This window comes from Topomyia yanbarensis, chromosome 3 (genome assembly GCF_030247195.1).
Source record: "Topomyia yanbarensis strain Yona2022 chromosome 3, ASM3024719v1, whole genome shotgun sequence".
Taxonomy (NCBI): domain Eukaryota; kingdom Metazoa; phylum Arthropoda; class Insecta; order Diptera; family Culicidae; genus Topomyia; species Topomyia yanbarensis.
This window is the reverse complement of record NC_080672.1, coordinates 374,587,394-374,709,305: the sequence shown is the minus strand read 5'-3', so window position 1 is coordinate 374,709,305 and position 121,912 is coordinate 374,587,394. Positions and strand designations below refer to the sequence as shown.

The following is a 121,912-nucleotide window of genomic DNA, read 5'->3' as shown; positions in this document are numbered from 1 at the left end:
ATTTTTGAAATTAAACTAAGGCTAATTTATAGCTATACATATACACAAGGGGGTAGTATAATTTTCGTAAGATTAGAGGGGTCATTTAGTTTTTATGGCAATGTGGTTTGACATTTTTTAGCAATGAGATTATTGGAGCAAATAATGTTTAACTAAGGGGGAAAATTTTTACGACTATCTTAAAAGTAGAAATAATTAGAGGGCGTGATTAAATTTTGTAAAGATTCGGAGACATTAATTAGAGTTATTTTATGTGGTAGTAGAGTTGGGCATTTTCAACGAGATCATATAATATAATAGTTAAAACTAGAAAAGGCAAGAAGAGCTAAATGCTCCATGAAGATATTTGGGGGGGGGGGGGGGGGGGGGGAAGGGGTGTTACTTCTGTGTATAAGAGTCAGGGGAAGTAGGGTGGACAAACATGGCAGGGGGCGAACATTATTTCAGTTTCAGACTTCGGGAGATCAACGGATGGATTACAGAATCAGGGTGGTCTTCATCAGGAAGAATCATGTACTGGGACGCCGGGTGGTCGTTCTCGAGATGGCAGGGGTTTCTCCAGACGATTTCGTAGCGCGGCTCAGATGTTGATCGGCTACATTTCGAGTTGTGCGTGTGATGTTCGTGCTTTAGGTCCCGTGTTTGTTGGCTCATTCGACAGGGATGTTTTGTGTTGCCTTGGAGTCGCATCAAACCATCGTGGGTGTATGGTACAGGTGGAAGAGAGCGCTTCTGAGAATGATAAGGGGCAGTTAAAGTTGGATATTGATGGTTTTTATGAAGGTGTATATAAGGGACATATAGAGGACATCGCGGCTTGCCAACACATCTCGAACCGGGACGTTGGGTGGTCTTCCTCGGGCCCGGAGGGTGTCCATAAGCCGAGACCTGGCGGAACTGTACTCGGTGCACGCCCAGACTATGTGCTCTATATCGGGATAACCGTCGCCACAAGCGCAGATACCACTCTCCACGAGCCCAATACGTCGGAGATGTGCATCCAGCGTGTAATGGTTCGCCATGAGTCGGGACATCACACGAATGAAGTCACGACCCACATCCATCCCCTTGAACCAAGGTTTCGTCGATACCTTAGGGACTATCGAATGTAGCCACCTTCCTAGCTCCCCATTGCTCCACGAGGTTTGCCAACTTTCGAGGGTTCTCTGATGAGTAATACTGAAAAATTCGTGGAAGCAAGACACTAAAATCCAAAAAGTCACACACCTGCGACATTCTTCGACGCTAGGCACTCAATATTTTAGATGTACCTAGTAGAAATACTAATGCGAAAAATCTGTTTTAATCCACCTGATGATATTGTCTTACCTTTCAGGTTAATGTAAAATAAGAACAATAGCACTATTCAAAAGTTGCGTAATCGAACTTCTGATATTTCAAAAAAATCCTTGAAGAAATTCAAAAAAGTTCGTTGAATATAATGAAAACTAAATTAATGAATTTTTAGCAAACTAGTATTTCAACGATTTTTATCTGAAGGATGCTGTTTTTAATTGAGTGTAGGGATCTAGAAAGATTTTCACCAATATTTATTCACTAACTGTTTTTGAATTGATTGAGTTTTATCTTGTTTCGGTGTTGTAATGTCACATATTATAAAAACCTATCAGAAAATTATAATAAATCATAAATTATATAACAACTTATACCAGTTTATTAAATTGTTTCATCACTAACCTATTACTAAGTCGATGAATCGGCGACTTTCCGTTACATTAGTTATTACATAAGAATTATTAAAGTGAAACAATTCCAATCCAATCTGAAGTATCGGTTATAATACTCCTAGTCGGAAATGTCTATTATCGTGTTAATGGTTCATTTAACATAAGTAAGAATACAATTTTCTCACAAGCAATCAGAGTTGTCGGATTACTAACGAGAAAACATGACATGACTACGAACAGCAGTGTGCTTCGAATCACAACGCTATAGAGCAAAATAGAATTGTTAATTGTGTTAGCGTGTGGTCTAAAGTGTTGAGCGGATGAGGTCACCTTCATACGCCGATAAACGAAAATGAACAAATTGCAACCCCATAAAGCAGATTATGACAGCAAGGGCATTTGATGTATATTCGATTTAATTCAAATTTATAGTAATTCACTACTAGAACGTCACAAGTAGACACTCCAAGACAATTAACACATAATTTTTCGTTTATTTGATAAGGCACGTTTCCATTAGCTTAAGGGACCACCCCAATGGAAAAAATGCATATCCACAGAAAATATTCTAGGAACACTGTAGGTTATTTTGATGATTCTGACAAGACATACTAGTCAAAAAGGGCAAGTTGCTGCCTAACGGGGGGCTATTTACAAACTCGGATGCACTAATTGCCCTTCAATTTGCCAGAAAATTGCTGGCCGTTTGGGGGCCATTTCAAATGCAACATTTGGGCGATTTTCCGCTGTCATTTTTTGCCGCCGTCATTTTTTGCCGCCTTACCCACCCTTTAATCGCCCCAAATCGCCCACGGAACGCGCCATTTAATCGCCCTTAATTTCTTAATGTGAAAATTACAAATAATACTTATTTTCGGATTCATTATCTACTCACATAAACTTATCCGCACACTAGGTAATCGCATTTGACCGGGATGCGCCGCAACCCGATCAAAAAAATGCGGACGAACATGGTCAGGCGATTTAAACAGTTTGACATTTGACTCAACTCGCCTGTGCTAATTGCCCCTAGGAACAAATGCAATTTGCGAATGCGATTTAAAGGCAATTTCAACACTTAGACAAATTTTCTGGCGGCTGAAATGGACTTGGTTGTTTTTCTCGTTTTCCATCATGGCGGTTCATGTTTGGCTTAAGCTTAAAATTGCTTTTTTAACAATTGGCATGTTCTCGCTTGAATTTTATTTGTTTCGTGCACTTCACTAAGCCTACGAATGTGGGAAATTGTGGAATCGTGTAAGTATAATAGAACAAGATCTCTGACCTAAAATTTTAATGAACGTCCGATTGTGGTAAGTTTTGGTGTGCAATATCATTTTCACCATTGATTCTTCGTATAGTTTGGTGGTGTTTCTGTGAGTAGATAATGAATCCGAAAATAAGTATTATTTGTAATGTTCATATTAGGCAACAAAGGGCGATAAAATGGCGCGTTCCGTGGGCGATTTAAAGGCGGGTAGGGCGGCAAAAAATGAGGGCGGCAAATCGCCCAAATGTTGCATTTGAAACAGCCCCCCTAATTGCCAGCAATTTGCTGGCAAATTGAAGGGTAATTAGCGCATCCGAGTTGGCAAATAGCCCTCCGTTACTAAGCAACTTGCTCTTTTTGACTGGGAAGGGTTGGGTTGACGGAAGTAAAGGAAGACGTCAACCGACTTTTTTTCATAAAACGTTTATTTGACACGGCATTTGCAAAAGCTTTTTTACGCCGGGGTTTTTCACATAACATGTTACAAAAGTTCTGAAGACTATCACGTTATAATAAAAATTCACTTTCTCATGCCAACACTGAGGATAATCATCATTTTGAATATTTTTATTTATACTCTATTTTCTTCAATTTCATTGTAAACCTATTGATAGTTTTTCTGTAATCTTTGTTTATTTTTTTCCTTTATTTATATCGTTTTATCTAACTTAACTATCTGCGAAGAAATCTAAATTGTTTGTGGGTAGCAAGGAAAAAAAACTAACGTCAACCGACTTAAATGAGAGAGAGAATGATGGAATAATTTAGTTGTCAGTGGACGGAAAAAGTAAATAAAGAAGTAAAGGAGGTTAGACTGAAGCGATGCACCATGAACTGTCTTAGCCGTATGTCAATCCAGACACATCAAACAAAAAAAGTGCCTATCATTCACTTCAGATTAATTAAAATTAATTAACTGGAACGTGGTTGTACTAGTAGAAACCAAAGGCGTTGTTTACCCGGATAGAATTTTACAATAGCATTTACCCTACAAATAATCATAAAACGATAAATATTATAGTCATTACTGTTTCAACATTGTTCGATGCCAAGTTCTCACAGTAGATTTACAATAAAATTTCCTGTAACAATAAATTTCACTGTTCAGCTATACTGCAACTCCACAAGATCCACCTGAAAAAAGAAGACATTTTAGACCCAGACTATATTTGGTATTATCCACCTGGTTTACTTTTTCTTCAATCTGTTCATTATACTCTTTTTGATCTGATTTGATTTGTTTGATTTACGGATGCCTTCGGTTAAGTTCATTAACCATTTTATATCGTCCGACTTATAAGATGATGAAGGAATTTCAGACATGAACTGTGATAAAGTAAGCAACTTCAAGTTATCTTTAAATTGAAGAGCAGTTGGACGTTATTCAAGCAGTGTTCTTGCAATAAATTTACACTAAAATTTCAAGTAACAATTAATTGCAGTTTCCAACAAACAATGATACAGTAAATTAGCATTAAATATTAAATGCGTGGAACAAAATGATTTGTTAAATAACATTAAAATCAAGACATAACTAACCCTAGTTACTGTAAAAGTCTTGTTGTGGTATTATAGTATAACATTGTACTTTACTGCAAATGGTTATGATTGTGCTGTCACAGTGACATGGCTTTGTTACTGTTCTATTCGAGTGCAGCGATGCCACATGTTTTTGTGAAATGTCTGTAGACGAATAATTAAAATGTCTGTAAAAGTCTGTAGAGGGTTGTGTAAATCCTATTTACACTAGGTTATTACTTTAAAAGTGGCTTGGAATTAGTAAACTATTGTGAAGGAATCACTCGTATTCGAATCAAATTATTCTAATATAATTTTGTTAAACACTTACTTTTTTAAAAGTCTGTAGATGTCTGATTACGTCTGTAGGAGACCATCAAAAGTCTGTAAAATACAGATATGTCTGTAAATCTGGCATCCCTGTTCGAGTGTCAAGTTCATTGAGAAATATCCGCTTAAAATAACCTGAGTCCTACGTTGACTCCAATTCTTTGAATACATTTAAACACGTTATTCGTTGATTAAATAGCATTGAATAAATCATATGAAATAATGTTTGAAATGGTTTTCGCTGGGATGCTCCGTTTGTCACGATAAAATTGCTTAATTTTCCATTCAGCATGAATTTATTTTGTAAATTGATCAAAGTCACTCAAAGTTACAGCAAATATTCCGGTTGCCAGAAAAAATAAATAGTCTGTATTCTACACAGTGTTGCGCATTTCTCTGTACGGACCTCTATATTGTATACAGACTCTAGTAGAAACAAAGGCGATTAATTAGTACTTAAGTAAATAAAATGGTAATTTCGGATTAGTATATACACCACTTGCAACGAGGATTTGTTCGGAACCGAGAATATAACTTAATCTACGATTAAAATTTGAATAGTAAGGAGAAGTAGTGAGGAGGTCCAATCAGAATAAAGAAACACTAAATGTGAGTAAAACCATTGATTTAAATTTGCCTATTTCTAAAATTAAACCTAACATTGTTAAAACAAGTAAAACATAAATTAAGTGTTGATTTTTTGTGTTTCGAATTCATCTCGTCAGTAACTAGCACCATCTGGGTGATTAGTTAGACGATGTGTCTAAAATAGTACCTACTTATTTGCTAAACCGTGAACATTTAAAATACATTTTAGCTTTGATCGGTTTATAGTAAACGTCAATTGCCAAAGAGGTGTTATTGTTGATTCGAACAACTGTATTACCTGCGCTAGATCGTCAATAACGAGATAAAATGAAACACGCGAGAATCGCTGTCAACCAAAACATGTTGCAACACGCACGCAAGGTACGTGGCCTGTACGAACGCTGTGAGTCGCGTGCCGCTCGTTGCGCGTCAATAAAAAAACCATAATAACTTTTGCCCTGTAGCAAGTTTTCATGTTATTATTTTTACTTATGATTTGTTATGAAATATACAATATTAGGTGGAAGCAACATTTGTAAACCGATTGGAAGAGAAGTCAGAAATATTTAATTTTATTTATTAAAATTGTTAATAATTTTTGCAGTTAACTTTTTTTTCGTCATGCAATATTTTTATTGGAAGAATGCTATCAATCGTGAGAAATTAAATAAACTCCAACCACATGTTGGAAAAAGTAACACTGAAAATAATTCGAATTTTGAAAAACTGTCCAAATTGTATTTTTTATTTATTTTTGCAGAAAAAGCTCAACCGACGAAAAACGTTTGCACACTTGAGAGATTTTGAATCTATCTATAGTTTCATGAAATAGTTTCTCGGCTTCAACTTGATGTGAATTGAGCTTCTCACCATCGCTTCGTTTTGTTTTTCTAAACAATGATTACAATGCGTTGAATGTTGTCGACACCCGAGAGTTGCCTCTTGGGAATTGATCAATCCGTAACATAATGTACTTAGCTAAAAAACAACTAAGCCTTGCAGGAAAATCGCTCGAAATGTGTGAAAGTTCATACCAGATTACGAATTACAGATTACGAATTACGAATAAACAATAGCTCTTTTAACGAAAAGTTTACAGCCTCCAGGGCAAACTTGAAATAGAAGACCCTCAACGCACATTTAGGATAGAGACTGCTGATTGCTTCTATATGTAGTTCGCTTATGTTCAACTGTTTCGCTGTCTAGTGGCTACAGGGACACCGGCTCGCGGAGCAACGGCATCTATATTTAATGCGCGGTCTAGACGGGCGCAATGAGAGTTTTATTTGCTAAAAGTGCGAAAAGTGGTTGTAAATAGTGCGATACCGGAGCCTGCATCCGAGTGGGAGTAACATCACAAGGATGATATCCCGCTGGGCACAGTTTCTCCTGTTGGTTTCGAGTACCAGATACTCATTAAGTTCCACAATTGTTCCGCCACTGTACCGGTATGACGATCATGAACAATGTTTGCAGAGTAATTCTAAGGCAGTTTACTGCGTTTTGGTGATAAACCTGAAAACGGATACCGTTGATCCTCTGGTAAGCTTTTCTTTCGTTTGGTTTCCGTGCCTGTTGAAATATATTGTTCGAGTGATGCTTGCTCACCATCGTTAGGATTCGATCCGGATTGAGTTGGGCTTCCGACGAAATGAACTGGAATGGGGCGTTTGTGTCGCTGACTGTGAGCAGGAGCTAGCGGGATTCAGTGAAAGCGAACGTCAACGATTGTACTATCCGAAGTTTACGATTAATCACAGAGTAAGTGTTCTAGCTCATTACGGTTTATAGCAGGGTAAATTAATACAGTTTTTTATTCAGTTCGTTTATTTATGGTACAGTTGTACAATAGTGATAGGTGCTAGAGGGGGTATTTGTTCAAGTTTTAGTAAATCCGATAAATTTCAAGTGCGTGCGAAATGTTTGAATTTTATGGCGCCTGTTGAAATTTGAGGGGTTTGGAGATTGGAACGACGGACCCGATGGAACAAAACTATATTGTTTCAGCCACCAAAGATAATCTGAATAGTGGTCGCAGTGGCAAAGTTTCCCCTAAAAAAATATGTACCCAACGCACAATTTCGAAGCGACTGTAAGACTTTGCTGAACAAATGCCTAATAAAAGCAACCGCTGCTGAATAAACAGTATTACTGAACTATGCTATGAACACAGGTTTTGTCAGTAAATTTAAAAAAACTGTTATTCAGAATCATATGATGTGCTGAATAATTAGCTGAATACACGCATCCGTGGCTAGTTGGAGCACGACTATTCAAATTGCATGTGTTGACTGAAGGAGGCTGAAGAAATGTTTTTTGGCTGATTCTTAATTTGATGAAAACATACTGAAAAAATGTAGCTCGAATCAATAAAAAATAGACTGCTCGGTGTGAATTTTTTTTCTGAACTACACATTGAACTAAGCTGAATTCAGCAGAACTGATTGCTTCTGCTTTAATTTATTGATGCGTGCTGAATGCCGAAAGCGTAGTTGGTTAATCAGTTGCCTTATACGCAGCTCACCTGGGTTCAACTCCCAACCCGCTAAGCCTGCGTGATTTTTATAAAGTAATTTTTCTAACCTGAAAAAAAAGCGAATGACCTAAAAGTTAAACCTCTATAAGCGAAAAAAGTGATTATTCGAACGGTATCCTAACTGCAGCACAGAATATTTCCCGGTTCTGCACAAATTCCGGGTACATTGGAAGAACGATACCATTCATGACCTGAGGTTAGCAGGTCAACCTAACAGAATACCGCAGCTTCGAGATCTTGGGGCGCGACATTGGATCTCTCTCGCGATACTGCACGATCGCTTCGTCCATATTGAACACCAAATCGCGTAGTAGCTGCTTATCAAGCAATGGGTCTTCTGACAATGATTCTCTGTGTTTCCTTTTTTTTATTAACGACTAAGAGTGAGACATTTTTTTTGAGACGGTGAGGGCAGAAAGTTTAGAATGGCATGGAATAAAGTCATATGAACAAGCTTAGAGTTTCCCGATGATTTAACCCTTTGCCTTCTGTTGTAGGAGTCAGGACCGCTCTTCCTTGGGTACAATGGCTCTTAATATTAAAAATACTTTGTCTTCCAGTCGCTTGCTAATTGAATGTCGTTGCAACATAAAAAGTTTAAATATACTTTAAATCGAAAAATGGTATGCATATTGAACACAATTATTAAATACATAATTTTTTTCGTGATCCTGCTTTCGAAACGTATCGGGCCGTATTTTGTCTTCAGAACATGTTTCCTACCAATTACTGGCCGGAAAAGGTAGAACCCTACAATCTGACGTACGGAAAATTGCTGAATTCTTGTGTGAACAACCGACTGCAGCGGGATTACAACCTCACCCAGCTTGGCCACTCGAAAATCTGGTATTGCATTCGTATCGATCCGCCCGAGCAACAAAATACTGGTTTAGGCATGCTTCCGTATTTAACACACGAATTGAAGTGTTTAATTTTGATAACTTTCCTTTTACAGATTGGCTAACAGTCCTATTCCTGGCGATTGTTATTACACTCACTATAGCCACGGTAGGCGCTAGTGCAATAGATCTGTTCGATGGTCGCCATGTAAAAGGTAATATGATGATATATGGTAAATAACATGATCGTCCTTCGTTCCCATTTCAGGTAATGTGGTCGTATCATGCTTTGCCGTGAAACGGAACTGGATGCGACTTTTGCAGGATCCTAAGACTGAACTCTACCGGGATTTCGGATATATCGATGGACTACGTGTATTAATCAATATTTTTACGGTGTCCCTCCATTGTACAATGACGAGCGTAATCATGTCACTATATAATCCAGAATACGCTGAAAAGGCATACAATCCAGAAGGTAAGCAAAGTCCTGGGTAATCTGAATTTCCACATTTTCAGATAATGAAAAATCGGTTGATGCTAATGCTTACCTCTACGACACCGATAAGCGTGCAAAACTTTTTCGTCATATCCGGGATGCTGCTGACGGTGCATTTTCTGAGGGATATTCAAAGGAATCCCACATTCGACCTAGGATATTTTCGAACCAAAATAATCAACCGATTGATTCGCTTAGTGCCGGTGTATTATTTTTTTCTGCATTTCAGTCTAGTTGGAGATGGGCTGGTGAGTGAACCACTTAGCCCAAACGGACAGAGATCCGTGACTTTGGAGCAGCGTATTTGCTGGAGACATGGATGGAAGAACTTCCTGTTTGTGAATAATCTACCAGCGGACGAGGAGAAATGTTTTGCCCAGGGTTGATATCTGGGTGCGGATCAACAATTATTCATTGCTGCCTCGTTTCTACTGGCGCTCATTTGGAAGTTTCCGAGGAAAACCAAGACTTTACTGTGGATGGTTGTCATAGTTTCGGTAATCATACCGGCAGCATTGGTTCACTTGTTGAACCTGGAGACGGTGGCACCCGTTGGACTGTGGTATGTGTTTGTACATTAGGATTTGGATACTGAACGGTAGCAGTACGACGGTAACGAATCAGATTTTCAATTCAGGTATTCCTCGATAGTACTGTGGTGTCAGTAATTGGGTTATTTTTGAAATTAATGATCTATCCAGGTAACCAATAAGCATACAAAATGCATTTTAACGGCTACCTGATAGGCATTTAAGTCGTTTTAAATGTCATTTAAAAGTCGCTTTTTGCGAATTTTACGGCTACTCTACTGCTATGCCATGAAAATGCTTTTTTACTGCTGTTGTGCATTCAGAATGCTGATTACTGACAAGATGCTTTTAAACAGTTTTTTGAATGCTGATTAACAACAGATATGAATACAGAATGCAAATATACTGCAAGAAGCATCCGAAATGCAAATTATATGCTATTTTACTGCATACACTAATGCTTGTTGGTTACCTGTGTACACTTCACAGCGTCTTAGCAACAAACCGAAGATTTGGGCATATGGAAAATCGTTGAAATCAAGACACAGTTGTCTCGCTTGTAATGACAAAATAGTTACCTTTGTCAGTTGCGGAGTCGAAACAGACGATCTTTTATATGACACTGGAATTGAATGATCTAATCAGAAGAAAAAAACAGCAACCCAAAGAATATGCTTTATTATCTTAAATAGAACATTTGCATCATGACGCCGTCGATGGACCAAATGATCTTGTTTACAAGTGAAGATGCTGAATCTCTGGTGTAAAGACTCAACATCCCAATTGTTTACCATTTTTATTTGTCGTAATTCCAATCTAACGCAGGAACTGTCAAACGTTTCAATCGTTTCTAATTCCACGAGAACTTGTACGTGGAACAGATCGAGATATCCGGATCATACATCAGGAATTATCCTCAAGATTTTTATCGCCCTTTCTACAGCGGTCGTATTATTACTACAAAGGGTAATGCTGTTTGCAATTAACGCAGTCCCCAATCCTCCGTACATAGGCAGACATGCAGATAAATCTTATGCAAGAGGATGTAGCTCGGTAGGGCGAACCCAGCGAAGGTCGCCCGGAAAGAGTTGTATTACGGGTATGATTAAAATCCATCCCTTGCCGGTTAATACTGAATGCTTGCAATCCAGTATTTTTTTCGCCGTCTGAAATAAGGGGTCCTTAAAACAACCCCGTACTTCAGCAGATCCTCGCCAAACTCTCATCAGTAAACACGCCGTTAATCTCGACTTTCCGAGCGGGGATGAAAACAGAATTGTCGTTTTCAGGCGATTTGCTATTTCGGTCATAGCCTAGTAGCGTTCTGTCAGGTCTTTAGCAATCCTAAATGGATTCATATATTTAAATTTGAGTATGCAAAAGACCACTAATTGACGCATAATTATCAATTAGAATTTTTCCGCGCCATACGTTAAATATTTCAGCAGGATGAAGAAAAACACATCCAGGTAAGCCGAACCGAATGATGTGATTTCACTAGTTCGCATCAGCTTAAAATAAACTCATGAAGGGAATTATGCAAGACTAGAGGTTTACTCAGAAACACAGTGTATCCGTTTTGGGAGCTAGTGTCAATCCGGTCCAGCCACTAAGATAGTGTCGGATTCTGGTGAGAGGAAATCAAAACGAAAATTCCAAAACTAATTCAATTAGGACACCTACTGTTTTCAGCGAAGATTATTGGTATGATAAAGATTATTAGCAAAAAGTATATTCAGGAGTCAAACAACGTTCAAAAACCTTGTCGAAGATGCCACACTGCAAAAATGGTCAGACAATTAATTTTGACCAGATTTTCACTGTTCCGGGCCACTCTGATGCGTATTTACTATCGAGGCATACCTGCGTTAATCAGAATGTATCAATATACTGTTTTACTGCTGTCGGAGAAAACGCCAAAAAAATAAACTAGTGGAATCTCAAAATAACTTGCTTGATTTTTGTTATTTTGGGTAAATTGTTATTGAAATTAAATTTAAAGATGGAGTGATCTTTCTAGAGTGAATTTGTTAGGATTTTCCACACTTTCATTAAGTCATGATTATAAATAGTCTGCTAAGTCTTGCTTTCCGTTACCAGTATACTGGTAATCACTCGAAAATATCAACTCTTCTTTAATTTCAATAGCTTTCGTTTCTGTTGGTTATTAATTTCCCAAGCATTACAAACAGTATCGAAATAATGTTATGCAGAAAAAACACGATAATATGTAAAAGCGTTTTGGAAATCTCAAATCTAACCATATTTATTACTTTTTGTAGTGACTCTAAATTTCTTCTATACTATCAACGCTTCTTCAATCACATCTATCAAACAAGCTATAGTAACATTCACGCCTACATTGCTGGAATAATCGTAGGATTCTTATACCACCAAACGAGAAATGGCCGGTTGAATCTTGAAAGCTCAAGGGTACGACGCTAACAAGTAAATAGTATTAAAATTTCAACTAATTAATAAACCTATTCTATCAGCTGTACAATTTAGTGAAGAAAGCATTTCCGTTGATGATCCTACTTGGACCGATCCCTACTTTTCTATATTACGAATACGAAATTCCTCGCCCATCATGGCCGACTACGCTACACTTTGTGTTGTTCCATAATTATGGCATTATTTTTGGATCGCTGTATACATTGCTTCCGGAATCCTCCAGGTAAGAAATCCCAAAACTTTGACTTTTAAATTTTCGATAAGTTTCTACTGAAACTTCACTTCTTTCGAATTTCAGGTCAATTTCGCCGGTTCCTGAGCTCGCGATCGATGACCACTTTGGGAAAACTTTCTTATAGCGTGTATGTGCTGCATGTTTCTCTGCTACGATGGATGATAAACTACATTCCGATGATGGTGCACGTGTCCATTCCTAACATACTGATGCTATCGGCGGCAACAGTCGTCGCATCGTATCTACTAGGACTCGTAGTGTATCTCGTTATTGAGCAACCGACGAGCTTGCTGCTGAGACATTTGTTCTTCGAAGCTCGCAGGACGTCAAAAGTGGACTGGTAACTGTTTCTATTTTATGATTTCATGGAGTACTGGACAATCTGTAACTGGATTGGTGTGTTCAACGATTTGTTTTTCTCTACTTATCACAACGTTCTGATAGCTGGAAGAAAACAAATAAAATATATACTATAGTAGAGTGGCTCGCGGTTGTATAGGAAAACTTCAAAATGATTTAAACTAGCGGGCACAGCACTTTTTGAGTTCCTTTTGTGGTCCCAAATGCCTGTGCAAAATTTGGTAGCGGTTGGTTGCTTCCCGGGTTTGCGCATTGCGTTCAAAGTTTGCATGGGATTTTGTATGGGGAAATCAATTATTTTGCATTCTAATTAATGAAGATCCCTATTTCACTGATAATGAAAAACCAGCTACATAAAACTATAGTTCAAACCTTGGTTAACAACTTTGCCGAAGACCGTAACTAGCTACGAGTTTTCAAAAAATAGTTATAACGATTTTAAAACTTATGGTAAAATCCAAATGCAGAAATGGATTAGTTTTTCCAACACTGCCGGTGCACCACCTACATCGACATTAAAAACTTAGATAAATGAGAATATATTCATCGCAGAGACTTGGTATCTTTGAATGAAATGTTCAGAATGAATTGCTGAATAAAATAGACGTAGTCAGAAAATGAAAAGAAGCAGGGTAGGGGGGGGAGCTTGTGTACTCCCCAGTCCCTTTTTAGATTGTTTTGTATAAGACAAAGAATCATTACGTCCTTGTAAAAGTCAACGACTGAACTTTCTTAATATTTTTGCTTGATGCAAAAACTAACTCAGGTCTGGAAATCGCGTTGGGTTCTAACCTGAAGTATATTGCTGGTCCACCAAGATCACCTCTGTTTTGCGTGAACCTAACTCAATTTCATCAAAAAACGCTTGTTTGAAGTAACTATCCTGGTTTCGTTCCTAGATTCTCAAACGATAACTTCAATAAAAACAATTCCGAGACTTCAAGGAATCTAAGGATATGCATTTTTTTTTAAATTCTGGCTCTGCACGGCTAAGAAATAGGGTTTTAAAATATGTAAAACTTATAAACCGTTGTATCATTTTAAATGAGATAACAGTAGAGCCCTTAAATAGTAGCACTCAAACATGTAAGATTAATTTTTAATTCGACGGTACAAACCTGCGTTGAAGATGTGCTCCTTATGTTATACTAAACTATCTAAAAAGGTAACTGGGGAGTACACAAGCCACCCCCCTCCCTCTTCTTTTCATTTTCTGACTACGTCTGTGTTATTCAGCAATTCATTCTGAACATTTCATTCAAAGGTACCAAGTCTCTGCGATGAATATATTCTCATTTGTTCAAGTTTAAAGTATCAGTGTCGTGGTGTACTGACAGTGTTGGAAGAAATAATTAATTTCTGCATTTGGATTGAACCATAAGTTTTAAAATCGTTATAACTATTTTTTGAAAACTCGTAGCTAGTTATCAGTTTCGACAAAGTTGTTAACCAAGGTTTGAATTATCGTTTTATAAACCTGGTTTTTCATATTAAGTGAAATAGCGATCTTTATTAACGTAAATGCAAAATAATTGATTTCCCCATATAAAATCCCATACAAACTTTAAACGCAATGCGCAAACCCGGGAAAGAACCGACCGCTCCCAAACTTTTCACAGGCATTTGGGACCACAAAAGGAACTCAAAAAGTGCTCTGCTGAAAAATGTCATTTTCGAGCCACTCTACTGGATAGCTTTTCGGTCGAATAATTTGCCTGATGGATCCCGACCAACCGGTAACGTACGTGTCCGGAATAAGTTTCACAGTGATACATAGCATTTAAATACCATCATAAATACTTTAGGCAAGCTATTTCAAACGTTTAAATTGAGTGAATTTTATCGAAGTGAACAGGGTCTAGTTCCGCTTAGTGTTCGTTCGTTCCGCATAGCGCCTACAGCGCCGCCTGGACCTGAGTAGCTGATGCAACAATTTCACGGATAGAGGAGAATTCTTCATAGAAATCGCATGAATTAATTTATTCAGAGCTGGTGAAATCATTTCACGTCATTTTTCAATGCTTTTTGTAAATACCTGCCGGAATCAAAAGTATTTTTCATTCTGGAAGTGCGAATATATTGCAAATATCCAATTGATACGTGGATGTATTCGTGCGGGGCTTATTGTATATGAAGACGGCCTCAGAATGTACGTGTACGAACTGGAATTCTTGAAATGGGTCGTTGGATGTACAATGAAACTATCGCCTTTCATTTCCAGGGCTAAACATGTGTACATCTATTGATGAAAACAAATATATCATTAGATATATGCAGACAAGTTTTTTCCATAAAAGCACTGCCGGACAGTGGAAAATGGATTATATACACACACACGTTTAGAACTGTGTTTTAAGGGTCAAAGAACTTTCGGTGAGCGTCTAAACGAATTGAACGCTTGATAGTATGCGTTGGAAAAAAAATGCGTTCAACTTTGTCACCGGTTTATCCATATAAAGCATTTAATAAACTCTAAAAGAAGAAAATCAGTCGATTTATTAGATTATCAGGATTCAAATCATGCAAAATAGTTGGTGAAAAAACAATTGACCGGGTGAAATGGTGCTTTTGAAAAAGTAGCGGTGATTTTTCGTCACACCACCACAATACGCAACACAACTGCGTAGTGAAAAAACCACAGCCACTTTTTCAAAAGCACCATCCCGCCCGGTTAATTGTTTTTACACCAACTATTTTGCATGATTTGACTCCTGATTATCTAATAAATCGACTGATTTTCTTCTTTTAGAGTTTAATGAATGCTTTATAGGATAAATCGGCGGCAAAGCTGTACACAATTTTTCCTACGCATACCACCAAGCGCTCAATTCTAACACATGCTCTAAGAAAGTAACTTGAGCCTTAAATACATGGACAGTACTCAGCACAGACTTAGACCCGATAGGCTGGGGAAAAATAAATTTGAATGCAGTAACGCTTAAGGCATAGCGAGACATAAAATTTAAACTGAATAGAACACCCGCGAAAACTATTGCTGGGGACAGCAAGTTCTAGTTTTAAAATAATCTGTTTTATATTATAAAACTTTCAAAATTATGAATCTAGAACTGAAACACTCCTGAACATAACCTTAGGGTATATTCAGGGGCATTTTATTTTATATAGGAGTTTCAAAGTAGAACTGGAACTGAAACATTCACATCCCCAGCAGAGCGTTTTGTTTTATACATTCGAATAGTTTTGTTTTAAAATTTAAAACTGTTATTCGACGCCATTTTATTTGTTGCTAATTTTATAACACGTTTAGAATTGTGTTATAAATACATGCAAAGTTTTCAGCACAGACACTTAGACCCGATTCGCGATCTAACGCTGGATGCTGACCTCCAGACGACACGAGAGTGCTGATGATGTTTTTATTTTCATCTATCAAAACACATTGAAAAGTAAATTTTGAATTTTATAAACACAATAAATATTAAAATTAAATTTCATTTCTTCAAATGAAAAGTAATATTGATGAAGAAAATATGTGTCCTATCTCTGAAAAATAGAAAACATGACACTGGGCGAAAATCACTGGATTGAAGAGTGCAGATGTTGATAGTCGAGGTTATCCATTGATAAATTAAAATTCTAGGTGAGCATTTTCCGTATCAAAAACACCAACCTAAGCTCAACAATATAAAAATAATTCCTGGTCTCGATAACTCGCAATAAAATATCGATTTCTACTGTATGTTTGGCATCAAACGATAAAACGAGTGTTTTATTAGCACTCGTAATTATTTTTTTTGTGAAACTATGTAACAATTAAAATAAAAAAACTATCCTATATCATCAATGCAAGAAAATACTTTTGTCATTATTTGACTAGTACTAATAATTGAATCTAGTTGGCGCGTCGATCAGATAAGTTTCACGTTTGAGAGCCAATAGACTGGGGAAAATAAAGTTGAATGCAGTAACGCTAAAAGCATGGCGAGACAAGAATTTTAAACTGAATAGAACATCCGCTAAAACTGCTGCTGGGAACAGCAAGTGCTAGTTTTAAAATGTCCAGTTTTATATCATAGAACTGTCAATATTATGAATTTAAAACTGAAACACTCCTGAACATGCCCTTAGGCTATAGAGTCGTATGCAAATAATTTCACACACAAACACACACAGATAAACACACACCAATTGGGGGTTTATTTCCTCCAGCTGTCATATAAAAAACTGTCAACCTATTTAAACAATTGCAATTGCTCGCCTAAAGGATTTCTAATGTTATATTTTGCGGACGGCCGGTTTTTCGTGTAATCCCTCAGCAGGAACATTCTGACGTAAAATTGGAACAAAAACGACCCCCCCCTGCTATTGCCATGTCTTGTCTTAGTGGATAGCTAGGACAGGATCCGCCAACGGGCTTCGTTTTTCACCTTATTTCTTATTTCTTGCTAATCCCTGTTGAAAATAACACACCTCCCGACCAATGTTGCCAAAATATTAGTTTGGCTGCGTTTGTGTCCAAAACTTAGTTTGTTAAAATTAAAATATTCTATATGAACCAATTTCACGTTTCTGGAAAAATCAAAGTTGTCTAGTCCTCCCGCTCCTATCTACACCGATTTGATATTATCGAAGCAGTTGAAAACTGGAACATTCCACTGTTTCGATAATACCAAAGGAAGTACAAGAAGCGATTACCGGAAAAACTTTCTCCGGGCTTGCTACAAAGTTCTCCCAATTTACTCGGCACCAAAACAAAGAATATTTTTACATGAAGTTCAAAATATTTTCATATTTACGCAACACAGTCTGTTTCGCACACCGAACCGAATCCACGATAGCCGCGCTACCGGATCTCTCGGGAACCTGTAGAACTTGAGATCCGGATAATATGTTATTTTTCGAACGCAAAATAATGCCTTACACTTTATCATTACAGATGGACGTTATGGAAAGACAGTGAAACCTCGAGAAAACAAAAAAATACGGCATAGTTAACAACCGTTGTTTTAAGTTTTACATCAAATATCTAACAACACTTCCAAGCAGCCCTTTAGTACATTTAGTTTCCAAGCCGAACGTCTGCTGATGTCACTTTCGTCCAATCACGAGCTGGCTCAGGATTGGTTCAAAAATAGGGGGCAGGGTAGGCGGATCCTGTCCTAGGTGGATAGGAAAATAAACACGAAGAAGAAAAAGGTTAATTAACAAAGGTTCGCAGCAGATTTGTGCAGTTTAAGAATAATTTAATTAAACGCTTAAAGTTAAAAAAACGGTGTTGTAAATCATAACAATTAGAAGTACTGTTGCAAAATCGTTAAAGCTAGTAGAATGGCTGAGTGAAATTAAAGCTAAAGGTAAAATGTGCGATAAAATAACAGAAATAAATTTAACCTAGAATTTATCATGTTATCGGTTATCTGGTTTATGTTATCGTAGAAGCGCCGCTAATCGAGTTGATAACGACAAGGTAAAGAAAACAATTATAAAACTCAAACCTAAATAAAAGCTTAACCCTAGAACGTTGCACTTGCGTTTTCCATCCTAGAACGTTGCACTGGGGTACAAATGTACCCCACGCGTTTGATCGCAATTTTCGCAGGTAAAAATGTAAACAAAAGGAATGTATAATATATTATTTTCTTCGTTTTTTAATTGCAAAAACAGCTGTGCAAGTGAAAGTACGGAATTTATTAAATCTATGATGCATAAATTGGTTTACCTAAGCAAAAACGTGAAAAAATCGCAATTTTGACATTTTTAACAAAAATATTATAACGTTGCGAATTTTCAACATATTTGAAAAAAAATTCAAATGATTCTAAAAGGCGAAAGAATGGTCTAGAAACGGCATAAAATGGAATTTCGAAAGTTTCGGAAGTGTTATTATTTGGAAGAGTGATAGTTTAAAAATCGGGTTTTGGAAAATACCACGAAATGGGGTGGAAATTGAAATGAAAAAAATATTTTTGACCAGTACTGCATTGGTAACACGCAACGTTACTGTTACAGCAGTTATACTTGCGAGCCATTGTTTTGAAAAACTATAAAAAATAAACAATAAAAATCAGCAAAAATGAGAACGGTTTTTCTTCTACTTCGAAATTAAATTAAATTAATTGAATGAATGTTTTAAAAGCGATTACTTAATACTATTTGATACTTACGTAGTAAAATAACTACGCTACGTCCACCCCTGGTCTTGTCATGAGTCACATTTTCACTGACATCACGAAACGCTAACGGCAACCGTACACTGGGTACAAATGTACCCCACGCCAACTTTGACACCCGCTTCCACGAAGGCTATAAGCAAAATGACTACAACACCTTTTCCTACTCTTACTAAGAACTCTAAACTGAATCATGGTTAGGGTCACAGGGTCGGAAAATGCCGAAATCTCGTCTTCACACGACTCCAATGAAGGCGCGGGGTACATTTGTACCCCAGTGCAACGTTCTAGGGTTAAAATATGTAGGATTAAAGTACCGTACGAGACCGCTTCCCGGAAGTCACGGAAGTTAGTATCAACACTAAACGTAAGTAAACAAAGTAAAAATCGATTAATTTAGTTTTATCTATTATATATTTGTCTTATCGCAGGGATAATTTAACCGACCTATCATAAACGAATTGAATTAAAGTTTGCGTAAAGTTAGTTCAAGTCTACGGAAATTTATTTAGGTATTGTTGCCGTATCGAGAACATTATCTATCATTACAGTGAAATTGATCTACTTTGCTACAATATCAATCTCTGCTGTTTCTAAGTGTAAATATTTTCGAAAAACTACAAATCGTTGGTTCGGTTTGAACAGTTCTGTGTTTTAACAGGTTTTAACTAAAGAGTCCAGAATAACAAAGAAAAGCCATATTTCTAGACTTCGATTGTTTTAAGCGTTTACAAATGAATTGGAATTGGAATTCTAAATGCATTCTTGGAATTTCCGTCTTTTTGATATTCTGCACGCTACCGTAAAAGTATCGGATATTAAATTCTTTTCACCCTACTGCAGTGCCGGAAGTCAATATTAAGTAAAATAGCATTGGCTATTTTTTGCTTCGTGTGCCTAGGCGTTAGGTACAAATCACTCAACAGCTGAAATGATTTTTTATAGGATTATCAGAGGAAGAAAAGTGTGAATTTTTACTTTTTTCACGTAATGTAGATTCCTGAGATTTCGTCATTTAGAATTTACTTAGTAACAAGAAGTTACGTGAGTTGATTATTGCGTAAAAATAAGGCTTCGTGATTGGATGTTACGTTATATCTAAAATCATTGTTTTACTTAGTACTTTCATCTTTAACGAAAATAATACAGCTAAAAGTTTAACCAAAGGTATAATTGTTGACTACACTGATTATCGACTGATAAATGGCAACAGAGTAGCTGCAATTTACAGTCGGATCTCGTGCAGCACGATCATTTAAGGTACATATGGATGTTTGAGGAAATCTGTATACCTGTAAATAGTATAGGTAATTTTTCACCTATTGCAGTTCATCTCCGCCGATCATGCAGGTCGAACAGTATCTGTGTGTAGTGCCAACTGATGAATCAGCTATTCTACTTAGATATCAGCGATCGAATCGATCGATTCATTCAACCAAAGGTTGCTATAAAAACACATTCAAACCGTAGGTTTTTCTCTCGCAACTGATTCTATCTCTATAGCATAGCCATTCATTTTTCATCTCAATAGAAATGCACATTTCACTAATCCATCGACACATAACCTTTGACGTTTGTTACCTTGCCTTGCAATCAGAGGGAAACATTCAAGCACAACTGCTTAGCTCTACTGTAACAACCGGCAGTCGTCTCTCTTCGATTAAACAGCACGTGCTAGGTGCTGCTCAACACCTAGAATCAGTTGCAAGCATGGCCTGCCGGTTGAAACACTCGTTGCTGCTGCTGCTGTCAGCACTTAACTCGCTACAAGCTTTGCCAAGTGGTGGAAAATCTGAGTACATTCCGCTATTATTCGAATATGACAATTACGAAAAGTGTCGCCAACGATCGCCACCAGGAGTGTATTGTTTCATCAAATCGGTCATCGAACAGGACGTAGATCCGATCGTGAGTCAACCTTTGCTGGGAGGTGTGTTGCGTCTGTGCTAACCGTATGTTGCATCCATAGAACTCAACGCGCATCGTGGTCGGTTATCGGGAAAATGTTCTGGAGCGAGGTGTTTGCATCGTCGAGTGTGAACTGGAACTTGCGAGTCTGAATGGCACGGAACGTCGCCGGTTGTTCTATCCTAAATTTGATATTCCGTACATGGTGAGTGCATTAGTGTGAGATGTGAATGAAATTCTTTGCAGCGCTCCGTGAAAGCACCATATTCTTCGCATCCAAGAAACAATTTCCTTGTATCCTTTCATCTAGAATAGAGAAATTTAAGGTTCAAGTTACCTTTTTTAAGCATGTGTTAGAATTGAACGCTTGGTAGTGTGCGTAGGAAAATTTGTGTTCAGCTTTGCCACCGGATTATCCATTTACACCTTTTTAAAACTCTAAAAGAAGAATATCAGTCGATTTATTAGATCATCACGATTCAATTCATGCAAAATACCTGCTGAAAAAACCATCGGCTTAGCTAAATGGTGCTTTTGAAAAAGTGGCTGTGGTTTTTTCATTGCGCAGTTGTGTTGCGTACCCCAGCTCGGTGTGGTAGTGCGATAAAAAATCACAGCCACTTTTTCAAAAGCACCATCCAGCTATGCCGATGGTTTTTCCAGCAGGTATTTTGCATGAATTGAATCGTGATGATCTAATAAATCGACTGATATTCTTCTTTTAGAGTTTTGAAAAGGTTTAAATGGATAATCTGGTGGCAAAGCTGAACACAATTTTTCTTACGCATACTACCAAGCCTTGAGGTAACTTGAGCCTTAAAGTATAATTTAAGTATACATGGCTTGATTATTTATTCGAAGAGGAAAATAATGAAGTGTAGTTTGATTTTCAGAATGGAAAATGTGCGGAATGTGATGCTGCGTGGCATTATGTGTGGCCATAGTATGAATTTCACAGAGAATTTCTATAAGACATGATCGTTCTTTGTTGAAATGCTCATTTAAATGGATAAATATTGATGCGAATTTAATAAATCTGTACTCAACTACTTACCTTAAACATGCAAAATGGCTATAAAACTTAAACAATGCAATGAAACGTTTCTCATGACCACGCAATCTTAAAAGTAATCTCGATGAATTGAGAAATAGGGTGATGAGCCTATTTTGGCACCATTAGGGAGAGGGTCGCACTATTTTTTGAACAATTTTAAAAGAAGCCATATTATCTATAACCTTTCTCAGCATAAAGTATCAGTGTACTGTTTCTTAAACATCTATATAATGCTTATTTAGCAGAATTGCCTCAATTTTCAGCATAAATGAAAATAAATGTTCCATTCTGTGCATCTATTCCCACCTCAACGATCCAATTATCGCCTCATGGGTGTGCCAGTTTCCACCTCATCGAAAAACAATCTACTTGAAACGCAATGCCTCATATTCCATTTGCGTCGATTCTAACTAGGTATCCAGATCATGGACGCCAACGTGTGATTTGTAAAACGAATCATTCTGCTTTTTTCAGCCGATCAAAACAAACGTAAACATCACGCACATCAATGAAACTCATCAGCTGTTAGTAGAAGAGCGCCCAGAATTGCGCACGCAGAAAAAAACCATTCGAAGGTTAGCAACTGCAATGACAAGTTTCACATCACATTGCTTTCTCCCGATCCGAATTGTATGTGCAGATGAAAATAAAATATCTGCAATCAACAATTAGTTGAATAACTTGAAGTAATTGATTACTTATACCTGAAATTGCATTACATTATATTTACAAGTTCATGTTTTGGTTTGGCCGCACTGGTGATTCTTTTCTGTATGATGGATACAAAAAGTTGGTTTTGATTGTGGTAGTGTATCAGCAAAACATGCCAATAATAGGAACCCCCGTATTTAGTTTTATCCTATTATAACACTAGGCCTATTCTAGTGTTTGACGAGTGATTTTAAAGTGAAATTATCGTAAAAAGCTTCTCCAGCTAAAATAAAGGTATGTATCAGTGCAATGTTTAGTATATTTGTGCTGGAATAACGAGATATGAGGCGGTAAATGCTGGCTCGTAAGTGTTTATTTTGCTAAGCGCCGTTGCATCCAGTTTCGGTCCACTACGTGAGTGAGGCGGAATAGTAGATATTTCAATAAGGTGATTTTGTTTTAATTAAAAGTTGGATTTAGAGGATAGTTCTAAATACATATGTGCACAACAAATAAAGAATATAACTTGAGCTTATTTTTTCTCACCTGCTTTAGCCAAATTGATAGTGTCATTATCTCATATGCTTGGTTCGAAACCAAGGGGTACGAAATAGGGTCACAATAGGCTCTACTGACATAATAGGCACATCACCCTATACGTTTCAATTCGTATCAAATTGAAAAAAAAAATATTTTTCGATTGTCCGATTGATTTTTTTTTTTAATAATGAAGGTGGGACCATGGACCAATTCGGAATACCCGTTTCTTACCGTTTGATTTTATTTACTTAATTTTCAGTTGTGAAATGGAATATTCTCATCGATATGTACCACTTTATTGTAGATAAATTATATAGAGGAGAGCTTCTCCAAACCAACCCTAAACAGTAAGTTATGACCTATAACTGTGAGATGTGCCAGCTGATTTGTAAACATTTCTTTTTCTTGAAACCTTACCGAGCTGCGCCCACGTTTCTATCGGGTGGTTTTTCCTAAGGGGCCATGCATAAATGACGTAGCATTTTGGGGGGTAGGGAGGGTATACCAAATTTGTGACGAAGTGTGACGAGGGTGAGGGTAGGGTCAGAAGTTGTTCGACGTAGCATTAAGTTTAAAACCCATTGTTTAGAGAAAACAATTTAATGATCCTCGATTCCCAAGAGAAATGAATTTAAATTCAAACAAGTTACTTTTGATTTCATGAGGTAAATTTTACGATTCACGGAATTACAAGTTCACAAAAATACGAAAAGATTTTGTATGCGGATTTAACTTGCTACATTAGTTAATGTTGCTAACTAGTAGACTTAGTTTGGAAGCTGTATTAAATTTTCACTTTGGATTCAACCAAACAAAATTTAGTAATATAGATGAACGTATGCTTCTTAGAATCATTGGCAGCTGCAGGATTGTGAACTGAGAGAACTTCTCTTTATGCTCCCCTTGACATATAAAATTCAAAACAAAACTGTCAACACTATATATGTGATGAAATGGGCTTATTTTACACGCAATTTTCTGCTATAATGAAAAAGTTCATAAAAGTCGTCAAACATTTTGAAAGGACATGTATTTAAAATAATTGAAAAATATGTAATTTATTTTTCATCACCCGGGCGCTTTGCATGAGACGAGGGGGAGGGGGTAGGTAAATGCTACGTTATTTACGAGGGGGAGGTTAGAATTTTGTGACCAAATGCTACGAGGGGGAGGGAGGGGTCAAAAATCGCCGAAAAAAAGCTACGTAATTTGTGTACGGCCCCTAATCTCGTATCAGTTTATGTCCACAGCGAAGGGCCTGAATTATACCGATGCATATTTCACAATTCCATATCAACATTTGAATAGGGCTAATAAGATTTGTAAACAAACTTTTGTTTTGCTGATTTCTCCTAATTTGTTATCATTTCAACACAGAAAACATTTGAAAATGATTCTACCAAGGGTAAAGATGTTGATTCATGTGTATTTTTCATGAAATTCAACTCAGTGGCGGAATAATGAGCGAAATATGTATGTTTACAAAAGTCTCATTCGCCCTTTTGAAGAATTACTATTGAATTCATCAATTAGGCGAAAACCGTGAAAGGTCTCACGGTAAATAAGAATATTATCCAAAAGCTTCATAAATTTCGTGATAATGTAAGTGATTGGGGTTTTATACAAAACTGAGAGAGAAACGTCTTTCAAATTTCATTTGAAAAAGCAAGAGACTATTTGTTACTAGTACAATCGAAAAAATAGGCTGTATTACAAAAATATACAGTAATGCACCTTGGTGAATTTTAGACTGATAAAACGGGGATATTGACAAAACCGGGACATATGTTTTTTTTCTTTTTAATAAACCGAAGCTCTTAAATTATTCTTCCTTAGCCTCTATATATATATATATATATATATATATATATATATATATATATATATATATATATATATATATATATATATATATATATATATATATATATATATATATATATATATATATATATATATATATATATATATATATATATATATATATATATATATATATATATATATATATATATATATATATATATATATATATATAGCCTTATAACCCTTTCTGATCATCTAGTTTAATTTTTCCCTTTAAGGGGGTCTGACAGTGCAAAATTTAAAAAAATCTTTCGGATGTCTAATATGCTCCAGAAAGGATTTACACGAATTCAACTTGATTCGTCTGCTAGAGCCCAAATTACAAACTATCAATTTTCTTATGAGGCTGACAAAATCGGGGGCTGATAAAATCGGGTCTTCACTGTATTAAGAATTGTCGGAGATATGACTTCGTCCCCACAACACGTTTTTGCAGAGGCTTGCGGTGAACACTCTCCAAGGCGAACTGCTCAACCGAAATCGAAAAAGTAAAAAAAAAAGTTGAAGAAAACAAGCATTGCGGTGTACTTGAACGGTTCGGTTTCCTAAAAAAATTGTTTTCCGCTAAAAAAAACTATGTTGACAAAAAATCGAATTTTAAAGGTCTTCCAAATTTTAAACAAAATTTTTTTGTGTCAAAAAAATTAGATGAAAAAGCAACCATTCAAGTACACGAGATTTTAAATACAAAACAATTAAAAATAAAATGAAATACGGCTTAAAAGTTTTAGAGATATCACGTTCACTTCAACACACATTAAAATTAGAAATACGTGGAATAAATTAATAACTCGTCCTTTTTATTTCGATTATAGAGGTTTTAACCTTAGGGTCATAAGAATCATCAGAAAAATCTCTTTGGGAATCGAAACCAGGCGAGCTGCGTACAAAGTACCAACTACGCTATACCCGTCCCCAATAACTCGTTCTGATTGCTTATAGAGTTATAACGGTGGGTAGAGAAAGTTGTGAAAATTTAGAGCCATAGTACTCAAGTGAGAGCAAGGATGTGAAGTGAACCCTCCCCCCCAAGAAAACAAAAGTCAAGCCAGTAAGGTATTAAACCTGTTCTAATGACCCTGCCAGTTTTAGTTTTCCGATCTGTATACTTCACATCCTTGCTCTCACTAGAGTACTATCGCTCCACATTTTCATAACTTTCTCTACCCAGTAATCTCTAGCTAACGCAAACACTAAGGACAAAATGCACCAACTCAAATCAAAGAACGTGTGTAATTCACTTAACAATCGTGTATTATTCCCATCTTCACTTTTCCTCTTCTTATCCCTTTCCATTGGGGCAGTAAGAAAATTTTTAGGGAGGGATATGATTTTTTTTGTATATATACAAGATATGTATGAATATGTTTTTAAAGAGCAAAAAAATCCTCAAAACAACCTGAGCGGGAAAAACATGTACAAAAACCAACAACTCAGGGAACGGGTTTCAGTAGTCACCCGACCCGCTAATACAACTTCTCTTGCACGGAACCTGATTCCTCCCCGGCATAACTTCGGAAAGAGGTTTTTTTATGCGCACACACTCCTATCCAACTACTTAGTTGGAGTTCTTTCAGTAGGGTTACAGCACCCATCCTCGACACACTACCCGTTATCTCCCATCCACACAACGTGGCAATTTCTGTATAATATTAGGAAAGCTAGCTGTGGGTCTAGAATTAGTACGCTTCCCCTACGAAGACAATCTGGGCGGCAAACTTCAGACTGTCTAATTTACTGAGCCCTTCGGTTCCCTTGTGCCATTTGGTACCACTTCCTCATTGAGCTTCCGACTTGTTCGCGAACTTCTCGGTCTAGTCCCCGACGATGGATCTGACCTACTCCGACGGAGAGTTCCCCGGCGAGAGAAGTTCGAAAGCGATGTACCGAGGTCAGTTCGGCAATTCCGGTGGAGTAAGACGTCCGGTTTGCTGAAGCCTCGGTGCGACTAGTGGTGTCTCATCGCGGTGTACTCAGTTTAGTTCCCCGCGGTGAATCTGACTGTACGTTGACGGAGAGTTCCCCGGTGAATGAAGTTCTCCCGATACCGATTCATCTTTGGTTTCAGTACCACAACTTCTTGAGCCCTTTCGCTCCGTGTCCAGTGCCACTTAGCACTGCAACTCCTTTAAGACCTTTAGTTCTACTTCCTTGATGAGCCATTCAGCTCCCCGGCTCGTTCGCAAACTACTCGGTCTAGTCCCCGACGATTGACCTGTCCTACTCAGACACAGAGTTCCCTGGCGAGAGAAGTTCTCCCGAAGCCAACCAGCTAGGTGCCGAGGTCCGTTCAATGATTCCGGTGAAGCACGGCGTACGGTTCACTGGTGCCTCAATGACCTGCGACTGGTGGATTTTCGTCGCGGTCTACTCAGTCCAATTCCCAGGGGTGAATCTAGCTTACGCTGACGGAGACTTTCCTGGCGAAAGAAGTTCCCCCAGTACTGATTCTTCTTTGGGTTTCGCTATATTTCTATCGGAAAAACTGGTGAGGTGCCGTGGTCAGTCTGGCGATTATTGATGGAGGGTGGCGTCTAGTTCGCTGGCGTTTCGACGACCTATATTCGGTGATCTGTTGCAATCTACTCGACTAATCCTCGGTGGTGGATGTAGCTTATTCCTATGGAGAGTTCCCTGGCGGTAATTGCTCTCCCGAAACCGGTGCCGCTGTAAGACGGTCATGCTCACCATCATAACTCTGTTGATTGCGTTCCTCGTCTAAACGTCGCTAGTCATTCTGTAGGCTACATTATCCAGGTTGATGTGATTAAGAAGCCCCCTGCACGTCGCTTCAAACCTCGGACATTCGAAGACCACATTCTCCGGTATCTCCTCGACGTTCTCACACTCCAGGCATAATGGTGACGTCGCGTACTTGAAACGATGACGATACTTCCTGAAGCAACCGTGGCCCGACAGGAGCTGTATCAGGTGGAATGTCAGCTCTCCGTGCTTTCTATTGACTCACGTCGACAGGCTTGGGATGAGCCGTTAGGTTCACCTTTCTCCATATTGTCCCATTCCTACTGCCACGTCACCATCGAATCGATTCTCATCATCTTCCTCACGTTTCTGGCGTTTCATTGATTGTAGCACTTGATATCCTCCGCCAGGGTAATGCAGATGGGAATCATCTCGGCGATAACGCAAGATATTATTCTGTACGCAATCGTTCGAGCACCAGCCAGAACGTCCAGCTCAGCTTTCCGCGGTTCCGCTTGGTTTTCAGCGCCGCACCACAGGCAGGAACCCCATATCGCAGTATGGACCACTAGATAACAGATCGACTTTTCGCAGGTGCGGTTGTTAAAGCTCATCCGATCGTCGATCATCACTCCCAATTGCTTAAGTGCACGCTTCAAAGCAATCACGTGTCCTTCGACGGTGATCTGTATCTACTGAACCGCTTTTACAGTTCCTGACCAACGACCAACATCCAGCTCTCGATCGCGTCTATTGTCTCCGTCACCGACACCTCCACATCTCCAAGTGTCACACTCATCACTATTAGTGGCACGTCATCTGCGAAACGCACTATTTTCACTTTCCCGTAGTAGAGTTGGGCCGAGAATGGAGCTCTGAGGAACGCCCGCTACGACTCGCATTGACTTCTGCCCTTCGTTTGTCTCGTACAGCAGTACTCTACTCTGGAAGTAGCTCTTCATGATCAGGCCCAGTCTCCTGTGCAGCGCTTCGGCATTGGACTATTCGAGGCTGGATGGCCCGGCGACTTCCCTGACTTTGGTAGCAACATCAGCTTCTGCACCTTCTACAATTTGGGGAAATTGCCAGACTTCAGCAGTATGTCCGGATATGCCAGGATCGCAGCTTTCAGCGCCACGGTTGGTATTCCATCCGGACCGGGGGTTTCCATTGGTTTTAGTGACAACGACGCTTCTTTGAGCTCGTCGCTTGCCACTCGGCTGTATTAGCTCCTTCTTCTTCGCCGTACGGTTTCGGTGACCAGGTACTTGAATCGTGCTTCGGGAAGAGACCCTCAACGATTATCTTTAGCTTACCCGGGCATATTTCAGCTGGTGTCGACGGGCCCTCATCTTTGCCATGACGACTCAGTACGCGTCCCCCAGGGATTGGCGTCTACTTCTCAGCACAGCTACTTATGACAAACTGGCTTGCTAAGCTTGATCTCTCGTTTTAAAGCGTCCTTACCTTCTCAAAACGTCGCTTGCACTCTTGCTCTCCAAGCCCACCTGCTGGCTCTAAGACAAGCAGCGTGTAGCGTACAGAGCTAATCAATTAACCAGTAAGCTGCGCGTCTGCTGCATGGCTCCAGTTTTCGTGGCATTGTAACGACACAAGCCGTCACAATCCTTCTTGTTAGATCAGCCGCATTAACGTGCTTGATTCCGCTGTTCGCCGAAGTGACTCAACAAAGAGGTTTTTGCTAGAGACTTTCGTCTTCCACTTTAGCTTTCCGGTCGTCCTTCTCCGTTCTGCAGCAGGGTTGCATTTACCGATGCGGCAGCAAATCGCCTGGTGGTCGCTATAGGGATGTTTCACGCACACTCTCCAGTCCATGTTTGCCGTCAGTCAAGGACTACAGAATGTGGCGGAATTTCTCTCGATACCGATGGGACCAATTAGCTCCCAGTTTTGTAGCGATACCTGGAGCCATTAGGCTTCCCGTTTCGCCGCGAACTACTCGTTGTAGTCCTCGGCGGTAGAGCTAGCCTCGCGGTCTGCTGCCAATTTTCACAACAAAGAAATATTCTCACAAGCACAAACTTTTTCAAAAGAAATTTTGAGAATTCCATTTAAAATATTAGGCATATTTTAGTTGAACATATTCATTTTTTTTAATTTCTTAAAAATATTTCGGAGGGGGTCCCGAAACCCCGCCCCCCGCTACCACGCCACTATTTCTTTCTCCCTGGTTCCACCTTTCTACTATGCTTCCACCATAGTTTCTCTCTTCTTACTTCCTCTGCTGTACAGTCGTGATTCGCTGGTTGGACATTTTTTAACTGGACCGCTTTTTAGTTGGACCTCCGCTAGTTGGACCATTATCCAACTAAAAAGCATCTGAATGTCAAAATCTTATGTCAAATTTACTTTGACAATCAATCTGACAATTATTAGAGTTGTGAATAGATGCAATTACACTACTAACGTCTCTTTTGGAGAGTTTTTGACATCTGTCAGTCGGTCCAACTAACAAATCAAATTCATTAGTTGGACAGAGGTGTGGCCCAACCAGCAAATCACGACTGTACTATGCTTGCACCCTAACCTCTTCGGCCCTAGTCTGCGCGGCGTGTGACGTGAGACGACTAATCTCACCTCACTCTACGTGACTTTTCTCACCCAATTCTGAAGAGTCACTTCGGGTGACGTGATACGCCCATTTAACCGCAATGGGGAATCTCACCTCACCCGAGTCGACTCTCAGAATAGGGTGAGAAAAGTCACGTAAAGTGAGGTGAGATTAGTCGTCTCACGTCACACGCCGCGCAGAATAGGGCCGCTTATCATGCCTTTTCTCTTCTTCCTACTGCACTTTCCTCTTGCATTGTACTACTCACTATTCCGTAATTTTTCTCTTGGCCACACCAGTACCGTCTTTACGCATGGGCACACTGGGCCAGGGCCAGGGGCCCCGGACTTTTGGGGGCCCCCAACTTAGGATGAATATAGAATCATAGTTCCAAAAAATAGTAGCACTTAATTGTGTATAACTCTTTAGCTTGCGGGGAAACAATGGATCAGTTGCTCGAATTCACACATTGCACCTTATCCAATGTGATTTTAGAGAGCATCAGACAAACAACCGGAGTGATGGTAGCGATAGGGAACGAGGCACCACATTATCAGGATGGTATTGGACCAATTCAAACGTCAATCCAACATTTTCATTCAAGTTTCAAATCATGTTGAGCAAAAACATTTTTGAATTATCTTCTACAATGCTGGTTTAGTCTATTATGCACATACACAGCCATTACATGTGGGAATCTTGGAAAATTGCAGACTTTCACGTACAATTTTTCTTGTCAGTATTAATGTTTGTGGCACATATGGTTTGTGACACAATCATTAAAACGGCCAGGCCAACTGTGCAGCGTACAGAATGAAGATGATTCAAAATTATACGGCAATCAAATTATTCATTTAATGAAGGATTCAATCAACGAATCATTTTGAACCTTGAATAAGGAAGAAATGTGGACAACCGTACCGATCGTTTCAATTTGATGGGGATTTGGTAAATCGTTGGGAGTGATTTGGCTAAAAAAGGTTAATGTCACTCCTTTGGTTCTAAGCTCCTGGGATAGATTATAGCGCCTTTACTCGCTCCAATGAAATGTTTTCTACAATACGTACCGTAAACCGGGGTCATATTGATCATTTTTCGAAGTGATCATTACATATTTTTTAACACCACACATTTTTTCAAGTTTAACATTTCAAGTTTAACATTTTTAAACCATGTACTGATGTATGGTGAAGAAGATTTGATGGTTTTACCTCAAATTGTTCGCTGATAATTATTTGTCCAAAAATGATTTCAATTTCAAGTCCGCTTTCGTATTCCGGGGTGACTTTGATAACCTTCATGTTCACCCACATTAAATTCTTGATGTCAATATTTCATTCAAATGTTTGTTTAGACTAATTCTGAAAAGATATTCAATTATTAAATATTAAAAATAGATGTTAATTGGCATTGTACAAAGTATTCCACTCTACTGTAAAAATCGAATGACCAAAATTCGCAAAATTTGAGCCCAACTAGAATAAAAGAATCTTGAAACATTTTCAACTCCTCCACTTGTTTTATTTCAGTAGTTTATCAATATACAAAAAGTCCCTTCTATTTTAACGCTATGGAGTATTTAATATACAAAAATATTACGAATTTTAGTTGGAGATAATCTGAAATTATTTCCAATTAGTTTTACAAAAAAATGTTTTCAAAATAATCGAATTATTAGAAATAAATTTGGCGCACCCCACTCTAAAGAAAAATGAAAACTCACCTAGAATTTATTACTCTTGTTAAAATCTAAGCTTTATTTGTTTTATAAAAAATAGACACTATACGAAGCTTCGTAAAATAAGGTAAAGTGAAATTTCGGTTTTTTGTGGTTTTTGTACCCAAAAACCGAACAATATACTCAAAAAATATAATAAATCAGTATTTTATAAGTTTTAGAGCAAAACTCATTTCAAATTTCAAGGATTCGGTATACTATTCTGGCCAAATAAGCAATCTACGAGAAAAGTTTCGAGTGATCAAAGTCACCACGATGATCAAAGTCACCCCGGTTTACGGTATATAAAGTTCGAAAGGCACCAGGAGTGGCAACAAGGTGGCAAAATTTGCACAAGGAAGCCGCACAGAAAGTGGAAGAAGAAGATGTCGAAATTCGTTGCACAGTCCTTGTTTGGCAAGCGATCCGCGCATGTGGAAAATTTTAATTTCTTCATCACAGGGATTGTGAATGGACAAATCTTCATGAGAACTTCTAAAAATGACTCCTGGACTTTTTATTTTTATTCAGTTGGTTTATTTGATAGGCACAAATGCGTTAACTTGGCGGTGCCAAACTCGTTTGTTTTTACATCTTGAATATCTTAAAACTAGGAGGTTACAATGTTGAAATATTTTTTTATAAAAGAGGAAATTTTTTACAGCTATCTTAAAACTAGACATTCAATGCTATATACAACAGTGGGTTACAGTAATCTGTTTAAAATTTTTTTTTGCGACTATCTTAAAACTAGGAATTCAGTTTAATTCTACTCCTGGACTTCTTGAGATTTCACGATACTTTCGCGGCCAGATTAGGCATTTTCCACTATGCTGTCCTAGTCTGGTACAGAATCAATTATGTTATTTTTGTACGACACCCCGCCTTATCAAAAATATTTTAGGTCGTCAGAATCAGGAATCAGTAGTCGAAAATTTGTGCCTCACGGTCACGTGCATTCGTTGTGACCTATTTCGAGTGTTTTACATTACTGGTATTGAAATAAATTTTTTGTAACTTAAATTTTTGTTCAATTATGTTTGGGTTTACATTTTGTATAATTTTGCAGTCAAAGTGATATAGCATTTGCTTTTCGTATTTGATGAGCTTCGTTGGTAGATGGTTGCATTTCTGTTTGTGGGCGATTATTAATGAACTGCTAATAGTTGTGTCAGTGAATTGTTGAAATGAATTGTGTTGTTCATATTCGAGTAATTTCGAAAGTTGAAAAGGCTAATTATTGTTATTTTTTTTCTTTCTGTCTCTTTCTGCAATGAGTGCTTATCACCGACATCAGAGAGGCGACTCTACCATCAAAACCCTAGACTTGCCACTTAACTACCGGCGCCGTGTTTGAGATACTAATTTGTTGAATATGAAAATACGTAGTTGTTTGCTATCTTCGTTTCTCCGAACCGTTCGCTATAAAAGAAAGTACAAAACTTCTGTTAAAATATATAACAAAAATCTACCTCACCGGCAATTTGTGTAGGAAGAGACACTATTTCAAAAAATCCTGAAGCGAAAAATATGAATATCTAAAAAGAATGAACTTCGAATCGCGCGCTTCGACATAATATCGATTGATTTCAATGACTGCAATATTCAATATTATCATCTGTAAATGTAGTTGAATTAAATTTTTTCTCGATATATTTTGATACCTACAGTATTTTTAATACTTTCACATGGTTGAATGATTTGGCTTAAATTTGAAAAATATAAAATACATTTCAAGGTGGCATAGATGGCAGTATATGCCTGTTCAATTATAGGGGCCCCTCAACGCAGTTGTGCCCAGGGGCCCCGAGTGGTCTTAAGACGGCTCTGGGCCACACGCCTGCACATCGTTCGCGTTCCTGCACGACGTTCCCGCCGACTAGCGGCTGTTACTTCCAGTCTGGCGTAGTTCGCGTGCACTTCCTTCCGCTTTGTGCCAATTAAGGAAAGCCAGTTCTGATGGCGTCGCTTAAATGCTGGAAGCTACTGTATACTGCTTTAGATAGGTTTTCATTGCGCCCGTTTTTGTCTTACCCTTTTCTGTGGCCAGGGGGACTAAATCCGGCCTACGTGAAACCAGTCCGTACTAACTCCTCGAACGGCTGCTGCTGGTGCTGAAAAGTAACCTCAAAATTAATTGCCGCGATTCTGCGGATAAGGAAACGACCGGAGTAAAATTTGTGCGTCCTTCTCCAGCGGTGTACGTTTTCGTTTGGCGGTAGTGCACAAATGCCGAGGCAGTTTCTAGCAGACAGTTTCTGGCAAGCGGTTTCTGGCACCATCGTTATACACAGTTGTGCGAGTGAGTTTTGTTCGCACTGTTTCGTGCTATGCTTTTGCTGCGGTGTTTTTGATGGCGCTTTTTGAAAGGCCTTTTGCCTTCGATATAGCATTTTGAATTGACCTGGGTGTTTTGAATGGAAGGTTTTCGGCAAATATAACAGCTGCTGTTTTCGCTTAGGGTGTATATTACTGGCAAATCGTATTTTATCGTCAAATAAATACCTACTCTAACCAATGTCATTTTAAGCTCCTAATGTATCGTTGTATTTTCAGTACACACTGTCAACATTTTGGAAAGATGCCATTCAGCCTTCGATTCGTCGTTACGAACAGCTTACGAACATATGTCTAAACAACAGACTGGAGCAGAAATACGACATGTTGGCCTACTCAGAGATAGAATACTGTACCGATAACGAATTACCGGAGAGTCCCGTTTTGGGTGGCTATTGAAAAATTTGATTCACGATATATACCTATTGTATTTTTATTTCTTTCAGACTGGTGGAAAGCACTGTTCGCCATGTGTTTTCTCTCTTTATTCGGTGCAGTTTTGATCGGAAACGCCATTGATGTCTTCGGGAATGATCGGTTGAAAAGTATTTTGTGTTCTTTACATAATGTTAATACCAACTGTTGATGGACACTAATTTACAGAACATCTCTTCGTATCCTCCTTTTCCATACGACGGAACCTATTACAACTGCTGCAGAATCCGAAAACCGATCTGTCCTGCGATTTTGCGTACATCGAAGGACTGCGTGTTTTAGCCAGTTTCCTGGTTTTGCTTTTGCATTGCATCGTATCATTTGCGATGTCACCGATATCGAATCCGTTTTATTTGGAACGAGTTTTGTTTGGACCGGTTACCCGAACTTTCAAAGCTCCCTTAATACCGATTGTGAGACTTTTTCTCACCGTTTCTGGATTACTGCTGACGGTTCATGTCCTGGAAGATGTTCGTACAAATAGTCCGCAGCTCACCGAAATCAGTTACTTCTGGACTAAACTCATACATCGCATGATCCGGCTACTTCCGACGTATTATTTCTTTTTGCTGTACGCAATGGTGGCTGATTGGATCCCTGGCCGGGATATTGGGATTGTTGGTTTCAGAGCACTAACCTCGGAACGATTGTTGTGCAGAAGGTACGGTTGGTCCAACTGGGTGTTGGTGAACAATCTTCCATTCGTGGATGGCCAATGCATGGGGCATGGGTGGTACGTGGCTACTGATTTACAGCTGTTTATAGGAGGATTGATCACTTTGGTAATTCTCTGGAAATGGCCTCGTGGAACGAAACCTGTTTTGTGGTCGCTGGCAGGTATATCAGCACTCCTCGTTTTCTGTTTAGTGTATGTCGGTGGCGTTGAACCACTACTTGCTGATCGAATCAGGTAAGTTATGTCGTTACAAAGAAACTGCAATTATATTAAGCTAACTAAATACTAAACTAAATTGATACTACAAGAAAACTGAGACTTGCCAACTATATTAAATTCTAGTGACCTCCAGTACCTATTGATATCTCAGCGTTACTTCAGGGAAGTGTATCAACCAAGTTACACAAATATGGGGTGTTTCGTTGCTGGTTTAATCGTAGGTTTTCTGTACCACAACGTCAAACACAATGGATTGAATCTTGAACAATCCAAGGTATAAACATATTTATCGCTATTTATGTATTTATTAAAGTAACCATCGTCATTGTTTTTAGATATACAAAACACTCAGATTAATCAGCCCTCCATTGCTTATAGCAACCCTATCCGGGACGCACATATTCTATTATTACGAAATAAGCCCTCAAACTGTGTGGGCGGCTAATTTCGCCGTAAGCTTTGCATACTGCCCAGTACTCGCTTTCTGTGTTTTTGTTGTTAAAGGATTTCAACGTCCCGCAGGTAGCTACGGTCAATTAGTTTGAACGCACTTCTGAGGTAGTGTGTTATTAAGATAAGCAATTTCATTTCTAGTTCTCAGAGTTCCATGGAAATTCTAGAAAATGCTATTGAAGATACGTTTTTTATCGCTTTTTTAGCCCAACTCAACATAGAATAGACCTATAAATAGTAAAATCTTACAAATCACCTAAATTGAATTTATTTTCCTCTTTTCATCACTACCAGGATATTTCCGACAACTACTCAGCTCCAAACCGATGACCGTACTTGGAAAACTGTCGTACAGTACCTACATGCTACATCCGACGCTACTAAGACTACTGGGCGTCAGTGATTTAGCTTCTCTCGTGCCGATAGAATGGACAGTTGGATTATTTTTCGCAATGTGGATAGCAGTCATTGTTGGGTCGTATCTCTGTGGAGCAGTTGTGTACTTCAGCCTGGAGCAACCGATGACTTTGATGCTGAAAAGCGTGTACGATCGGTGGTGTCAGCGAACAAAACGGAAGTGTAAAGTGTGTTAGTACAGAAATGTACTAACAAAGCTAGGAACGTTTGGAATTAATTTGAAAAATTGCTTGTGTTTTATTTAGATATTTATTTATTAACATTATTATTTATCAAGAAACCACGATGGTTATTCACCTATTTTTGAAAATCATGTACAATTCATGAAAGTTAAAAAAACCGAATATTATTGCTGCCGTCTATTCTAGACGCACTGCTTTCCGCTTCTCGTATTAATTTTCTTTCTTGGTGAAGAGCAATGGTCAGGTTTACCCTCTGTCACTTGCTGATTATCCCGTCTACCTTCTTCCTCGCTCGTGTTTGCGTCCATACCGTCGTCACTGGAGTAGCTTTGATTTTCGTTGTTAGAATATTGGTGCTTTTTGTGTTTTCAAGCGACTTTGGTATAGCCGTCCTCTTTCTTGTCTTGTTTGTGACGACACTTGGATAAACTTTTTTCACTATTGGGCCCTTCTCCAATATTCATTGACGTTTTTTTGAAGAATAAACATTATGTTTTTAATAAAAAATACTGAATACGCTGAATTTTTTTTTATGCTGCATGACTGAAAAAAATTCTCATTTTTTATTGAACACCCGTTATGCATAAAAGATGTGAGCTTTAGCGTTCGTGTCCAGGGGTGCACATCTGTCTAGGTTAGCGTTCACTAATTAAGTAATAGTGTGATTGCGAAGGGCTCGAGCGTTTGTATCTTAACGTGTTTGTCGCTTGCGCAGGCGTGCATAAATTTGATTATATAATTGTGTGCTAGAAGAGTCCGTTTCCCCATATCAATAGAGTTCTCGCTCATGACGCCATGGAACGTGTTGGCTAGTGGACACGATCGTCATTTTTTTTATTGGTCCAACTGAAGGTCTAGGCTGCTATAACCGACGGTAGAGACTTCCGCACGTGACCGATTCATTATCGCGCGAGCGGTAGGTTAATGCTTGAGACCGCGTTTGTAAATTTATAGGTGCTACAACGTTCACTTAATTGCCGGGATGTTTTAATGTTGGCGAGATCGCGGGCGTAAGTATGTGTAGTTGACTGCAATTGCATGTTCGCGTTTGTAACCAAGTTTGTGTTATCGCGAAGACCACGAGCGTTTGTGTGTTTGAAATGGGTTGTGTTAGTATGAATCTAATTTAGGATATAGTAATAAAAGGAATCCTAACATGCTGAAAAAAGAAAAAAAAGATGCAAAAAGATTAATTAGAAGTGCGTAAATTGACTGATATTATCTTTGGAATACATCAGTAGTGGAAATGCAATCTAATAGAAGTTGTAACTCGCAGGGTAACAATTTATCCCTTTTTTGTGTATACACTCCGTTACGTAAACAATACGTAACATAATGCTCACCGCTGTTTTGTACCGTTTACGTTTAATGTGTAAATTTTTGTATAGTTTCGTGTTTATGAACGGTTACTTTTGTGTGCAGATAGGTGTAGTAAATTTTGTTGTATAATTGTAAAAAAGTAGCATAGGGTCTAGGTAGGTCACCGCTCCACAGTGGTCGGAAACGCCAAAAAATTGAACTTAATTCACTAGAGGCCAAACCATCGAATATATTCACAGGGTGTCTTTGGAGGAATTGTTCGTATGAATATTCCCCACAATCTGAAAACAATTGAAATTAGGCATGGCTTACTACTATCGAACTAAAAAAAATAACTTTTTATACTGACGAGATAGAAAGTTGGTGTCTTCGACAAAGTTTTAGAAATGCTCATAGTGAAGAATTTTGTTGAAGAACTTGAGCTTGTAGGAGTAAAGGTTATCGATTTAAAAAGCGTTTTCTATGACAATCACCTTAAATCTAGTTTTTTTAATATAACTTTTTTCATTGTGACTTTTCGTGCAAACTATGTATAACACAAATGTGTAGGTATCAAAACTACATAATATTGTCGAAGACTGTATGTAAAAATACTCATTTGTTTCAAAGTTATTGAAGATTTTTACGTTTTTTCACACCAACTTCAATTACGTATAAGAAAGAAAGGTGCAAACCAAAATTCACGAACAGGCACTTTTTTAACTCTGTAAACTATGCACAATAAAGCTAAGAAGGTTTGGTGCGTGGCACTCTAGAACCCTATGAATAGCGTTATATTACTTTATCATGGTTTTTGACTTTTTCCATACAAAAATCAGCAAAAAATTTTTTTAAGTTTTTTTGCCCCACTTTTTAAAATTCTTGGTTCAATGTTCAATTACAAGTATTATTTTCTCTTATACCTGAATATTTCAGATTTTATAAACGCGGGAGCAAAAATGTAAAGTTTTTAATATCATTGCAGATTCCAAACTAATATATACTCAAATTGACATGTCACAATGAATTTAATTATTACAAAAGAATGTCATACCATTATTTATTAAATTTTACGGAAAAAATCGAATTTTTTTTTGCTGATTTTTGTATGGAAAAAGTCAAAAACATGATAAAGTAAGCTTACCCTATTCATAGGGTTCTAGAGTGCCACGCACCAAACCTTCTTAGCTTTATTGTGCATAGTTTACAGAGTTAAAAAAGTGCCTGTTCGTGCATTTTGGTTTGCACCTTTCATTCTTATACGTAGTTGAAGTTGGTGTAAAAAAATGTAAAAATCTTCAATAACTTTGAAACAAATAAGTATTTTTATATACAGCCTTCGATAAGATTATGTAGTTTTGATACCTACACATTTGTGTTATACATAGTTTGCACGAAAAGTCACAATGAAAAAAGTTATATTAAAAAAACTAGATTTAAAGTGGTTGTCATAGAAAACGCTTTTTAAATCGATAACCTTTACTCCTACAAGCTCAAGTTCTTCAACAAAATTCTTCACTATGAGCATTCCTAAAACTTTGTCGAAGACACCAACTTTCTATCTCGCCAGTATAAAAAGTTATTTTTTTTTAGTTCGATCATAGTAAGCCATGCCTAATTTCAATTGTTATCAGATTGTGGGGAATATTTATACGAACAATTCCTCCAAAGACACCCTGTGAATATATTCGATGGTTTGGCCTCTAGTGAATTAAGTTCACGTTTTTGGCGTTTCCGACCACTGTGCGCTCTCCTCTTGCTAAATTACGTGTGCGCTGGTTATGCTGCTCATACACCGGGCAAAATTTGCATTGAATTTCCATAAAAACGACTTATGACTTTCGGACATAAGGATTTAAAATGGATTTCATAAGTTTGTCTTATAATTTGAAGGGGAAACTTTCCAAATCCATCTCTTACTATTTTCATAAGACAGTCTTAAGAAATTTATGATAATGTCCGAATGAACGCCGTAGGTGCCCATTTATGAAAATTGCTGACATTTATAAGTACAAAACATGGTAGAAAAAGTGATTTTCATAAAACAGTCTTATGAAATTCATCACAATGTTCGAATGAATGCCATAAGTGTTTTATTTATGTCTACTATTGTGCATTTATATAAAAACAATGTTCTAACATGACTGACATTTCTCGAGCATTTTCGATAGAGTGAAAAAATCAACTGTCAAAATAAACCTTGAGAAGAAATTCGGGACAAATGAACCCCCAAGTATAGATCCCATTAGAAGATTGAGGAGAAAACTCTCTTACTAAATATTAAAATTTATACATAATGAGCATCGTTTCATCGCTATTTTCCGGAAAACTGGATTTAGACAATAAGGTTCATAACTGAATGATTATGTTTACTACTTCTAAACTGATTTCGATAATTATACGCGTCGCGATAAATACGCGCCAGGCACTAATTATATGCACAGTTTATTTCAAAGTTCAAATCAATGATAATCGGATTTCTTCAACAAAAGTCATAACTTAAACTGCAAACTGATTTAATCCACTCAGTAATTTATTGAATAAATTGAACAATTATTCGAAATTTTGTTTCAATTTCTGTAAAAACCTCGGTTATTTTGCTACAAAACGGAACTAAAATGCACTGGCCAAAACTATTAGTTCCTGGTTAGACTTCTATGCCACTACTGAATTCATAAGATGCAATTATGAACTTTTCACAAAAGTGACGTTCATGAAAAATTAAATATAATTTTATAGAATCAATAACAGATCTCATACGGGTTTCATAAAAAACGTATGAAATTCTTTAACGCATATATTGGAGCAAAGTGATAAGACTGTGTTATGAAATACATAATTTGAACTTCCATGGAGTGCATGAATAAAGATAAATGTCTTCATAAGCCTGCCAATGACATTCAAAAGCGTTTGATGGCATCGTCAGAAGGCTGGTTCATATGCCGAGACTTATGAAATTCTCAGGTGCTTTTTCCTCGGTGTAGATAACAGCTATGCGACGAGGCGGTTTGTGTTTGTTTTCGGTTGATGTGGAAGGGGGCTGTCGTGAAAAGAATAGAAAGACGTCGCTGTTGTGCTATCTTATGACAAGCGCCATTTAGCACATTTCGAGAAAAATGATTTTTAAAGTGTGTTATTGAATATCTTGAAACTTATAAATCAATATCAATTCTTCAAAAGGGCTAATGAGATTTTTATAAACAAACTTATTTCGCTCATTACTCCGCTGTCGAGTCGAATTTCATGAAAGATACACATGAATCAACATCTTTACCCTTGGTAGAATCAATTTCAAATGTCTTCTGGGTTGAAAATATAACAAATTAAGAGAAATCAGCAAAACAAAAGTTTGTTTACAAATCTTATTGGCCCTATTCTAATGTTGATATGGAAATGATATAAACAATTCAAAGAAGACAATTGATGCTTCCATCTTTTCTGTATTCATTTTTCCATTATTACGAGATCGGTTGACTATATTGCGAGTATATAGTAAAAATATAAACAAAAGTCACACTCACACGTGTCATTTTGTTAACAAAATTTGTTTGGCGTGTCATAATCGTGCATGGAAAATTTTCCATAGAAAAAAGCAACAATTTTTAACTTTTATCTCTGGCCTCAATTGGCCTATAAAGAATCGGTGAGATGCATTTTGAAGGAAATTAGTCAGGGAATCTTGAAAAAATAGTTATTTTTGGTTACAGTGTTGCCAAATATGCTATATTTCCAGTTTTAAACTAAAACTGCATTTTTCTCGCAATTAGTGTATTTTTGTTTGGAAAATTATTATGCCTTGTGTTGTGATAGTTTTACATAAAAAATCATATTATGCCTCACGATAATTTGGGCTAATCTTCAGACACAGTCATTTGAAGCAAAAAATTGAAAATTTCTCAGCATGTTCCTCGCTATATCTCAGTAGCCAAGCAGAATGTCAAAATTATGAAAACGCCACCTTGTAGATATTTTTAGGCAAGTAATGTGGCATATCTAACTCAGTTTACCCTAAAATTGCGTTTGTCATAAGATAGCACAACAGCGACGAAGTGACGAACCACGGTGAATGACAGACGTCCGTAATAAGTTTTTGTGGGACAGATTCCGCCACTAGAGAAAAGTTTCAGTGCACGCGTCCCACTGAGACGTCCAAAAAATTGTTGCAAAATCGTTCAACACGGGTCCAACGAAGGCCTTTCGTTGAACGGTTATTTGGACGTTGTCCAAATTGGTCCAACGAACGTCCTTCATTGGACGATTTTGAAACCAACCGTTCTTAGAGGGATGCGACGACAAGCTACCCAGTAAAGCTCAGCCGGAATTGAACTAGAATTCTGGCTAGTTCCAGTTCGTACACGGGCTCCAGTGACACAACCGATTCTAACTAGGTTGTGTCACTGGAGCCGGAATACGAACTGGAACCAGCTAGAATTCCGGTTCATTTCCGGCTGAGCTTAACTGGGTAAGACCGCCGGAAAGCTCCGGCCTGTGGTTCGGGCACAGTGTATAGTGTGGTGTTGGGTTACCGGAAAAAGAAGCTAAGCGACAAGGAGTCACTCGCTTCCCTGGCTAAGTATAAAGGACCCAGAAGACGCCTTTCCGCGCTCGCTGTGAAGGATCAGCCGAACGAGCCCAGCTCTCCTCCACAGCCAAACGTCAAAGAGACCAAAGCAGGTCGGCCAAAGGTGTCACCTGGGAAGTACACTGCGGTGACTTCTGGGATCTCTCGCGGGGAACGAGTAGATCCGACGATAATTCCCCATCGTCGCTAGGGAGTTTCCAACAAAGGAGCAAAGCTCACCCCCCCCCCCCTAGCTAACAGTCAAGGACGGAGCAGCCAACAAAACCCGAAAGAGAAAGCGGTCATTGCTGTCCCGGCCGGTCGAAAGGAGCCTGCTTTGACGGTATCCAGCGAGCACCAGCAGCTGTTAACAGTAGATAGAGTAGGTGAATAAACGGTAAAAGTAATTTATTTGTATTTATTTATTTGTAGCCCCTCCCGAAACAAAATCCTGGCTACGGGCCTGACACAGACATTGTCCCAAATCGTCGAACTGTGTATAAGACTCTCCGGTTCTCGGAAAATATCTTAAAATTTTGAGCGAATTATATACATTTCTTTAATAAGAAATGTAAAAACCTATTATTCCCGCTCTTGTATATCGTATTGTAATTCTAGTCTTAAGATAGCCGTAAAATTCTACCTCAATAAAAAAAATAACTCAACATTGTATCTTCCTCGTTTTAAATATACGCATCCCAACTGTTCAACGTAGCTGATTCCTGGAAAATACTTTGTTATTTAGAATTTACTTCGTAACAAGAAGTTACGAGAGTTGATTATTACGTAAAATGAAGGCTTCGTGAATGGATGTTACATTGTACCTAAACCATTGTTTTACTTAACACTTTCATCTTTAACGAAAATAATACAGTTTAACCAAAAGTATAATTATTGACCACACTGATTATAATCAGATCTTCGATTAAACAGCACGTGCTAGGTACTGTTCAACATCTAGTATCAGTTGCAAGCATGGCTTGCCGGTTGAAACACTCGTTGCTGCTGCTGTCAGCACTTAGCTCGCTACAAGCTTTGCCAAGTGGTGGAAAATCTGAGTACATTCCGCCATTATTCGAATATGACAATTACGAGCAGTGTCGCCAACGATCGCCGTCAGGAGTGTATTGCTTCATCAAATCGGTCATCGAGCAGGACGTAGATCCGATCGTGAGTCAACCTTTTGCTGGGAGTGTGTTACGTCTGTGCTAACCGTATGTTGCATCCTTAGAACTCAACGCGCATCGTGACCGGTTATCGGGAAAATGTTCTGGAGCGAGGTGTTTGCATCGCCGAGTGTGAACTGGAACTTGCGAGTCTGAATGGCACGGAACGTCGCCGGTTGTTCCATCCTAAATTTGACATTCCCTACATGGTGAGTGCATAAGTGTGAAATGTGAAACAAATGCTTTGCAGCGTACCGTGCACCTTATTCCGCTCACCCAAGAAAAAATTTCTTTGAATCATTTCACATAGAATAGAGAAATTTAAAACATAAATTAATTATATACATGGGTTGATTATTCGAAGAGGGTTTTATATAAATAATGAAGACAAGTTTGATCTTCAGAATAGAATGTTTGAAACTGCGCGGCATTGTGCGTGGTCACAATCTGAATTTCACAGAGAATTTCTATAAAACATGATCGTTTCTTTATTGAAATTGAAAAATAGCGATGCGAAAGTGTTGAACATGTACTCAACTACTTACCGTAAACATGCGAAATGGATACAAAACTAAAACAATGTAATGAAACGTTTCTCACGACCACGCAATCTCAACAGAATCTGAATGCAGAAATATACGTTTCAACTCGTATCAAATTGAAAAACATTATTTTCAATCGAACCATTGATTGGATTTTTTATTAGTGAAGAGTGAACAGGGGCTTGGCTCAATCCGGACCTACTAAAGGTTTATGAGCTTTAGAAATGAACTGTGTCAACCAATTTGCAAGAATTATTTTTTCCTAAAAGTCGCTATCAATTGCGCACATTTTTATTATACTATATGTATTATATATTATATTATATATTATTATTTGATTTTGATCTTTTACTATTTTGTGTTTAAACGTTTCGGCACAAAATACATCTAAAGTCCCAATTACCCCAACCATGGTCCAAATCTGAATACCCATTTCTTATTATTTTATTTTATTTCAATTAATTTTCAGTTGTGAAATGAATGGAAAGTTTGCATCGATATGTAAATGTTTATAGTATTGATTTTTTTTTTACTTTTTTAAAAGTAGGGAAAAGCCCCTTTGAGTGAAACTTTATTTGAATCTCTTCTCAAAAGGACATAGAAAACTTACTTATCTTTTCAAAATTGCATAAATATAATAAATTTTGAATCTATTTTAGCTTACTCGGTTAAAGAAAAACCATAACGAGGCTGTACTTCTTTCCAACTGTCTTGATTGTATAATTTTCATGATAAGTAATTCATCGTCAGTTATCCATTGTGTACCTGTAAAAATATTAGAATATATGGAGTATCAAAGTTTGATATTAGATTTTAAAAGGAAATCAAATATGATTTTGAAGATAACAAAGTCTCTATTATTTAATACATCTCTTACAGAATGAAAAATTTGTCTCCCTGTAGCAGAAAGAGAAGAGAGGAAATGCTGTCTTGTTTCAAAGAATGTTCTCTAATAAAATCCTGGGGCAGGGCATGTGGAAACATGTTTTCTTTTTCCTTTTCATTAGCGTTTCGAGTAAAGCCAAGTAAATTTTCCAATTCGTTGGATATTTCGTGTAAACTTTGACCTTTCGGCAACTATTTCGAGACAGCCTTGAATGGTCTATCTGTCTTGAAATCATATGAACAAAATGTATATAACTTCTCCATGATATACGTTTGTGACTAACTACCCCATCTACTGTAACTCGACATTCTCCTCTTCGACTAATCGGTAGTGGCTTTCACGTCCGGAAGGATCGTCGAAAGACTTTGAAGTCGAAGGTCATCACTGTTATCGGCGGAACTTCACATTCGGATAAAACATCGAATGAGTTGCTACAATCAATCGGATTTTCGGGTGGAGATGGGTAACATTTTCGTTTCTCTCTAATGTTTTGCACACGGCCTTCCTGGAAGTACCCAGTCTGTAACCCGTCAGGGTAACAATTTAGCACTGTGTGGAAATATACCCTTTTTCCTTTCTCATATAGAAAGGTTATGCAATCACTCTAAAAATCGTCAACCTAATCCCGACCCGGAGAACCGAATGTCATATGCCATTCGACTCAGTTCGTTGCGATCGTAAAATGTCTGTGTATTTTTTTTTACAAAGGAGAAGACGTTTACGTCCTAACGCAGTACACGTGCTATTGGTAGCTGTCCAAGCTACCACACGGTGTGTATTGGGGGAGTGTCGGGCTTGAATGGTGATGCTGCCATTAATACCGACTAAACTACCTCTCGGTATTACTTCTGGGGGGATGGCTGTACTTAATGTACTCATTCACTCTCACTCACGCGTTCATACGTCCTGTGTGAGGCTTACTTGGGTGCTCTCTCTATCGCACCTTGATTCACTCTCAAACACTCCCCATGAGGCTGACTTTTGTGCTCACCTTTTTCGTTCCTTGCGAGGCTGACTTGTGTGCTCACCTTACTCATTCCTTGTTAGGCTTACTTTTGTGCTCGCCCCACCCATACCATGTGAGGCTGACTTGGGTGCTCACCCTATCACCTGGTTCACTCTCGATCGTGCCACTCTATTATACCTCTGTCACTCCCCCTGGCATCCCATGTGGAACATTTTTCTTAGGCCCCGCTTCTGTGCTCACCTTTTTCATTCCTTGCTAGGCTTACTTTTGTGCTAGCCTCTGCCATACCATGTGAGGTTGACTTTTGTGCTCACCCTTAACATACCGTGTGAGACTGACTTGGATGCTCACCCTTTCACTCCTCTGCCACGCCACGAGGCATCGATAGCTAAATCCCAACATACTACGCTACGACCCTCCCATCTTGGCATGAGGCAGTCCACTTATATGCCTATACACTCACTCTTCTGTCTTGCTTCGGGGTGGCTGGGTTTACCCCTTATGCGGTTGCCATTCGCTGCGCCAAACCTGCCTCGGCATGAACAGACCATTCACTCCCTTTTTTGCGCTTGGCCTTTTTTTGCTCCAGCTAACCAATCACTAGTTAGCCGTGCCCGTCGTCTGTTGCTCGGTTCGCCAGATTACCTGTAGCCTACTGGCAATCTGGGTGGTAGCAGCCGAGACTGCGTTCCACTTCTCCACCGATTGACACATCCGCTGAATAAGGGTATCAGGGGTTGTGTCCCAATCACAGACGTCAAGCATTGCTCTTCTTTCGACGTCGAACCGAGGACATACGAACAGTATGTGTTCGGCAGTTTCGTCTACACCTGGGCAGTCCGGGCAGGCTGGGACCTCCGCGTGCCCGAACCTGTGGAGGTACTGTCGGAAACAGCCATGGCCTGACAGGAATTGTGTCAGGTGGAAGTGAACTTCCCCATGGGGTCTTCCCACCCAGCTCGATATGCTAGGTATCAACCGGTGGGTCCACCTACCTTTCGAGGAGTTGTCCCACTCACGCTGCCATCTGGCGACCGAGATCACCCTGGTGCGCTCGCGGGCTCCCCTATTTCCACGTAGCTCGAAACACTCCTCATCTTCCCGAATGACCAGCCCGACTGTCATCATGCTCGCTATCACGCAGGATGCATCGTGTGATACCGTGCGGTAGGCAGATATCACTCTGAGGCACATCACGCGGTATGTGCTCACCAGTTTCTTTAGGTAACTGGTTACCCTCAGTGCTTTTGACCATGACGGGCCGCCGTACCTGAGGATAGATACGGCAACGCCTGCCAGTAACCTACGTCTACTGGTGCACACCTTTGAGCTGTTGGACATCATCCTCGATAGAGCCGCAACAGCAGTCGACGCTCGCTTTCATGTATATTCGACGTGGCTGCCGAAGGTCAGCTTGTCGTCTATAATGACTCCGAGAGACTTCAGACTCCGCTGTGAAGTGATCGCGACTTCTCCCACATGGATAACTGCATGTTGTGCCGATTTGCGGTTGTTGACGATAACTACCTCCGTCTTATGATGAGCGAGCTCCAAGCCTCTCGCGCTCATCCATTCCTCCACCGTGTTGATCGCGTGTTCTGCAGTTAGTTCTACTTCAGAGATTGACTCCCCGTAGACCTCCATGGTTACGTCGTCGGCAAAGCCTACGATCTTGATCCCAGGAGGCAACTTCAGTCTCAGAACCCCGTCATAGATGAGGTTCCATAGCACCGGGACTAAGATCGAGCCCTGCAGGACTCCGGCGGTAATCGGAACCCTTTTCTGACCGGCATCGGTCTCGTATAGCAGTACGCGGTTCTGGAAGTAACTTTCCAGGATCCGGTACAGACCCACCGGTAGGCTAAGCCGGTGTAACGAGAGCGCGATGGCATCCCAGCTTGCGCTGTTGAATGCGTTCTTCACGTCAAGTGTCACTAACGCACAGTATCGCGTTGGATCGCTATCTCGGCAGTCTTTATCACTGAGTTGAGAGCGTCCACTGTGGACTTACCCTTCCGAAAGCCAAACTGGTTGCTTGACAGGCCGTCCGTACCTTCTGCGTACGGGGTAAGCCTGTTGAGGATAATCCTCTCAAGCAACTTGCCAGTCGTGTCGATCAGACAGATTGGTCAGTACGCCGATGGGTCGCCTGGCGACTTCCCGGGCTTCGGCAACAGCACCAATTTCTGCCTTTTCCATCTATCGGGGAAACGGCACTCGTCAAGGCATCTCTGCATAGCTAGCCTGAACATGTTCGGGTTCGCTATGATCGCTGACTTGAGAGCGCTGTTTGGAACTCCATCCGGCCCTGGAGCTTTGTTCATTGCTAGGGATTTAGCCACTGCGAGTAGTTCTTCATTCGTCACCGGAGCCACCATTTCGGCCGTGCCCGCACTGTCTCGTAGTGCAGGTGGCCAGGGGCTTGTGGCTCGAGACGGGAAGAGTACTTCGATAATCGTCGCCAACCGGTCCGAAGACCGTTCTGGGGGTGAAGAGCCCCCTTTGGCCATCACGATCCTGTAGGCGTCACCCCACGGATTCGCCTTGTTAAGGGCCAATTTCGCAGCTCGAAATACTTCACGGCGGTTCTCTCTTGCATCCTCGGTGCGGGCTCTTTGCATCCTACGTCTAGCTCTGAGGTAGGCTGATCGTAGAGCTGCAATCTCGGCACTCCACCAGTATACCGGGCATCTGCCGTTTCTTGGCAGGGTATTTCTCGGCATAGTGGCGTCGCACGCGCGTGGTTGATCAGCTACCAGCGCATCCCCGCTTAGACTGTCGGTATTCGCCTCCAGTCCCAGGGCCGCGGTGAAAGCTTCGCTATCGAAGTGACTGTACTTCCACCCGCGTACCTGACAGGGATCTCCCGCCCTCGGATGCTGCATACCATAGTTGATCCTAAAGCGAATTGATAAATGATCGCTATGGGTGTAGCCTTCGTCCACCCTCCATTCCATGCCTGGAACCAGACTCGGGCTGGCAAATTTTACGTCAATCCACGCCTCCACCCCGTTTCTACGGAATGTACTAGCGGAGCCATTATTAGCTAGCACAGTATCGAGTTTCGCAAGCGCCTCCATTAGCGCTTGGCCTCTGCTATTTGTACAGCGGCTGCCGTACTCCACTGCCCAAGCGTTAAAGTCTCCCGCTTGACTACCGGTTTCCGGCCCACTAGGTCTGACGAGAGCCTGTCGATCATCTGGTTGAACTGTTCTATGGGCCACCTTGGTGAAGCGTAGCAGCTGCAATACAACACACCATTGATCTTGGCAATCGCAACACCCTCGGCGGAGGAGTTTATTGCCTCTTGAACCGGGAACCGTCCTGTTGTACAGATTGCCACCATTCCAGACCCGTCCGACACCCAATTGCCGTTGCCGGCAGGGATGTTGCACGGGTCTGATAGGAGGGCGACATCTGTCCTCGACTCCGAGACCGACTGCCAGAGCAGCTGTTGGGCTGCTGCACAATGGTTATGATTTAGCTGTGTAACGTTCACGGCTTCTTCTTATTTGCCACACCGAAGGGACACGAAGGTCCGCCCATAGCATGATTGCGGGCTTGCTTCTTAGCGGTGCAGATAAGGCACTTGTGCGCCTTAGTGCAACCCCGCTCCTTATGCCCCTCCTCGCCGCAGCGACGACATACTTTGCTCCTGTCTATGCCCTTACACTCGTAGGATTTATGGCCGGACCCAAGGCACCGATAGCACCTATCCACTGAAGGCGGCTGGGGTATGCTAATTGGGCATACCGACCAGCAGATCTTCAGATTACCTTTCACGGTAACCTTTTTGGCATCTGCCTTCAGTAGCCTGAGGTAGGCTACTTGGGTGCCGGAGGGTCCCCCTCTAAAACGCACAGAGGCCCGCTCGATTGCTACGTGGCATTGCTCCTTGACGGCTGCGACGACATCGTCTGCAGTCGTGAACTCGTGCAGATGCTTGCACTGGAGAGTCATTTCCGCCCCTAACGACCTGACCTGGGCGCCTACCGGTTGGACCTCTTGGGCCAAGGCCTTATACACCATACTAGATTGTGCGCCTCGCTTCAGCACCAGAAGCATTTCTCCTGTGTTGGTGCGTCTCACGCTGCGCACGTCTTGCCTGAGGGCCGAGAAGCTTTCGGCCGCCCTCATCGGCTTTAGGACGTCGGCGTATTTGTCCTTGTCGGTTTTTAACCACAAGGTCTCGCCTCTGTCCTTGGCCTTCTTCGCGGGCCGCGGTACCTCCGGTGTCGGTGCCGGCTTCTTCTTGGTAACCAGCGTCCAGGGGTTTATCCCCTTTTGCCCCGGTTGCACCGAGTTGCTGGTACCTTCTCTCTGCCCAGCGGAGGCATTCTCGCCCGGTTCACCTCGACCAAACGGCGTTTGGCCGTGACAGTTACACGCCGTGTGGTGTTGGTTTTTTCACCCTCGCCTGGTGACCTCCTAGGGCGCTTAGCGTTCGACTCCGTCTTGAGCTTGCCCTTGCCTTTGCCCTTCGAGGGGAACTCAGCCGCCGCTTCGAGCGACATGGCTGCTCCATAGAAGGGGCAGGGGATCCCTGTCTGAGTACCTATGTCGGCCTTCTCTCTTCCCTCCCTCTTGGAGGCCACATCCTCTGTCGGACTTCTCCCGACATTCCACCCTCTTGGCGTAAGCCTGCTGTTCCTGTCTTGCGACATGAACAGCCTTCCGGAGCATTAGCAGGCTCTGTTTCAGCTCCTTGCTAATATTTTGTTTCGCGCTAGTGAACTCGATTATTGCATCGAGCTGCTCCACCACTTTGCGCATCGCGGATAGTAGCCCGTCCAGCGCGTTGGTAGGGCTATTTTCTACCACTACTGGGGGGTCACTGGTGCTATCGAATGCAGCACTCGTCGCTCCACTACTCTCCCCACGGGGGGAGACCTCGCCAAACCACCTCTAGCAAAGGGGTTCAGCACCTCCGTTTGTTTATTGTTTTTATTTTTATTCACTTCACTCATGTTTATACCCACGAGTTGCGCGAGAAAGAAAGGTCCGTCACGCCAGAGCTCCGCAGTAACGTGGTAAGGGACGCGTACTGTGGGGGTTGCCCAGGTACCCCACAGGCTCCGTTAACGATCGAGCATCTTTTTCACCCCCTCGATCACTCATCCCTCGGCACGGGTCGCTTCACGCCTTGGAATTGGGGTTATGACCTATTTTGCTTTACGTGGTGACCGCGGCCCAGATCATCACAACCATCCTCCTTTACCAGGGCTTTGGACCTGTAGCTCTGGTTCTCAATAGTTCCAGGTATACCCAAAACTCGGCCGTAATACCTTTACGGTAATAAGAAAAAATTGCTCTAATAGCAAGACATTTCATGCTAAAACGGTGCCAACAAAAAATTCCCCAAACAGCCATACCAACACATTCAAATCTTCTCTGCGTCGTACTCATGTTTCATCAATTCTTATTCAATAAATATTAAAGCGTCGGATTGTCTGGAAGTGTGTAGCACTTCGCTTGTCATTGTATTGCGCTTCAAGCGGAGTAAACACAATGGGGATAAAGACGAGGTTTGATTTTTCTACACGACACATTCCGTATTTGAAGATCGGCTCACACTCGGCTAGCTTCAAAGCACAGTAAGAAAAAAACGACTCAGAATAGTGGTGGGGTACTTCGGCCGGTGTTAAATTGAAATTTGTTTTCTATCACGGACGTTAACAGCAAGATGGCAACTGCACAAAACATGAACAGTCCTTCCTGTCATTTACGGGAAGCAAGACCTATGGTTTGGATCCACGTGTCCGAACCGAGGGTCCGGATCCAGACAATTGTCTGGATCTAAGCACCAAGTCTGGGCCTGGTTCAGGTCCGGACTTGGAAAGGGGATGAGTTAGATCCAGGTACTGGTCCGGATCCGGTTACTGGTCCAGATCCGGGAACTGGTCCGGATCTAGGTACTGGTCCGGATCCGGGAGGTTCGGATTTGGAAACTGGTCTGGATCCGAGAACTGGTCCGGATCGGGAACTGTGTCGGATCTGGCAACAAGGCCGGATCCGAAAACTGCCTAACATTTTTTTTTCGCTATCCAACCTACCCAGTAAAAAAATCTGTAATTCGGGCTGGTTTCTGCCAATATTGGGGTAGATTCCAGCCTGAATTTGGTTGGATATCCGCCAGGATTCCGGTTGGTTTGACTTGGTACTAATACTATCTTAGAAATCGACCGAATTATTCTACATGCGAACAGAGCCGAGGTTGACACAAACTGAAAAAGTGTTTGATTGTGTGATGCACATACATGAACAGCAACCGAAATTCTTCATTCCACCGTTTACTACCTTTGCGGGAATATGAGTTTAATACCACAATGCGCAATTGCATGGTCTGTTACCGAAAAGACAATAGAATCTTACCCAAAAGTAATAGAAACATACTCGTCGGATTTTGGGTGTACGTATGTTATTACAGACATGCTACTATTGAGATCCGTCATTCGCTAGCGGAGTTAATGTATGTATGTGTGTGTGCGTATGTGTGTATGTGTGTATGTGGAAAAAATGTCACCTATGTTTCTCAGACATGCCTGAACCGATTTCCACAAACTTAGTCTCAAATGCAAGGTACAACCTTCCCATCGGCTGCTATTGAATTTTTTATTGATTGGACTACCGGTTCCAGAGTTACGAGTTGAAGAGTGCGTCCACACAGCAAATGCCCGTATAAACCAATATGAAAAATTCTCAAAGGGAGGAGTAAGGGAAAATTTCAAAATCGAATTTGTATTTTTGATGCCAAATGACTTTAAAATGCATGGCGTTTGAGTCGTTTTACTTCATTCTTAACAACTTATAATAAATACTCTAATGAATTTCATTTCAACTTCCTAATGTATCATTGTACTTTCAGTACACGCTGTCAACATTATGGAAAGATGCCATTCAGCCTTCGATTCGTCGTTACGAACAGCTTACGAACATATGTCTAAACAACAGACTGGAGCAGAAATACGACATGTTGGCCTACTCAGAGATAGAATACTGTACCGATAACGAATTACCGGAGAGTCCCGTTTTGGGTGGCTATTGAAAAATTTGATTCACGATATATACCTATTGTATTTTTATTTCTTTCAGACTGGTGGAAAGCACTATTCGCCATATGCTTTCTCTCCTTATTCGGTGCAGTTTTGGTCGGAAACGCCATTGACGTCTTCGGGAATGATCGGTTAAGAAGTATTTTGTGTACTTTTCATAATGTTAATAACCAACTGTTGATGGATACTAATTTACAGAACATCTCTTCGTATCCTCTTTTTCCATACAACGGAACCTGTCAAAACTGCTGCAGAATCCGAAAACCAATCTGTCCTGCGATTTTGCGTACATCGAAGGACTGCGTGTATTGGCCAGTTTCCTGGTTTTATTTATGCATTGCATCGTATCATTTGCGATGTTACCGATATCGAATCCGTTTTATTTGGAACGGGTTTTGTTTGGTCCAGTTACACAAACTTTCAAAAGTCCCTTAATACCGATTGTGAGACTTTTTCTGACCGTTTCTGGATTACTGCTAACGGTTCATGTTCTGGAAGATGTCCGTACAAATAGTCCGCAACTCACCGGCATCGGTTACTTCTGGACTAAACTCATACATCGCATGATCCGGTTACTTCCGACGTATTATTTCTTTTTGCTGTACGCAATGGTGGCTGATTGGATCCCTGGCCGGGATATTGGGATTGTTGGTTTCAGAGTACTAACCACGGAACGATTGCTGTGCAGAAGGTACGGTTGGTCCAACTGGCTGTTGGTGAACAATCTTCCATTCGTGCATGGCCAATGCATGGGGCATGGGTGGTACGTGGCTACTGATTTACAGCTGTTTATAGGAGGATTGATCACTTTGGCAATTCTCTGGAAATGGCCTCGTGGAACGAAACCTGTTTTGTGGTCGCTGGCAGGTATATCAGCACTCCTCGTTTTCTGTTTAGTGTATGTCGGTGGCGTTGAACCACTACTTGCTGATCGAATCAGGTAAGTTATGTCGGTACAAAAAACTGCACTAATATTAAACTGTGTGACTACAAGAAAACTGAGACCTGCCAACTATATTAAATTCTAGTGAAATTCAGTACCTATTGATATCTCAGCGTTACTTCAGGGAAGTGTATCAACCAAGTTACACAAATATGGGGTGTTTCGTTGCTGGTTTAATCGTAGGTTTTCTGTACCACAACGTCAAACACAATGGATTGAATCTCGAACAATCCAAGGTAGAAATATATTTAATGCTATTTATGTATTGATTAATGCAACCATCGTCATTGTTTCAGATTTACAAAACACTCAGAGTAATCAGCCCTCCACTGCTTGTAGCAACCCTGTCCGGGACGCTTATATTCTATTATTACGAAATAAGCCCTCGAACTGCGTGGGCGGCTAATTTCGCCGTAAGCTTCGCATACTGTCCAGTACTCGCTTTCTGTGTCTGTGTTGTTAAAGGATTTCATCGGCCCGCAGGTAGCTACGGTCAATTAGTTTGAACGCACTTCTGAGGTAGTGTGTTATTAAGATAAGCAATTTCATTTCAAGTTCTCAGAGTTCCATGAAAATTCTAGAAAATGCTATTGAAGACACGTTTTTTTTCGCTTTTTTGCCCAACTCAACGTAGAATAGAACCACAGACTAACAGACATAACACTCAAAAACAAAGCTTCGCCCGCTTTAACGGTCATTTTAAGTATATTTGTAGTTGGGACTGTGGCCACATTTGAAATTATGGCGCCACTGATATATGAACAAGCATATGGGGGATAGACCACTAGTGAAAAATTGTTCCCAAACCTGAGGGGTAACCCACCAGTAAATAAGTGTTTGGGACTGTGAATAAAAGGTGGAGCTAGTGTTCTGGGAAAATTGTCGGATCGATGTTTTTTAAGGGAATTCCCTCATAGTGTTATGTCTGTTAGTCTGTGATAGAACTATATATAGAAAATTCTCACAGATCATCTAAATTGAATTTCATTTCCTCTTATCATAACTACCAGGATATTTCCGACAACTACTCAGCTCCAAACCAATGACCGTACTTGGAAAACTGTCGTACAGTACCTACATGCTACATCCGACGCTACTAAGAATGTTGGGCATCAGTGATTTTGCGCCACCCTTTCCGATGGAGTGGACAGTAGGATTATTTTTCGCAATGTGGATAGCAGTCATCGTTGGATCGTATCTCTGTGCAGCAGTTGTGTACTTCAGCCTGGAACAACCGATGACTTTGATGCTGAGAAGTGTCTACGATCGATGGAGTGAGCGAACGAAACGGAAGTGTAAAGTGGGTTAGTACATGAATGTACTAACAAAGCTCGGAAAGTTTGAAATTAATTTGAAAAATTGCTTGTGTTTTGTTTAGACGTTTATTTATTAACATTATTATTTATTAAGAAACCAAGATGGTTATTCACCTATTTTTGAAAATAATATACAATTCATGAAAGATAAAAAATTAAAGGGTTCTGTACAGGACACAACCACTGTGACATTGAAAATGCAACTTTTTCAAGAGCGTGCGTGTCTTCAGTAAAAGGTTACGGCACATGCTAGTTTACTCCCCAGTTTCATATGTTAGAATTTGTTATACATCCTTCCCGTAAACATAATTTATTATTTGCCCTCCGACAGTTGTGAAATTATAAATTCTAATACAACACCATGCTCTCTGCTATGCTTTTAATTTAATCGATTATTTCAATTAATCAATTATCTCTTAGCATTAATCGATTTCATTTAGTAACTTTGTGAAATATAATCGATACACTCTAGCGCTCTACTGAAGGTAAGCCCACGCTCTATAAATTGAATAATTGGTTTTGCAACGAAATATGAAGTATTATTTTCCAATTAAACTTTCCATGATTCATTTTTTTTCATTAAACGTTTATTTGACACGGCATTTGCAAAAGCTTTTTTGCGCCGTGGTCTCTTTTTTACATATCTTATGAAACTGTCACCTTATAGTAAAAATTCACTTCCTAATACCAAAGTTCTAGTTTGGAAATTTTCAGTTTTATATCATTCAAACTGTCACAAATGAAATGAAGCAACAAAGAAAATGGCAGCGTGTATCAGTTTTAATGTTTGAAATAATAAAACAAAACGCAAGGTGGTTGTTTCCGTTCCAGTTTTGTTTTGAACCCCATATATAAAATACTACGCTGCTTAATATGCCCTACGGAATTTAAACAACATAAAATACTAGTACTTGCAAATCTTGGAAAAAACTAATCGATGGTTCCTTTGAGTCAGATGGCTTAGTTTCAGGTTGAATACCAAAGATCGCTTTAGTTTAACCTTTTTAAACCAAAAATCAATTCTGAAACTGCTCTAATATAAACCCCACCAACATCTTCAACACACCCCCGCATTTCAGTAGACGCAAACCCAATTAAGTTTGCCGGTGCTTTAAACATACAGCAGCATGCCAGATGCCTTAGTGCCAAAAATGCATCACGTGTGTGTCAATAGGCTCAGTACCCTACATACATACCAACTACCAACAACATTTGGCGTTTCGTTAACCGAACGCGCACACAATCATAAAAATAAACTTATCTGTCCCATTTGTCCCGGTCCCAAAGCAAACACTCAAGCGGCATACTAACGCGTCGCACCCTGCAGTGTTTGGACCAAAGGCCATCCTACCCACCCACTTTGCTAATCATCGTGTATACGCGACTCGAACTTATCGCACCCGTTTCTTTACTGTGTGCAATTGCGCAGTGTATCATGTGCTCTTCATCGTGCTGCGCGAGTTGAAACTTTGCATACACGAATGAGTTCGTCTATGCAAAATTTGCTATGTCCCACTTATCGCATCGTCCGGACATTATTGTCCAGGTCCTGCTCGTGCATAAATCGAGCAAAGACTGATGCAAACGTACACGCGATACCTCTATAAATAGCCTTCCGTATCTGATTGAGTTGCTTAGGCGCTCCCTATTAACGGCTCTGCCCGGGATAGATTGACTGATGTATGGGGGTTTTCGCGTTTTTCGAGATCTATTCATTTTTGCTTGTTTTTCAATAATGTGCTATTTAAATACAAAAACAATATATCAATAAAAAATAATTTCAGTTAATTCTGAATTGTTTGGTAGTAAACAGACGGAAATCTGTTCAAAAATGACAAAGTTATTAGCGTTCAAAGTAGTGACGCTAAAATGTGACATCGTTTGATTTTAGATTTTAGAATGACACCCTGCCCCAGATAGTGCAGTAAGACATTTTCAATGTCAAAACAAAAAAGAAATAACCGAATATTATGACTGCCGTCTATTCTGGGCACACTGCTTTCCACTTATCGAATTAATTTTCTTTCTTGGTGATGAGCAATGGTCAGGTTTACCCTCTGTCGCCTGCTGATTATTCCGTCTGCCTTCTTCCTCGCTCGTGTTTGCGTTCATATCGTCGTCGCTGGAGTAGCTTTGGTTTTCGCTGCTAGAAGCTTGGTGCCTTTTCTGTTTACGAGTGACTTTGTTATAGCCGTCTTCTTTCTGGCTTATTTCTTCCCTAGGTATGTTGACTATTAGCTTGGGGATACCCTGGAATAATGTTTGTTCTGCATTTATTTATTGGCCGGCTGTCTGTATGGTGTATCAGTAGATGTTGAAGGCTGTTTGGTGGTATTGGTTGTTGTAGATGAGTTTTTTAGGTTTCTTTGGCGTATGACTTACCGTAGTGCTGTGTGCCGTCTGGTTACAGAACTAACACGTGGGCACCTGACCAGGGTGTGTGTGTATAGGGTTCTTTGTAGTTTGCACCTTGAGATGATCAGCTCTCGAAAGTTTCGCATTCGCACCCTCCGAACAGCGAACCCGAATGCCAGGGAAAAAGTTTATCAAAGTTTCGTTTGTGACGGTTTCCACTTCTCCAAACTTCGACATAAATCTCTAAATACAATCCGTGCTGGTACGAAGTGCCAAATCATGTAGACGAATTTCCGTCATATCAATATCCGTATACACGAGGATCTTAGTTTTAAAGTTTTCATATTCGACGTCGTGTTGCAAGTTGTTCTTCGTAACGAAGCTTTCTGCCTCGACAAAGGAATTAAACGTTATTAGTACTACTTGTTATGTATGATGTAGCTGTATGTGTGAAACATCCTTAAGAACAAGTTCCATTTTCACTTTGATCAACTGTTTCGCCGAAAACAGTTCACCGTAAGCTGCAAGATGACAATCGTCCGGAAAGAAATGCTAGTAAGATCCCACTATTTCGAAACAGTAACCTTCGAACAAGAAGGCAATTTACTCTGCAACATAGTTGATAGGCCAGTTCGGAAGCAACCAAAAAAGAGTTTTTATTTTTTATGTTTGATTATAGAGGTTTTAACATTAGGGCCATTCGCCTCTTTTCGGGTTAGAGAGAAAAAAAAGAGATGGAAAAATTCCAACCCAATGTGCGTGGTTGACAATCGAACCCAGGTGAGCTGCGTACAAGGCAATCGTTTACCAACTACACTATGCCCGCCTCTCAAGAAAAAAAGAAAATTTATACCCTTTGAAATTACAAATGCTTTCTTCCGATGCTCAATACCGCGTTAGGCGTCCAAAGGGAAAGGAATTTTAAGCCAGTGCGCACGTAAAAAACGGTAAAATACGTAGACGGGAAACGTTATGGTTTAAGGCTGCTTTTCGTGGAATGGCGTAGGTATTTTATGCATATTCACTAAATTTTATTTCGAGCCGTGTGAAAACGAATTCGGCATTTACCGACCTGAGACCCAATTCATAATTAAATTTAGAGTTCATAGTACGAGTAGGAAAAGGTGGTAAAGCCAATTTGCTTTCGGCCTTCGTGGAAGCAGAAGTCAAAGTTGGCGTGGGGTACATTTGCACCCCAGTGTGCGGTTGCCGTTAGTGTTTCGTTCTGTCAGTGGAAATGTGACTTGTGACAATACCAGTTTAAATACTAGTTGTTTTATGACGTAAGTAACTTAAGTTAATTTAATTTTGATATGGAAAAAATGTTCTCATTAACGCTGATTTGTACTTTTTTATTTTTTAGAGTTTCTCAAACTAATGGATTGCACACAGTAAATACTGTAATAGTAACGATGTATTACTGGTCAGAAATACAGTAATGTTTCGATTATATCACGGTCGGTCTGTATTTTAGCGTGATATATTTGAAGCGTGATATATTCAAAACAAAACAAAAAATTACATTCAAGCAATAATCCAAGTAAGCTCAGATGCCAAATTTCACATCATTTGGACAATTTTAGACCCCCGCCCACTTCGCTTGAAATTTTTTGAAATTGGTACTATGGGAAAATATGGAGGAAAAATACATTAAATGCAATAACTTTTGAAGTAGCAATTAGAAAATTAAAATTTATACCTTTTTTGGAAGGAAATAATCTTAGTATTTGAATAAAGATATATTTGTTTCTAGAAAAATACGGGAAAGTGGGGAACTGGGCCATTTTGGCCCCAAAATCCCCTATTTTTAATGATTTTTCTGCTCCGTGATGCAAATCATACATATTTTGTAGTTTTTCTAATGTGAAAAAATCTCAGAAATCGAACGGAACCCTTTTGAATAGTCCGAATACGAATACGAGAAGTTGGGGTTAAATGGCCTTTTGTCATTCATATTAAACTTCATCATTTTATCGTGAATATATCTCTATTATTCTTTATTCAATTTTCATAAACTATACCTTGTTGAACGTGGAAAATCCTTAGGATTATAACAAAAATAGATTCGTTACCGGTAAAATTCAGGAACATCAAATTATCCGACATATAGTGTCGATATCACATTTTTATCATAAAATCGAACATATTAACTCCATTTAACAACAAAATTTTTTATTTAATTTACTACTTTTAGTGTAAAATATGCTTAGGGATCACATGAGAAAAGTTTCATTCCTGGAAAAATAGGGGAAGTTGAGGTATTAGGACAAATAATGAAAAAAAAAGATTTGTAGAGTAAATATCAAAAAGTTTGATGTTTCTGAATTTTACCTTTAACGTTTTTATTTTTGTTTTATTCCTCAGAATTTTACACGTTCAATAAGTTACATTTTATGAAAATTGATTGAAGAATAATAGAGATATATGCATGAGAAAATGATAAAATTTAATATGACTGACAAAAAGCCCTATAACCCCAACTTCTCGTATTCTAACTAAAGTCAAAAGGGTTCCGTTCGATTTCTGAGATTTTTTCACATTAGAAAAACTACAAAATATGTATGATTTGCACCACGGAGCAGAAAAATCATTAAAAATAGGGGATTTTTGGGCCAAAATGACCCAGTACCCCACTTTCCCGTATTTTTCTAGAAACAAATATATCTTTATTCAAATAATAAAATTATTTCCTTTCAAAAGAGGTATAAATTGTAATTTTCTGATTGCTACTTCAAAAGTTATTGCATTTAATGTATTTTTCCTCCATATTTTCCCATAGTACCAATTTCAAAAAATTTCAAGCGAAGTGGGCGGGGGTCTAAAATTGTCCGAATGATGTGAAATTTGGCATCTGAGCTTACTTTGACATTTGTCACAATATGAGAGGGGGGGCCTTTGAGAATTCAAAAAAAAAATTTTTTTGCAATGCCCTACTGCATACCTACCATATCTTGCGTATCTTGTTTTTCTCATTATTTTGTTAGATTTTTCTGCGGATAACTAACAATTGGGCGAATAAAAAAGAAGTCTATTTTTTACCCGCTGCACCAGACGCCCCCTTAAGAACACGGCAAATAAGTTACGAAGAAATTAAAACAAAAATTGGAATCAGCCGAAAGATATTTCGGCAATCCTAGTCATTGCAACAACGTTTTTGGAAAAACAAGACTTTAAGAAGATTAAGAGATTCACGTTTAAAGCTTCGCGCCACGCCCTCCGCCCACAGTGAACAGCGCCATAACTTTGCGTCTACTGCTTAGACCTCTATAAAAATTTCAGATATATTTTTAAGAATCTATACTTCATGATAAAAGAATAAAAAGTTCGACTTTTTGACCGACCTCATCATATATAAACCCTTATCGCAATAGTCCGAAACCCAATAATAGGCTCATTACCCTACATGTAAATAAGCAAATCAATTGTAAAAATATCATAAAAGTGCCAGGACACAACATGTGGCTTAATTGGATCAAAACGTAGTGTGCCTTGTCTGTTTTTCAAAAAGCGTGATATAATCGAGATAAAACCGTGATATAATCGAGGGTGATATAAACGAGTATTGATATAAACGCATAGTGATATAATCGAAACATTACTGTATTTCAAATTTCACCCCATTTCGTGCTATTTTCCAAAACCCGATTTGTCATCTTTCATTCTTCCACATAATTGCACTTTATTAAAATCTAAAAATTTCATTTTATACCGTTGTTGGACCATTCTTTCAGCTTTTAAATTCATTTTTTTTAAATTGGTCGAAAATTTTCAAAGTTATGGTAATTTTTGTGAGAAAAGTCAAAACAACGTTTTTTTTTGTTCATGCCAATTTATGTATCATTGATTCAATAGATTCCGTACTTTCACGTACACAGCTATTTTCGCAATTAAGAAAACGAAGAAATTGATATAGGTATTATACATTTCATTTGTTTGCATTTTTACCTGCGAAAATTGCGATCAAACGCGTGGTGTACGTTCTAAGGTGGAAAAGTAAGTGTAACGTTCCAGGGTTAATATACTTGCAAGCCAAATTCATTGTCCAACGTTCGAATGTGCAAAAGTACCTTAATTAAGAAATAAATACCCTTTAACAGGATGACGATCAGAAACATCTCACTATTACTGCTTTCACCGATTCCTGTTGAAAATTCAAATAATTATTCGACAAAGAATTTTTCGCAATATGCAAACATGTGGTGTCAATTTCGGGGAAATGACGTATTTTTTTAGAAGGTTCGGTAATGTTTTTTTTGCTAAACTATCGATTAGTATTTTACTGGATAATGTTTACGTACCGAAAAAGTGAAAGCGATGATAAGTTCCGTGAAAAATATTGCGGATTTCAACAATTTTATGCGTAAAACTACCGAATTTCGATGAAAAATGAAAACTCTTCCTCGATTTTTTCTTTGTATAATGTTACTGTTCATAGAGAACTAAAGGTATTCTATTAACATCAGTCAGCTTAAGCACAAAAATAACCATTTGAACTTGAGATTTCGCACCCAGTAATGAGTATAAAATTCACATTTTCAGCTCGGTAATTCAGCCTTGCTGCGAAGCTCCTGATAGCTTTTTATCAATTGACAAAAGCACGCATAAACATACCATTAAAACGAGTCCGTGCTGCAAAAGTAAACTACATTAAACTAAAGCACATGAGCCATCGCGTTGAGCGCAGTTAACGTACAGAGATACAGTTTATGGCCTGCTAAGTACTTTGGACGGCAAAAAATCCAACCTTAAGAACAGTTCGCCAAAGTATCCCTCGGCAAAAACAACCACTCCGAGCTAGAACCTACGACTTGATGGAACTCATCGACCGATAGTTCAGTTTGGTAGTTTGTGGTTACAGGATGCTTGTGTAAATGTTGATTAATTCTGATCTATCTTCAATTTAAATTATTTTTCCTAAAACTCAGTTGATATGGTTTCCAAAGTGCTTTATATTTGTTTGATCGGGTTGTCGCTGGTTGTAATCGTGAATGGAGAATACTTCGACTGTAAGCTTTATAGTGCTAATTTATAATATAGGGTAGACGTGCCCTTATTCATCTCATTAGTCACGATGTCACACTATTTCGCTGATAGCTCAGCCCTCACTGGTTGGATTGCTCTTAAATAGGCATCAACATCTTTGCTTCGTTCTTAAGAAGCAGATCAGTAAAAAATCTGGCTTGGAAAATGTAAATTACTCGCGTTAGAGCGAAGCGAAAAGTCGAGTACAACGCACCCTTATTCATCCTATCATTTGAGCTAATGCGTTGAATAGAGATAGCAGACACTGCTCTAACTAATGTGTTCAAATGGGTGGGATGAATAGAGGTGCTAAGATGAATTAGGGCACAGTAACCCTACATAGGATATCGAAGTGTTTATTTTTTACTTAGTTTGCGGTGCCGGTTAGTTATTTTGATAAAGCTCGACGAGGGTGAGAGTGGGACACAGTTTTGTGGGAAATAACATTTTTTTTTTCAATTAAACAAATAAACAACTTTTAAACTACAATATATTATTTAAAGTTAATAATAACTATTATAATAAACGAAACGCATATTATGCAAACAAAGATAGACAAACTATATTTTTTTAAGTTTTCCAATTAATAACAAGAATTGATTAGTTAGCAGAAGTTTCAAATCTGGTACGCGCATTGGGGTGACCCCCGGATCTGGCACGCCATCACGGTGAATCGGTTGATTTATATATCGGTTTGATTTGAATCTTCGGAATACTTCAGTAAGAGAACTACAATTGCGCATTCTTTACTAAAGTGGCTCTGGTACATTACTTATCTTCGCCCATCTAACCGTCTCCGGTATGTCAACATGCTTCGTCATTATCGTAAGAAGAAAAAACTAATCATTGGTGGATCCTTCATTTACTCGTCCCGGCCTCCAGTCCGATCACTCGAAACATTAAAGAGAGAACTGTTCCACCCTCGCAATACGTTTGATCACTCGAGAATTTCCTAATTTGAACCGTCATTCCATTCGAAAGACGCACATTAGTCCTTTTCTAACGATTGAGATCTTGAATATAAACGATGTTTCGTATAAAACTTATATAATTCGGCCGGCCGTTAAAAGATTATCGATTCGGCTAAGATAACATTTTCATTACCGCATTATCTATCGACTCCTACAAGTAATTCAACGGTGAAAACATATTACCCTAACTGGAAAGATTCATAATTTTCCTACGCTACGTCTTTTTCTACCCATCTCCCGTTGAGAGGGTTAATAAACATCAGCTTAGAGAAAATGCCCACCCAGCGTGCAAATCACTCTCCGCTTTACGGAGCGGGAATGGAACTGTGGCGCGAAACGGAAGAAGCGAGCTGGGATTCTCCGAATATTTCAATGAGTTATTGATCGGAGTAAAAGAGAACAGTGCAAAAAGAGTGATGAGTGCCAGCGTAACGATTGTTAGGATATTAGGGTTGCAAATGCTCGGCTGGCCAGATCCCAAGATTTTTCCCATCGGGAGACTCAAGTTCATATGAACTTGATCCGCGTTTTGCGATTACACGACATGGATAGTGCCAGCTTCGCCTTGTAGTAATCTCCTGCATTCGACTTTTGAAGTTACGCCTATATATATGTTGACCCGGCTGGAAGTCCTCAGGGCGTGCACGTTTTCGCAAATTATAGTGTTTGGCGCCAGTTTCGTAGGCTTTCAGCAGGTACTTTTTTACTATATCGTAAATATCTCCGCTTATTTTTTTTTTAAATTTTCAGCCCGATCCTCGGGGAAATATACTCGAAGACTAACTAAACAACTACCTAATAAAATATGCTCTACAGGTCGCATCGCTTGCTTAGAGCGAATCCTAGACCTAGACCTGATACCCTTCCAAACTACTAACTCCGCGACACCTATGCTTCTGATGAATCGTCGTCCTTCCGTTAAGTAGGTGGAGCATCAACACTTCCTGTCTACCTTATCCTTTATCCTTCCCCGTGAACGATGAAGATGGGGGCGGCAGGCAATGATTGCTATCATGCTGTTGAGGTTTTAGGGTCGGATTGGTATGAATTCCTACTTACCACTTCCTAAGCAACTCTTATTAGATAATCAGCAGTCAAACATGATAAAGTCAGTGTGCAATCCGCCAAAATCATCGTCACAACGCAACGCAGCGCAACACAAAGCATAAATTTTTGTTTTGTAGATGAGAACATTTTTAATACAATTTTTATAGCTTAAAACAGCGATTTTTAAGACAATCGTTTCTGAATGCAGGAAAAAATATTATTTTTTCAACTAATCGTTAAGGCTGTGAACCATTTAACGATTTTTTAACCTTTAGTTAAAATTTGACAGTTCGAAAGTTATTTTCTCTTGAATGGAAAAAATTAACCGAGAGAGCGGACCATTTCAAAAGTTGACATATGGATAGTTATTTAGAATTGACAGCTGCGATGACCACAAATTGGTAGAGGTGTAAACATTTGTCGATATTTTAAAAATTATTTTTTTTTCTTATTACATTAAGTATGTCAGTCATAGCCTCGAAAAGTAAACATCCACATCATGAAATAACCCAAACAAATCTTTACACAACACGTTATCGTTTCCATATTTATCCCCTAATTTTGTATTGAAAAATATTGACAACCTCAATTAGGTATAGAAAATGTTTCCACCTTTTTATTCTGCATCATGGGTAAAATTTTAACCATCGAGCTGTCAAATTTAACTATCGCTCTGTCAATTTAAACCATGCTCCAGAGTAGGGTTATTTTGCAAATAACTTTCGAAGTGTCAGATTTTAACCAAAAGTTAAAAATTTCACCAAATGGTTCACAGCCTAAGGTACGAGGAATACTAATGGAATTTTTTGAGTTTTGGGATTTTAAAGGGCGAACACGAAATTATTGCGACACATTCAACAGGGCATAACTTTTCAAAAATTAACCAAATTTTGCACACTTTTTCAATGATGTGTATTGTTTACATGCTGTCAAACTCGAAGTCGTGTTTTTCGATTCAACGAAAATGGAGGTGAACCAACGCGAGTCGAGAGAACAAATTCTTTCCAAACACCTGGAATTTCCTGACCTGTCGCACCGGCAGTTGGGAAAAAAGTTGAACATTCACCATTCAACCGTCTCCAGAGTGTTGAAGCGGTTCCAGGAGCGGTTGACGTTGGACCACGGCAAAGGAGCTGGAAGAAAACCGGGACCGGAGAACAAAAAGACGGAGGGAAAGGTGAAGCGGATGATTAAAGCAAATCCCAACGTCTTAAGCCGTGATTTGGCTAAAAAGATCGGCATGTCGCAGAGCTACGTCCAGAATGCAAAGAAGAGAGCTGGACTACATACATACAAGGTATAGAACATCCCAAACCGCGATGAGCGGCAACAATCGACGACTAAAACTCGGGCACGGAAGCTCTACGAGAAGATGCTGACAAAATATGGCTGCTGTGTGATGGACGACGAAAGTATATAAAAGCCGATTTTAAGCAAATTCCGGGGTTGGAGTTTTTCACCGGCAAGAGCAAGTTCTATATGGACGACAAATTTAAGAAGAAGAAAATGTCGAAGTTCGCCTCCAAATATCTCATTTGGCAGGCCATCTGCTCTTGCGGACTGAGGAGTGAGCCTTTCGTGACAAAGGGCACAGTAAATGGCGAGATCTACAAATCTGAGTGCCTCGAGAAGCGCTTTATGCCGTTCTTGCAGCAGCACGAAGAAGCTCCGCTATTTTGGCCAGATTTGGCATCATGCCACTATTCTAAAAGTGTCCTGTAGTGGTATGAGGCTAATTCTGTCCATTTTGTTCCAAAGGACATGAATCCGCCAAACTGTCCGGAGCTGCGCCCGGTGAAGCAGTACTGGGCAATGATGAAGCAGGAACTTCGGAAGAGCAAGAAGACTTGAAGACGACGAGAAGGACATGTTAAGAAAATGGAAAAAAAAAACTGAGAAACTGGCACCGGATGACACTGTAAAGACTTTGATGGAAAGCATCAAGCGAAAATGCGTTCAATTTTACACTCAAAGCTCCATCGATTAACTTTTCTTTTGATTTTTGAAGTAAATATATGTATAAAACTACCCTAAAATTTTGGTTTGATTTTAAACATTATAAGAAAATTGGCATGACATTTTCGGTGTCACAATAATTTCGTATTCGCCCTTTAGTTGTTCTATTGGTCTTCAATCGTGATCACCGCAAACCTCTTAACTAAAAAATGGTTTCGAGAAAAAAGCCCTCACTCCGCTAATTATCAATATATTTTTATAAACTTATGCTTGTTTATTTCACTGAAAAATGTGCTACCAAAATACTATAAATTAATGTAATGAAATCGTTACTTTGTCTTTACGTAAATTCAAACTTTCTTGACGTTTTTCACACTAAAAAGTATGTAACCCCTCAAATGAGTAGTTTTCACTGTGGAAAATCGGAGCCCATTCACATTTTAAGATAGATCACAAAACAAGAAATTTTTACTATTCGTCATACATCATCGTTTCACAGTTACCCAAATGGTCTATTTATGATAATTATCAAATTAAACAGAACCATGACAAGTTACTAAACAACTTTTTTCACGGCAAATGTTGAGCATAACATTAGCTATAAATAGCAATAGACTGTACATTTATCCGATGAACGGCAACTCATAAAATGGAATAATATTTTTCATTCCAAATTTACTTTGACTGATACAAAACAAACAAATATCCATAAAAATTAATAGAGTTATCAGAAATCTTTCAAAATATAGCAACGCGTGTAAAGAATTGAACATCACGAAATATGAAGGAATGAGAAGATTCTGTTCATGCATTATGATTTTATTACGATTGTTTCGTATATCCTGCAGTTTCACCGTTACCCTCTCTCCCCTACCCACTGCACCCTAGATATTATAAAAGCATATCCACATTTGCGACACGCATAGCTGTATGGAATTCCCCAAACTTTCTGAACCCATTAATGGTTAACGCATAAGAAAATTTTGCAAATGGTATGGACTACTTTGTATCGTATTAACTAGTTTCGGTCTAAAAAATAATGCATTGAATCTGATTTTGAATGTACAACAAGATTTCTAGATTTGCACACGACCTTGAGTGCCAATTCGTATGAACTATGAAACTTTAATGATATACATCTTGCGAGATGTCAAATTTATTTTTTCAACTGCGGTAACAAGATCAATCTCCTTCTCAGTGCAACAGTACCACCGCATGCCCAAGCTGTCCGAGTTCGACGATTACGACCAATGTATGGAAGAGGCACCGGTTGGAACGGTGGCCACTTACTGCATGATCCGGCTGGTCATTGAACCAGACAACAGCTCCGAGTTATGGCATATGATTGAGGTACCCAGTAGAGCTCATACCAAATTTAAATCTTTTGCTTAGGTACCATTTTTCCACTTTTTTATCAGGCCTTTTCAATAGATCGAAGACACTACAATCATCGCCATTTGGTGCGAGGCGTCTGTGTAGAACGATGCAAGCAGTTGGTTTACGGATTGCCCAACACTACCCAACAGATGCTGAAGGTGGATAAGTTTGAAATTGACTATCCGGTAAGTTCCATGTCCTGGAGATATAAATAGCAAAAATTGAATAATTGTTTTTCAGTACATTTTCGATGTATCCGTATTCAAAGATACGTACAAGAACCGCGATCGCTATGGAGAGTTGTTGGAAGTTTGCTTAAACTACAAACTGAATCAGACTTATCAATTGAAGGCTTACACGGAAATTGAAGTCTGCGATAGGAACGATGAAGCCAGTGAGACTGGTATGAGGTTAAATGAAAAATGAATTACAAATGCGTAAAATCGACACCTTGTGATAATTCCAGATTTATTGGACATGCTATTCGTAATAGTATTCGTCGTTGTAATCTCCCTCGTTGTGCTGTCAAGTTGGTATGATAAAAGCATAAACTTCAAACAAGATGTGGTTCACTACAAGATGGATGTCAACAGTAAAAGTTCGTTTTTTGTTTAGCAATACTCTTCAGAATATACTAATTTCTTGCATTTCCAGGAAAAATGGTCTACGTATCATTCTCAATCCTTCGCAACTGGTACCGTTTGACTTCACGCTCGTCGGAGTCCCTTCATAAAGACCTACGATTCCTTCAAGCGATACGATTCTTCACAATGATGTTCGTCATTATGGGGCACGCCGCATTACTAAACTCCATTATCCCCACGCAGAACACATCCCAGTTGGAATTGGTATAATATTTCAGCAATTTAAACTTCAGAAATCATACATATAATTAATGCTGATGGTATTTATTCACACAGATGTACCACCGCATCGGAACGATGATTCTAACGGGTGGGGTTCAAATCACCCAAAGCTTCCTCTCTATAAGCGGTGCCTTGGTGGCAATCCACGTTATGACCTATGCTGAACGAAGCAGTAACAAGATCGGGATCCCTTTCCTGCTGAAAGCCACCATCTATCGCTACATCCGGCTAACTCCGGTGTATGCCTTCATCATTCTGCTGCATGCCACTTGGTTGGTGAAAATGCAAAACGGTCCAATATGGAAGCAAGGTTCGGAAACCGAAAAGGCGTTTTGTCGGAGGAATTGGTGGACCAATTTGCTGTACGTCAACAACTACGTAAATGCGGATCAACCGGTAAAGATCGCCCCTGGAATCTGTCCACTCCGGAATTATTTTTTGATTGATAAATTACAGTGCGTTCAGCAAGGATGGTACCTCGGGTGTGATTATCAACTTTTCATCGCTGGAACATTGCTATTGATCTTGATCAATAGATTCCGCAGATTCCTGATACCGATCGTAACGTTAGCCTCCATTGGATCATACGTGCTTCCTGCGCTGTTCATCTACTATCAGAAACTGGAGGGAGTATTCGTAATAACTCTCGAGTAAGCCTGTGCGAGTATGAATTATTCAGTATAACAGAATACCATCCGTTCTGTAGAGCCCAGCGATTCGTCTTGTGGTTCGACCAATTCTACCTGAAGTCGTACATTCCCTTCCATGTCAACACTGGAAACTTCCTCGGCGGAATGATAACTGGTCTCCTTTATATGCATTTGAAAAAGCGAAATGTTAATCCAGTTCAAAAACTAGTAAGTGCTTGAACCTAATTATCTTACCATGAACATCTTACTATAATCGACAATTGCAGTGGTTCCGTATCCTATGGTATTTGGTTATCCCGTTGTCCCTCGCAAGCATGCTGGTTCATTACATTTTCTACGTGAACGACTTCGAAAAACCTTCCATCTGGATGGCGATCTATTTTCCGGTGATGAAAAACTCCTGGGCATTTTTCAGCTGTATTTTCGTCCTCGGATTCATCAATGGGATAGCCCCGATGTTGCAGCGTATCTTCAACCAGCGAATATTTGAACCCTTGGGACGGTTAACATACTCGGCCTACCTGGCACATGTGTTTGTGATGCGTTTGATTATTTTGAGCATACGATCTCCAGCACACTTCAATTACTTAGCTATGGTAGGTTGTTCACCACAAATTGCTGTCTACATCATCTCGTTTATGTCGGTATTTTCTCACCTACAGATTACCATCACTTTCGCTTCGCTGGTGTTTTCATATCTGATGGCGATGTTTTTGTGTCTGACTCTGGAGCTCCCTGTATCTGCGCTGCAGAAACATATGCTGGGTCCATTAAGAGGTTGGCGATAAACGATTTCATAGTGAGACAATTTTTTATGGAGTTTTTGTTTCAGGTGATGGTGGCAAGCAACTCGATTCGGAGGTCAATATTGCGGTGGTCAAAGAGCAAATACAGAATGGATCACCGAAAACAATAAGTGGTACGAGAGAACATTAGTCTACCAAAATAAAAAATAAAGCACTTGCTTTACAAAAACTGGGAGGTTTCATGTAGTGGGCTTTTCCTTATTTAAGTTGGATCAAACATGTTGAACGATAAGGCGAGAGTGGTGCCAAAGTCGAATTTAGGAAGGCTAAAACGCTTACGCCCAAAAAAGGTCTGTACCGAAAAGAAGTTTTCCAGTATTTTTCCTTTCAAATCGCATTAAAAATTAAGTTTCATTCAAAAAAACTTTTAAAACTTTTTTGTACGAGATTGAACTTAGGACCGAACAATTTTCATCAACTTCCGGGTAAGTGTTTCGTCACCTTTTCGGGCACTTTAGACCAAATTTGAGCTCCTATTCCCATGCTTCTCCTTTTTTACAATCGCCCATTAACGTTTGATGGGCCGAGGCAAAGGGCACAGAGGCAAATCATTTGTGTTGTATTTTTCAAACCCAACAAAATTAAATACATTTATTTCCTTCAAAATAGAAATTCAGTATTTATTATGCGTTGCGTTTAAGACTTCGAAGCCCTGCAGGAAACCAGCTCTACATCCAACAAAACGTCGAACAAAAGCGAATCAGCGTAAGCAATTTGTTGAACAGACTTTTTTACGAAAGAGTGCAAAGTTCGAAACTGTTCGTTAAAGAGTCGTCAGGTTAGGTTTTTTTGTCCTAATGTTGATTTGTACTGTTACGTTTCTAGAATATAAAGGGTTAATTGTTAGTAGGGCCAGTAATAATAAAATGTAAATATTAAATGTTATTTGTTAAATGTTAAAACTAGGATTAGTAGGATTTAAAGGAACAGATAAAAATGTTAACACAATCAAAACAACACAGTGGGTACAAGTGGGTGGTAAAATAAACGAACGCCGAACAGTATGACAGATTACGAAAGAGGCAGAAAATCTAATATACGGCAGAAAAAATGGTAGCGCGTCACACCCAAAGTTCGCGCCCAAAAGACAAAAGAAAACCGCGAAATTGTTACGATAGCTAAGGCTTAAAAAGTTCTTCTGAAACCCCGCCGAAGACCATAAGTAATCTGGCGTTCGTGTGCTTAGCATGTTAAAAGTGAAGAAAGTCTTAAAACACAAACCGGTAAAAGCCCACAAACCACATACACACACAAGCAATAATTTATATAAACAGTGATTTGGAAACAGTAAAATTAATTTAAAATAAAACAAGCTTTCGTGGTTTAGATTTCAATATCAATTAGCTTATTTCACAACCCATTTTAGTAAACCCTGAACGATTGTTCGCGAAGCCCCTCTGATTACCCAGCAGAAAGCCGACCCTGAGAACCAGCTCGAGGAATCTCTTGCTACTGAGCTTTACCGGGACAGACAGTAGAATAGTTGCAAGTTAATGCAAAAATGGAAATAAAATGCGTTTTTTTCAAATTGAATGCAAATTTCTAGAGTGATCTGCAGCAACATTTTCTGCAGGTACTCAGATCGAAGGATTTCGGCTTTTATAGTACAGTAATGTTTCGATTATATCACGGTCGGTCTGTATTTTAGCGTGATATATTTGAAGCGTGATATATTCAAAATAAACCAAAAAATTACATTCAAGCAAATCCATGTATTTCTATAAACAAAAAGTAATGAAAAGGTCAAGTTAGTCAAAAGAATAAATCTTAGTAGGGTTATGGGCCTATTTTTGCCATGCTTCTATAATCACACTACCCATTTGAAGCCGTTGGCAGCGTCTGCCATCTTTGTTCAACGCATTGGGTAAAACGGTATGGCATCAGTGGATAATTTTTCTCCTTACAGCTTCACCTTACGTAGCACATACCGCTTCTTAAAATCGTTGAACCACCCAAAACTAAACTTAAAGGAATCTGCCACATTAAGGTTTTGGACAAATAACTTGACTATTAAAATCAGTGTATTCGAAGAGATTACGATTCAGTTCTCGTTGTTTCAACATCCACAGAAATAGTCCCATCACCAATTGTTGATGTTGTCCTTTCAAAAGAAAAGTATTCACATCGATTCAAGAGAAAAGTCATATCTAGGCATACCTACCATATCTTGCGTAATTTGTTTTTCTCATTATTTTGTTAGATTTACTTGCGGATAACTAACAATTTAAAAAAGAAGTCGATTTGTTTACCTGCTACACCAAAAGGTCCCTCCAGACGATCCCTTAAGGGCACGGCAAATAAGTTACGATGAATTAAAAACTAAAATTGAAATTGGTCGAAGAATATTTCGGCAAACCTAGTCATTGCAACAACGTTTTGGTAAAACATGATTTCGAGATTATTCACGTTTAAAGTTTCGCGCTACGCCCTGTCTTCACTTAAAGGAACAAGATAAACAATATAAAAATTTCAGATACTTTTTATAAGAATCTATACTTTAGGATAAAAGAATAAAAAAGTTCGACTTTTTGACCGACCTCATCATAATATATTATGTAAACCCTTAACGAAATAGTCCGAAACCTAATAATAGGCTCATTACCCTATATGTAAATAAGCAAATCAATTGTAAAAAACCCCTAAAAGTGCCAGGACACAACATGTGGCTTAATTGGATCAAAACGTAGTGTGCCTTATCTGTTTTTCAAAAAGCGTGATATAATCGTGATAAAACCGTGATATATTCGAGGGTGATATAAACGAGTATTAATATAAACGCATAGTGATATAATCGAAACATTACTGTACCGGTAGACATCAAATCGCATTATTTGCCATAGCACCATTAGAACCAAATTTGTCCACTTGAATCGACCTGTCCGCATCGCTTACATCCTCCTCTACCACGACAGTATAATATAGTGAACCTGGAAGGGTTTTTGACTACTCTTTCACTTAGGTCTCGTCGTCCATCAAAATGTATGCATCCTTTTACTGCAAAATTCGCAAATACAATTTGCGGGTCCTTACGCCAGAACTATTCTGAGAGATACCATGAAAAACTAGCCGACCATAAAACATAACCAACGCCAATTCGAACAAAACTATTGTCATGTCATGTCATGTCATGTCATGTCATGTCATGTCATGTCATGTCATGTCATGTCATGTCATGTCATGTCATGTCATGTCATGTCATGTCATGTCATGTCATGTCATGTCATGTCATGTCATGTCATGTCATGTCATGTCATGTCATGTCATGTCATGTCATGTCATGTCATGTCATGTCATGTCATGTCATGTCATGTCATGTCATGTCATGTCATGTCATGTCATGTCATGTCATGTCATGTCATGTCATGTCATGTCATGTCATGTCATGTCATGTCATGTCATGTCATGTCATGTCATGTCATGTCATGTCATGTCATGTCATGTCATGTCATGTCATGTCATGTCATGTCATGTCATGTCATGTCATGTCATGTCATGTCATGTCATGTCATGTCATGTCATGTCATGTCATGTCATGTCATGTCATGTCATGTCATGTCATGTCATGTCATGTCATGTCATGTCATGTCATGTCATGTCATGTCATGTCATGTCATGTCATGTCATGTCATGTCATGTCATGTCATGTCATGTCATGTCATGTCATGTCATGTCATGTCATGTCATGTCATGTCATGTCATGTCATGTCATGTCATGTCATGTCATGTCATGTCATGTCATGTCATGTCATGTCATGTCATGTCATGTCATGTCATGTCATGTCATGTCATGTCATGTCATGTCATGTCATGTCATGTCATGTCATGTCATGTCATGTCATGTCATGTCATGTCATGTCATGTCATGTCATGTCATGTCATGTCATGTCATGTCATGTCATGTCATGTCATGTCATGTCATGTCATGTCATGTCATGTCATGTCATGTCATGTCATGTCATGTCATGTCATGTCATGTCATGTCATGTCATGTCATGTCATGTCATGTCATGTCATGTCATGTCATGTCATGTCATGTCATGTCATGTCATGTCATGTCATGTCATGTCATGTCATGTCATGTCATGTCATGTCATGTCATGTCATGTCATGTCATGTCATGTCATGTCATGTCATGTCATGTCATGTTATGTTATGTTCGGTTTATCCATCCAACAATCAGAACATTTTGACACATGAGCCATCAAATTGTTATAAATAGGATATTAAGTGATGTTCGATCATGAAAATATCACTATTATGTAGTCTAGGAGTTAACATTTATGAATTGTATGCGTTTCTTTCTATCTTTGCGAAGTATAAATTGTAAATTGTGCATCAAGCCTTACTTCTCGACCTAGGAGAGTTGAAACACCTTGTTTCAACTCTCCTCGATGATGAGCTTCTAGTCTTATGGCAATGTTATAATCACATTAACGTTCGTGAACTAATAATAATAATTAAGATTCTTCTTTCCTGAATTGACAACAGTGGTCAACATTCTCAGTTTATTAGTTCGAGGTCATTTATAGCCACAGAATATGCATTTGTTCTAATTGTTTACTTCTGTCAGCTACTGAAGCTTGGAGCGAAGTGACCACAATCCAAAATGAACTAAACATTACCAACATGGATACCAAATTACCTGTTTTCATAAACCCGTATCACATGTGGTCATAAATAGTATGTATCACTGGTCATATCCACTATTTTAATTAACTGTAGAATGTTCTAGGGGAAGTGGTTGGAAAATAATACACAACTTAATAATCGAAAAATGGGTATCAAATAACTTGATTTTAGATTTATAGTCAATGAATGGTTAGGTAAAGTATCTTAATGTTATTACTGTTGGGATAAGTGCAGAAATTCATGCATTTGTAACCAAGATCTAACATTAATTTTCAAAACAAGTATCAGTCTATACATAGATATACACTGTGAAAAATAATGATAAGAATGCATGTCATTTTAAGAAATTATCTTAGTGTGAACGAAAAAACATAAAACACAGTTGTAACATTTGATGCTTTAGAAAACGGTTTGATAATATTCAAAATAATTGGTTACTTGTTTCAACTAACATTCATTGCTGTTTCAACTTACCTCGGTATGAGGAGAGTTGAAATAAAGAGAACACTGTTACAAAAATCAATATATTGATGCTTTGTTACTGATTTATACCAGTTATTCTGATGTAATTTGATAAAGCATAAACAGAAGTAATAAATTTAAAAACAAGCAATCATCGAATGACAGTTTTTGTCGATTTATCTAACAAAAACAAAAAATTGTTTCAACCCTCCTCGGTCTCCCCTACGTTTAATCCTGGCTTACGCGTTAAGCGAGGGTGAAGAAATCGGCCCAAAGGAGATCAAATTCGTGCCAAAGGATCTTAGTCCCCTGAACGCAGCGCAATTGCAGCCAATTGAGAAATACTGGGCCACCATGAAGCGAGTGATACCGGAAGCAGGACTGAGGAAATATAAGATCTCCACAGAAAACAAGTTGGCCCAAACGTTGTACAAGACCTAATGAGCAGTGCTAAGATGACGATATGTGCGTTTAGATATGACTATAACTAAAGTGTAATAAGTGTAATAATATGTTTTATTTTATTCCCTGAACGAAAATTATCGGTTAAATGGGTAAATTTTGAAAAACCTTTTCTTGTTATGCAATTTGATTCCGTACACCCTTTAGCAGAGTTAAGTTCAACGACAATCAGTTTGCTCATCAACGAGTAGACTAGAGCTTCCATTTCCCGACAGTTTTCAGCTTCCCGTGATTAGGGAAATACAGAAAAAATATCCCGGGAAATCCCGGAAATACATAAGAAAAATAAAAAATAAATTGTTCCATGAAAATAAGAGAAAAACATTTAAAAAAATTCGAAAGCTGATGAATTGCATGTATAATCTGACCTGTTGTCAGAAGATGTCGATTTTATGGACTATACGGCATTGAATAATTTGATAACTTGTCACTCAGTTCATTCAACATCAACTTCTTTTGGCTGATTTTTCTTGTATGTAGGGAGTGGGCCAATTCGGACCCCTAGCTGTTTCTCTGCAAGATTTTTGTTGGCAACAACAATTATTTAAATCAAGCGCATTATCGCGATTTTGAATCTGCCGGACAATATCTTTTATTTGATATCTTGTTTTGAGGAAGAGTCACCTGTTTTTGTTTAATTGGTATGTGAATAATGGAAAATCGGTTGGTTCAATTCGGACCTTTTGCCGTATATACGATCTGATAACACTAGTTTACAAATTTTTGGGGTGATTGCATGAAGTTAAGAAAAAAGGTGTTTTCTTAAAGAATTTTGGGTCGCTGAACACGGAAATCACATCCATTTTCTTTGTTAAAGAACCGCTTTTGAGATTTTTTGAAAAACGTGTTTTTGAGCACTTTTTGCAGTTATTTATCAATATCTCAGGAATAAATCTTCCGATTAATACAATCGACTCATCATTCATAAGGAATTGACGTGTCCATTCCAAAAATGTATAACATGGATGGGTTAATATAAACAATTTAGGGTTAAGAGCAACTAAAGTCAAAAAAAGTATTTTTTGGTAAAATTACTCATTTTTAGTTAATTTTTCATAAAAAATGTTTCGGCAAAACAATTCTTTTAAAATCTTATGTGACAGAAAAACTTCTCACGTGAATTTTAAGCATAAGATCACGAAAATCCGATAAAAACTGTTGATGATATTAAGCACCTAGTGAAAATTGTTCTGTTTCTCACATATCTCTTTTGGTCTTAAGTAAGATTACGCTAGTTTACAAGAAAAATGAAGTTTCGAGAAAAAATGTTTTCTAGATTATTTTGGGTCGCTGAACACGAAAATCATACTCAATTTCTCTTTCAAAGGAGTTCGAGTTTTTCTTTTTCTTTTTTTTTTTTCGAAAAACGAAACGTTTTTCTTTTGCTTCCTCTTTTTTGTTTTCGCTCTTTTTTTTAATTACAGAAAAATAAATTTTTCATATTTTCAGAATCTAATGTTACAGATTTTACCAATTACCAAGGTAATCGCGATAAGCTAAGAAAAAAAGTGTTTTCTAATTTCATTTTGAATCGCTGAATACGAAAGCAAAGTCCAATTTTTTTCAAACAAGCAGATGTAGCTGGTATGAAGCACTGAGTGAAAAATGCAACTTTTTATTTTTCGCACAATCATACTTTCGGCTGAAATAATGTTCTACACTTGATGGTTATTGTTTGTGTTGGGTACGGTCTTCTCGAGCTTGCATCCATCCACCCTGCGGCATTTCAATGGTTTTGGATTTTTTCATTGTACAACTTGGTGCGATTGTATACTATTCCCCCGAAAATCATTCCCCAGAAAACCATTCCCCAGAATTCAGCCCCCAGAATACCATCCCCCATAAAATACCATTCCCCAGAAAGTCATTTCCCAGAATGTACCATTCCCCAGAATTCCATCTCCCAGAATTCACCATTTCCCACCGCTGGGCAGCCCGAGAATGCAAGTGGTGTTTCCCCCGGTCAATGCGAGTTGACAGTTGATGCGCAAGTTGTTGATAATTAGATAGGAGCAAGAACCATAATAACAAATGTGCTAGGTGCAGTTTAGCTAGCCAAACGAACATTTGATTATATTTAATGTACTAAACATTCAGTATTTCGGATAAAAGCTTAGGTGGTGGAATATATTGAGGTTACCTGTAAGTAAATAGAAATTAAAATTATATAATGATACTTACCAACTACATTTTGCCAGCATCGAGAACTAACCCTAAATTTCTAGAAGAAAACCTAAATCTAGTATAGAAGTCAGCAAACGGTGTGTACGAGAATTGAGTGAGCTACTTCTTGTAAGTTTATACCGTTGATTAATTATTATGATGTGAACTCTAATTCAAAATAAATTTGCAGTTTGAGCTGCACGACGAGGCTGCTACAAAAATTGAGTTCGATTTCAGTCCGAACAATTTCTCAAAAAGAAGTTAAGGATTTCGGATTGAACCTCATCTACAAAACACGATGGCTGAGCCTATTCTGGATTTTACGCAAACTCCTTGCACAACTTGCGGGCAAATATCTACTGTAAATGAGGAAATGATTGCCTGCGAGACGTGCAACAGTTGGCACCATTTCCGATGCGTCGGAGTAACTGCTGCCATTAGAAAGGAGAGAAAGTGGTTTTGCCTGGAAGCCGCCTGTCAGGAAGCGTCTTATGAATACCAGAAGGCTAAAGAGGGGAAGAAAACGACCCGTGCTAAGAAGAACGCCGAAGAGTCAGACAAAAGCAGTGTCAAATCTGACCGCCAAAACGTCCAGACTCTAGAGCAAAAACTAAAGGCCATGGAAGAGAAGCAGAAGCGGATAGAGCAGGAGCTGGAAACTGAGTGGCGTCTGAAAGAGAAGGAACTTGCCTTCAAGCGGGCAATGGAGCAGAAAAAGATCATGATGGAGAAGAAACTACGCGCTCAAGAGGAAGAAGACCAGAGGTTTTTTCAGGAAACCAGGCTGAAAGAGAAGAAGGAGCATATAGATCGGATGAAAACGATGCAGCAGTCTTACCACGATGCGATGAAAAGTTTAGATGACGAGTTGAATGCACTGAAGGTAACCCGCAATCCAATGGAAGGTGGTTCAGGGTTAAGCGCAACAACGGGCATTGTAAAGCTGAGCGAGAAAAATATATCGAAGCTAAGCAACAAAACCGTCGTGGAAGATGACGAGGACGACAATGAGGACGAGCATTTGCTCGAAGACATAAGTAATTCAGACGGTAGTTCTGAATTTTATGAGACGGTCGGAAATAACAAGGTCAGTACTATCTTCAACAAGTCGGAACAAAGAAAAGGAGGTCCAACAAAAATGCAAATGTCAGCGAGAAACGGGATTACTAAGAAGCTTCCTGTGTTTTCTGGTAAGCCAGAGGAATGGCCGTTATTTTATGGAACATACCAAGCGTCCAACGAAGCATGCGGATATTCGAACATCGAAAATTTAGTGAGACTTCAAGAGAGTCTGAAGGGCCCGGCCCTCGATTTAGTTCGTGGGCAATTGCTTCTTCCTCAATCCGTACCAAAGGTCATAGCAAAGCTTCGACAATTATACGGTCGTCCAGAACAACTTCTTCAAAGCCACTTGGAAAAGGTACGGAAATTAGAACCGCCAAAATCAAACAAACTGGCTAGCTTTATTCCGTTCGGCACTGCTGTTGAACAACTTTGTGAACATTTAGAAGCGGCAGAACTTACGCAACATTTGGTGAACCCGTTGCTAATCCAAGACCTTGTAGATAAACTCCCTGATGGTGACAAGCGCGAATGGGTTCGCTACAAAAGGAACAAAGGTGAAGTTACACTGAGAACCCTAACCGATTTTCTCGCCGAAATCGTAGCGGATGCCTGCGAAGCTAATGTAAATATGGAGTTTTTACTGGGGTCCAAATCGTCAAGTGGCGTTCCGTCTGCGAGAGGATGGTCGAAGGAAAAAGGAGTGCTGTTCAACCACTGCGAAGCAGAAAGCTCGAACGTGAAGGACCGTAAGACACAAAAACCGTGTAAAGCTTGTCAACGAACGGATCACCGTTTGCGTTTTTGTCAAGATTTTAAAACCTTGGAACACGCTGACCGAATGGAGATCGTGAACCGATGGAAGCTGTGTCATGTTTGCCTCAACGAACATGGAGGCACACCGTGTAAATTTAAAATCCGCTGCAACGTTGGTGAATGCACGGGACAACACAATCCGTTATTGCACCCAAATGGAGAGGTCTTTGGAACGAGTGCGCACATAAATACGAACAACCCAGTTTTGTTTAGAATGATCCCGGTAAAATTGCACTACGGTGACCGATCAATAACTCTGCTGGCGTTCTTGGACGAAGGAGCGTCTGTCACTTTGATGGAGAAGCAGTTGGCAGATCGACTGGGAGTCGTCGGAGTTCAAGAGAAACTTACCATAAAGTGGACTGCAGATATTACGAGGGTCGAGAAGGGTTCACGGCGATTGAATGTATGGATCTCTGCTGCAGATTCTGATGAAAAGCTGCTACTGAAAACAGTACGGACAGTGGAGAAACTCATGCTACCGCCACAGTCACTCGATGCACAAAAGTTGTCTAATAGGTACGAACACATGCGTAACCTACCCATTTCCTCTTACGATGGTCGACCAGAAATGCTAATAGGGCTAAACAATATTCATTCGTTTGCCCCTGTAGATGTAAAAGTTGGTACGAATGTAGAACCGATTGCTGTGCAGTGCAAGCTGGGATGGACGGTGTATGGTCCGACAAAGCCAGATGCAAGCTCTTCGGGACATTATCTGGGTTGTCATCAAGAAGTGACCAACGAAGACATACATGAGCTGCTAAAATGCCAATATGCTTTGGAAGAATCGGTAGTAAAGGTGTCGGAAGACTCTGCAGAAGAGAGAAGAGCGCGAGAAATACTCGAACGGTCTACTAAGAGGGTTAATGGGCATTTCGAAACAGGTCTGTTGTGGAAGTCGGATGATCCGCGTTTTCCAGATAGCTTTCCAATGGCCTTTCGAAGACTGAAACAACTGGAGAAACAGTTGGCGAAAAATCCGGAGCTCGATATGAACGTCCGCCAGCAAATTAAGGAGTACCAGCAGAAAGGATATGCGCATCTGGCAACTGCGGATGAAGTTTCCGGTACCGAACCATCAAAAACTTGGTACCTTCCCCTCAACGTCGTTTTAAACCCAAAAAAACCTGGAAAAGTCCGTCTTGTTTGGGATGCAGCTGCGACAGTGCAGGGGGTTTCTCTTAACTCGCAACTTTTAAAGGGACCGGATATGCTCGTTCCATTGGTGACGGTCATCACCGGTTTTCGAGAGCGTAGGATTGCGTTTGGAGGCGACTTACGCGAGATGTACCATCAGCTGAAGATAATAGCCAAAGACAAGCAGGCTCAACGTTTCCTTTTCCGAGAGAATTCTACGGCATCACCGAGCATTTACGTGATGGACGTAGCCACATTTGGGTCGACGAGTTCACCATGTTCCGCGCAATTTGTGAAAAACAAAAATGCTGCTGAATATGCAGCGCAGTTTCCTGAGGCGGCGGAGGCGATCATCCATCGCCATTATGTCGATGATTACTTTGATAGTGTCGACACTGTTGAAGAAGCTATTCATCGAGCGAAAGAAGTGAGTTTTGTTCATTCGAAGGCGGGCTTTGAGATCAGAAATTGGGTATCGAATTCTCCGGAATTTCTCCAAAGTCTCGGAGTACAACGACCAACGCAGGAAGTGCACTTCAACCGGGACAAACAGACCGATAACGAAAGAGTTCTAGGTATCATCTGGGATCCAGAACAAGACGAGTTCTCATTCTCAACTCAACAACGTGAAGAACTCAAGGCATATTTTCAAGGCGACAAGAGGCCAACAAAAAGAATTGTACTGAGCAGCGTGATGGGATTTTTCGACCCGTTGGGGCTGCTATCTCAATTCACCATTCACGGGAAAATTATAATTCAACATTTGTGGCGATCCGGTTGTGATTGGGATGATCAGATTAGCGATGATTGCTGGGGAATGTGGAAGCGTTGGATTGGTCTGCTGCCTAAAGTGGACATGATTCGTATTCCGCGTTGTTATCTCGGTGATGCGATGCTCTCTTCGGTCGACTCGTTGGAGGTTCACATTTTCTCCGATGCTAGTGAACACGCATATGGCTGTGTAGCATACTTGCGGGCCGTCATCAATGGAAAGGTTAGGTGTACACTGGCAATGTCCCGTTCTAAGGTCGCTCCACTAAAACGACAATCAATTCCACGCTTAGAACTAATGGCGGCACTTCTCGCTGCTCGGATGAAACAAACGATTTTAGCTACCCACAGTCTCAAAATCTCTCGTTGCATTCTGTGGACAGATTCTCGAACTGTTTGCAGTTGGATCCGAGCTGATCAACATAAATACAAACAGTTCATCGCCTTTAGAGTAGGAGAGATTCTAGAGTCGACAAAGGTAACCGACTGGCGTTGGATTCCGTCAAAATTAAATTTGGCCGACGTATTAACAAAATGGGGTCTGGGCCCACCACTCGAAAGTGATGGAGAATGGTTCAACGCCCAAGCCTTTTTATATCAGCATGAGGATCAATGGCCATCGCAGGACATGTTCGTTGAAGATACCGACGAAGAAGCAAGAGGTGTCGTTTTATTCCACGGATTGATCGATGCTCAAGCCAGTTCGCGTTGGATGACAATAGTAAGAGTAACCGCGAATGTATTGCGTTTCATAACGAACTGTAAACGTAAGAGAGATGGTCTAGCTATACTAACCTCAAAGGCTACGGAGAACCAGAGACGACTGATCAAGTCCGAGATTCGCACAACACAACGACCATTTCAGAAAGAAGAGTTCATAAAAGCAGAAAATATTCTCTGGAAACAGATACAGTTTGAAAATTATGGCGATGAAATGAGTGCGCTGATGAAAAATATGGAAGCTAAACCAGGGCAGCCGTTAGAGAAGATTAAAAAATCAAGCTGTATCTATAAGCTAACGCCTGTGATAGATGAAGAAGGAGTACTAAGAATGGGCGGAAGAATGGGAAAATCTAAAACGATTCCCTTTGATAAAAAATATCCGTCTCGGAAGCATGAAGTAACGAAGAAGCTGATTCAGTTCTATCACGAGAAATATGGACACGCTAATCGTGAGACTGTTTTCAACGAGTTGAGGCAAAAATTCTGGATTCCTAATCTACGGGCCGCTATTCTACAAGTAATGCACGAGTGCATGTGGTGTAAAGTGAAGCGATGTCGTCCGCATGCGCCAATAATGGCTCCACTTCCGGTACAGAGGAAAACGTCGTGTTTACGCCCGTTTAGCTCCGTAGGAGTAGATTATTTGGGACCTGTTGAGGTGACAATCGGACGAAGGAAAGAGAAACGATGGGTGGCAGTTTTCACTTGTTTAGCTGTAAGAGCGGTTCATTTAGAGGTGATACACAGTCTCACAACGCAGTCTTGTTTGATGGCCATCAGGAGATTTGCTTGTAAACGTGGTATGCCGGACGAGATATTTTCAGACAATGCGACATGTTTCAAGGGAGCTGATAGTGAGATGCAAAGGATAAAGAAACTAATCGGAAGCAGATGTGCAGAAAAAATATCAAGTTCCACGACGACCTGGCACTTCAACTCTCCTGGTGCTCCTCATATGGGTGGAATCTGGGAGAGGATGGTGAGATCGGTCAAGGAGGCAATGACCGGATTGAACTACGGAAGGTCGCTGACGGATGAAATCCTGACGACAGCACTAGCGGAAGCGGAGGATATGATAAATACTCGCCCGCTAACATACGTTCCACAAGAGTCGGCAGAAGCGGAATCACTTACTCCGAATCATTTCCTGCGAGGTTCGGTGACAAGCGCAGACCTGGAAATTGATGACTCGGTGGACTTCGCGGATGCCCTAAGAGACGTTTATAAACGCTCCCAGTACCGTATGTGGGAAAGATGGTACAAAGAATATCTACCGACAATTAATCAACGTTCAAAATGGTTTGAAGAGCAACGGCCGTTGCAAACTGGCGATCTGGTGTTTGTGGTTGATGGAAAGAATCGTAAACAATGGATTAGAGGTATTGTGGAAAACGTATTGAAAGGATCCGATGGGAAGATCAGGCAGGCTATGGTGAGGACCTCGGGTGGAGTCTACAGGCGTGCCGTGGCAAATCTTGCGGTTCTCGAAATTCAAAGTGGTAACTCCGGAAATGCTGAGGACAATACCGGATGTTACGGGCAGGGGTATGTTACCACCGCTGGGCAGCCCGAGAATGCAAGTGGTGTTTCCCCCGGTCAATGCGAGTTGACAGTTGATGCGCAAGTTGTTGATAATTAGATAGGAGCAAGAACCATAATAACAAATGTGCTAGGTGCAGTTTAGCTAGCCAAACGAACATTTGATTATATTTAATGTACTAAACATTCAGTATTTCGGATAAAAGCTTAGGTGGTGGAATATATTGAGGTTACCTGTAAGTAAATAGAAATTAAAATTATATAATGATACTTACCAACTACATTTTGCCAGCATCGAGAACTAACCCTAAATTTCTAGAAGAAAACCTAAATCTAGTATAGAAGTCAGCAAACGGTGTGTACGAGAATTGAGTGAGCTACTTCTTGTAAGTTTATACCGTTGATTAATTATTATGATGTGAACTCTAATTCAAAATAAATTTGCAGTTTGAGCTGCACGACGAGGCTGCTACAAAAATTGAGTTCGATTTCAGTCCGAACAAGCAACTAAAGTCAAAAAAAGTATTTTTTGGTAAAATTACTCATTTTTAGTTAATTTTTCATAAAAAATGTTTCGGCAAAACAATTCTTTTAAAATCTTATGTGACAGAAAAACTTCTCACGTGAATTTTAAGCATAAGATCACGAAAATCCGATAAAAACTGTTGATGATATTAAGCACCTAGTGAAAATTGTTCTGTTTCTCACATATCTCTTTTGGTCTTAAGTAAGATTACGCTAGTTTACAAGAAAAATGAAGTTTCGAGAAAAAATGTTTTCTAGATTATTTTGGGTCGCTGAACACGAAAATCATACTCAATTTCTCTTTCAAAGGAGTTCGAGTTTCTCTTTTTCTTTTTTTTTTTTCGAAAAACGAAACGTTTTTCTTTTGCTTCCTCTTTTTTGTTTTCGCTCTTTTTTTTAATTACAGAAAAATAAATTTTTCATATTTTCAGAATCTAATGTTACAGATTTTACCAATTACCAAGGTAATCGCGATAAGCTAAGAAAAAAAGTGTTTTCTAATTTCATTTTGAATCGCTGAATACGAAAGCAAAGTCCAATTTTTTTCAAACAAGCAGATGTAGCTGGTATGAAGCACTGAGTGAAAAATGCAACTTTTTATTTTTCGCACAATCATACTTTCGGCTGAAATAATGTTCTACACTTGATGGTTATTGTTTGTGTTGGGTACGGTCTTCTCGAGCTTGCATCCATCCACCCTGCGGCATTTCAATGGTTTTGGATTTTTTCATTGTACAACTTGGTGCGATTGTATACTATTCCCCCGAAAATCATTCCCCAGAAAACCATTCCCCAGAATTCAGCCCCCAGAATACCATCCCCCATAAAATACCATTCCCCAGAAAGTCATTTCCCAGAATGTACCATTCCCCAGAATTCCATCTCCCAGAATTCACCATTTCCCAGAAAGGCATTCCCCAGAAAAGCTTTATTTTTTATTCATTTGACCTTTTTATTTAACTTGCTACAGTCGTGATTCGCTGGTTGGTCACTTTTGAACTGGATTGCTTTTTAGTTGGACCTCTGCTAGTTGGACCATTGTCCAACTAAAAAGCATCTTAATGCCAAAATCCTATGTCAAAATCACCTTGACAATCAAACTGAAAATAACCAGAGATGTGAACAGAAGCATTTACACTATTAACGTCTTCTTTGGATAGTTTTGGACGTCTGTCGGTCAAATTCGTTAGTTGGACATAGGTTGTGGCCCAACCAACGAATCACGACTATACTCGTTCCCACTTCCTTCAACCGATATTTTTCGCTTTTGATTCGTGCACATTTCACACAAAATAAAATACTGAAGTATTTTCCCCAGAAAGAACTATTGTCCAGGAAACATGTAGAACAAATTGCAGAATCTAATACAGGTGTGTTTTGAGAGACATTGTGCAACAATCATAAGCAATAGCGCCCCATCGTAGGATTCAAAAGCATGAAACAGTGTTATGTAAGTAAGATTATATGGTGAAACCAAAACTTTGTGCATTTTTTGAAGTAATTGAAGTGATGTGTTGTTAAGTTGCTGAGGATGAGCTGCCGAAAGTGATGGCTCCTCGCAAGTAAGCCAGTTATCCTTTCGCTTACCCGATTTACTCAAACATAGGAATTGATTCCTTCTTTCAAACATGAGCAGTTCATTGAATCTTCATGAAAATGACTCTTTATGCCTGTCCAGTTTACACTTGAAGAATTGTCCCAACTTTTGAGCAAATCTATCCTGTTCGGCTTAAAGTCTTTTTGCACAACATCGTCTGACATGAGACATTATATAGTAGTTGGCCATTTAACCTAACAGTCGTGTAGCATTAGCACAGACAAACAGACATAACACTATGATTAATTCCTTAAAAATAGCGATCCGCCAAACACTATACACGCTTCTAACCACTCATTTACAAATTAGTTAACCCTCTGACCGAGGAACTTTTTTTTACCAACGGTCTATACCGTATACTTGCGCATATATCAGTGGCGCCATATATGGATTATAAACGTAAATACTATCACTGTCCCAACTAAAAATATATCCAAAATGACCGGCGAAATGAAATGGCGAAGAATTGTTGTCGAGTATTATGTCTGTTAGTCTGTGGTATAAGTACCATTTGGCATAAGGTATGAAAATACAATGTATTTCGGGTAGATAGTACGAAACATTTCCAATGCAAAAGAAGATAAATCTCGACAAACATATGATTACGGCGTTAAAGTCAACTGTCAAAATTAACTTTTAGCGGAAATTCTGGACAAACCGTTACTCTCCAACCACAGATGTTGGTAGTAAACAAATGAGAAGTTTTCTTTTTCATTAAATGCTGTGAACTTGCTGTCATATGTTTGTCAAAAAATGCTCTAAAAACACACCAAACCGTTTGTCAAAATGCATTCATTTCGATTTTAATATAGATTCAAGCAAACTTCAAAAGAAGGGATTAACACCTATGTTTGAATAAACCGGTCAGACGAAAATATGACAAATTTGTGTGCAAGTGTTATTTGGCATACAAAATCAAAAAACTGCTCATGATTGAAAGAAGGAACCAATCCCTATGATCGAGTAAACCGGTTATACGAGTGGATAACAGGTTTGTTTGCAGTCACATTCGGCGGCATGATCTCAGCAGCTCCACACAGCATCAGTTCCTTGAATTGGATAATGAGCAAACCTTAGGCTCCACCACAAAAAAAATGATAATAAGCATTAACTTTTCTGGGGAATGGGGCATTCTGGGGTATGATTTTCTGGGCAATGGAGCATTCTGGATACTGGCTTTCTAGGGAATGGTACATTCTGGGCAATGTCTTTCTGGTTAACGGTACATTCGGGGGGATGGAATTCTGGGGATTGGCCTTCTGGGAAATGGCTTTCTGGGGTATACAACCCTTGGTGCTCTTTTTTAAATGTGGAAATATTCATTGGAAAAGCTTTGTTTTGTTCCTGGGTAGTACATATTTAACAAATTAATGGAATTTTCGCCTTCTACTTCAACAGGCGTTGAAGTCGATTATCAGTTCACAGAACATTACGTGGCTAATGCTACGATCCCACTGAGACTCCTTCCCGATAGGGACTCGAATATTTGACGACTGGTTTATGAGACTAGTGTTACACCCTCTGAACCGCCGCATCAGGGTACGATCTACTAAAATCATAAAATTTCAATTCCGCTCAATGTGCCATTATTAGGTTTAAAATTAACGTAAACATATTATCTGTCGTCTTAAATTCTAAAAGATCTGAATTTTTTTTGTGAGTCTTTAAAATGTAAATACAGTGAAAACCCGTTTTTATCAGCCCCTAATTTTACCAGCTTTTCGACCAGCCAGGATTAAGAGGCAAGAGAGGTATACGGAGTAATGTTGAATATTTTAACAGCTACGGTTTATAAAAGAAAATAAATAAATATGATTTCTTATTGTCCCCATTTTGTCAACCAAAGATGAACTTCTAATTCCCATTTTTATGAAACTAACCATTTTTTGAAAGTCCACGTGGACATCGTAGGTAGGGGGTAGGGGCTTAGAAATTGTCCACGCTTATCCACGAAGGAGGAGGAGTGAGTCAGAAACGAAGGTTTTTTTATCCACGTGGTACATGAACGGTCCCTTAGTGTTTTTCATATTCATATCTATACACATTACATATGTGTGCGTTTCTTAGACGTCATATGATTGCGAAGTGCCAGCAACTCAGTGATACCAGATATGAAGCCATGTTTCCATTTTGAAGAAATTTGAAATGTTGTGAAGACTTGGTTTTCAATTTGTAGACAATTTTTTCACAAATCTAACAGGTTTCTGACCTAATCCTAGCTTAAAATCAAAAAACTTATTCTGAGCCCTGGTCCTTGCAGACGCATAAAGACACCTTTTTTATTAAATGTGCAACTACTCTAACGACTACTCGACCGAATCAATACTTTAACCAAGCTTAAAGACCAAGACTGTGAATGCACAATAATAAATCACGAATTAAAGGGCGAACACGAAATTATTGCGACACCGAAAATGTCATGCCAATTTTCTTATAAGGGATCATCCATAAATGACGTAGCATTATATGGGGGAGGGGGAGTTTTGTATTTTGTGATGATGCGTGACGACAGGGGGTAGGGGGTCATGTCATGCTACGTAGCTGTATTAAAGGAGAATAACTAACATCGTTTTTATTTTTTTTATTTTACGGTGACAAGGGGGGGGGGAGAATTACCGTCAAGCTACGTAATTACCAGGGGGTATTTAGAGGTTTGTGACGAAATGCTACGATGGGGGAGGGGGTTGTTAAAAATCATTCAAAAAATGCTACGTCATTTATGGATCGTCCCTAATGTTTAAAATCAAACCAAAATTTTAGGGTAGTTTTATGCATATATTTACTTCAAAAATCAAAAGAAAAGTTAATCGATGGAGCCTTGAGTGTAAAATTGAACGCATTTTCGCTTGATGCCTCCATCAAAGTCTTTACAGTGTCATCCGGTACCAGTTTCTCAGTTTTTTCCATTTTCTTAACATGTCCTTCTCGTCTTTGACTGTCTTCTTGCTCTTCCGAAGTTCCCGCTTCATCATTGCCCAGTACTGCTCCACCGGGCGCAGCTCCGGACAGTTTGGCGGATTCATGTCCTTTGGAACAAAATGGACAGAATTGGCCTCATACCACTCCAGGACACTTTTAGAATAGTGGCATGATGCCAAATCTGGCCAAAATAGCGGAGCTTCGTTGTGCTGCTGCAAGAATGGCAAAAGGCGCTTCTCGAGGCACTCAGATTTGTAGATCTCGCCATTTACTGTGCCCTTTGTCACGAAAGGCTCACTCTTCAGTCCGCAAGAGTAGATGGCCATAACACACACACTCTGCAAGCAATGAACCGAACCCAACCACAAGCTGAGTTTAAGGGCATGGTCGTAAGTGAGAATAACTCATCATCATGTATTTCCACCGACGCGACTTCGGCATACCGATCTTCACAAATTCACGTGATCATTACTCTCCCCCCCTTTCCCCATTCAGTCGCGTGCATATGCATTCATTAACCGTCAAGCTGCTTTATATACAAGCGAGCCTATTTAAAAAAATAAACCCAGTCATACCGTAAACTAGGTGTTAGTCTCATTTGTCACCGGTTGTTTCCGTCTCTCCCAATTAGTTTCGCAAATCATTCCGCATCCAAGCAAGTATTCGATCCTTAACCTTACCCGTTCTAATTGAAGTGAGTAACGCTAACAAAATGCCCTTTTGATATAGCTTTCACTCGAAACGTTGATTCAATTCCTGTTTCAACCAAAGAAATCTAATTACTTACCGGTGAATACCGTGGAGCATCGTAGAACCGTCACTATGTAGCAGTTCTTACTGTTTGATATTAATTACAGCCTTTCGTTACTGTAGCGGGGTCACAGCGCACAGTGGTCGCAAACTCCTAGTGATTACATTATTGAAGTATAGTGCCTTTAGCACATTTGATGCTTAGTATCTAGGCATTCATGTGTGGCAACAATGTAGTTCGGAACTAGGCCGCTAGGGTGGCGCATCGTCTAAGGCATGGTAGAAGAATTGTGCCTTGGTAGGGGCGGGCATAGCGTAGTTGGTTAATCGATTGCCTTGCACGCAGCTCACCTAGGTTCGAGTCCCATCCCCACAAATAGTTACAAATTTTTCCTAAGATATTTCTGTAACCCGAAAAGAGGCGAACGACCATAAGGTTAAAACCTCTATAATCGAAATAAATAAAATGGTGTCTTTGGACAATATTATTCTCAGCGTCTGTTGTGTTGGGTGTAACTTTGTCTGGTATATTTTGAGATCAGGTGCATTTTTTGAGAAATAATTTCAATTGTTGCTCAAATTTCCAATTTTGGACTAACATAAGCCTTGTGCTTTAGTCAAGTGCCATGGTTCTAAGGAGGGAAAATGGGAAATCAAACCCAAATATAGCAATTAATATAGCTAGATAAGTAATAAAATTTTACAAACAGGTTTCATAACCAGACTGATTTATAATGCGACTAACACTAATAGAAAAAAATCTAATACAATAAATAAAATGAATAAAATGAAAATGAATAAAATGAACGCAATAGTAAAATTAATAAATACAACTAAATTGATAAAAATGCAACGATAAATAAAATGAATAAAATGCGATACATAAAAATTGAATTAATAAACTAAAATTGATCAAATGAACAAATATAATGAAATAAGCAAAAAATGGAAGAATGATTGAAATGACTGAAATTCCTGAAATTATAAAATTACAAAATTCATAGGGCACAAGTACAACAGCGAAATTAACTAATTTGATAAAATAATGAATCGAAAAGTTTTAAAAAATTTCTGCACTAAAATTAATACTGTGGTAAAAATTATAGAAAAAAAATTATATTAATAAAATAATAAAGCCGGATTTCATGATATATCAGTAGGTCATAAAATTCTATCATTCCAAGTATTTCTTTTACGCTTAGCACGGTAAAATGTCTGACACGGAATAGCACACAGCTTCCTTTAGCAACTATAGGCTGCGACTGATTCTTGATTGGAGGAAGTAATTGCTGAATACGTTGGGTTACATTTCTGCGCCCTAAAATCGGAACATAGGAGCATCTTCTCTTCTGTGCCACAATGCCACGGAAGGTCCATCCCCGAGAAATTGTGCGCTTGTGAGCGTGCTAAATGCGTTATGTACAATACCTAGTCCAGGAAAAAGACCCCACTGGCCGTGACAACAGTGGCACTATCTAACGGCAGCGGGGTGGCGAAGTTCAGTGTAATCGCGATCGGATACAATGCGCAATAGGTATGTACATCAGTTAATTCAATCTAAGGACCTACCGGGACAGATAAATTACTTCTTGCGACAGTTACTAGCGGGATCTCGAAGCGAACGGAATACATACTACAATAGTTGGGAAAGCAGCCATCGGGATCACCCAGAATCGCTAACGGAACCGATTGGATTTTTAACCAAAGTTTAGTGTGTAAATAGTGAATGTGGTGAAACATAATGCTGCGAATGTTTTCGAATTTCATAGTGTCGACAGCGGGAGCCCTTTTGCTAGCAAGCTGTACGGTGAGCGGCGATTCGTTTGTTGAATGTGAGTTGATTGCAATTGTATCGATAACACTGCAAAACAAATTTACAAAAAATATTGCGCCTGAACACAAAAATCAAAAAAAATACAAAAAATTGAGTGTCCACAACAAACCGCGGTGAATTTTTTTTTAAACAAATTGGAACGTAGCTTCACAGTTTGAAACTACGGTTTGTATGAAAATTGTGCTCTTAATTTTTTCGCATAAAATAATATACCTACAAAATGTTTACGAAAAAGGAACCTAAGCAATTTTTTGGCTCGATCGGATCATTAATGGCTTTTTCGATTTTGACAGTGCCCTACGCAGGTGTAGTCGGTGCTACACACTATTAGAAAAAATGAAAATTACGTATGACGTAAACAACGTAGCAAGGTATTTTCTCTGTCTGATAATAGGATTTTACATGTTATGATATGTAAAATTAACTAATGGGACACTTTTGATGTAAAACTCAGACTGAATGACCTAGGAAAAGCCGAGCACCTCACATTTTTAAATGTAATTAAATTACATTTATGTGAATTGGGACGCTCCTTTTATGTGCATCTGGCAAGACGTAAAGTTACAAGAATTTTTTTTTGCTGTGCACTCATTCAAACTTGGATGTAATCAGTCTACCTTTTTTTACACTACACCGGTGTGTCGCCAGGTAAAAACGAAAATTTCAGTACCCACACATTTAACTTCTGAAAATATACAAAAGGAGTATTGGAGGTGTGTAACACGAAATATTGGAAATCGAAAACTTCGTTTCGATGAAAAATAACTTTAAATAGCATCAAACGTCCACATCTAGTATTAAAATGAACCAAAACCGTTCCAAAAAACTGTTTTAATCCACCTATTGGTGCAATTGTGCCTTTCTCATTTCTCCAAACTATGATTCCATAGCTGGTTATATTTGTTTCAATTGTGGAAATATCTTGTACATTCTTAGTAGAGTAGAGTGGGGTAAAGTAGGTCAGCTTTGTTTAGCGAGCTCGTGCGATGGTATTTTTGCACTGATTTTGACTAACAAGCACTCTTTGGAAAGATTACACACCTGGCAACGCTTTGGTAATAATGATTTTATGCCTGGTTTAATATTTTTCAAGCTAAATCAAATAAGGCGAAGGTACTTTTTTCGATGCTTTCAAAATCTGGGGGCACGATAGGTCACTGTATTCGAGGTTAAATTAAACAATGTACACGACTAGAAAATCACCGGTTTAACTTTTATTTGAAGAGTATTAATACTGCAGATTATTCAAAACTAAATTGACGTCATTCAGGTCATAAAATGAGAAGTGGCAAATGATGTGAAAAATCATGGAAAGGCGAAAAGAAATGTTGCGAGAACATGTTGCTTTGGCTGCTGCGTCTGGCTTTGCATTTGCGAATGACTTCTTCGGTATCCTCGTCGTCACCAGAGTGTGGAATGGAAGTTGCTCATTCCGGCTCATGTGGTTGCTTAGCCGTGATCCATAGTGGCCCCAAACGGCTGACCTATCGCTCAAAAACAAAAAAAAACTAACAAAAAACTCGTGTATAGCATTAATTTTAACGTTAGAAAAAACTCACTTGCCTTTTTTACATTGATTAAATGTACTGTACTGAGGACGAAAGACAATGCGTTTTCGCAGAACAACACGCGAAAACAAACGACGCCGTAGCTAATACAGCTGATCCAAAAAAAAAATTAAAAAAAAATAGAACGAATAAAAAAATAAGACGACAAAATAAACAAATAAAGAAAAAAACTCATTTTAAAATGAATGAAATGACAAACTGAATAAAATGAATAGAGCGAATAAATCAATAAAATCAAAAAATTGGATAAAATGGATGGAATAAACAAATAAAGAATAATGAACAAAATTAATAAATAAATAAAATAAAAAAGAATACAATGAATAAAGTGCATAAAATTAAATTAACAAAATGAATATAAAGAATAGAGAGAATACAATGATAATGAAAAAGTGGGTAAAATAATGAAATAAATAAATAATGAATAATGTAAACAAAATGAATGAAATGATAAAGTAATAAAATAATAAAACGAGTAAAATGAATAAGATGAAAAAATGAAACAATTTAACAACTTAAATTCACGAATAAAAGAATAAAATGTTTTCAATGGATGAAATGAATAAAATTAAGCAATAAAATAAATAAAATGAAAACAAAGAATAAGATGACCAAAACAAATAAAATGAACCAAAATGAATTTATGAATCAAATAAATAAAATGAATATAATGGAAAACATAAATAATATTTATAAAATGTCCAAAACGAATTAAATTAATAAAATGAAGCAAATGTAATTAATGAAAGTATCAAGAAAATGGATATAGGAATAAAATAAAATATACGAATAAAATAAATAAAAAGTGCCAAAGGAATCAAATGAATTAAACGAATAAAATGAGTAAAATAAAAATATGTATAAATAACTAGACAAACATGTCGAATGATCCAAAGGGCACATATGAGCATTTCTTTGTTTACTATCAATTTCGATTATTCCGGCATCATCATAAAACTATTTAACATTGTTACAGCGTAGAGATGTGATTAATTGGTTGGACACGTTTTTTATCTGAACCGCTTTTTAGTAGGACCTCTGCTAGTTGGATCATTGTCCAACTGAAAATATAATGTCAAATTTACTTTGACAATCAATCTGACAACAGTTAGAGATGTTACCGGATGCATTTACACCACTAATGTCTTCTTTGGAGAGTATTTGGCACTTGTCAGTCGTCCCAACTAGCGAACCAAATTCGTTAGCTGGACAGAGTTGGTCGCCCAAATAGCGAATCACGAACTTTGATTTCGACTAGCAAAGTATGCAAATAGTTACGTAGCAAACGAAAAAGCGGGCGAGTTGATGACGGAAGAGAAAGTACACAAACAGAGGCTCTCATTTGCAGTAAGGTCCTCTTGGCATGTTTATCTAGAATTAAACGAATGAAATGCATGAAATGAGTAATATTACTAAAATAAGCTAAATGAATTATATCAAAAAAATGAATATAATTATCAAAATACACGATGCGAATAAAATGAACTTTGAACGAAATGAATAAAATAATAATATTAGCCAAATAATTAATTTGAATTGACGAAAAATGTTAGAATAACTAAAATATATAGAATTACTTTATTCAATCAAATAAATAAAATAAATAAAATGGGAATGCAAATAATAAAATGAGCAAGAAAATAAATGAAATAACGAAATAAATTAAATAAATATAAGGAATAAAATAAAAGGAATAAATGAACATAATTAAAACAAATAAGAGACGTAAAATAAATGTAATACATTTAAAATATAACAATATAATAAACTAATTTAAAGAAATAATATAAATAAAACGAACGAGATGCATTTGATTGTCATCGTTTCAAAAATCTCTAAATGTGATTAATAAAGCGATTTTTTAAAAGTTGCTTTACAAGCATCTGAAAAGTGACTACATAAAGTACCGTAAACCGGGGTGACATTGATCACTTTTCGGAGTAATCATTACGTATTTTTAGACACAACACATTTTTTTCAAGTTTAATATTTTTAAACCATGTACTGATGTATGGAGAACAAGATTGGATGGTTTTATCTAAAATTGTCCTCTTACAGCTATTTTTCCAAAAATGATTTGAAGTTGAAGTCCGTTTTCGTATTCCGGGGTGACTTTGATAACCTGCATGTTCACCCACATTAAGTTATTGATGTCAATGTTTTTCATTCAAATGCTTGTTTAAACTAATTCTGGAAAGATACTCATTATTAAATAGATGTTAATGTATTATACAAAGTATTTCAATGTACTGTAAAATTCGAGTAACCAAAATTCGTATAATTTGTGCCTAACTAGAATAAAAGATTCTGGAAACTTTTAAAACTGCTAAAATTGCTTTATTTCAGTGCTTTATCCATGTACAAAAAGTTTCATTCATTTTAACACGTTGGAATATTGAACAATAAAAAAATGTTGCGAGTTTTAGCTTAAATAATTTGAAATAATTGCCAACTAGCTTCACAAAAACATGTATTTAAAATAAATAAACTCTTAAAACTAAATTTGGCACATCCCAATCTACAGGAAAATAAAAAACTCGTTTGTAATTTATTACTCGCGCTCAAATCTGAGATTTATTTGTTTTATACAAAATAGACAATTTACGAAGCTTCGTAAAAATAAGGTAAAGTCAAATTTCGGTTTTTCGTAGTTTTTGTACCCAAAATTCGAACAATACACTCAAAAAGTATAACAAATCAGTATTTTATAAGTTTAGAGTAAAAATCATTTCAAATTAAGATGATTTGGTAGACTATTCTGGTTTAATAAGCGATCTACGAAATTTTTTTCGAGTGATCAAAGTCACCCCCATGATCAAAGTCACCCCGGTTTACGGTACCAACAAGACTGCCAGCTTCCATTCCGTTTTCATTTAACTTTCTTCGGCGTCGGTAAAGTTCGCTTGATTTTCGACTTAATTTTTAAACCATATTACTAATTATTACTGAATCCAGAAAACTGTAGTAAACACATTTGTTTTCAAATTCATCAATTGCATTTTGAATATGGATTTCTGGCAAAATATTTAAATTGTGTCAAAATAGTTAGCAGAAACATCGTCAGGGTATACAGTAAATTAAATTATTCACATAATACAAACAAGACTCTAATTTCAATTACGTTGAATATGTCTCTATGAATGGCAACAGCATGCGGCAACATACACATGCCATTGAATTCAAAATATTGTAAAAAATTTGTATCGACTATTTTTACCATTTTTTTGTTAACGACCTATTGAGTCAATTTGTCAACTGTTGTTACGGCATTTAATTAGCAAGGGACTGGATGGTGAAGCATAGTTTTCAATATTAAGAGCCATAGTACTCAAGGGAGGGCAAGGCGTTGAAGAGAGAAAGTTTAGAAAAGCGTGGAAAGGGTCATATGAGCAAGCTTAGAGTTCACCGGCAACTTAACCCTTTGTCTGCTGCCGCAGGAGTCAGGATCTTTTGGCATTAGAAATGCGAATCACCTGAGTCTACGGCATGTCCGGACAAGCGTAAAGTAACTTGTTACTTCATGCTGTCGGAACCGGAACCTTGCTAATTAAATGTCGTAACAACAGTTTTGTATCGGCTATTTTCGGCAAATTTAAGACTAAGATAAACTAAAGTAACTAAATAGAAAGACGGATAGGTATTCTACAGTGAATCAGTTATGAACATAGCACGGAAAACTAGGACTAGGCTGGCTCATATGGACATCGAAAGGAAATGTAAAGAATCTTTTGTCTTCTACTGGTAGGAGTTGGGCGTTCCACCCAAGTCTACTGCATTGTCCTTGGTAGAACATAACTCATCATCATGTTTTACCGCCGACGCCGGTGGTATAAATGTGCGTATTTAAATCGTGAGATATCTCCATTAGAGTGTATATGGTGCAAAATTTACCCATGAAGTGAAGAGCGGAAGATTCAGTTAGTCGACCGTGAGCACCAACGATATTCCATAACTTCCTATGTGTTTTACGATCAAAGCGTTTGTTTGTCAAAGAAAATTTTTACATTTTGATAACGTTGATCGTTCCTATCTATGATAAGCATTGTGAACAAAATTGTCGAAGTGACTTTAATAGTTCGATGGCCGGGGGACCTAAAAGTTTTTTGTTCTGTGTGGCAATAAGATGAGCTTCCTTTTCAGTGTCGCAGTACCACCGCATGCCCAAGCTGTCCGAGTTCGACGATTACGATCAATGTATGGAAGGGGGACCGGTTGGAACGGTGGCCACATACTGTGTGATACGACTGGCCATTGAACCTGACAACAGTTCCGAGTTATGGCATACGATTGAGGTACCCAGTATAGCTCATACCAAATTTAAATCTTGTACTTAGGTACCCATTTTCCGCTTTTTATCAGGCCTTTTCACGAGATCGAAGACATTACAATCATCGCCATCTGGAGCGTGGAGTCTGCGTAGAACAATGCAAGCAGTTAGTTCAAGGACTGTCCAACACAACCCGACAGATGCTGAAAGCCAACAAGTTCGAAATTGACTATCCGGTAAGATCCGCGTCTGGAGGATATGAATTAATACTAAAAAGAATTGGATATTTGATTTTTCAGTACATTTTCGATGTGTCCGTATTCAAAGATACGTACAAGAACCGCGATCGCTACGGAGAGTTGCTGGAAGTTTGCTTAAACTACAAACTGAATCAGACTTATCAATTGAAGGCATACACAGAAATTGAGGTCTGCGATAGGAACGATGAGTCTAGTGACACTGGTATGAGGTTAAATGAAATATGAATTACAAATGCGAAAAATCGATTTCATGTAAAAATTCCAGATTTGTTGGACATGCTATTCATAGCAGTTTTCATCACTATAATCACTATTGTTGTGATGTCAAGTTGGTACGATAAAAGGATCAACTACAAACAAGATGTGCTACATTACAAGACCGATATCATCAGCAAAAGTTCGTTGTTCAGCATTACTTTGAAGATAAGAACATACTAGCCACTTTCCTAAATTTTTAGAAAATAAGATTTACGTGTCGTTCTCAATTGTTCGTAACTGGTACCGTTTAACGTCACGTTCGTCAGACTCTCTGCATAAAGACCTCCGATTCTTTCAAGCAATAAGGTTCTTCACAATGATATTCGTCATTTTTGGACACGCCATGTTCATGTACGCTATAATTCCCATTCAGAATACATCCGAGATGGAATTGGTATAATATTTCAGAATTTTGAACCATAAAAATCAAAACTATAATTAATGCGATGATATTTTTTCACACAGATGTACCACCGCATCGGAACGATGATCCTAACGGGTGGGGTTCAAATTACCCAAATCTTCTTCTCCATAAGCGGTGTCTTGATGACACTCCATGTTATGACCTATGCCGAGCAAAGCAGCAACAAGATCGGGATCCTTTTCCTGCTGAAAGCTATCATAAATCGCTACGTCCGACTAACTCCGGTGTATGCCTTCATCATTCTGCTGCATGCCACTTGGTTGGTGAAAATGCAGGATGGTCCATTGTGGAAACATTATACGGAAACCGAAAAGGTCTACTGTCGGAGGAATTGGTGGACCAATTTGCTGTACGTCAACAACTACGTAAAGGCGGATCAACCGGTAACGATCAACTCTAGAATTTTGTCCACTGCAGACTAATTCTTTTGATTTATAAACTACAGTGCGTTCAGCAAGGATGGTACCTAGGGTGTGATTATCAGCTTTTCATCGCTGGAACATTGCTATTGATCTTGATCAATAGATTCCGCAGATTCCTGATACCGATCGTAACGTTAGCCTCCATTGGATCATACGTGCTTCCTGCGCTGTTCATCTACTATCAGAAACTGGAGGGAGTTTTTGTAATAACACTCGAGTAAGCCTCTGCGAGTTTTAATTATTCAGCATAATAAAATACCTTACCTTCTATAGAGCCCAGCGATTCATCTTGTGGCAAGATCAACACTACCTGAAGTCATACGTTCCCCTCCATGTCAACACAGGAAACTTCCTCGGCGGAATGATAACTGGTCTCATCTATATGAATTTCAAAAAGCGAAATTTTAATCCGGTTCGGAAAGCGGTAAGTGTTTGTGCTTAGTTATCATACAATAAACCTAAGATGATCTATGATTGCAGTGGTTCCGCATCCTTTGGTATTCGATTATCCCGACAGCTCTCGCAAGCCTGCTGATTCAGTACATTTTCTACGTGAACGACTTCAAAAAACCTTCCATCTGGATGGCAATCTACTTCCCGGTGACGAAGAACTCCTGGGCATTTTTCGGCTGTATTTTCATCCTAGGATTCATAAATGGGATCGCCCCGATATTGCAGCGGATCTTCAACCAGCGAATATTTGAGCCCTTGGGACGCCTAACATACGCTGCTTTTCTGTCCCACGCGTTTGTGATGCGCTTGATTGTTTTAAGCGTACGAACTCCAACTCACATCAATCTAAGTGTTTGGGTAGGTTGAATATCATAATTATTAGCTATCTACACCATTACATTAATGTCGGTTTTTTCCTGCCTACAGCTTACCATTACTTTCGCTACGCTTGTGTTTTCATATCTGATGGCGTTGTTTCTGTGTCTGGCTTTGGAGCTCCCTGTATCTGCATTGCAGAAACACATGCTCTGTTCATGGAGAGGTTGGTAATAAACGCTTCAAAATGTGGCATGTTTTATGAGGTTTTTTTGTTTCAGTTGATGCTGGCAAGCAACTCGATTCAGAAGTCACTATTGCAGTGAAAAAAGAACAAATACAGAACAGTTTACCGTAGACATTTGAAGGCACAACGAAAAACTAGTTTATCGAAATGAAAATAAAGTAAAATAATTTAAATAATAAAATGAATGATGATTCATTAGGGGTGAGTTTTTCGTTATTTTATGTGAGATGGAATATTATTATTATTATTCTGATTTTACAACCCTTAGAATTTGATCTGTTAATGAATAATTCTCCATGTAAAGTCCTATTTGAGCTCCCCGTGAAAGTGAACATAAGCTTGTGTTAATATTATTTCTATGCTCAAGACGATGCTGTGAAAAGTTGTAGCGACGAATTCCACGTTCATCTTACAGTTAGCAGTTTGTCAGAATGCAATCTGGTATTCGGAAGCGAACGTTCGCCTTGAACAGCGATGACATTTGTATTCATCACTCTGCATCGATTTCGTTCATCGTTGCGTTTAATGTTACTATACACCTCGAAAATCTGATCGCGGTATTTTGTCCCGCACATACTTCGCATAGGAGATGGATTTTCAATTTCCGTGACGGAAAAAAGTCTGTACAAAAAAAAACAAGATTCTCGAAGTATAAACTCAATCGCGGAAACGGATTTTTTAAATTATCTGCACACAAAATTCGGCCGGAATCAATTCAACATGAATTATTTCCTATGGGAAAAGTAATGTTTTCATTAGGGTTAAAACATGGTGTTACACTCAGGTGTTTTTAACGCGGTTTTTTGCGCGTTTTTACGAGTTTTTTTACGCGTTTTTTACGCGGATTTTCCAATTAACGCGGTTTTTGGAAAAATATTCTAAATCCTTTTGAATGCAAATTTCAGAAAGATGCAGATTTCTTTCTGAAAAAAAATTCTAAGTCCAAGTTCAAGTAACTTTTTTGGACCATGTGTAAGACTTGAACGCTTGGTAGTATGCGTAGGAAAAATTATATTCGGCTTTGCCACCATTTTATTCATATAAAACCTTTTCAAAACTCTAAAAGAAGAACATCAGTCGATTTATTAGATTATCACGATTCAAATGCAAAATAATTGGTGAAAAAAAAACAATTAACCAAGCGGAATGGTGCTTTGGATTTTGATTTTCATCTTTTGCTGAGGCACTCCACACAACTGCGTAATGAAAAAAAACCAGCCACTTTTTCAAAAGCACCATTCCGCTTGGTTAATATTTTTTCCACTAACTATCTTGCATAATTTGAATAGTGATAATTTAATAAATCGACTGATGTTCTTCTTTTAGAGTTTTGAAAAGGCTTTAATTAAATTATTTGGTGGCAAAATTGAACATAATTATTCCTACACATACTCCCAAGCGTCCGATTCTTATACAGGTTTCTTCAGCCTTAAAGAACTTAAGAATTTTGGCAACGAACTTAGAAGAATTTTGACAGCTTTTTTTTGCGCGGGTCTGGAAGACTCCTTATGGTCCGCACCTAAAAAATATTGACTTGACGAGTAGGTGCCAGAAATTGATCTTTGACGCCATTTTAAAATCCAAGATGGCGACCTCCAGTTTAGAGAACTTCGCTATAAGGGACCATCCTTAAATGACGTAGCATTATATTGGGGAGTGGAGTTGTGTATTTTGTGATGATGTGTGACGACAGGGGGGAGGGGGTCATGTCATGCTACGTAGTTTTTTTAAAGGGGAATAGGGGTTGACCTGATGTCACGGCAATCTTACCCGTTTCATCTAACATCGTTTTTTTTTTTTTGCGGGGACAAGGGGGGAGAGTTACCGTCAAGCTACGTAATTATCAGGGGGGGGGGGGGTATTTAGAGGTTTGGGACGAAATGCTACGATGGGGGAGGGAGGTGTTTAAAATCACTCAAAAAATGCTACGTCATTTATAGATGGTCCCTAACCCAATTAATATTGGTATTTTCGGATGATCTTGACGAGTAGGTGCTTAAAAACCATGTTTTGAAATCCAAGATGGCGACTGCCGGTTTAGCGGAAATTCTCTATAACCCATGCAATATGGGTATTGTCGGAATGGTCTTGACGAGTAGGTGCCAGAAATGTATGCTTGACGCAATTTTGAGTTCCAAGATAACGACATCCGGGTTAGCTACATCCGCTATAACCCAGTCAATATGAGTATTTTCGGCATGATCTTAACGAGTAGGTTCCAAAAATTGATTTTTGACGTCATTTTGAAATCCAAGATGGCGATTTACGGTTTAGCGAAATTCGCTATAACCCAATCAATATGGGTATTTTTGGAAGTTGAAGTTGTAGTACAAATAGTTTTAATTAAACAGTAGAATTTACTTGAGGCTTAGCAATGTGTTTAATATGAATCAATTCAAATCCCCAACTCACACCACATACGCCTCTTTCTTCTCTCCAGAGTCGGAAAATGTTTTTTTCATTTGCCAAAATCAGGCGAAACTGACGAAAGAACGAAGCTTCTTTCCATACCACTAGCACTTTGCGAAATCGAAAATGAGACAACGGGCTAGGACAAAGCAAGCATGTAGCAGAGCGTTTTCATTATTCTCTCCGCACGCTCGTTTTCGCTTTGAGATTCACAATGATATTGATACCCTCGAAATTGAACTTACTGCTGGGGAAACGAAAATACATTGGCAATGATATTTTTTGTCGATGCTCGATTCTGTAGATTTGCGAGCTAATGATGGTATTGTAAGACGGAAGCCTGATCGGTGTGCATATTTCTTATTCTAATTATGTTCTAGTTGCATTATTAGATGCACATTGCATTAATTTCATTTAATGAATGAGAATCGCAAATTACTGAGCATGCATCAAAACGAAATTGTAACTTCGGATTGTCATCGAAAAACGAAAGTCGCTGCTGCTGCTACTCGTTTTCGTAGAATCGAGAGAGGAGGGGACATCGCCTTTATTTTTTTATTTTTTCATGCATTTAGTGACGAAAGAGGCAGGGAAAGGACGAAGATAAATTCTCTGAATTTCGTCGTTCATTGAATAGGTATGAGAATTTTAGGCTCTGCTTCTCTCACTTCCATTCTCACTGCACTCTTCTGGATGAACACATAAAAATGTTTTGCATTTCGTAGGCTTATGATCAGATCTTATATTTGAGAATGTTTTGGATGATCGCCCAAATTTTTCATTCGGGAATTTTCGTGAACCGGAAGTCGCCAAACATCGAAATTTGTCTCCTACTCGTCCATTCCGAAAATACTCACATTGATTGAGTTGTAGAGAATCTCGCTAAACCGGAAGTCAAAAATCAATTTTCCATGGACAACCTTACGCGTAAGATGCAGATTTATTCATTAATTTATTTATTTCTGGCACCTACTCGTTAAGACCATTCCTACAATACCCATATTGATTGGGTTACAGCGAATTTCTGTTGGTTTGGTTTCTATTTATTAGTGGCTATGCGAAAGTACCTTGATTACAAAGTATGTCCGTTGTGCTGGTATAATACGGAGCTGATGCATCCTAAATATGTAGTTAATATTATCATTATAAATATTATAAATAATTGCACAACAACCGGCATACTTTAAAATTCTACACCAGATCCAATGACCGAGGAATTTGCACCCATGGAATACATCAGAACAGATTTGACATATTTAATTTAGTTACACACACTAATGTGCAAAAAACTATGAAACAATTTTGAACAATTCCAGTCTTGAGAACTTCCATAAGAGTACATTCCTCTTTTCGGCCCATTTTGTTTACGTGCGGTATCATTTTGGTGTGTGTGTGTGTGTGTGTGTGTGTGTGTGTTTTAGAGAGCATTGAAAAACTTTCAAGAAAACCCTCAGACGGGAAAAAATGCACAAAAACCCAAATGTCTCAAAGAATGTGTTTGCTTCCTCTCGCTCCATTTCGCTCTACTTCCCCGATGAGTCATTTAGCTCCCGCCCTTACTTGTTCACTAACGACTCGGTCTAGTCCCCGACAATGGATCTAGCCTACTCCGACGAAGAGTTCTCCAGCGAGGGAGGTTTCCCCGAAACCGCGCGGTAGATTTCACCTGATACCGATGATCGTTTCCGTGAGTCATTTAGCTCTCCGCGTCGTCCCAATCTAGTCTATCTAGTCCCCGGCGGTGGATCTAGCCTACTCAACGGGCCAGTCAGTAGGTGCTGAGGTCAATACGGCGGTTCCGTGTGGAGTGTAGCTTCCGGTTCACTAGCGCCCCAACGACCCACTGCTAGCTGTGCGAGGCGGTCTAATCCGCGGTGGTGGATCTAGCCTACTCACGACTAGGGTTCGCAGTACCGACCCTTTTTGGCGAGAACCGGTACTACGGTACGGAGGCCCTCAGTACCGGTAGTACCGGTAAAGTACCGGTACTCGAATATTTTTTTTTTAATTCGAAAAAAGCCTCAAACTGAAATTGAATGCTCAAACTGATGATCTTATTCTCAGATGATTGATTTGTGCTGATCAAAAAACATGTTTATTGTTTTTAATTGCTTCGGAATGGCAAGACTTATTTCACAGAAGATATTTTTCATATAGGGCAACTTCTTTTATTTCGAAATCTAGGCCACTTTGAAATCAATAACTGCTAAGTTGTGCGACTTTCGTCGATTTGAACAGATGGTAAATGTATGAAACCCTATATACAAAAGTAAATCAAAGCGAGAATGGCAGTAAATCCGAGCAGGTTAATCGCATTTCCTCTCTTGCTTTTCTGAAAATTGGTTCCGACCTTTATGTCGTTTGCCTACTATTCTCTAATGCACATCAAGGCTCCTTGCTTTCTTGTAAACTATGGAGTTTTGCTGAATTTTCCGATCACCAATAATTACCAATCGCCCCATTTGAAGCAGTTCACCAAGTCTAAAACTGTTAGCTACTAAATCGCTGTTCGTTCTTTTATAGATAAAGGTTTAAGAGCAAACTAAATACAGACATGACTTAGACCATAGCCTTATTACGCGCCACCCAGTGAGTAATGGAAACCAATCTGAATGTCGTTAATAAAACTTTAACTTCTAGAATTATTATGATGATGACCCCACCTCATTTCCACACAAAGGTGTTATCTCAACGATTTATTTAGAAGGCAAATTAATATAATTAAACGCTATCTTGCAGACCGATATTTTGAAGCAGATCCCCCTGCAGAGTTAACATATTTGTCATAAAAAATTGTATAGTACCGAAAATACCGGTACTGGCCTTTGGTCAGTACCGGTATTACGGTACCAAAAATGGGTCGGTATTCCCGGGATTTTCGGTACCGGTATTACCGGTACCAAAACTCTACTCACGACCTACCCGGTAGTGTGTCGAGGTCGGTCCGGCGACTCCGGTGAAACTTGACGTCCGGTTCACTGTTGCTCCGACGACCCAAACTTGGTGCTACGTCGCGTACTACTCAACTGGTCCCCGGCGGTGGACTGTGTAGACTACACAGTCGGAAAGTTCACCAGCGGCGGAATTTCTCGCGAAACCCGACTTGTGGCTTCTTGTTGGTCCCTTCGCTACTTCCCCTGAACCTTGGAGAGTATGCTCGTAACCAATCTGTTGAAAGCGTCCCAGGTATGCTCGTCGTGGCACATCTCTTCGACGATATTGTCAACTGTCACACCAGGTATACGCCTACGAAATTCTTCCAACCTAGGCCATTCGAAGACCACGTGTTCCGGTGTCTCTTGCACGTTCACACACTCCACGCAAAGGGGTGATGAAGCATGTCCAAATCGATGCAAGTACTTCCGGAAGCATCTGTGCCCGGACAAAAACTGCGTCAAATGGAAGTTCACCTCTCCATGCTTTCTACGCACCCAAGCCGACACATTTGGAATGAGTCGGTGGGTCCACCTTCCTTTCTCAGAGTTGTCCCACTCTTGCTACCACTTAGCCAACGAATCCCTCTCCTTGTGTTACGTGCATTTCTCCGCTGGTAGCATTCCACGTCCTCAGCCAGGGTCATGCAGATGGGGATCATCCCGGCGATAACGCATACTGCCTTCGGCGATATTGTTCTGTAAGCACTCGCGACTCGTACGACCATCAGCCGGAATGTCCTGTTCAGCTTTTCGCGGTTCCGCTTGGTTTTCAGCGCAACACCCCAGGCAGGTACCCCATGTCGGAGTATCGATGACGTTCGTTGCCTTCGCCGACTTTTCGCAGGCGTAATCGACGTAGTTGTTGAAGCTCAACCGGTCGTCAACTATTACTCCCAATTGTTTCAGCGCACGCTTCGATGCAATCACTTGCCCTCCGCTGTCGATCTGCAACCGCCGCGCAGTTGCTGACTAACAACACCTCCGTCTCGTGGTAAGCTTTTTGCAACTTTACCCCGTTCATCCATCTCTCAATCGCATCTATTGTCTCCGTCACCGACACCTGCACTTCTTCAAAAGTCTCATCCATCACCGTTAGTGATACGTCATCCGCGAAACCCACGATCCTGGGCAGCCGCAGTGCTAAGACCCCATCGTACAGCCCGTTCCAAAGAATTGAACCGAGAACACCCGCTGTGACTCACATTGACTTCTGCCCTTCGCTCGTGTTGTACAGCAGCACGATGCTCCGGAAGTTGCTTTTCAGGATCTGGCACAGATAGACGGGAACCCAAATTTCGCCCAGCGCTGCAGCGATGGTTTCCCAGCTGACGCAGCCACCGTCGATGCTATTGCGTGGTTCTAGTTTTCGTGGCATTGTGGCGTAACAAACTGCCACAATTCTTCTTGTTAGGTCAGCCGCATCCACGTTCTCAGTCTCGCCGTTCGGATGAAGTGCCTCAACGAAGAGGTCTTTGTTGAAGGCTTTCGTCATCCACTTTCGTTCACCGGACTTCCTTCTCCATACTGCAGCACGGTTCCGTTGACCGATACGGTAGCTAATCAGCTGGTGGTAGCTATGCGTATACGTTTCGCATACTCTCCAACCAAGTTCGCCGCCAATGAAGGACTACAGAATGTGACGTTGATGATAGACTCCCTCCCGCCTCTCCGAAATGTGCTAACTAAACCTTCATTGCATAATTTTACGTCTAATTTCGCTAGAGCTTCCGACAGGATACACCCGCTTGTGTTAGTTACCAATGACTCTCGGTTTCCGACCGATCAACTACTAGATTAACTGCTCCAGCATTAGGCTGAACTGCTCCACCTTGGATGATCGTAACAGCTGCACACGAAGACGCCGTTGATTTTGGCGATCACGAAGCCCTCGTTCTACCACTTCTTGAATGGGGAATCGCCCATAACTTGTATATCAGCCGTTCTCGATCTATCCGCCACCCAGTTACCGTTATCAAGGGGGACCTGATATGACTCTGCGATCAAAGCGACATCGCACATTGTTTCTGTCGTAGACTGCTGCAACAGTTGCTGTGCGGTGTCACAGTGATTCAGATTTATCTGGGTTATCTCCAATACCGTCCAATACAGTCGCCTTCTTGTAGGCAGGGCCTTTTAAGGCCACCCATCTGATGGGCATTTCCGTCCGCTGGAGTTCAAAGCAAGCACTTCGGTTTCTGCGTGCAGTCTCTCGCAATATGGCCCCTCTCCCCGCATTCCCAGTAGGGGAACATGGGAAGACTTGACCAGGTTTTCAGTTAAAACTGCATAAATCTCTAAAAAAGCCTTCAATCCCCCAAAAATCATTCAGATATAATGCGCAAAGTTATTGCGCGTCTTCATGATTTTTAGCAGAATTTTTAATTTAATTTTTGAAAAGTTACAAAAGTTTTTCTGTGATCGTTTTTTCTGGTCAAGTCTCCCCATTGCGGGGAGACTTGACCAAGGCGTGGGGAGACTTGACCAAGAGAATTTTGAAAAATCATAACAAAAAATAATGACATAAGACATACTGTAATTATTTTCTTTCCGTATTGTCGAGATCCTTAGGTAGCAGTAAAAAATATAAAAGGGTTGCATTTGATAAATTTCTATTTTTTTAATGAATTTCTTTTTAAGGATTAACTGCACTGCTTGCATTGCGTGTTCACACGTCACAAAATCCGTCCTACTATTGCTAACTTTGTATACTAATACTAAAATATCAAGACTTTTGTTTGAGGTGGGATTTTTTTATGGCGTGATTAACATTAACAGTAGATACCAAAGCATAATAAATATCAGGAATTTTGTATCTTTCTTCAGCTAATTGCCACTTGGTCAAGTCTCCCCATAAAATCTTGGTCAAGTCTCCCCAACATTAGTTATTGCGTTTAATGTCATGCAAATTCTAGTAATAACTATTCCAATGTTCCAGTTTATGTAAAATCATTTCACTGCTTCACAAGGATTAAGATGGTATATTAGTCCTTTAATAGTAATTAGTAGTTGAGTAGATATGTCCATACAAAGTTTGATAAAAAATTACATCATTTAATGCAAATTTATTAATCACGTAATATTTTCTGCAAGGAAAGGATTTTTTACTCCAAACTTTCAAAATTACCTTAAGGGATCGAAACAAGTATAAAAATATTTTTGAAAAAAAATTAAGAATCGAATAGAAGACGCAATAGCCGAAAATAAAATTTTGCGCTTGGTCAAGTCTCCCCATGTTCCCCTACATCACGAATTTATCCGTACCTTTGCAAGCCCTGATCATATGTCCAAAGCCCAAATACTCGACCATCCAACCGTAACTTTGCCAAACTTCAGCGCCTTATCGGTAGCGGTTACCGGTAAACGAATCATCGCTGTGTGGTCCCTCCGTATCCCATGTTCAGCCGGATCGTCATGTGCAGGTTATACTGCTGCTTCAGTATCTCCGGGTTTATGGCCTTAACTTCTGCCTTTTCACCCATTGATTTGGTAATAGCCTCCTGCAAAGTCGAGCTACTAGTCGTGGGATCCTTCTTCAACTCGTAGGGCATCTCGCCTTCTTGGGTACGCCTGATTCTTACCACGTTTTCCCCCAAATCCTTCAGCTCCGGATCCTCATTGTGCGTTTTAGTGTGTATGTGCCACTGCCAAATTTAAACCAAAAGTTAAAAATTTCACCTAATGTTTCACAACATAAAGCCCCCTTCCGGAGAATTGGTTCAGCATACAGAAGCAGATCCAGAAAAAAAAATCTCCGGGCTCTGAATTTTGGGTTTTGAAATCAACAATTGTACATTACGTCATATGTAATACCCTCATTTAATGAAAATCAGTGAAAAAATTGGTTTGCAATAATCTTGAGTTTGAAAATAAATTCAAATTTCTCATCAAGATGGGAATTTTGGAAGGAGCGGGGGTTCCGCTCCAACAGGACTCTCCCCTGGATCCGCCACTGACATAAAAGTTTCCTTTACAAAAAACATGGTTCCTGAACCAAAGCCATGGAAGAATATAGAAGGCGATATGAAGTTATGTTCTATACATGTTCTATGTATTAAGGTTTCTAAATCATATTATGAATCAAATTCTAGCTGTTATTGCAGTTAGATATTTCCCAGCCAGTTGGCTAAGTTTTAACAAATATATCCTAAATCTACAACTTAGGCTTTTTAAATTCCTATTTTTAGTGTTACGAGTTTCTATAAAGGGCGAACACGAAATTATTGCGACACATTCAACAGGGCATGAGGTAAAAATCAACCAAATTTTGCACACTTTGTCATTGATGTGTATTGTTTACATGCTGTCAAACTCGAAGTCGTGTTTTTCGATTCAACGAAAATGGACGTGAACCAACGCGAGTCGAGAGAACAAATTCTTTCCAAACACTTGGAATTTCCTGACCTGTCGCACCAGCAGTTGGGAAAAATGTTGAACATTCACAATTCAACCGTCTCCAGAGTGTTGAAGCGGTTCCAGCAGCGGTTGACGTTGGACCACGGCAAAGGAGCTGGAAGAAAACCTGGACCGGAGAACAAAAAGACGGAGGGAAAGGTGAAGCGGATGATTAAAGCAAATCCCAACGTCTCAAGCCGTGATTTGGCTAAAAAGATCGACACGTCGCAGAGCTACGTCCCGAATGCAAAGAAGAGAGCTGGACTACATACATACAAGGTACAGAACTTCCCAAACCGCGATGAGCGGCAACAATCGACGGCTAAAACTCGGGCACGGAAGCTATACGAGAAGATGCTGACAAAATAAGGCTGCTGTGTGATGGACGACCTCCAAATATCTCATTTGGCAGGCCATCTGCTCTTGCGGACTGAGGAGTGAGCCTTTCGTGACAAAGGGCACAGTAAATGGCGAGATCTACAAATCTGAGTACCTCGAGAAGCGCCTTTTGCCGTCTTGCACGACGAAGCTCCGCTATTTTGGCCAGATTTGGCGTCATGCCACTATTCTAAAAGTGTCCTGGAGTGGTATGAGGTCAATTTTGTCCATTTTGTTCCAAAGGACAAGAATCCGCCAAACTGTCCGGAGCTGCGCCCGGTGGAGCAATACTGGGAAATGATGAAGCGGGAACATCGGAAGAGCAAGAAGACAGTCAAAGATGAGAAGGACATGTTAAGAAAATGGAAAAAAAACTGAGAAACTGGTACCGGATGACACTGTAAAGACTTTGATGGAGGGCATCAAGCGAAAATGCGTTCAATTTTACACTCAAGGCTCCATCGATTAACTTTTCTTTTGATTTTTGAAGTAAATATATGTATAAAACTACCCTAAAATTTTGGTTTGATTTTAAACATAAGAAAATTGGCATGACATTTTCGGTGTCGCAATAATTTCGTGTTCGCCCTTTAGTATTCAAGATGCTCGTGTACATAAATTATAAAATTATTCAACAAAAGCATTTTTCAACGAATGCAACGCCTAATACCCACATGAATACATTTAAATTGACAGTGCATGATTTAACTCCTAAACGTTGATTATCGGAGTAACACTATGGGTAAGCGAAGTAACGGATGTACATCTAGGCGATACTTTGTTTATTAGTCATTCCAAGAGACGCGTCGTTTTGATTCGATGCTACCCCTGCGTAGTGTAAAAGAAAATTGCATTTCCGTTTTTAGCAGTGCACTACACCGCAGTGCACCGGTGTACTCGGTCCTTTACTCATTCAAACTTGGGTGTAATCAATCTATCTCTTTTTTTACTTTACGGAAATACTGACAAACTGATTTCACCCAAAGTTTACATGAATGTAGCGCCGGTGTAGTGGAATATCAAAAACGAAAATAACATCGTTTTTTTACATTTCACCCACTCCCACGAATTTTAGAACAAACACAATAACAGGATTTGAATAACGGTCCAAAAACAAACGAACAAATTCTACTCTCGCGCAGAATACCGTACACGTTTGTTCTCCGATTCGCTAACTTAATTAACACGAATCAACGGAACTCTTTCATCTCCAAGCGTGCACATCCGAAAAAAATGCTAGGTCATGCTGCGAACTAGGTGACAGTTTCATTTGTCACCTTTTGCTTTCGTCTTTCCCAATTGGTTTCGCAAATTATTCCTGCATCCAGGCAAGTATTTGATCCTTAACCTTACCCGTTCTAATTGAATTCACAGATCGGTGATAACGAACTGGGTGGGTGGAAAATCGCGTAACGATACCTACTAAGACCGCTCGGATGTTTACAACTACCATACTCCATCAACACGTACCGAGCCCGGCAGATAATATCGTTGAGTAAAGAGTAACAAAATACCCTTTTGACACGGCTTTCAATCGAACCGCTGCTGCCTGCTGGCTGATTCAATTCCCATTCCGACCGAAGGAATCTAATTATTCAGCGAGCGGTAATTATCTTGGCGCGCCGTAGAATAGTCACTATATAGCAGCTCATACTGTTTGGATACTAATTACCTGGCCTGATCGTTACTGTATAGCGAATCCGATGAGAGGGGGCACGACGCACGGCCAAAGGTTAACGAATCTATTATAGCGAAATGATGACGGCAACCCTAACGAGCGGGAAACTTACTCAATGACGTCCCGTTGGGGACTTTCGCTAGAATCCAGATTTCCAAATTGCTTTGGTTTTAACCAAACTAAAAATAGTGCTTAGCTGAACCTTGAAGAGCGATGTAATTAAATTATATACTACTAATAATGGTGTGTTTTCTGTGCAATCATGCATGAGTTGTTCTGTGTGATAGCGGTAAAAATAGACACACTTGCTGGGAATTCATTTCTCATTCGGCAAATAAGCTATCTTCTGCCACGAATTAGATTACTTTGTAGTGTGCACATATAGTATAAGTCCTAAAGATATACAGAAATTTTGCTGTTATCCTACAGGACCGAATCGTGTCAGAACTGTATGAATTGTGTTTGACCAACTATAGTCAGATGTGTCTCAAACTGTTTTGTACCAGGTCGGTCATTAGGCGTGTCATGCACATCCAATGATTCATACTACCACGTGAATGACGACAAAACAAGACATCAACCAGAACGGCCAGACAGATAAGTTTGGTAACACGTAGAATATTTCGATTTTTTCGATAAACTTATTTTTAGTTATTTCCAAGTTCTCCATAAGAAAGAATGAGAACTCGAAACATAGTACATTACATGAAGTCATTTGAGCACCGACAGTATGTATGTAACTATAAATGTGACGGGGTTCGTCGCTTAACGCAACTTAGAGGTCTCCTAGCACTGAGTTGAATAAGTAGCAATATTAATTCATGAAAATTTATTAAGCCGTTCTCTTGCAATCCGGGAGCCCATTAACATGAATTTTTTTGTTTGAACCACGCAACCCTTGAGCCCCGCCGATGACAGGAGACGGTATTTTTCCTCCCTCTCTGCGACCGCTTCACTGCCACCCGAGTTCCAGGCCAGAAAAAGCCTACTCGAAGCTCCCCGATTAATCATCCGAGTGGAGCCAGCCGTTCTCCGGATAGGAACTGACAAACGCGCTAAGCCAGGGGCGAGGATAGGCCACCAGAACTGACAGCGTCAGATACCCATTTCTAAGGAACCTTCCACCGGCAAATAAAAGAGGCCTCCTCCAATGCTACAACCAGATCTGGGAGGGCGAAGTCCCTCGTCGTTCCGATCCCCAAAAGAGTTCAAGGCATCCGGACGAGCATAGACTATCGACCCATTAGCTTACTCTTCTGCACCGGAAAGACCCTCGAACGGATGGTCAACAGAAGGCTAATCACATCCCTTCAACAACGCCAGCTACTGGACAACAGGCAACACGCCTTCTGGAAAGGCAAGGGAACAGAGTCCTACCTAGCATCTATGATGAAAGCGGGACACACCTACATTGCCGCACTAGACATTAACAAGACATACAACACAATATGGCGGGAGCATTTGTTTCGGCAGCCCCACCGCTCCGGCAGCTCCGTGGAAAGCTCGGTCATTGCATCCTGGGAAAGCGCCAACTTCGGGTTGGAGTCGGCGGCAGCGAATCCGGAATATTCTCAGAGGAAAATGGAGTACCCCAGGGATCTGTCCTGGCAGTCACCTTATTCCTCATTAGCATGGAGACGATATACGCTACCCTCCCCAAGGGGATCCTCATATTCATTTACGCGGATGACAACGGCCGTACCCGAATAAAGTGGCAAACTACAGTTAAAGCCGTATGCAGGTGGGACCACATATGCCCAACCCACCCTCGAGCCACCGAACGGCCAATCCGGATAGCGGACACTCCAATCTCCTACAAAAAGGAGCCAAAGATTTTCGAGGTCACAGTGCACAGGAAAGCCTCCTTCGCCCCCCCCCCCCCACCTGAAACTGAAGGCGGACTGCGCCAACCGAAAAAGACAGGTGCAGATGATATGAGCCCGGCACTCGCGGCCAATTCATAGCCGGATTTATTACGGCATCGAGATTACCGGATGAAACCTCGCAGGAATGAACAGCGTATTGGCACCTCTCTATCACGGGTCCATCCGGACTGCATCGAAATTACTACCCAACTGCACCTGGTATGAGCTCGGCCATGGAACGTCAGATCCCCCAGACCGACACAAGCGTATCCCTGACTATCCAGGCAAGAGGAGTCCTTGAAGTCACTCGTTCAGTCTACAATCTACTAGTGGAGCGGCGATTCTCGAATCACACTTGGATCTACACCGACGGAACCAGGCAGGATCCCACGTATCAATTATAGTACCATAAAACCATAATTGTAACTAGGGATGGAGAGGTCAGATTCAGAGTCCGCTGCGGCGGGACAGGCTCATCCCACCGCCTCCTGTTCAGAGTGCTTTTCCGCCGAAGTCACAGCTATCGCCCTGTCTTGAAAGCCAGAAGACACAACTATCACAATATTCACAGACTTCCTCTCGGTACTCCGCACGATTGAGAGTGGACAGTTCAGACACTCCTTTTTCCAGTCCATCAATATGACGCCGGAGAGCCAGGAGGACCCTAACCAAGGAAGCGTCAGACGTGGACATCATTCGGCTGAAGTCCTTAACACAAACTTCATCGGCCACTGACATGCGTCCCAGCGACATGCGCGATTTATCGACATCACGAATTAGCTACATGGGTCTTCCCCAGGGCTCATGTCTAAGCCCCCTTCTCTATAACTTTTACGTGAATGACATTGACGAATGTCTTGTCAATTCCTGCACGCTAAGGCAGCTTGCAGATGACGGTGTGGTCTCTATTACAGGTCCCAAAGCCGTCGATCTGCAGAGACCATTGCAAGATACCTTAAACAATTTGTCTGCTTGGGCCCTCCTGCTAGGTATCGAGTTCTCCGCGGAGAAAACTGAGCTAGTCGTATTTTAAAGAAAGCGTGAGCGCAACTACAGCTTCAATTAATGGGTCAAACTATTGCTCAGGTTTCAACTTTCAAATATCTTGGTGTCTGGTTCGACGCTAAAGGAACCTGGGGATGTCACATTAGGTATCTGAAACAGAAGTGCCAACAAAGGATCAACTTTCTCCGTACAATAAGCGGGACATGATGGGGTGCCCACCCAGGAGACCTGATCAGGCTGTACCAAACAACGATATTGTCCGTGATGGAGTACGAGAGTTTCTGTTTCCACTCCGCTGCGAACATACATTTCATCAAACAAGAGCGAATCCAATATTGTTGTTTGCGTATTGCTTTGGGTTGTATGCACTCGACACATACGATGAGTTTAGAAGTGCTGGCGGGCGTTCTTCCACTGAAAAATCGGTTTTGGGACCTCTCATATCGATTACTCATCCGATGCGATATCTTGAACCCGTTAGTAATTGCAAATTTAGAAAGGCTTGTCGAGCTCAGGTCTCAAACCCGATTTATGTCCTTGTACTTCGATTACATGGCACAAAATATCAATCCTTCTTCATACTATCTCAACCGGGTCAATCTCCTTCATGCTTCTGATTTAACTGTATTCTTCGACACATCCATGAAAGACAAGATTCGTGGAATCCCGGATCACATACGTCCGCAAGTGATCCCAAGCATCTTTCATAGTAAATATCGAGAAGTCGACTGCAACAAGATGTTTTACACCGAATGGTCAAACCTCGACGGCTCCACTGGCTTCGGTATATTCAATCAAAACCTCACCGCCTCATTCAAACTCAATGATCCTGCTTCAGTTTACGTCGCAGAACTTGCTGCTATTCAGTATACCCTTGGGATCATTGATACTTTGCCCACCGATCATTACTTTATTGTCTCGGATAGCCTCAGCTCAATCGAGGCTCTCCGTTCAATGAAACCTAGAAAGCACATTCCATATTTTCTGGGGAAAATCTGGGAGCGCCTGCGTGCTTTGTCTGTAAGATCGTACAAGATTACCTTAGTTTGGGTTCCCTCGCATTGCTCCATTCCAGGTAATGAAGAAGCGGACTCTTTAGCTAAGGCGGGCGCTTTACAAGGTGACATATATGAAAGACCAATTAGCTTCAGCGAATTTTTCAGTATCACTCATCAGAGAACCCTCGAAAGTTGGCAAACTTCATGGAGCAATGGTGAACTGGGAAGGTGGCTACATTCGATAATCCCTAAGGTATCGACGAAACCTTGGTTCAGAGGGATGGATGTGGGTCGGGATTTCATTCGCGTGATGTCTCGGCTCATGTCCAATCACTACACGCTGGACGCACATCTCCGGCGTATTGGGCTCGTGGATAGCGGTATCTGCGCTTGTGGCAACGGTTATCACGAAATCGAACATGTTGTCTGGGCATGCGCCGAGTACTGTTCTGCCAGATCTCAACTATTCGATTCTCCTCGGGCCCGAGGAAGATCACCCAATGTCCCGGTTCGAGATGTACTAGCAAGCCGCGATATTCTCTACATGTCCCTTATATACACATTCCTCAAAACCATCAATATCCAAATTTAAATGCCCCTATCTTTTCTCGTATCATTCCCAGAAGTGCCCTCTTCCGCCTACCGTACCCCAACGATGGTTTGATACGACTCCAAGACGAGACAAAACATCTGTCGAATGAACCAACAACACGAGATCTACAGTACAACATCACACACGCAGCGCGGTGTGTTCCCGATCCGTATCTGAGCCGTACTACGAAATCGTCTGGAGGAACCCCTGCCGGCTCGAGGAAAACCGCCCGGCGTCCCAATACTTGATACATCCGTTCGAATCTGTAATCCTGGTCGTTGATTCCTGATGCCGGAAACTGAAAGTTTATATACCCCCCCCCCCCCTTCAGCCTTGTCCACCCTCCCTCTCATGTCTCTGATACACAGATGTATGACTTCACCCCCTTCTCCCCTTGAATATATTCCCAAAACTTATGTGCTCCCCTATCCTCTAGTTTTAGTTGATTAATATTTAATCTCGTTAAGAAATGCCAAACAGTACCAGTACTTTAAAATAGCCCTAATTAATTCCCCTTAATCTTGAATCACTCTTTCTAGTTATTTCTAGTTAATAAGCTTGTAAAATGTTCCGCTTAGTTAATAATTAATTTCTCCTACAATCTCCCTTCTAAAAATCATAAAGTGAATTACTATACAAAGAACACACAAAATGACCCGTCCCCCAAATCTTACGAATATTATATTATACCCTCTTTTATATGTATAAGTTAGCTGTAAAGTTTTTTTTTTAGTTTCATTATATAAAACAAAATAATATTGAAATGTGTAACCCCCTAGTTTTAAGAAATTCAAAATGTAAAACAATGAAAAAATGGCACCTTTAAGCTAACGCATACGTTAAGGCACAAACAAAAACAAATTGAAACAAATTGAAAAAAAATAGAACGTATCCCGTAGGAAGTCGAGTATTTGTACTTCACGGCAGCGTGCATTTGATGTGTTTCTTAGTTCGACTGTTTTATATGACTGGTATTGAAATAATTTCTTTTAACTTAAATTGTTATTCATTTATTTACATTTTGTACAATATAGCAGTCTAAGTGATATAGCATTTGCTTTTCGTCTTTGACGAGCTTCGTTGGTAAATTGTTGCATTTCTGTTTGTGGCTGATTATGAATGAACTCCTAAAAACTGTGTTAGTGAAATGAATTGTGTTGCTCATATTAATAGGTTTGAGTAATTTCGATGTTTCGCTATGTTCATTTGTTTGCGTAACAATGCATGTTTGAACATTTGTACATTCGAATGGTGAAAAGGCTATTTATTGCTATTATTAATTTTTTTCTTCGGTCTCCTTCTGCATTGAATGCCTATCACCGACACCAGAGTGGCGACTCTACCATCAAAACACTAGACTTGCCATTTAACTACCGGTGCTGTCTTTGAGATACTCATTCGTTGAATATGAATATATTGATATTACTTATAATGTACTTGTTTGCTATCGTCGCCTCTCAGAACCGTTCGCTATAAAAGAAAACACAAAACTTGTCAGAATCTATAACAAAGATTTACATCACCAACAATTTGGGCATGAAGAGACATTATTTCACTATTTCGTTCTATTCCTACAGCGAAAAATGCGAATATCTAAAACCTCGAATCGGCACTTAGAATCGACATAATATCAATTGATTTCAATGGATGCAAAATTCAATATTTCCAACTGTAAATATAGTTGAATAATGATTGAAAGTTTTTTTCGAGCGTTGTCCAACTGGAGCTCGAAAGGGCTCCCCGTCAGAAACACACACTACAATTACAGACGAGATAGGCAATGGCGCCCACTAAAACACTGCTTTAGGCCAATTGTAGCGGACCGTGATTCTGAATGTGATATTTATTGTACGATTCAGGTATGTGCGGGCGTAGGGACTCCGTGATCGCGTGTATCATCGCGAAGCACTCGAGTATTTATACGTCAATGTGTTCCATCGCGTGTTCGTTTGCATGTAGCGTGTGTTAACTTCGCGTGTATAAATTCTATATTAAAACCGTTTGCATTCGCATTCTAGAATGATCGCGCGCGGACTCTAATACTTAATTTGTCGTGTACAGTTCAGATTCTAGAACAAAGTGGGTTCTTCCATATCACTAGAGTTCCCAGTTATGTCGCCATGGAACGTCTGGTCTAGTGGATATGAGCTGTATTTTTTTATGGCTATAACTGAATGTATGGACCTAAGTTGCTAGAATGGAGAGTAAAGGTTGCCGGACGTGACAGATTCATGATCGCGCACGTTTGCGGGTTCGCGTTTGACTGTAAGTACTAAAACGTTCACATTGTTACCGTAGTGTTATAAAGTTTGCGCGATTGCGAACGTAGGTGTGCAACGTGGACCGTCATTCTGATATTTAGTTTTCGGTGTACGGATCACATTCTGACAGGGAGTGAGTTACTCCATAACATTAGAGTTCCCGGTCATGTCGCCACGCTTGAGATCGCGTTTGAATGTTTATAAGTGCTGAGACGTTCATATGATCACCGGGATGTTATCATGTCTGCGAGAGCTTTTGGAGGTTCACTCTTGAGACCGCGTTTGTGAATTTATAAATGCGAGATCGTGCGTGCTGTTGTGTGTGGATGATCGCGAAGAACTTGAACGACTGTATATTGACGTTTTTGTCGCGTGTGCTAGTGTGTATGTAATTTCGCGTGGACACATTATTTTTTATAAGCATGTGACCATACGCATGTTCGCGTATCCTTAAATGATTGCGCGTGGATGTCTTGTCTAGTTTTTATTTCTATTGGTCCCACTGAAAGCATGACTTTGGGCTGCTAGGATCAAGGGCAGAGACTTCCGGACGTGACCAATTCATGATTGCGCGAGCGGTGGGTTGATGCTTGAGACCGCGTTAGTAAAGTTTTAGGTTCAAACGTTCACCTTATTACCGGAAGGTTTGAATGTTGGCAAGATCGCGGGCGTTCGCATTTGTGACCAGGTTTGTGTAATCGCGAAAGTCACGTTTGTACGTTTGGAATGAGAGATTTTGAGTGTATATAAGACAATAAGCAATTTGTGTCAGTGTTAGTGTTAATTTAATATATAGCAACAAAAGAAGGGATCCTCCAGCATTGGGGGGCCCTAAACTCACATTGTATATTATTTGACCATGGCAGTGGATAATAAAGGTCGCCAACTTAAGTACTAAAATTGATCACAACAATGTAGCTTAACTAAAAAGAAAATAATCGTATCCCAAGTTTCTGTGATATAATCACTGTAATACTGCTTTGGTGGAAAAGCCCCCGAACAACATCAAAGTACAGTATCAAGCCGAGGGCGGAAAAGAAGGAAATTGAGAACAATATTGTACGAATCAATATAACTTTTGAAAATCACGTACTCGTAATTTACTAATAGGTTGAATTTTATTGTCATATTGCTAAACATTTTTCGTATATTGTCATAGTGTAGGAACTATTATTGAATAAAACATCGACACCGTCTTACTCCATCATTCCTCATTATTGACGGAGGCACTCTTCAGCCTCTAACAACGTCTTACAACTATGAAGGTCAGATTATATCATATGGAGGGGGAATAGCGCAGCTGGTAAGTCCATTACACTGTACGCAGCTCACGTAAGTTCGAACTCCCACAACCGCATATAGTGTGTGAGGCCCATTGTCACTTTCGGTCAGATTGGTCAGAAATGATATCTTTTTAAGATCTATCAAAATCATCTTCCGTTTTACGACGGTACCTGGACATTTACAATACCGCCTATAGTGATGGAAATCTAAAAATTTTTCTCTATATATTTCAATTCCTACAGTATTTTTAATATTTCACATGATTTGGCTTAAATTTGAAAAATAAAACTCAAGGTGGCATAGATGAGTCCCTGATGCTCGGGATCATTTTTAGATCATCCTACCCTACAGCAGTTTATATGTATCTGTTCAATTATAGGGGCCCCTTAGCTCAGTTGTGCCCAGGGGCCCCGAGTGGTCTTAAGACGGCTCTGACCATAACATATTAGAAAGCTTGCATGTTCAGTAAACTTGCTCGCAGTAGAATTTTCTAAAACTTTGTCATTGGCATCATGACTCTATCTCGAAAGATTGGTTAAACATATTTTCTATCTCACTTTTATGTGGATTAACCACAATTCAGTATACATCAAAAAAAGAGCGAAAGTGTTCTTAATACACCATAGAGCACCATGAATTAAGCGCACGTTTTGGTACCACTGCGACCACTGTGCCATGCACAATCCAAGTAACTAATAAGCATTATAACGTGGTCTAATATCTGCTTTCGATCCACATATAAAGCTGTCTTAAAGAGCCGTGAAGCCCTAAATACTTATATAATGCTGGTATTATACCAGAAAAGGCGAAACATAGTCCTATTACTGTGCAGAGATTGACAGCTCGTTTCTGCAGTACTAATGCTATTATATAGCACCAGAGTACAAATGTCAAATTTGAAAGCCTTATTGGCACTACTAATGCTATTAAAAAGCTTCAGTTAGCTGTCATTGTCCGCCATGGTTGTAAAACCATTTCTCATGTTTCCTTTCGGTATGATTAGCAAAAAGGAAATTTTTTTAAATAAAATGTTCTGTTTAAAACCGTAATTGACTCTCTTCTAATGCATTGTAATGAATATTCTTAATGGGTTTTCGTTCTCACATGATATGAATGTTTTACGACCATTACCTTTAGTAAATCTCGAACTGAGGTACCTTACCTCGTCCTTCACGGTAAATGCGCTGCGTTTTCTCCCTGGACTATATTGCATATGTTCGTTTGAAATGAAATATGCCGATTGTAATCTTCCAGAAGAGTTGCATAACAAATAAACCCAGAGCATTACAATAGCATTATATCGGCTTTTAATTTGCTTTATAATGGCACTAAATGCACTTGTAAAGCTTACATGCTTTAAAGATCCTTGAAGCATGTACGCGTTATATCAGCTTTATATACGCATTTAGAGCAAGCGATAATGCTACATGTCAGCTGTGCAGTTATGCATTATTGATGCTAATATTGAGCTTTATTGCATTGTTAATGCTGTAATGGAATTTCAATGCAACATCAGTGCAAATATATAGCCAATATAGTGCAATGGCTTAATGCTTATGGTTACTTGGGAGGTACTAGAAGATACTAAACAATCGCCTTTGATCGTCTTGTTGTGGTATTCCCTGCTGAGGGTAAAGCAGAACTACCAGAAGTGAATCTGAACGCAAACACCAAGTATTAAGCGCAGATTGTGTCCAGTTTAGAAAATGATATTTTGAGAACACTTTTGATTAATTATTCGTGGCAGAATGTCAATATGTTTCAATACATTTTATTAGCTATTTTCGGCAAATTTAAGACTAAGAAAAACGAAAGCAATGAAATTGAAAGACGGATAGGTTATCTAGAGCGAATCAGTTATAAACTTAGAATGGAAAACTAGTACTAGGCAGGCTCATATGGACACGATCGAAAGGAAATATGAAGAGTCTTTTGCCTTCTGCTAAGTAGGAGTTGGGCGTTGCACCCAAGTCTACCGCATGGTCTTTAGTAGAACACAAATCATCATCATGTTTTAC

The 121,912-nt window shown here is 39.5% G+C and overlaps 5 protein-coding genes across 6 annotated transcripts; all 5 read left to right on the top strand.

Moving 5' to 3' along the window:
• Window positions 1–6,568: 6,568 nt before the first annotated feature.
• On the top strand, window positions 6,569–18,205 carry LOC131689347 (uncharacterized). 2 transcript variants are annotated; one of them, XM_058974372.1, is made up of 10 exons: window positions 6,569–6,936; window positions 7,012–7,155; window positions 8,640–8,823; window positions 8,886–8,984; window positions 9,038–9,231; window positions 9,289–9,830; window positions 12,081–12,231; window positions 12,294–12,475; window positions 12,551–12,827; window positions 17,745–18,205. In XM_058974372.1, the coding sequence occupies exons 1-6, from the start codon at window positions 6,757–6,759 to the stop codon at window positions 9,652–9,654; spliced, it is 1,167 nt and encodes a 388-aa protein (XP_058830355.1). In that variant the 5' UTR covers window positions 6,569–6,756; the 3' UTR covers window positions 9,655–9,830; window positions 12,081–12,231; window positions 12,294–12,475; window positions 12,551–12,827; window positions 17,745–18,205. The 2 variants fall into 2 exon arrangements, with proteins under 2 accessions (XP_058830355.1, XP_058830356.1); XM_058974373.1 differs by having other exon boundaries at window positions 9,038–9,247; window positions 9,498–9,830.
• Window positions 11,248–55,624, top strand: LOC131688247 (uncharacterized). Its single transcript, XM_058972436.1, has 13 exons — window positions 11,248–11,267; window positions 12,081–12,231; window positions 12,294–12,475; window positions 12,612–12,827; window positions 20,307–20,444; window positions 20,625–20,886; window positions 20,948–21,091; window positions 34,546–34,714; window positions 34,773–34,871; window positions 34,930–35,671; window positions 35,780–35,930; window positions 35,992–36,178; window positions 55,135–55,624. The coding sequence occupies exons 1-13, from the start codon at window positions 11,248–11,250 to the stop codon at window positions 55,431–55,433; spliced, it is 2,760 nt and encodes a 919-aa protein (XP_058828419.1). The 3' UTR covers window positions 55,434–55,624.
• Window positions 55,625–62,724: 7,100 nt separating this feature from the next.
• LOC131691215 (nose resistant to fluoxetine protein 6-like) lies at window positions 62,725–70,706 on the top strand. Its single transcript, XM_058977444.1, has 12 exons — window positions 62,725–62,801; window positions 67,990–68,141; window positions 68,210–68,353; window positions 68,409–68,571; window positions 68,635–68,766; window positions 68,823–69,016; window positions 69,089–69,430; window positions 69,491–69,684; window positions 69,741–69,891; window positions 69,951–70,280; window positions 70,347–70,461; window positions 70,517–70,706. The coding sequence occupies exons 1-12, from the start codon at window positions 62,726–62,728 to the stop codon at window positions 70,618–70,620; spliced, it is 2,097 nt and encodes a 698-aa protein (XP_058833427.1). The 5' UTR covers window position 62,725; the 3' UTR covers window positions 70,621–70,706.
• A 7,798-nt stretch (window positions 70,707–78,504) lies between these two features.
• Window positions 78,505–84,357, top strand: LOC131688246 (uncharacterized). Its single transcript, XM_058972435.1, has one exon. The coding sequence runs from the start codon at window positions 78,505–78,507 to the stop codon at window positions 84,355–84,357; it is 5,853 nt and encodes a 1,950-aa protein (XP_058828418.1).
• Window positions 84,358–91,737: 7,380 nt separating this feature from the next.
• On the top strand, window positions 91,738–100,243 carry LOC131691401 (nose resistant to fluoxetine protein 6-like). Its single transcript, XM_058977761.1, has 12 exons — window positions 91,738–91,880; window positions 97,591–97,742; window positions 97,810–97,953; window positions 98,017–98,179; window positions 98,243–98,374; window positions 98,436–98,629; window positions 98,701–99,042; window positions 99,105–99,298; window positions 99,355–99,505; window positions 99,562–99,891; window positions 99,961–100,075; window positions 100,131–100,243. Exons 1-12 carry the CDS (start codon window positions 91,790–91,792, stop codon window positions 100,205–100,207), a joined length of 2,085 nt encoding a protein of 694 aa, XP_058833744.1. The 5' UTR covers window positions 91,738–91,789; the 3' UTR covers window positions 100,208–100,243.
• Window positions 100,244–121,912: the final 21,669 nt, after the last annotated feature.

Coding starts and splice junctions, on each gene's coding strand:
- LOC131689347 (XM_058974372.1), top strand. CDS start 6,757: ATGATATCCCGCTGGGCACAGTTTCTCCTGTTGGTTTCGAGTACCAGA. Junction 6,937..7,011: donor CGGATACCGTTGATCCTCTG/GTAAGCTTTTCT, acceptor CACCATCGTTAG/GATTCGATCCGGATTGAGTT. Junction 7,156..8,639: donor AGTTTACGATTAATCACAGA/GTAAGTGTTCTA, acceptor TTTTGTCTTCAG/AACATGTTTCCTACCAATTA.
- LOC131688247 (XM_058972436.1), top strand. CDS start 11,248: ATGAAGAAAAACACATCCAG. Junction 20,445..20,624: donor TATAAAAACACATTCAAACC/GTAGGTTTTTCT, acceptor AACAACCGGCAG/TCGTCTCTCTTCGATTAAAC. Junction 35,672..35,779: donor CTACTTGCTGATCGAATCAG/GTAAGTTATGTC, acceptor ATTAAATTCTAG/TGACCTCCAGTACCTATTGA.
- LOC131691215 (XM_058977444.1), top strand. CDS start 62,726: ATGGTTTCCAAAGTGCTTTATATTTGTTTGATCGGGTTGTCGCTGGTT. Junction 68,142..68,209: donor AGTTATGGCATATGATTGAG/GTACCCAGTAGA, acceptor CTTTTTTATCAG/GCCTTTTCAATAGATCGAAG. Junction 70,462..70,516: donor TATGCTGGGTCCATTAAGAG/GTTGGCGATAAA, acceptor TTTTTGTTTCAG/GTGATGGTGGCAAGCAACTC.
- LOC131688246 (XM_058972435.1), top strand. CDS start 78,505: ATGGCTGAGCCTATTCTGGATTTTACGCAAACTCCTTGCACAACTTGC.
- LOC131691401 (XM_058977761.1), top strand. CDS start 91,790: ATGCTGCGAATGTTTTCGAATTTCATAGTGTCGACAGCGGGAGCCCTT. Junction 99,299..99,354: donor GTTTTTGTAATAACACTCGA/GTAAGCCTCTGC, acceptor TACCTTCTATAG/AGCCCAGCGATTCATCTTGT. Junction 100,076..100,130: donor CATGCTCTGTTCATGGAGAG/GTTGGTAATAAA, acceptor TTTTTGTTTCAG/TTGATGCTGGCAAGCAACTC.